Source organism: Staurois parvus, unplaced genomic scaffold (genome assembly GCF_062004578.1).
Source record: "Staurois parvus isolate SC_StPar_1 unplaced genomic scaffold, SC_StPar_1.0 ptg000059l, whole genome shotgun sequence".
NCBI lineage: Eukaryota > Metazoa > Chordata > Amphibia > Anura > Ranidae > Staurois > Staurois parvus.
The window spans coordinates 16,625,803-16,747,698 of NW_028317855.1; the positions used below are offsets into that span (position 1 = coordinate 16,625,803).

Below are 121,896 nucleotides of genomic sequence, written 5' to 3' on the forward strand. Positions count from 1 at the left end.
TATCCCGGTGAGCGATAAGAATCACCGTTCTTGCCTTGCTTTTGCCAGTGGGCCGTGTTGGCTATCACTTATTTCTGCAGTTTTCCAGGGTTCTGTAGTAACCCTGATCCTCCTGAGGAGAAGCCTGGGCAAGTTGGACAACATTTCTCCTACAAACAGCAAGTGTCCTTTTCTCATTGGGTTGGCTCTGACAGTTCGTATTGTTTTTCAATGTGTTTACAGGTGGAGGCCACTGACACTTTTTTCCTACTCATCTTTTCTGACTGTTTTTCATGAGTTTTTCATTTGGCTAGGGTCAGTGCCACTACTGGTAGCATGAGGCGATACCTAGACCCTACAGAGTTGGCACAGGCAGTCCAACTCCTCCAGGATGTCACATCAATACATGCCATTGCCGGCTTGCAAGGCTTGCTGCAGCACAGTCCCAAGAGCATGGAGGAGAAGGTTTGCTGCAGCACAGTCTCAAGAGCATGGAGGAGATTACAGGAAACAGGCAGTTACTCTAGGAGAGCTGGACAGGGCCGTAGAAGGTCCTTAACCCATCAGCAGGACCAGTATCTGCTCCTTTGTGCAAGGAAGAACAGGATGAGCACTGCCAGAGCCCTACAAGATGACCTCCAGCAGGCCACTGGTGTGAATGTCTCTGGCCAAACAATCAGAAACAGACTTCATGAAGGTGGCCTGAGGGCCCAACGTCCTCAGGCCATTATAGAGCTCGATTGGCATTTGCCATTAACACCAGAATTGGCAGGTTTTGTGGGGGAGGGGCCTGTCAGGTTGACTATATGGGGCCCCGTGGTTTCTAACAGCAGCCCTGGGGAGGCATATCCATGGAGGGATGCACAGACCTCTACAGGCTAGACAATGGCACCCTAACTGCCATTATGTATCGGGATGAAATCCTTAGACCCATTGTCAGACCCTACGCAGGTGCAATGGGTCCTGGGTTCCTCCTGGTGCACGACAATGCCCGGCCTAATATGGAGAGAGCATGCAGGCAGTTCCTGGAGGGTGAAGGAATTGATACCATTGAATAGCCCCCACACTCGCCTGACCTAAATCCAACAGAACACCTCCAGGATATCATGTTTTGGTCCATCTGACACGGCCAGGTTGCACCTCAGACTGTCCTTTGTTACTTTGATTTTCGGGGAGTCTTTGAATTCGGTCCTCTGTAGGTTGATCATTTTCATTTCCATCAAACGATGGGGCATCGTTATGTTCCTGACACATTACCCAGTCCATATCAGTATAGATATCCAGCATGGTATTTTTCCCCATTGAGATCTGATGTGTTTTCAAAGTGTTCCTTTAATTTTTTTGAGCAGTGTAGTTGTTGGAACTCCCATCCCTGGATCTACAAGTGTTCCTGTTCCAGGGCCTCGTTGGGGTTCCACGCCCTTCCGGACTGGTCTACTCTTCTAGCCCAGACCCTATCTGAGAATTTTACCTCAGGACTCTGTGCTTCAGTGGACAATTGTTTGCTTGTTCTGGGATTGAAACTGCCTTGCTAGTCTAGTTGGGGTAATGCTAGTTAGTAGAGAGTTTTGTAATAGATTATTATTTCTAGTACTACTTCTGCGTAAGTCTTGCTACTGTAATACTACCTTGCTTTACCCCTTACAGCTTGCAGGATGACAGCCCCCCCTCTGGCAGTTTAGTAACTACCTTTTCCAAGACCCTGACTACCTATCTGATAACCCTGACTGCACTCCTGGGGGTGCATCTTTTTTTGCTTTGTTATGGAACTTAAGCTGGCATCGTGGATATCGGGTTTAAATGATAAAGTAAAACGATCCCTAGTGTTCAAGTATTTTAACTCTTGCAAACCACATGTGCTCTTTTTGCAAGAAAACCACCTGGTTGGCCGCTCCATCCTTGCCTTATGTAGGTCATGGATGAAACAGGGGTTCCACTCCACATATCCTACCCCTGTGAGAGGGGTTGCCATCCTGTTAAAAAAATCACAACCATACAAGGTTGAACATGTTATTATGGACCCAGGAGGTGATTTCAATTCTATACTTGATGGCACTTTAGACACATCTAACCCTCTTCACGGTGCACCTGCTGACCTGGCGAGTTGTGCTGATACTTTCCACCTTCAGAAATCCTGGTGTTGGGAACATCCTAACTTCAAAGCTTATTCTCTTGTGTCTGCTATGCACAGGTCGGGCTCCCGCATAGATTTTGTGTTTGGTATTACACCTGTTTTATCTTATGTTTGTGCTGCCTCCTATCTCCCAGTGGGTCTCTTGGACCACTTGCGTCTTGAGCCGATCTTGGTCGTGGGGACTCGTCGGGAGCCGGGATGCTGGAGGTTAGCCTCACATTGGGTCCAGGACCCTAAGATTAAAGAATTGGTATCCCCAAAGTTGTCTAAATACTGGGACTCCATTGAAGATACAACTTCCCCTGCAATGGAGTGAGAGGTTTGTAAGGCTCATAACAGGGGGGGAATATATCTCTTCTATCAAGGCTGTCCATACAGAGTACGCCGCTTCATTTAGAAAAGCTTGAAACAGAAGCTGCAGAGAATTTTTCTGCAGATCCTGACTCTGCGGCGTACTCTCCTCTGACTAATGCTAGATGAGAACTGCATGTTCACTATACTACGTTGATACATTCTGATAATAAAAGGTTGACCAGTCACCTTTTTGAGTCTGGTGACAAAAATGGAAGGCTCCTGGCCAGTCTGGTGGCAGATCCCTGTTACCAAACAGTTATCCCAGAACTCGGATCCTCAACTAGAAGTCGTATAACTGATCCTGCTGCGATTTTGCAGGAATTGGGGGCTCTCAAAATTTGTAGAGTTAGGACCACAGATTATCGGGGTTCAGTGACGTGGCTCTTTGGCTTACGTATGTATTTGCAAATGTGTGCTAACTAAACCCCTGTTTTTAATATATATTGCTAGACAGGTTAATTTGGTTGTTAGTAAGCTGGCTGGCAAGTTGAGCTGGAAACTTTCGTTTCTTGACCACAATTTGACCTTCCTCTGACTGTTGCACCAGGCTGCTACTCAGCCTTTGCTTAACAATTAGGATATAACTTCCTCTAGCTATCTAGGAGGGTGCTACAAACTTAATCAAATTTGAATGGAATATATCTGATCCAAATTCTTTGTGAATAGCTGGTTCTATTCAATTCATATTCCAGAAGATAGCTATATTCTTTCTATTTTGTTATATTCTGTTCTATTCAGTTCTAATCTATTTTTTCTATTCTATTTTTTTTTTTCATTTTCTATTATATTCTGTTTTACTCTATTCTTTTCTTTTCTATTTTATTCTATTGTTTCCAAAATTTTAATTTGGGAAAACGGGTATCATTTTATTTTATTCTATTCTAAGCTATTATTTTCTATTGTATTCTGTTTTACCCTATTCTATTCTGTTCTATTCAAATATCAAATTTCAGAAGACGGCTATATTCTTCCTATTTTATTCTATTCAAATTTCGAAATTAGAATTTTGGAAGATGGCTACATTCTATTTTATTCTATTCTAATCTATTTTATTATTTTCCATTATATTCCTTTTCTTTTTTTCTATTCTATTTTTTTATTTTGTATTCTATTATATTATGTTTTGCTCTATTCTTTTCTATGTTATTCTATTCTATTTTTTCTGAAATTTAAATTTGGGAAGACAGCTATATTCTTTTTATTTTATTCTAATCTATTATTTTCTATTGTATTCTGTTTGACTCTATTCTTTTCTATTCTATTGTATTTTATTATATTCCTTTCGAATACCAAGTTTCGGAAGATGGCTATATTCTTCCTATTTTTTCTATTTGAATTTCGAAATTAGAATTTTGGAAGATGGCTCTATTCTTTCTATTTTATTCTAATATTTTCTATTCTTTTGTATTCTATTCCTTTCTTTTCTATTCTATTCTTTTATTTTCTATTCTGTTTTAGTTTATTCTTTTCTAAATTCAAATTTCGGAAGATGGCTATATTCTTTTTTCTATTATTTTCTATTCTATCCTTTTATTTTCTATTCTAATTTATTTCATGCTATTCTTTTCTAAATTTGAATTTTGGAAAAAGGCTATATTCTTTCTATCCTATTCTAATCTATTCTGTTTTTTATTCTATTGTTTTCTATTCTATTCCTTTATTTTCTATTTTATTCCATTTCCTTTTCTATTCTTTTATTTTCTATTCTACATTCTTTCTATTTTATTCAATTCTATTCTAATCAATTGTATTGTATTCTATTTATTCTGCTCTATTCTTTTATTTTCTAGTCTTTTTTCTATTCTATTTCTTATTCTATTCTTTATTTTTTTTGTAACGAAACTTTAGTCCGAATTTCAATTGGGATAGAAATGAACTGCACATGTCTACCAGGAATGTTGTGTGCAGGCCTCTGACCAAGAAAAATGCCCTATCAGCTATCTGCTGTCTAATCCAAATCTCTTACACATTTGTCCAATGAGGACACATGTTCTGATGACAACTAAAATAGGAATTGCCCTAACTTTGGAGATATTTCTCACTTTCTGCACTAAAGGACAGGGAATGAATAGAAATCACCCCATGGGGACACAATATGCAAAACAAACTATCAGAAGTTTTAACACTCTTTTCAAAACTAAAATGAAGACAAAAACATTTTCTGTAGGCCAAACAGTTGCCATTTTTCTGTTTAAGGGTCTCCATGCACATTGGGCTTAAAAAACCTGTCAAGTGTTGGATGAATGTGACTTTGGAGAATCGGATAAATGTGATTTTGGAGAAGCTGATCTTACCGGCAGAGAGAATGGATCCTTGGCACTCATTAGGAGAGGGGCAGAGGGTACCAAGGAAAGACACAAGCTGTCCTGGAGAACCACTCCACGATCAGCACCTCCACCCCAATTGCTTGTTGATGCTGGACCCTGGAATAGAAAGCAACATGGTGTTGACCGAGAATGTTAACAGGTCTACCTCTGGAAGAGATTACCAAGCCTGTTAGTTCTTGAAACACTTGCTGCAGTCTGGTCTATTCATTGTCATCCAGTATTGTCCTGGATAAATTGTTTGCCTAAAGATTCCTCCGACCTAGCACATAGGCAGCAGGTAGCTGCAGGGTATTGACCTGAAACCCACACGCATGGACTTTAGACCATCCAGGTAGAGGAGCACACCTAGTTCCTGCACATAGGAGGAAAAAAGAACACTGAGGCTGCAGGTGGGCTCAGATTTATTAGTTAGGTCCTGGAAGCATGGGGGGGGCTCTTACCAAGCTGTGCTGGGAGGGTGGGGCCCTTACCAAGCTGTGCTGGGAGGGTGGGGCCCTTACCAAGCTGTGCTGACATGGAGCTGTCAGGAATTGCCTGTTCAACATCTGACTACAAAACCTAAATGAGCTACTTTTGAGGCAGATTTGGGCATCTTTGGCCCCTGTAGATGTCAATCAAATTGAGCATATTTTATTGTTTTTCAGGGGTATTTAAGGTTTTGTTTAGCCAATTAGCTTTCTATTTCTAAACAAATGCCTGCAGCTTGAATACAGATATAAAATGCTTAAAATACACTTCTAAAATGGCCATATACACACTCCAAAATGCTCAAATAAAAACACCTGTTAATCACAATGACAGTACTTTATAAATATCAGTAATAAAAATAATATACTGTATATTAAAAGCTGGTGGCCTTATTTAAATCATTGGAACATAGCTTTACAGTTGTTTGATTAATTGTAGTTTTTCAGTGTTACATGTATTTTTCTATGTGGGAGAGATGTTGGACATTGGACCCAAAACAGAAATATCAACTGTATCTGTACAATAATAATTAATCAGTTTGAAAGTGTTCTGAATCCTTCAGCTTTGTTTGTGGTTTTGGCACAGAAAGCACACAGTGCTGAAGATGTGCCAGAAAACATTAGGTTTACTACCTAATAATTCATTCTGTGTCCCACTACATGACATTGCATTGTAAGAGGAAAGCGGTTATCTGTAACAAAAATGACCTTAAGGTTATGATTACTATTAGTGTCCTTGAGCTAAAAGCATGTGCTAGGCAAAAGATCATTAGTTAGAAAACAGAGGTATGCATTTCAGAGTTCTACCAGGACAATTCCAAAAAAGAAAATATCATTAGCCAATATTGTGGTTAGATAACATAATCCCCCCCCAAAAGAAAAAGGAGTATCCCTACACATGAATTTTTGATTACTGTCTGAAACTCTGTCTGAAAAATATAATTTGTGTTGATAATTATACTCATTAAATTTGGATAGGAATATATACCTCTGCTCCAAAGTTAGAGCAGAAACAGACTGCTTAGCTATATCAGTGGATTTCTGTACTCTAGCCAGTGTAAAACCTACCTAACATGGATTGTACCTTTTATCCAGCTCACATAGCGCAGCTAAATGTTGAGAGCTATCATACTGCAGTTACATCAGTCTTTTCTCACATTGTGAGTTCAAGGAAGAAAACTGTACCTGCTGTTTTGCCATAGTGCATCCCTTTATGCACCTTTTTCAGGTTTTTAAAGTGGAAGTCCAGGATAATACTATCTAAGCTTAAACCTGCTCCCACCCCCATTCTAAGTCCTATGTTATCTATCCTGTAAAGCATGGGTGTCCAACCTGTGGCCCTCCAGCTGTTGCAAAATTACAAGTCCCCTCATGCCTCTACCTTTGGGAGTCATGCTTGCAGCTGTCAGCCTTGCAGTGTCTCATGGGACCTGCCTTCCAAAGATTTATGGGCCTTGTAGTTTCGCAACAGCTGAAGGGCCGCAGATTGGACACCCTTGCTGTAAAAGAAAGATGTGTATACTTATCTGATCTATGGGAGTTCTGGTCTGTTCACATGATCTCTCCAGCGGTTGAGTGGGGAGGAGAGGAGGAAACAGCAGCATCAGCGGCTGCAGTGACATCAACCATAGCCTTACTATGGGACATCTGTTGTCCACTGTTCCTCCTCTCCCTTTAATGTGGGGCTGGGAGATGATCAGGTGTCCAGACCAGAACGCTCTTAGATTAGGAAAGTATAAACATCTTTTCTTTACAGGATAGTTAGCATAGGGATTAGAATGGGGGTGGGAGCAGGTTTAAGCTTAGATAGTTTTAGTGCAGACTTCCACTTTAATTTTTATCAGGTAATGAGCACACTCTGTTCATAGACCTAACAAGGAGCTCAGTTATGCACGCGTTGTCTAAACATCCTTAAGGCAGGCTGTTAGTAGATCAGAGAAGTTTGCCTTGTGTTTATCTCATGGAGAACAAAATCAATTGACTGGAAAAATACAAAACAATTGATTGTTCCCCAAGATGAGTCATCCAGAGAGTGTCTACAAAAGTAGCCTATCGCGTAGCTTGGTTGGAGGCCGAGTTGACGAGATGGCTTCCCTTGTGGCTCTGGTCCAAGCACCCCTGAATATGGTGAGAGAGGTACAAAGCTCCAAGAAGCACGGGTACCAATAGCTTTATAGCAGGTGACTGCCACGGTCAGGGACGTAGTCAAGTGAGCCAGGGTCATACACAGTGAGACAAAAGCGTGCTCAAGAGGCAGGCTGGGGTTGGTACCAGGTTAGCAAGCATAGTGAGGTTCAGTAGCAAGCCAAGGTCAGCTCCAGGAGATCAGGCAGAGAATAGTCACAGGTAAGCTGAGGTCAGCACTACTAGATCAGGCAGAGAGTAGTCTAAGGCAAGCCAAGGTCAGAATCCAGAATCCACAGAGCATGGCCAGTAATGGGTCAGCAACAGAAGATCAGTTAGTATAAACAGGAACATGGATCAAAGGAAGCTGAAGTACATCTAGTGATTAGTACACAACAGAGTCTCCTTTAAATAGGCAGTTTGGCGCCAATGTGGGAAGACTTGCGTGCTGATGAGTAATGGCAAATGTGCCTACATGTCAGTGCACGCTGGATACAAGCCTGGGCTCGTCTGTGTGCTGGTACATGTGCACGAGCATTAGCTGCACGGGAATGAGCAGTAGCTGCACTAGAATTAGCATTAGCTAAAGAAGAATTAGCATTAGCTGCACTAGTTTCCTGACATAGTCTATAAACAACTGATTATTTCCTAGTCTAACCCAGTGGGCAAGATGAAGTTTGATGAAATTGTTGCTGATGAAACATGTTGGGTGGAGCCAAAGGATTGTTCAGTAAGTGAAGGACATTGAGTCGTGGCTTGTCTGCTTTATAAAAACAAAGAGTAGTTCATATCATGTATTAGCTGGAGCAGCAGAGCCCTTTTGTTGTCAATCTGTATATGAAGCAGTGGAGTAACCAGTAACTCTTCAGAGCCCTGATGCAAGAAACCGTGAAGGGCCTCCCTCACCCCCCTATTGGTCCCAGAGCCCTTTCCTCTGGTTCCACGACCCTCCCCACTGATCCCAGGGCTCTTTACTCCTGTTGCAGTGCCCTTCATTATGATCCTGAAGCGGGACTCTTTCATGTGTTCTGCAGTGGGCCCCCCTTCCTACCATCTTGGGGTCCCCCCCATGGTGGCAGAAAGCAAGAGCTATGTCACCAGCATAGCAGGAAACTCCATATAAAGGTCCAGCGCAGTGACAGAACTACCATGGTTGCAAAGGTCAGACTTGCGACCGTTTCCTAGCGTTCTTCCACCATGGGGGTCCCAAGGCTCCTCCTGCTGTCCTGCCCCTGCTATTTACAGTGCTGGTCTGGTGTCTCTGCCTCCATGGCAGTGGCAGCAGTCTATTAGGACCCAGTGCCAGTTACACTATGGGGCTGATGGGTGCATAAGGGGGAAGACTGGCACTGTTGGTTGTAGACAGCTGAGCCCCCAGCTGGTCAACTAGCAGCGGTAACACTGCATAACATTCTCTGTTGATCAGGAAGTGATCCAGGTGATGTTCCCAGTCAGATCTAATAAACACAGTATTTATTAGAATCAAGAGTACAATCACATATATATAGCAACCATATGTTCAGCAGCCGTGTGTGCTCCATGCCAGTAAGGTGAGGGCTTTGATCAATAAACCACTATCATATTTAATACTAGATCTGACTGGGAGCATCGCCTGGATTGCATACCGATCAGCATGTTAGAGAAGGCTATGCAGGATCACTGCTGCTTAGTGACCTGCGGGAACCAATTGTACTGGCCCTCCCGCGCATGTGCCCATGAGCCCCATAAAGTAACCAGCACTGGGTCCTAATGAACCGCCACTGCTGCCATGGAGGAGGAGACCAGTGCTGTCAATAGCAGGGGCAGGACAGCAATCCTGGTTATTTGGCCTCTGGTGACCCTGGTAGTTCCGCCATCCACTTGGAATGTGTAGATGGGGGGCATTGGATCATATTTTTTTTTTTCATTCAACCTAATAGTTGAAGGGAAAAAAAAGCTATAAATGTATGGGCTAACTGGAACTAAAAGTTAGTAATGTTCTTGGAAAAACTGAGAGGTGGGGGAGACAGATCGGGGAGAGAAGGGAGGGAGATAGGGACTGTTGAGCAATCACAGTGTGCTGCACTACTCACTCAGGAGTGGCTGCCGCTTTTCAAATTTCCCGCCCACACATCGCCTCTCTCAGGCACAGCTGCACATCGGGGATAGGAGAGTGGGTGGAGCCGGGCAGACAGGAGTAACAGGGGCAAGAGGAGGAGGAGCAGCTGTGTTCCTTCTTCTCTCCCGCCCATGAGGGGAGAGGGAGAAGGAGTGCTCACTGGTCTGGGAGAGTGTCACAGCTGCAGTCATTGGTCCCTATATTCACAGACTGATACTCCTGTCCGTCTGTGTTTTCAAGCTGTCCCCTAGTTTATGGGAGATTGGCAACACTACTTGGGGCCCCCCATGGTGGTGGAACTCCATGGCCCGGTCGCAACTGCGACTTCTGCGACCCTGGTAGTTCCGTCACTGATATGAAGGCTTGTTTCAACTCTTTACAAAAAGTGAGTGTATCTATTTTATTAATAGAAACTTTGAACTACAGAGAACACTATGTGTTCCTATTTTCTTTTATCTTTAAAGTGTTACTAAACCCAGGACTCTGTATTCACTATATCTGGTCTCCCACAGTACACCGAATATACAAATGCAATTATTTTAGTAAATATAAACTGCTTAAAAACGTTTCTCATCAGCAGTATATAGCAGTCTTGTGACTTCTATCAGTGTCCAGCTGAGCACTTATTCTGGTAGGCAGAGTTTTCATTCAGCTCTGAGTGTCCTATGAGGCTGCATAATCCCTAACAATCTGTCTGGACAGTGCTGATTGACCCTATATTAATCACATGCACTTTTCCCAAAGGGGAAAAAAAACCTCTTTAGCAATACACACTTAACTGAGCATATGCAGAGTGACTCCTGGAGCTCTGTACTATCAGCAGATGGATTGGGGACAGAAGAAGTAGGGGCGGATCAGAGAAGACAGGACCAAACATCCTTTTTACACAATGTGGAGGATTAACCCTTTAGGTTCCACAGTGAGTAGAACAAGCATGCTTTACTGCTATACAGACTGATTTTACTGTTGTGGGTTTAGTAACACTTTGAGTGCAGCTTTCTTCCCCTGGAGAGGAGATGGCCTTGGCCTGGCTATAAAAAGTGCGATAGACCTTTTTTCCTTATGTGCCTGTTCACACTGGAACATGGGGTGGGAAACTGGCGTTCCGTTAGCATTTCTCACACTTTGTTCCAAATGCAATAGGTATGCAATCTGCTGCGGGTGTCAATAGATACCTAAAAACACCCCTAACACAGATTTCTAACATTGTATGTTTGCCTATACCACTAACTGGTTGCAGTACATTTTTACATGGGCTGAAAATCATATCTCACTGAAATGCACAAGAATCGTAAAGGGTTGCGGAGCCTGTTATTGTGGAATTCCATTTTGAGCCAGCACTAAGGGTCATGTCAATGAGGTAAGCGAGTGCCCAGGTGAGCTTGTTGGAGGATTCACTAGGATCAGCCACAAGAGTGTTCTGATGGTAAAAGACTAGAGGTGTGTTAATGAACAATGTATGATGATAATTTATGATGACTGTTATTATGTAATAATGTATTTATGTGTTCATATTATTATTTTGCATAACTGGGTGATTTTACTTTGATGAGCTTATACACACATTTTGTTTACTAGTACACTTTTTCTTTTTCTTTTCCACAAAAAAGAGATCTTCATTAGGAAAGTCTGGACATACAATCCAAATGAAAACATCATAGCAAAGTACAATTGACGATACGTTCTTATATATAGTATTCGGTTACTGGTTGACCCGCTTCGCTCCGTTAGAAACAGTTTGAAGCCAGCCATCACAAAAGGTAGATATAAGCTCTCTACATCATACATAGGTTGAGGCAACCCTATCTAAGCGTAGCAACTATGCCAGAGAGGAGTGTCTACATTGAATGAAGCCAGGCATAGCAAGAATAGTACATCAAAATAGTGAGCAGCGTAAACCAGGGAGCGTAAAAACACAATTGTACAGTCAGAAGCTATGACTTTCCAGATGATAATAAACTAGAAAAAGTAAAAGCAACCGGTAACATAGTAATAATCACAAAAATTAAACAGGATACCTTCAGTATTGAATAGATAAAGGCTAAACAGAAAAAGCATAACTATCCGAGTAAAGAGGAAGAGAAAAAAAGGAAGAAAAAAGCAACCACAGGAATAAGGAAAGAAAAGAGAGCAGAAGAGGGAAATAGGAAAGAGGGAAGGAAAAGAGGGGGAGAGAAGAAGAGAGAAAAAAAAATTTAAGGGGGGGAGAGAAAAATGATGTTGAGTCTGCTTCTAAATGCAGTACATACAAAAGGAATGGAGCAGAGTGAGATTTCGATGCTGAGTATAGACTTTACACATCAGTTGATCATAGATTCGTGATATTTTGATAATCAAAATATCCCACCCCCACCTCCACCCAGCACCTCACTCACTGCCCTTGAGATTGCCAATCACTTCAAAAACAAGATTGACACAATTCGCAAGGACATCGCCGCAACTCACACGCCCTCTCAACCTGTCCCCTCTCACACAGCTACCCCCTCACCCCCCCTCTCCCTCGACATAACCCGCAGGGACTTCGTCGCTGCTCAAACTCCCTCCAACCCCATTCCTCCTCACTCAGCTACCCCCTCATCACCCCTCTCCCACGGCCCCACCACTGCTCTGACCTCCACTTGCACCCCACCCTTCATTCCTCATACTGAAGCCCCCCCAACACTTCACACCTTTGACCTTACTACCATCGAGGAAGTCTCCAAGATCCTCTCTGATGCCCGCCTCACCACCTGCCCCCTCGACCCTATCCCCTCACAACTCCTACAACCTCCCTCCCCCTCCATCCTATGCTCCCTCACCCACATCTTTCATCTCTCCCTCTCCTCCGGCACTTTCCCCTCCCCTCTGAAACATGCACACATCATCCCCATACTTAAAAAGCCCTCCCTGGACCCCAGTGACCCAAACAACCTCAGACCCATCTCCTTGCTCTCATCTACATCCAAACTCCTCGAGCGCCTAGTCTACACCCGCCTATGCTCTCACCTCAATGACAACAACCTCCTCAACCCCCTACAGTCCGGCTTCCGTCTCCTACACTCCACCGAAACTGCCTTACTCAAAGTCTCCAATGACCTGCTAACCGCCAAAGCTAATGGCCACTATTCAGTGCTCCTACTCCTTGACCTCTCTGTGGCCTTCGACACAGTCGACCACCCCCTCCTCCTCCTCAAAAAACTACACTCCCTCGGCCTCAGAGATTCTGCTCTCTCCTGGCTCTTATCCTACCTGTCACAACGCTCTTTCAGCGTCACCTACCACCTCCCCCTCACTCCCCCTCTCTGTTGGGGTCCCTCAAGGCTCCGTCCTCGGGCCCCTTCTCTTCTCCATCTACACCTCCTCCCTTGGCCAACTCATACACTCTCACGGCTTCAACTACCACCTACATGCCGACGACACACAAATCTATCTCTCAACCCCCCACCTCACCCCCTCAGTCTCTGCCCGAATCACACACCTACTGAGCGACATATCTGACTGGATGTCGCTCCACTTCCTTAAACTGAACCTCTCCAAGACCGAGTTTCTTGTCTTCCCCCCAGCCCGGACACCACCCCCCATTGACTTCTCCATCATGTCCAACAACGCCACCATCAAACCCGCCCCGCAGGCCAGAGTACTTGGTGTCATTCTGGACTCCAACCTATCCTTCCAGCCCCAAGTCCAATCTTTAACAAGCTCATGCAGACTCCACCTCCGCAACATTGCCAAAATCCACACGTTCCTAACCCCAGAAACACTAAACAGCTCATCCACTCCCTCATCGTATCATGACTCGACTACTGCAACTCCCTCCTTACTGGCCTGCCTCGCCGCTGGCTATCCCCGCTTCAGTCGATCCTGAATACGGCAGCCAGACTCATTCACCTTTCCAACCGCTCCATCTCCGCCACCCCCCTCTGCCAATCCCTCCACTGGCTTCTGATTTTGCAACGGATCAAATTCAAAATCCTAACACTGACGTACAAAGCCGTCCACCACACTGCCCCGAACTACATCACTGACCTAATATCCAAGTACCACCCAGCACGCACACTTCGCTCCTCACAAGACCTCCTTCTCTCTAGTTCCCTGGTCTCCTCCTCCCATGCCCGTCTCCAGGACTTCTCCAGGGTGTCACCAATCCTCTGGAACTCCCTGCCCCAACCAATCACATTATCACCTACTCTCCTCTCCTTTAGGTGCACCCTGAAAACACATCTCTTCATTGAAGCCTACCCCACCCCCTGCTAACTTGCCGACCTCCTCCACTCTTCCTACCACGCCATCCCCCACAGCTATTTCCTCCTGTGCCACCATCCCCTCCCTCCTAGATTGTAAGCTCGAAAGAGCAGGGCCCTCAATCCCCTCATGTTTTGCATTGTATTGGTATTGGCGCTTTATAAATACTGTATTATAATAATAATAATCAGAAGATGATTGGAAATGTATCCAGCACATCCAAGTTTTCCGAAATGTATCCAATCTATCTAACGATGTGGCTATCAACTCCTCTATCTCAAGGGTGCGATTGAGTCTCGAAAACCAGTCCTTCAAGGACGAGGTTCTAGTTTGTTTCCAAAACACAGGGATACACATACGAGCCGCATTGATCATGTAGTACACTTTTTTTTATTCTTTTGCCACACTGGTATGTTTATATAATTGGATCAAAATGCATTCTTGTATTTTGTTTTTCAGTATTTACAATAATGCAGCATTTTGATTTATTATACTGTAATCATTCACTTTCTTTGCATTGAAAAACTTATGTCTAAAACATTTTATTTTTTTTTATTTTTTTTAGTAAGAACAGTATCATACAAGTCTGGGAGCCACAACATGGCCTTTAACTCCACTCTTTTCTTTTAGGCGTTGTGCTCATTTTGTAACTTCTTTCCCCAGTGACCCATAATAGTTATACTGCTTGTCTCTGAGACTGCACTAAAGTGTCTCAACCAACTGAATGACCGTGCAGGTTAATGGTAGTCATTAAAATAAAGTGCCCATGAATGCATTTTAAGAATGTTATGAACACAGTTATACCTCTCTTCAAACCCTATGGAGACTCTAACACAATTATAGAATAGAATAGTTTACTAATCTTTCACATAATACTGATATAGAAAGATAAAAGCAGATTTTTATTATACCTTTAAACATTCAAGTATCAAGTTCTGTTATCAGCAAATGCCAAAGTTCAGGTTTGGGTCTTTTTCAAGCATTTATAGGTATATTATTCTGTATGATCTCACACATATATTGAAGTACTACACAGTAACAAAGTGGTTAGCACTTTTGTCTTGCAGTTCACATAAAGGGCATACACTGCATGGAGTTTGTTTGTTTATCTGGGGCTGTGTGGGCTTTCCCAGGGTGTAATGCACATATTTCTTAACAAATCAGCTAAAAACTGTATGCATCCATTTGCACATCTGTGCTAAGAATGGCAGGCAGGAGTTGCATCCTTAGGCTTTCTCTCCTCTCCAGGAACCTTTCCCTACCACTACCACTGTCCCTAACAGGCGGGGTACCATTCCCTACACTGTCAACTCACAAAAATACACTAAACCGGGGAGCCTTAAGTAGGCTCTGCGTGACCCTAGATGGCCGCCAGAGTCACATGGGGTGAGAGCATCCAATTAAGTGCTTCCCCAGTGACCCAGGAAACCATAAAGGAGCTGTGTTCCTCTTGACATCCTCTCCAGCTGTGGTGCTGCTGCGAAGGGGCGCCACCTGCAGTGGAGAAAGCAGATTGCACCTGCCTACATCCTGTTGCCAGATTATTTCTTCTACAGAAATGTTCCCACAAGACACATGCATTTCACATTTTAATGCATATTTATCTGTAAAAGCCTCCTTTGTGTTGGCATGCAAAGCCACAAGACTAAGGCTACATTCACACTGCTCTGTATGAAAAACGCTTTAAAAAATGCATATGTGGGTTTGCAGCATTTTTTACGTGTTTTCCCCATAACACTTCCCACTATTCTAATGTGGTTTTTATGTGATTTCCACTGTGACTATTGATGCGACTTTGATGAGACTTCAATGCGACTTTAAAAGTTCTTAAGCCTTGGTTCCCAGAATTGCATGACAACGGAAATAGCATTATATTCCAACATTGCAATTTCAGCCCAATAGACTTCTATGTTATCCCACAGAAGTTGCTTCAGCATAGATAAAAAAACATTCTTATGCGACTTTGATGGATCAGGGTTTTTTCTTTAACCCTCACTTTTCCACATTTATCCTTGCTGCCTAAAACCTAGGTTCACACTGCAGCGGTTGTGATCCTTCCTTCGATCAATCAATCATTGCTTCAATTGATCAACAATTGCTTCGAGTGATCGATCATTTCTTCAATCCATCATTCCATTGATCCTTCCTTCAATCAATCAATCAATCAATTGATCCTTTAATTGATCGACCAACCTTTTCTTTGATCGATCGTTCCTTCCTTTGATCTATTGCTCCTTCCTTTGATTAATTGAAGGAAGGATCGATTGATCAATTGAAGGAATGATTGATCAATCAATAAAAGGAAGGTTCAGTCAGTCGGTCAAAGGAAGGGGTGGTTGATTGATCAAAGGAAGGGTTAATAGATCGATCAAAGGAAGAGTCGATTGATTGAAGGAAAGGTCAAGTAATCGAAGGTAAGATTGAAGGGTCAATCGATTAATCGAAGGAAGGGTCAAGTGATCGAAGGAAGGTTTGCTCAATCATTCCTTTGCATTTGATTGATTGATCCCTCCTTCATTTGATTTATCTGTCCTTTGATCAATTGAAGGAAGGATCGATTTGATCAAAGGAAGGAGCTATCAATTGAAGGAAAGGTTGATTGATCGATCAAAGGGAGGCAGGGGGCTTTGCTGTGGAATTGACTCTTCTCAGAGTAGGCAGATTTTCTAGCAACTTCAAAGGCACATCGCAAATGAACAAAAACTAAAATAGTGCAAGTAAGCATTTAAAATAATTCTCATGTCCTTTTTCTTGAACTTTTTGTTAGGTGACAGATTCTATTTAAGAGGGAAGAATTTGGTGAGAAAGCTTTCCTGCATCCTGTATCTTGTTAATAGAAAAGAACAAGGTTATGCCTGCAACAGCATGCATTGGGATTCAATAAAATAAATGCAAACCGCTCATAATGACATGCAAAATCTTAGTGCATGGTACAGATTTTTTTTATTGTTGAAATGCTTTAATTAAAGTGAAACTTTAGTCAAAAACTTAAGCCCTACTAGATCACTTCATGCTGGCCCCTTTTGCAGGTATAGCTATGTAAAACATTAAAAATAGGTGCCTATACTGTTTAAAATCCAGTAATACACTGTCTCACCCTGCTCTGCACATGCTCAGTTGCTCTCCATTTTTAGGCACTGACGAATTTGAGGAGGCCGATCTGCTGACACTCTTATAGCGGAATTAAATCCTCCAATACTTTACAGCCAAGTAAGCTGCTTCTATTTGATCTGCAACTGCCATGGTGCTGCACATGTGATCAGTTATGACATCAGCCATTTGATGGTTTGACAGTTTGGTTGAGGAAAAAAGCAAATGTGACAGTTAAGAATCCTGGCATTCCAGGAATGTAACTTTCAGCCTGGGTTAACACTGATGTGGTGCAGCACATTGCATGTGATTCGTACAGGAACCACAGCGCATTCCTGTGCAAATCATATGTGATTTCTGTGCGGTGTAATTTGAGCCATATATTTTGTAGAATGTATGTTTGACTTGCACATATAGACCATCCCTATTTGAAACTGTTAAATTGATGTTTTTAGTTCCACTGTATGATTTACTTCTGCTAAGGGGCTCTGGGCAGCCTCCAGCAAGAACAAGAGCAATGCCGGAGGCAATTAACAGCACACTCTAATTGTTGGCATAATTATTAATTATTAGTTCCTTGCTACAAAAACATTCTTTTTTATCAGATTGCTATAGATAAATTTCCGCATTGATGTTGTATTATAGGTTATGTAATTAGCTCTGAGTGAGTCTAGCATGCGCAAAGCGTACCTGAAGCTTAAACTTTTTTTTTAATTTGGATGGAGTAGGGAATACAGTATTTAGATTCTTTTGTAAGGTTGGAGTTTGAAAGCGCAGGTAGTATGCTGTGGGAATGGCGGAAAGAGACAGAAGGTTTCTTAAGTAAATACAGGAGTTCCTTCCTTGCAGGGCCCTGTACCACGATTCCAGGCACTATACCAAGAGGAGGAAGACCCCCTGTAAACAGGCAACCCCTTCCATTCATCCAACTATAGGAGACCTCTGGGTTACATCATTTCTGGGCAAGTCTTGAATACATTTCTGAGGGAGGATTGACCCATTCTGACCAGACCTTTTCTTCCTGATTGAGGATCCTGGAGCTACGATATACACCACTTACACTTTATTACTTTCTGGTGAGTGTGCATTTCTGCTATTCTTCACGGATCACCACCATTGATTACTACCAGTCACCTGGCACGTTTCTTATAAAAACAGACTTTTAATATCAGACTTTTTTTATCAGTTTTATTTCTTGTTTTCATTCAAGCGCTGCACTATTGTTATTATTCTGCTGTAAGTCCATATTGGTTACTTAGAGTGTATAGCTGCTTTTGGATAGCGCTCACTTCTTACTATATTTACAAGGTTTTTATTGCTGTTTGGGTCCCCAAATGGTGAGATTCATCCTTTCTATGTGTCATGGTGACTACTGTCTCAAGGAAAAACAGTGAGAAGAAATCCAAAATTTTAAGATGCCACTGGTACAGAAATAGAGGAGAAATCTTCCAGCACGTGTTCTGGTGACAACTGTCTGAAATAGGATATGCTTTATTTTTAAGAGAGATTTCCTCTTACTTCTTTGTTGTGTCTGTGGGACATGAAGTGAAGGTAATTTTCCCCAATGGGTCACAGATGGCAAAAAATGAAAGAGCTTTTTACCCACTCCATACAATATCCAAAACATATTATTTATCTTTAACTCAGAATTGGTTAGCTACTATTTCTGTTACTAGACATTGAAATGAAAAATTTAATTTTCTCTAAGCATTTTCTAGGTGCACTGAATTTGAAATTCAATAACCAAAACCAATTTGGAATCATAAAAGCAATGTGCAATGTTGCAGTGAAAATGCAGACTGCGTCCACTATAAACCGACAACTTTTAATTGGTTTAATTGAAAACTAAGGCAGTTTATTGAATGGGCCATGAAAGTCAACTGGCATCATTATGTGCTATAGCTTAAAAAGATAATTTCCAGTAACCCCAGGCACCAGGTTAAAAATTTATAAGAATTAAATGTGTTCATTTAATGGGAAATTATAGTGCCTTCTGGTCAGTTTTATCTTATTTTTTTAGGTACATAAAATTATATTTTATATCGTGTATGTATATATATATATGTGCAAAATTTTTATTGTTATTTCCAAAAAATACAGGAACATAATATATAAAAAAAGAACAAAAATGTACGGTGTTAAATCATCACAATATCAGTATAAATAACATGTAACCATTGAAGATTAGTATTTGATATATATAATCATCCCATAACAAAAAGTTCAGTAATCAAGCTTACATTAATGCTGGCAAAATGAAAACCTTCATTATAATCAAGTACTATGCATTAAATATATAAGGATAGAGATAAACATCCTTATATATTTAATTCATAGTGCTTCCATGTTTAACTGTGTTCAAGGTAAGCATGGCTGTCTAATGTGAAAGCTCAGTACTAGCTGATGGCTCAGCAGTTGCTGACTGTTTCTACAGCCTGATGAACCGAGATGAGCCAAGTTTGGACCAAACTTTGGTTGTTCGGGCATTCATCCAAAACGCTGGACGTTTTGATTGTTCAGAGGAAGCCAACCATTATACATAGTAGCAGTATTTCTACAGCTACTATATATGACAGCTTCCTTCCTGTAAATGATCATTAACCACTTGCCCTCCAGAAGATTTACCCCCCTTCCTGACCAGGCCATTTTTTGCGATACAGTGCTGCGCTACTTTAACTGACAATTGCACGGTCATGCAACTCAGCACCCACATTCAATTTATGTCCTTTTTCTTCCCACAAATGGAACTTTCTTTTTTTTTCTATTTGATTTCCTCTGCATTTTTTATTTTTTGCGTTATAAGCAAAAAAGACCGACAATTTTGAAAAAATATATATATTTTTTTTTTACTTTCTGCTATAAGACATATCCAGTAAAAAAAATTTAAAAATCTAATTTCATCATAAATTTAGGTCAAAATGTATTCTGCTACATATCTTTGCTAAAACAAAATCCCAATACGTGTAAATGAATTGGTTTACATGAAAGTTATAGCGTCTACAAATGGCGATATATATTCTGAAATTTTTGTTAGTAATGGCGACGATCAACTACTTATAGTGGGTCTGCGAGACTGCAGCGGGCATTCTGACATGGGGGGGGGACTGACTAACTGCCACTGACATCCCCAGTGACATTAACACAGAGATCAGTGCTAATAAAAAGCACTGACACTGTACTAATGACACTGGGCAGGAAGGGTTTAACATCGGGGGTGATAAAAGGGTTAACTGTGGCCTGTTTTACTATGTTGTCTGTGTGTTGTGTGTGCTGTTATTGTTTGCATACAGACCTTGTCAGCTGGGTGCGGAATTTCTGGCGGGGACCCAATGATCAACAGCTGTAGCTGCCAATGGGGGCGCAGTTAGGGTGGCACGCATGCGCACATGCTCCCCCTACCTGGAAATACAAAACCATGTATATATACGTGATTTCGCACAGCCCTGCCTCCCTATAGCAGTACTTCTGCTATAGGGCAGTCGGGAAGCGGTTAAGAGGGGAATCCAGTGCTGTTTTTTTCTGTATTGGTGTCCCTAATAACATCTATACCAGACCCTCATTTAAGATGAAGTTCTGGTATAGATTAAGGGAATCCCCAGTTACTTTTTTTTTTTACTAACATAACAGGCCAGGGCATCCCCCAGGCATGCTAGTTAAGGGTGTATTGCATTTTTAATGTTTCATTTTAGGCATTGCTAAAATCACTACTCCAGCCAAACTAAATGTAATTTTTCTTTTCTTTTTTGCGTTGGTACGTTGCCCATGGCAGTGCTCGCCCTCCTTGCCATTTGCTTAACAATCCCTTGCCGATAAGCATAGGAAATGGCCACAAGTGTTTTTTTTAACATTCAGCTCCCATTGACTTCAATGGAGTTTGGATTCGGCACCCAAACTTTAATTATGTTCACTGCACTCTGCTCAAATCAAACCCAGAAATCTTCATCACTAATTGTCAGCTTCTAAAGGCAGATGTTAGAAATTGGAAACTACTATATTAGTCCTACATACGGCACATAGAAAGTATTTTATTGAGAAGTCTAGACTGAACAGTTGTGTTAGAGGTGAACTAACATCCCAGTTTTCTTAAGATTTTATTTAATTTGATGGAACATTTTCTAAAGTTCCAAGGTTAAAAAGCAGTTTTCATTTTAAAGCAAAGTGGAAAAAATATGTTAACCAGCCCCAACAATTTCACAGAAGGAGAATCTACAATTTTTCACACTCTTCACTCCAAATCCAAAAATATTCTCCTCTGCTTTGATTCTAGAAGTGTCAGTTCATTTCAAATCTCAGTTCTTTGATATCACTAGAGACACATAAGACCGTTTGATAGCTGTTCTTTAAAACTAAAGTGAAATGACAAAGTCATTTTCAATTTCTAAAATATAAACCTGACTTGATAATCTACTAAAGCAGATGAACCCAGAAAAATAATGAAATTTGACAAAGCACTATTTCATTTAAATTAATATCAATTTCATAGCTTCAGAATAGTTGCCATGGGCCCCTAAAATGGTTTCTTTTAATAGAAATAAAATGTACCTTTTTATTGTTTTCTTATGTATTTAGACAACTCTGACTGGATATACAAGTGAGAAAATGCTGATGCTGATGGGATCCTAATTGTATAAAGCAAATACTATATATCAAGTCCCTCTGTCAATGCAAAATTACTTGATAAATGAGAAAAAAAAACATTTTGTAATTTAACCATATTCAAAGGGTGTGCCATTCACATTTTTCAAAGTCCTATTCAAAGTTTTGAATGGAAGCTGTGTGCAGGAATACCCTATCAGATGCTTCCAGAGGAAGTGATGATTTGCATATGTACATTGCATTGCTTTTGATCAATGACATCCCAACGTATATACACAGAGTAAACAAATGCTCCTGTCTCTCAGTGCAACACATGTACTAAAGACCACGTATTGCCTTGCAGTGCAAAAATGTGGAAAAGTACAGTACTGTGCAAAAGTCTTAGACTGGTATGAAAAAATGCCATAAATTTAAGTGAACTCTAGTTAGAATTTTTTTTTACCATGCAGTGGAGCTGTGCCCCTACTACATGGATTGGCTGCTCTTTTTTTCTAGGTGTGAGGACTATGCTCATACTCACCTGACCCGCCGATTCTATGTAAAATTATACTCCCCCACGGTCCACTGGTGTACTGTTCCTGTCTGTGGAGTGTGCTGATGTAAGAAACAGTCCATTTACAAGACCACTGGACCACAGGGGGTGGGGAACAGAAGCCGAAAGGAAAAGACCAGTCTTGTGTGGTGAGGGTCGACAGGTCAAGTGAGTACATTTTTGCCAGCACAACCCTACTGCACGGGCCAAAAACTTTCTGCTTTAAGAATGCTTTCAGAAATAGAAGTGTTAATGGTTTATTTTTATCAATTAACAAAAGAAAAAGTAAATGAACAGAACAGAAATCCAAATAAATATTTGGTGTGATCACCCTTTGCCTTCAAAACAGCATCAATTCTTCAGTTCTTCTGGGTACACTTGCACACGGTCTTTGAAGGAACATGACAAGTAGGTTGTTCCAAACATCTTGCAGAACCACAGATCTTCTGTGGATGTAGGCTGCCTCAAATCCTTCTGTCTCTTCATGTAATCTCAGACAGACTTCATGATGTTGAGATCAGGGATCTGTGGGGACCAGACCATCACTTCCAGGACTGCTTGTTCTTCTTTACTCTGAAGAGTAAAGAGAAGATAGTTCTAAATGACATTGGCTGTATGTTTGTGGCCAGTCTCAAGTACTCTGATGGTATGGCATAATAGAAAAGTATCTGCCTGAATTTCTCAGCATTGAGAACACTATTGATCATGACCAAATCTCCAACTCCATTGCAGAAATGCAGTCCCAAACGTGCAAGGAACCTCCACCATGCTTCACTGTTGCCTGCAGACACTCATTATTGTACCACTCTCCAGCCCTTTGTGAACAAACTGCCTTTTGCTACAGCTAAATAATTCAAAGTTTGACTCATCAGTTCAGAGCACCTGCTGCCATTTTCTGCACTCTAGTTCTTATATTTTCATGCAAAGTTGAGTCGCTTAGTCTTGTTTCCATATCTTATGCACAAAAACATCAATGATCTAAGTGTGCCCTTTTCCACTGACTGCCAATGTAAGGAAGAGTTTCATTGACACTAATGTAAGGGGGAACTTTTCCATGGAACAAAAATTCAAGAAAACACAATTTTCACATATCACATTTATTTTCTGGATATTCTTTGTTTCGTTTCAATAAGATACTGCAAATGTATTTGGTGTATAGTATAACCTTGGGATTCAAAATACACTACACCAATTTTTTTACCTCATTTTATGCTTTATGCCAAATGCACCCTGTATATACTGTATACTAATTATTAGAAGTGGTTCCTTGAGACCTCAAAAGATATTACAAGGGTTCCTCCATGCAAAGATATTTTGGAAAGTTTGCTTTATGATTTCCATCAAAAAATATGTTTGCAGCTAATACTCAAGCACCCCTGGAAGTTTTTGTCCCAACACCTGCCACTATCCGTTTGGCTTGTATTTAAATGTGAAAAAGGTATGTGAAATTTTAAAAAAGTCACAACGTGTATACTAGTAAAACATGTAATCTTTACTGGAAGCGAATAGGGCTTCAATGAATGCTTTATAAAGAAGGACTCGATTTATCTTTTGCACATATGCCCTCCCTGTGTGTCTGGGCACTGTTGTTTGGATGCTCTGCAGGTCAGTCAGAAATCCTTCTGTAGCTTGTGTTTTTCTGTTCTGAAAGCTGTAAACCTAGAACTGACAGCAGCCCCTGCTATCTGCCGGAAAAAGGTGTCAAGCTGCAACTCAGTTTAAAATCCTATGTGCAGAATGTCACTCACAGACATCATCCACAGCCATAACTCTGTGTGCTGCTCCTTCAGGGTGAGAGATGCTGTGACAAGGACATGCAAGTACAATGAGCAATGTCAGCTTAATAGGTGAATATATAAACAGAAAGCATTAACATTCATAGACTGAGATTTCATTTCCCCCAAGGACTTAAAATGAAATAGATTTTGTTTTTGTGCAGAAAATGTGTCTTATTTTAGACCAGGATGGAAAATGATACTGTGCACAAATGCTATCTACTCAGTGGAAAATTAAATGTACCAAGAGCCGTGAGTGATATTCAAGCTTGAACCTTACTCCAGACATTACTTGTGGATTAGAATCCCTGAGTGACCTATAGTCATGTGATTGTGTCCATGCCATTATAGTAAGTAAGCATTTCCAGAAATATACTTGAAAAGTCTCTTGCTTATCTTGAAAGAATACATGGGCTTACATCGTTGGGTCCTAGTCCACTGCCTGTCTATTTTGTGAAAAAAGATAAAAAGAAACATAGTACAGTTTCAAATGGAATGAATGTTAGGCGATAAACAACATGTACTTAGCTTGACTTAAAATAGTACTTTTAATGAAAACCTTTTTTTCTGGTTTTAGAGTGGGAAAAAATTAAAACTAGGCTCAGATTTCTGCCAAAGCCTCATGGATCCTGGTAGGTTGGCAACTGACCGACCTGTCCCTTTTAATGCATTCAGCTCTCACATTTTGTTTGACTTCTGCTGCCTGGCCCTGAACACTGCAACTCTGAGTTCCATCCCTTGTCCACTGTTTGTAGTGACAGAATTCTCTGCCTGCCATTACCCTAAAGAAAAGAAACAAAAGTTTCCCAGCACACTTACAAGCTAGCCTACAAACAAACCAAACTGACCCTGTCTAACAATTCACGTTAAAAACAGAGGGTTTTATTGCATACATTTGAAAATATATGTGGAAGCCGCAGTACCCACTTCAAGGTTCCTCTGTATATTGCAGTCCTAAGTGCTCGTTCACACTCGACTTTATTTCTAACTCTTGCCAAACGCCCCTATAGCGTTTGACAGGTGTTAGACAGGCATTTGAGAAGCGTTTTTAAAGCTCCCCAAACGCTACCAAAACGCCCTATGAGCGGTTTTGAGGCGGTTTATAGGAGTTTACCAAACATAAAACCCACACCACAAACTCCTATAATGAAGTTAAATGGTATTAACTCTCCGCAACCGCCTCACATCTGCGGAGCTGCTCCATAGACTTGAATGGGAGGCTTCAACTCCTCCTGACTTGACACGAGGCGTCAGTTTTGCCGTGACGCAACGCGACACTAACACTTCCGTGTGAACAGCACTGTGTGCTGCCATGTGCAGAATTTTAATTTTCGTTAAAAATGCTTCCCAAACGCCTGACGCCTGATGACAAAGCTAGTGTGAACGTAGCCTAACGCTATAGTTTTGAAAGTCTGTAAGTTGGAGCAATAGCAGTGGATACATTGACAGGTTTGCCTGGAGGGAGCCTAGTCTTCCTTAAAGGTACAGGGACACATTGCATGCCCAGCAAGAGCACAATGGCAACTAAAGGCATCCAATGTATCCCAACATCAAATCAGCAAACATGTTATACAAAAAGATTGCAACCACCCCAGTTTAATGATGAAAAGGGAATGGGCAAGCACAGGCCATGCTTATATTGTACTTTTTAGCCTTCAGATGTGCCAGCATAGTGACAAAGTGGCTGACTGTTGTCCAGGACTTGGTTGGAAAGGAGGTGAGAGTGCAAAGGGAAAGTCCCACAGTGCAGGGTATGAGTGTAAAATGTAACTGCATCTGTGGGATTTTTCTAACATTCTACATTTTTGCTGTGGGATACTGCAGTCCTGTTGCAGGTTACGCCAGTACTAAACTGATCTTAGCAGTGCAGGCATGTTTCTGGTTTTGTTAGTACAATATTGATGGTGGAGCTGTGGTTCCATTTCTGGGTACTTCAGTACATTACTGGTCATCTGGCCAATTTTTACATTTCTGGTTAAAGCAGAGCTCCACCCAAAAGGGGAAGTTCCACTTTAAGCCTTTGTCCCCCGCTCTCCATTAAGGATTGGCACCTTTTGGGGAGCTGGGGGTGAACAGGTACCCGAATTTGACAGGTACCCACTCCCACTTCAACCAGGAGCAGAACTTGTCCTCCCACTTCCCTCCCCGTAGTCTTCTGTGACACGTGACAGATCCCAGAAGACTACGGGGCCATTCACAAAGCGCAGCGCTTCCTGCGCATGCGCAGTGGGCACCCGGCTGTGAAGCCACAAGCTATCATAGTCAGGATGCTTGGGCCAGGGAGAGGAGATGACCGGTGAAACCAGCGTTGGTGAGGACACTGCTGGACCAAGGGACAGGTAAGTGGGTGTATTTTGAAAGTCAGTAGCTACAGTTTTTGTAGCTGCTGACTTTGTATTTTTTTTTTCAGGTGGAACTCCGCTTTAAGTTCCCCAGAACTAGTGTCCCCATTGGAAGATTTTTTTTTTTTAGGTGGAACTCCGCTTTAAGCCAGTAAAGTTCTGATTGTGTCTCTGAGAAAATTTCTTCTGTCGTTATGGTATTAGTTGTGTCGCTGCAGGCGGTTCTAATTGTGGGGTGTTTACAAAGTGACTGTCTTATGGGCGGACAAAAAAAAAGACTTGACACCAGTGCTTAGATTAGCTTAGATATGTGATTTTTAAGTTACATGTGTTGTGTTTGAAGCAAGGCTCCCCCCTATTGGTTTGCAAATTAACCAGTTTGACTTTTTTATGAGTAGCACAGGAAGCTCCTTACAGGAAATGAGGTAGCAGAGGGATGGAAGCAGGACTTTAGAACAAGCCATGTGCTGAGACAAAGACAGAGTTGTTCTGGACTTTGGAAAAGAAAGTTGTTCTGAAAGACAAAGAAGCAACAGCTGTGCTAGAGACTTAGAAGAAGAAACAGTGTGTTGGAGGACTTTGAGATTTTTTGTGATGGAATCTGAAGGAAGATTCCGAAACCATGTGTAGACTCCATTACCACAAAAAAATAGTTGGCTTGTGCATGTTTTAGGCATATTTTGTTATGATTTGTGTTTTCTACAGTTGTATGAGCAGAGTTTCTGTTCAGTAAAGCGCGTTATATGTCAGGGCTGGGCTCCTGCTACGTAACGATCAGCTCTTTTCTTTCAGTGCTCAGAAGCTGCTCACTTGTCAGTTAATTACCAGCCGCTCAATTCCACAGTGACTCACCTGGATACCGATACCTGCCTTGAGCCTACAGCCAGTCTTTTTTGCTATTTTTGCAGCTTAGCTCATTTCCTCCTTGCCCTTACGAGGTCTATTATCTCCAGTGTGTTCCTGTCTGTGTTCCTGTGTACAACTCAGTCTGGCTGACTTCTTTTCCAATTCCTGTTCCTGATTTTTGGCTCCTGACTACACTGACTTCTGGTTTCCTGACCCTGGCTTGTCTGATTACCTGCTCTGCCATCCAAACCCTGGCTTCTGTTTTTAATATGTTCCTGAACTGTGTTATTTTTGCTAATTCATTAAAAGTGTGATTTTACCTGCACGTTCTGTTTCCGCCTGGGTTATGGTTCCTGACATTACAGTACACTCTTAGGAAGAGTAAGGCTGCAAAAGCTTCTGGTGTTCTGGAGGAAAAGACATGCAATCTGCCTACCTGAGCCAGAGACAGTTAGTTGATGTCTGTTGCAACTGGAGCTTGCTAGGTATATTTCTCCTTTGCACAGAGCTTGAGGTGATTGAGTCTCTGATTTTTCCTCAGATTTTAGTCTTAAAGGTTGTGGGTTCCGTAAGGGAGAGGATGTGGGTAGTAGCTGTGTTTGGTTTGCACTTCCTGCATGCTCTACATATTGAGTCTGAAAAGAGGAAAAAGGCAGAGGTAGAAAAAGACCTATTGAAGGAGTAGTGGCATCCAAGCGTTTGGAAAACACTGCAAGCAAGGCAAATGATTTAGAAAGTATGGAACCCAAACTTTCAGTGATTTCAAAGTGTATTTAAACCACTGTAGGCAGAGCTGAAGATTTGAATAAGTGGTGTGCATCCCTCATGAACAAGTCTAATGACGCCATACCAAAGGACAAAGCCTGTAAGCAGAAGTAGGTCATGTGCCACTGTTACTTTCCATAAACAGAAAGCTGGAGATCTGATCAGCTCAGAGGTGGCCAAGTTGAGTCAGATGAAAGGAAAACAAGGCCTATGTCTCCAGGAGACACATGTGGACTGATTTACTTAAGGTGGGGGTCCCCAGAGAGGAAATGGATGGGAATCTTTTCCTGGTTTGCTTAAGAGGTGGAAGCAAGTTGCTGATAATGGTAGATTCAGTCACATTAGGTGTTTTTGTTGTTTTAGACTGGGGTACATTGCTAAAATGCTGTGAAGACAACACCAGGCCAGTGTTCTCAGAACAGCATGGAGAGAGGTGAAGGTTTATTCTTTCCACTTGAAATCTATGTATTTCCATTAAAGTGTTTCAAGGTAAAAGTGGGCACCCTACAATTGTTTTGCAGTTAAAAATGGACAGATAGAGAGATGTGAGCTATGTTTTTAGCACAGTTGAAAGTTACATATAACCTGCTTCATCTCTTACTATTTTAAGGTAATAAACATCAATATGGGGGGTTTATTTCACCCTTTCTTCGACGAAAGTTATAAAGCTGTGGAGAAATGCTGTTTCAAATTTTTCACATATTATGCTATAAAAACTAAGAGGTGGAATGTGTTGCTTTGGATATTTTGGTATTTTTTATAGCTCAGATATTTATTATATTGTTAGATTTTAAGACCATGTGTTGTTTTAGTAGCTATGCATCCCCTATTGATATACAAATGATCCAGTCTGACTGGTTTATGAGCTCAGCAGAGGATATGATGTACAGGCAGTTAAGGGGAGGGGAGGACTTTTGAACAGGCATGTGGGCAAACAGTGTGGTTCTGGGAGGCGAAGAAGCAACAGATGTTTTTGTGCTGGACTCTGAAGGAAGATCCTGGAACCATAAGAAGACTCAATTACCAGACAGAACTAAGTTAAATAACTTTGAGCGTATGTCTATCACATAGTCATCTTGTGCATATTTTAGGTATATTTTGTTATGATTTGTATTTTCTGCAGTTGTATATGCAGATTTTCTGTCTAATAAAGCACATTATTACACTACAGAGGTTTAATCACTTCCTTGGCTTTTATCTCAGGAACCCTTAATGGACGCAAAGCAAAACAAACAGGCTGCATTCACACCTGAGTCGCATTTTTTGGGTATGTTTGTATGTGCATTTTTTATTTATTTTTTTTATTTTATTGGCCAATAGAGAAAAATATCATCTCTTTCATCAGGTTTTTCAGCTTTTTCATCTGCTTTTATTAATTTTTTACCTTTTTTTGTAAGGGTTAGGTTTTAGAGGTTATGGTTAGGGGTTAATGTATTGTTTTAAATACCTTAAAAGGTTAGAATTAGGGTTTAATGTTAGGGTTATGGGTTATTTTATTTTTTATTATTATATATTTTAATTATTGCATTTGAGCAGAATAACATGTACTAAAACACTCAAATTAAGCGCTTCCATGCATTTCTATGGAACAAAAAATGCTTCAAAAACACAGCAATCTGCCTGTTGTGAGCTACAAAAAGCTCCAGAACATTTCTGAGCTTCAGGCGTAGCGGAGATCTCAAACCATCTCAATAGAGATTATTTTTTTTTCTCCTCCAGCGTTTTGGAGCTTTGAGATTCAAACTACAAAACGCTCAGGTGTGAATGGGGCCTTAAGGCTGGGAATGCTCCACTTAGTGGAGATTTCCACTCACTATTGTTGTCTAGAATCCTCAAAGTGACAGCAAATCTTCCTTATGGGGGCAAAAACAACACTTAACCTTTCTTCCATACTATCTAAATGAAATGCTGACTGTCAGGTGGATTCTTTTGCCTCAATGCATGGGTCACTGACACAGAACACTCTTTTATGGTAGGTGTAGTTTTAGCTGGTGTGAAAATGGTATTTATCTGGAGCTGCTTGCAGGTTTCAGTTGCAATGCACTAAGAGTACCCAAAGCCCAGACTGCTTTCTTTATAGCATTTAAGAATATTTATGATTCGCTGTAAAATATCCTACCCGATTCAACCTTATTTTTATGTAAAGGTTCTCTGTAGTGCTGGTTGCACTTTCCAATCAACTTCCAATCCTTCCAGGACAGAAAAGGCTAGAAGCCGTCTTTAAGCCTTTTTCTGCCACAAACGTACATCATGCCGAGGTGATGGGGTGGGGGTTTACAAACACTCCCGATGGCTGCAAGCCAGCTGGTGACTGTCAAATGGAAGCAATACAGTGGCTGTGCTGGCACTGGATTGCTTCCAAACAACCTCGGTAACAGCTGCATGCCCCTGACACATATCCTGAAGAATGTAGAAGGGAGGGAGCAGCATGCATCCACTCTCATTCCCTTCTTCTAGCTGACTCACAAGCGAAATGTAGAACATCGTTTCTGGGTCCTCTCATTTTCCCCAGCCTGTATGCTGAATTTGATCTGCTGCATTGAAAGACAGGGGAGACATCAGGGGTCTTTTAGACACCTGGTGTCTTTTCAAGGCGAACCGGTCACCAAATATTATTACATAGGGGACTTTTGTGATGATAAAAAGTAATTTTTTTCTTTTTAATTAAAAGTTACACCTACGCACTTAAAAACACCTCAACCACACATAAATGCATGTGTCAGGGGACACCTGTGCACAAAAATGTTGATTGCGCTAAGCGTTACTTATCCCCGCTAGCAATAATTCTAGGCCAGGTATAAATTCTAAATGAACTGTAGGGGCTTTTAAAGCATTTTTTTCATGTTTCTGTGCACATCGATCCAGCACTAGGTTTTGACTCCTGCCCGGGTTGCTGCCTTTCCGCCCTGAACCTAGGTATTATCAAGCCTTTGCACCTGTGTGTTAATGTTCGAGCAATGTGTCTTCACATGGAAGCCGGACCCCTCTCATTCCTATCACAATTCTGTGTATTGTTTGATCCTGTCTTTGTTCTCAGTATTTTCCCTCTTGCTGTGCAGTTATATTCCCTTTGGTTTCTGTCCGTGGATCCCTTAGTTTCCTGTTGCTGTGTGTCCTCAACACTGTTTTTTGTTGTTTACCCTGCAGCCCTTTCCATCTTGGTGAGTCTTCTTCTCTGCACCATTGCTCAGCATCCCCGACTCTACTGCGCTTTACACTTGTTCCCAGCGTCCTCTCCCCTGGCGTCTCTTCCTAGCTTGCTGCAGTAGATTACCTTTGTTCCTAGTATCCTGTGAATACCCCGTGTCCTTCCAACATGCTATTTGGTTGCACTCTGCATTCACGGGTGTGTTAGAGAGTCGCATCCTGGGTGCAGCTTCGCCTTGCAACATTCACACCTCCCGTGACTCTGGTGAACACTGGGTGGCTCCTTAGATCCTGTGACTCTGACACCCCTCTGTTTGCATGCGGTCACACTGCTCCTGCATGTGCAAGGACCAGTACCCCGGTATACCTGTTTACTTGTTTCCACTGGCCGCTAGATCTTGAGTGTACATTCCCAGGTGGTCTTATCCTCTGAGCGTGACACATTGCATTTACAGAATATTGGGTATTGAAGTTTGTCTCCATTTCACGGGCAAATGTATTTTTAAGGATTGACATGCTGAGTATCTATTTCCTTGTAACAACCTATTATATTTTACCAACAAATTGGGTAATTTTTTGCATTTGTGTACCCTAAAAATTAACACAATTATATAAAATGGGCAAACCCTATATTAAAAATGATGCAAAACTTCTACCTAAAATGTACAAAAGTGAAATAGAAAAAAAATTATAACTGAGCTAATAAGAGTAAAAAAATAACAAAAAACACAACACACACAACCAAAAAAACTCTAGACGTGTATTTACATAATTTATTCCATAGGGAGAGTAAACTGTAGGTAATGCTTTGTTCGCACAAATCATAAAAATATACATGCTCAAAAAAATTTATTGGGAAAAAAGGAAAAAACATGATCAGTACAATATTGGCTGAAAAAACTAGCAGCCTAGCTGTCATGTTCACCATCTTACTTCATTTCTTGGTTCACTGACCCTAAACAAGTTAACATGAAGGGCGATCAAAGGGTTAACTGTGTGCTGTTTTACTTGTGTCTGTGTCCGTGTGCTTCACTGTAAGCACATTGCTTTGCATGGCTGTGCTGTGCACAGCCATGCAAAGCAGTGTGCACGAGCTGACAGGGATAACTGTTTACAAACTGCTTACAAACAGTTCTTCCCATTGGAGATGCTTGTCAATCACTGGGACCCGGTGATTGACAGCCGCAGCCTTGCACAAGCCCCCTACCTGGAAATGCAAAATCACGTATATATACACATGATTTTGCACACCATTGCCGCCCTGTAGCAGTATTTCTGCTATAAAGCGGTCGGGAAGTGGTTAAACGTATCCAGTAAAAAATATTTTTAAAAAATCAAATTTAGTCATAAATTTAGGCCAAAAAATTCTGCTATGTCTCTGCTAAAAAAAAATCCCCATACATATAAATTAATTGGTTTATGTGAACATTATAGTGTTTACAAATGACAGTTTATATACTGGGATTTTTTTTATTTTTTTTTTTTACTAGTAATGGTGGCAATCAGTGACTTATAGCGGGACTGCGGGCATTCCGACACTGGGGGGGAACTGACTTGGTTTCACTGACATCCCGTGACACCAATACAGTGATCAGTGCTAAAAAAAAAAAGTACTGACTCTGTACTAATGGCACTGGGCAGGAATGGTTTAATAGCAAAAAGTCAAATATTGTTTTTATTCTCAAAATTTTCGGTCTTTTTTTCTTTTTAGAACAAAAAATAAAAAATGCACAGGCAGTCAAATATCACCGAAAGCCCAATTCGTGGGGGAAAAAAAAGGACTGAAATTTCATTTGTGTGCAGCGTTGCATGACCGTGCAATTGTCAGTTAAAGTAACGCAAAAAATGGCCTTGTCAGGAAGGGGAGGAAATCCTCAAGAGGGCAAGAGGTTAATATAGACAAGGGCCTCTAAGACTGCCTATAGATTTTTCATTCCGCCACTAGGCGGAATGAAAAAAAAGATTGGATTCTCCTATCCACACAATCGAGATGGGTACAGGAAATCTTTCCCACTGTGCCATTGTATTCTGATAGCAGCACTCTCCGCTGTCAGAAGACATCAATAAGTGAGCACAGCCACTGAGCGGCAAAATTTTTCCAAATTTCCCTTTCGATAGAAGTCAATCGTTAGATTGTCCCTGTGAACTGGTCAAATTTTGATCCATACATGGAAAGCTTAACCCCTAGACGCTAAGCGCACACAAATATGCGGCTTCTCGGTGTCTGGGCCTTGACGCTGAGCGGCCGCATATTTGCGTACCATTAGAAAATACATATGTGCTGAGAGCGCGCGCCCTGCACACTCCCAGCACATATATCCTTGACTCATGTTAAGGTCCGATCTCCCCTTGCGATCAGGACCTTTTCCGATCATGTGACCGTCGTGGCAGCGAATCACAGCGGTCACATGACCCTAAAACCCCGCCTCCCAGCTTCTGAAACCTCCTAAAGGGCCGGGAGGTGCCGGCGCAAAGGGGTTAAAGAATGACTTCACCTTTCAAGAAAGGAAATAATAAATGCACATTGTTGCAGGAAAAAATGTGCATGTATTATTTTTTCCTGCACGAGTCTGGAAAGCATTGTACCTGTGATCAGTGTATCCAGGGTTTAATGGTCAAGTTACAGATAAGCCCTGCAGCTTTCTGCCTTTGTCTTCATACAGGCTGTCTTAAAAGCTGCAGGACTTGTGAATGAACTATGAGAGCACTCAACACTCTCAAAGTTCATTCAGAACTACGAGCTGTCAGCTGCGGTGCCCTGTACGGCTGCGCTGTTTTTAAATTGTGACAGCGAGTGTAGGGAGAAGATCCCCTGCCTGCTGTCTCACTGGGATGGGGGTGAGGGGGACCTGGCAGCAGTAGCTGGAACATGTTACTCCCTAATTATAGGGGGGACATCTAACATGCTCCAAGGAACATAGCCTTTTCTGTCTAGGTGTGTTTCAGGCCAGTGACTCAACATATTCAAAGCACTGGTAAGATTAAATTTTTAGAAAAAAGGTCAACATTTCTATTACGACAGGTTTCTATTGTTGAACAGTAAAAAGCATACTCCATGGTTCACTTCAGGATAGGAACGTGTAGAATCCAGGAACAAGTTTCGTCTGTGCTACAGTGTGTTCTTGTAGTTGTGGTGACCTCTTCTGGTCTGCTTTGTATTACAGAGGAGTTTTATGCAGAACACAGTTAAGCTTTTGTAACAGAAGTACAAGATATGCAATTTTAAAAAAAAGAAAATGAAGTTCATTTACCTCAGAAATATAAAATAATGAGTGTAATGATTATAGGCAGAATTTGTCCTAATCGAAAAACACTTGTTAATCAGCCAAGCAGACAGCTTGGGCCAGTAGCTCCTAATGAGGTAGATAAGAAGATTATACAATTCTGCTCATCAAGAATAGAAATTTCACTGATGGTGTGATGCTGCATTGCAGCTACAAGGCAACTGTTACATAGCTTCAGTTGATGGTTACTCTTTTTTGCGAACTTTTGATTTTGGTGCTGAAAAGAAAAAGCAAGAAAAATATTAAATTCAGGAGCAAATCTAATGTACTTGCCTACTGAAACAGAAATGAGACACTTACCATTAGGGTTTTCCTGCTTATAGAAGGTTTTCATCATATCCACGGCTTTCTTGGCATTGTATCCTTGAATGCACTGTTGTTGAAAAGTAAAGATAATAAAAAAAAAGTGAATATATAAAAGCAGGTATCTAAAATCTTAAAACAGCAATATGCATTAGTGTTTTATCTGAAGTACTTCAAGTATATCTCTACAAAATAAAATATGCTCATCAGTGTGCAACTAAATCTAATAAAATTCCAAGTATGTTTTGCTGATTATGTCAAAAACATATTATATTATTATTATTATAATACAGGATTTATATAGCGCCAACAGTTTGCTCAGCGCTTTACAATATAACGGGAGACAATACAGTTCAATACAAGAGGGAAAGGAGGGCCCTACGCCTTGGATCTTACAATATATTAGACAATATACTGTAACAAAATTGTGGTAAAGTACATTGCCAATAAATATTTGGCATGTATCATTTGAAGAGTAAGTCCAATTTTGTTGAGAAAAAAAAAAAAAAAAACACTCCCCTCTGGTTGGTCAGTGTAAATTGCAAGGATTTTAACCACTTGCCCTCCAGAGGATTTACCCCCCCTTAATGACCAGATCTCTTTTTGCTACTCGACGCTGCACTAATTCAACTGATAATTGCGCGGCCATGCACTGCTGTACCCAAACAAAATTTACGTCTTTTTTTTTCACACAAATAGAGCTTTTGGTGGTATTTGATCACCTGTGAGCCTATTTTTTGTGCTATAAACAAAAAAAGACCAAAAATGTTGAAGAAAAACAATATTTTTTTACTTTCGGCTATAAAAAAATATATAGTAAACTGAAATTAGTTGTATATTTAGGCCAAAATGTATTCTGCTACATGTTTTTGGTAAAAAAATCCAAATAAGTGTATATTGATTGCTTTGTGTGAAAGTTATAGCTTCTAAAAATTATGGTATAGACACTGCAATTTACGCCATTTTTTTTTGTTATACAGCACTGCACTAGTTTAACTGACAATTGTGCGGTCATGCAATACGGTACATAATTTTATGTATTTTTTTCACACAAATAGAGCTTTCTATTGGTGGTATTTCATTACCTGTGCGCTTTTTTTTTGGCACTATGAACAAAAAAGTTTTGTAAAAAACATTTTCTCATTTCTGTCATAAAAAAATCCAAAAAAACTAAAATTTTGTCATAAATTTAGGCCAAAATGTATTCTGCTACATGTTTTTGGTTAAAAAAAGTGTATATTGATTTGCTTTCGAGTCAAAGTTATAGCATCTACAAACTATGGTATAGATAATGGAATTTACACAGCTTTTACTTTCTGACTGCGCATCACATTTCCTGAGGTGCTAAAATACCAGGATAGTACAAACACCCCCAAATGACCCCTTTTTGGAAAGTAGACACCCTAAGCTATCTGCTGAGAGGCATATTGGGGTTTATTTACTAAAGCTGGAGAGTCCAAAATCAGACTCCCTTCTGCATAGAAACCAATCAGCTTCTAACCTCAGCTTGTTCAATGAAGCTTTGGCAATGAAACCTGGAAGCTGATTGGTTTCTATGCAGAAGGGAGTCTGATTTTGGACTCTCCAGCTTTAGTAAATAAACCCAATTGAGTACAAGGAAGATTTTTTTTTTTCCCACAAGTTTCTGGAAAATGACAAAAAAAATTTATTTTTTGTTTTTACAGAAAGTTGTCATTTAAATGATATATGTCTTGCACAAGCCATGGGTATATGTGGAATTACACTCCAAAATACATTCTGCTACAGTACCTCTACCGAGTATGGGGATACCACATGTGTGAGACTTTTTGGGAGCCTAGCCACATACAGGAGCCTGAAATCCAATGACCACTTTGAAAGCCTGAAGGTCAGTAACTTCCTCATTTCACTTCCTCACTACCTATTACAGTTTCGGAGGCCCTGGAATGCCAGCATAGCACCAAACACCCCCAAATGACCCCTTTTTGGAAAGTAGACACCCCAAGGAATTTAAAGAGGCATGGTGAGTATTTTCCAGTCAAATTTTTTGTCACAAGGTTTTGAAATGTAAAAAAGAAAAGAAAAAACGTTTTTGTTTTTTTTTTCTTCATTTTCCAAAAACTTGTGGCAACAATGAGATCTGCAAAATACTCGCCATGCTTCTTATCAAATTCCTTGGGGTGTCTACTTTCCAAAAAGGGGTAATTTGGGGGAGGTTCGCACTATTCTGGCATTTCAGGGCCTCCGAAACTGTGATAGGTAGGAAGTGTAATGAGGAAATAAAGCCCTTTAACAGCCTGAAGGTGCTTATTGGATTTTGGGGTCCTGTACTTGGCTAGACTGCCAAAACGTCTCTCACATGTGGTACCCCCATACTCGGGAGAAGCAGCAGAATGTATTTTAGGCAGTAATTCCATATATACCCATTGCATGTGTGAGCAATAAATCATTTAAGTGACAAGTTTGTGTACAAAAAAAAAAAAATTTTGTAATTTTGTCAAAAACTTGTGATAAAAAAATAAATTCTTCTATTGATTCAACATGCCTCTCAGCAAATAGTTTGGGGTGTCTACTTCCCAAAAAGGGGTTGTTTTGGGGGGTGGGGGCATTTTATGCCCAGCATTAGAAGTTTATGCCACACATCACTCACTCTTCTAACCACCTGAAGATCAAGCCTTTTCTGACACTTTTTGTTCACATGAAAAAAAATCTGTATTTTTTGCAAGGAAATTAATTTAAACCCCCAAACAGTATATATTTTTTAACACAAACACCCTAGTGAATGAAATGGTGGGTGCTGCAATTTTTTATGTCACATAGTACTCGCGCAGCGATTTTACAAACGCAATTTGTTTTAAAAAATACACTTTTTTACTTTTAATGCACAAAAACACAATATATTGCCCAATTATTTGGTAACATATAAAAGATGATGGTATGCCGAGTAAATAGATACCAAACATGACATGCTGTAAAACTGCGCATGCCCTGTGCAATGGCGACAAACTGCATACATTTTTAATATCCATAGGCAACATTTTAGAAGCCTTTACAAGATACCATTTTAGATTTACAGAGGAGGTCTAGTATTAGAATTACTGCCCTTGATCTGACGTTCACAGCAATACCTCCCATGCATGGTGCAACCGGTTTACACACCAGCACAGGGCCAACGCTCGCGCACACAGGTATGCGTACACGGGGGGGGGGGGCGGGGGCGGGAGTGCTTTTTTTTTTTAAGTTATTATGATTAATTTAATTATTTTTACACTGTCCCATTTTACATTTTATAATTTTATTTTTACACTGTTTAATTTTTTTTTTAGGACTTTTAATGCTAGCACAGGGAAGCCATCATCCTAGTATAAACATTCAAAGTCCAGTGATGTACCAGTATGTCGCTGGTCTTTTTTGGGTATATATGCTATGTTCTTTTCCTTTCTTTTTGTATTCAGCCTGTGGGCTGAATAAAAAAAAGAGAAGAAATCTCTGCCAGAAAAAGTGTGTGGTATGCCCACCGTTAGAATATACCGACCTGCATCCACCCACTTCTAATGGTGGGCACACATTAGGTCATACAATGTCATATGCACCAATTCCAAGATTGTACAAATAGTGGCACGCTTGAATAAAAATTGTCCACGTATAAGTGGTACCCCATATGGAAAAAGGATGACACCAAGTCCCAAACTATCTTGCCACTGCTCCCCATGTAGTCTGGGCATCCGGGGGGCTCCATGTGACAATCTTTTCCCTTGTAAATCCGAAACTTATACTGTATGTATAGCCTGTTGCCCTCTCACAGGTCTTCTACATCTTGACCCCATATCTGGCACGCTTGCTGAGGAGAAATTGTTTGAATGCAAGGTGGCCAGAAAAATTAATGAGGGACTCATCAACGCCGATTGTTTTGCTGGGGAGTATAGACATCTGAAAATTTTTGGTTAAGGTGATTTACGAGGAGCCGAATTTCGTGGAGCCCATCAAATTCAGGGTCACCTCAAGGATGACAGAGTGTATTGTCGTTGAAATGCATAACACATTATAGTCTCATATCTTTGTCTGGCCATGGCAGCAGAGAACATGGGCATATGATGAATCGGGTCTGTGGGCCAATACAACTGCAATTAATTTTTTTTAGTAATGCCCATGTTGAGGGTTAGGCCCCCCAAAAAAAATGTAAATTCGGAAACCGTAATGGCTTTCCATGCGAATGGTCTGGCAAGGTTTGAATTTGGGCTGGTGGCAATAAATTGTTGTGCATATAAATTGCTTTGATCCACAATCAATGTATACAGATCTTCCGTGAAAAACAGCTCCAAAAAATCAAGGGTAGTTACATTTTCTGTTTCCACCTGAATTCTGGGTTTGGGCAGTGAATGGGGGAAGTACGGGTGCTGCAGAACTTGTCGGCTGCCAATCGGGATTTGAAAGCACATCCAGATGGATACTACGGGCTCTACGGGCCTATGTGCGAATTCTTGGTGGTTGCGGGACAATACTTGTGCTCGCCACCGCACCAGTTTGTACTGCACTTATGGGACTCGCCCCGTCACCAAGTGATACTGCAGTGCTGGTATGTGAATGACCAGGATGTACTAGGCTGCTGGTGCTCGCCAGTTCAACAAAAGGTAGCGTGGCACTAGTACTGGCACTCTGTTGCATATGAGAGTCATCAAAATTTACCGGCAAGTGCTAACAGAGATCAGGCCTAATTCTGCGAACACTGCAGTTTTGTGTGCAATGTATCAAGTGGCAGTGACCTACTGACACTGCACTTGTTGGGGGAGAAGGGGGGGGTAAGCGTAGGGGCTAAACGCAGGTGCCGGGGCTGATCCTGCTAATGCTGCGTTTTTGGGGACACTATACTAATGTGAACGCTGGTGTAGTGCTGATCTGATCCAAGATATTGATCTGTTCAGACACTATACTAGCAATGGAGGTTTATTGAGTATGAGCGTGTTCCTGGCATATCTACAGTGGCTGGTCGGATGTGGTTAACAAGCTGCTGCAGATTCTTACCTTTATTTTGGAGAAAAAAACTGTGTCCATGTGCACAGTGAATCTGTATGGCAGTGGTTTTATAATTATCAATCAGCTGCTGCACCTGTAGGGTTCTAATGAGGAAAGTGGCAGGGTCTTCACCTCTTTAGACGTGATTTTCCATTGGGTGTATCTCACCAAAATGACATTTTTGTAGCAGGGGATGTTCAAAATCTGACTTGTATCTTAGTGCTGACTTCTGGGAAAATCAGTAAGCCAATCACACAAGCAGGAAATTATGTATCTGGGGGGCGTTCAACAAACCATCTGTATACAGAACACCTCAGTTTAGCCGTATTGCATTACATTTTACAATTATTACAGAGACTGCAGATTGAAAGTGAAATGTAATTTTAACATTCAATTACAATATGACTTGTGTTGCAACTGTATACGCTATCTTATTACTTTTTTTTTTCTAAATTTCCACGAAACTGGAGTTGCCCTTTAAACTTAAAAATTGTTTTGATCATAGCTACAGTGGCATAAACAAGTAGCATCAGATCAGCAGCAGCCTGCGTGCGTGTGATGTTGGGGTATTTTCTTTTATTTAATATTTACTGAATATTTGCTTTACAAATAGAAAGCACTTAACCTTCAGAATTGTAATTGGATCATGCTTTGCTGGGGTTTTTTTTTTGCCTTCCTCTGGATCAACTGTGGATATAGGATTATAACTTTTTTTTTTTTAATGGTTGAACTGGATGGACTTTTGTCCATCTTTACCATATTTACCTCACATTTGATATTTTACTTTGATGAATGGTCTCTTGTATTATCTCATGGGATATTTCCGAAAAAATGAGTCACGTGACCTTCATATCGCATGTGGTAACCTTTATTGAATTGACCCCAAAGTGAGGAAAGCCTGAAATCATATGAATTATACAAAATAATATCACTTATTCCTCATCATAACAGGGAGCATTGCCAAAACCTGGCCTGTTCATGAGCAGAAATATTAGATCTTAGTTGGGTCAAACATTGTTGCTCTGAGCTGTCATTTCATGCTATAATTAGTTCAACTCTCAAACTTTACCGGTCTAAAGTTCAGTTTACTTTTCGCAACACCTAAGATTTTTAAGATAACTCGCCATTAAACAAAATGTCAACCCAACATTTCATATTCCTGATATATGCCTACTGTTTAACGTACAGCCCTGGCCAAAAGTTTTGAGAATGGCACAAATATTTTCATAAAGTCTGCTGCTTCAGTGTTTTTAGATCCTTTTTGTCAGATGTTACTATGGTGTACTGAAGTATAATTATAAGCATTTCAAAAAAGTGTCAAAGTCTTTAATAACAATGGCATTCAGTTTGTGCAAAGAGTCAATATTTGCAGTGTTGACCCTTCTTTTTCAAGACCTATGCAATTCTCCCTGGCATGCTCTCAATCAACTTCTGGGCCCCATCTTGACTGATGGCAGCTCATTCTTGCACAATCAATGCTTGGAGTTTGTCAAAATTTGTGTGTGTGGCGGGGGGTTGTTCACCTGCCTCTTGAGGATTGTCCGCAAGTTCTCAATGGGATTAAGGTCTGGGAGTTTCATGGCCATGGACTCAAAATATCGATGTTTTGTTCCCTAAGCCACTTAATTATCACTTTTGCCTTATGGCAAGGTGCTCCATCATGCTGGAAAAGGCATTTTTCATCACCAATCTGTTCTTGGATGGTTGGGAGAAGTTTCTCCCGGGGGATGTTTTTTTACTCTTCTTTATTCATGGCTGTGTTCTTGCAAAATTGTGAGTGAGCCCAATCCCTTGGTTGAGAAGTAACCCCACACATGAATGGTCTCAGGATGCTTTACTGTTGGCATGACACAGGACTGATGGTAGCGCTCACCTTTTCTTCTCCGAACAAGGTTTTTTCCAGATGCCCCAAACAAACGGAAAAGGGATTCATCACAGAAAATGACTTTACCCCAGTCCTCAGCAGTCCTAACCCTGTACCATTTGCAGAATATCAGTCTGTCCCTGATGTTTTTCCTGGAGAGTGAGCCTGAAATTGCTCCTTTACTGCCCTTCTTGACACCAGGCCATCCTCCAAAAGTCTTCGCCTCACTGTGCCAATCCTGAGCAAACTCAGCACTGTTGGTGCCCTGATCCTGCAGCTGAATCAATTTTAGGAGACGGTTCTGGCGCATGCTGGACTTTCTTGGGCGCCCAGAAGCCTTCTTCACAGCAATTGAACCTCTCTCCTTGAAGTTCTTGATAATCTGATAAATGGTTGATTTGGGTGCAAACTTAGTAGCAGCAATATCCTTGTCTGCGAATCCCTTTTTGTGTAACGCAATTATGACTGCACATTTCCTTGATGGTAAATTAATATTTGTTTCATTCTCAAAACTTTTGGCCTGGGCTGTACTTGTATGGAAAAGTTAAAAAAAAAATTTAATGTGTTGTATACTCAAGTGTTTTGTCTTTCATTTCTATTTTAAACTTAATGGGTTGTTTTACAAGGTGAGGGTTCACATATTCTTTAAAATTCCTTGATAACTTTCCAGATCTTCTCCTCCCTCATGCATGGCTGTCCTTGGTGAAGATCACAATATTCGTATCACAGAATGACTTTTGCTACATGCTTTTTTATGGTCTTTTTTGACTAGTAAAAGATCAGTTCTTCAGCACTTGTACATGAGTTCTGTTTCCTTTTTGATACAAGTACATTAGATGGTTTTAGCGGTTGTAAAGGCGGAAGTTTTTTTTTTACCTTCATACATTCTATGCATGAAGGTAAAAAAAAAAAAAACCTGTGTGCAGCTCTCTCCCAGACCCCCTTCTCGATTCAGCGGTGTGCACGGGAGCCTCAGCTGTCCCAGGTCTCTCTCCTCATTGGCTGAGACACAGCAGCAGGAGCCATTGGCTCCCACTGCTGTCCATCACAGCCAGAGAGCCAATGAGGAGAGAGTGGGGGGCAGGCCAAACCATGGCTCGATGTGTCCTATGGATGCATAGAGCAGGCCTTGGGAGCGAGTATACACCAGTTCCCTCAGAGCAAGCGGCTTGCTATTGGGGGCACTGGTCAAGGGGAAAAAGCCAGAAACACCATTGGGGGACCCGAGAAGAAAGAGGATCAGGGCTGCTCTGTGCAAAACCACAAGTTTGTTACTGTAATTAAAAAAACAAAACAAAAAAAAAAAACCTTTGATATCACTTTAAGGCTGGGTTCATACCACATTCCTGTGCAAATCACATGCAAATTGGATGGCATGCGACTGGAGCCATACATTTTGTGTGGCTCAAATCACACTGTATCTGCACCAAAAAAGGTGCAGGACCCTTTTTTTGTTCTGTACTAGAATCGAATCTCATGGGTATTCACACCCATGCAATCCGATTCTGCGCATCTCACCGCGTTTTGCGGATTGATTTCGGGGTTTTGTTAACATACACACCCGCAGCGGTTCGCATGAACGGGGTGCGATTGTGATGCGGAGCGGAATTCACGCAGAAAATGCTGCGAATTTTGCACTGCATCAGTGTGAACCCAGGCTAAGAAGCAAAATAGCAAATAACATCAGATAAAGATTACTCCCCTTTTATCAATGGAAACTCTTCGGAAAATGGGTGTGTATGTTTTGTATAAGTTATAATGTACAGTCCATGTTATGGTATAGCAAAAATTGCATGTTATTTCATATGTAGTTTTAATTAGATTCTGTGGATTTTATTTCAGCACCTTAAAAGTCTCATTGAGTTTTCAATATATTTCTTCATTGACAATATTAGGGTGTGGTGCTTAAAACTTCCAGATCAACCAAACTGTTTTTATCTTAAATTCATATAGGATCAGAGTCTCAGAAATAAAACAGTTAGCAAAACCATTACAGAGCAGGTAAGCATGACATGTTTGTCAATTTTTTTATTTTTTTTTAAACAAAACTGAACCTCTCATATCACTTTAAAACTCAAGATTTTGTATATAAAACAGTAAAAAAAAATCCCCTTACCTTAAAACTTGCCCCTGTGGCTGGAATGTCATCTGCAGCCACATTCAGAACTGACCCACATCCACCAAATCGTTCATTGTGGCAACCATATACCACCAATGGAATTCATATTTCTTTGTTAAGGAGGGAAAATAAATACTTTATGGTATTAGGGTTCATACACACAAAACAGCTCTACATAAATACTGAGGGCATGCTCTTGACAGGTATATCAGTGAAGCATTTTTATGACTTGATATTTATTGCTGCCGCTAAACTTTTTTGTTTACTTTTGTTTCCAGTAAAAAAGAAACAGAGTGGGCACACAAAAAAGCAACAAGCATCACTAAAAACACCAAACAAAAGCCTATCCTATGCAATATCTTTATTCCTGTGTATTATTTGCCACTTTATCAATTTCTTTTTTCAGTTCACCAAAGTTCAGATCTACGGAAACAATCGCATGTACAATCAAGTTCTGCGATATTTTGTATGTGAAAGTTATTCAGCAATGACTAGGTGACTGGTTTTTGTTCCTAAAAATACTGGTAGCTTCTAACTGATGTTAACAGTGGTCTGTATCAGGGACAGCAGGAAGAAAAAAAAGTTGCTGTTTGAGGTAGACATAAAATAACACTTTTTATCTCATAAGGGGTTTTGGCTATACGTTTTAATGTAATATTCCTTTTTATATTACAACGTAGCTATGCCTGCTTAAAGAGGAACCTCACTCACCATTTTTTTTCTGCTTATCCAAAGCAGGGCTTTCCTCAATTCAGATACTCACCCACCCAGCAGATCCAGTGTTGTCCTGCTGCATCCCACTTCTCCGCTTACACCACCAGGGTCCTGCCCTACCATCTTCTTTTCTATTATGTTATCAGGAGGTGGCTGTCTCTGCAGGTTCAGCAAGCCGCCTCTGACTACATGCTGCTTAGCTCACTCTTATTCTCTGCTTTGAGTAAGCAGATGCCTTTTGGGATGTGTGCCATGCATATCACTAAGAGCAATACAGGTTATTCTCACCTAGGCAAGAATGGAAACAGAAAAAAAAAAAGAGATAAAAAAGAGGTAAACTGACAAAAAATAAATCAGATTTACATGTTGTTGGGGGGGAATGTAATTTAGTGTGGATGTCCACTTTAATGCCTACAAATATCAAAAGGTAGCTTGCATTGTAAAAAAAACAAAAAAAAAAACACATACTAGAATATAAAAAATACATAGTTTTGGGAATATTTATGCACTGGTTAGTTCTGACCACTAATACTCTGTAATAAGTTTCATGTACTAATTCTGTCATTACTACTAGACAGATTAAGGAGTTAAGAAGATTACAAAAGCCTTACCACTTAATCATTCTGTACATATGCACAGCACACTTATTTTGCTTCTTATGCATGTAATTCATCTCATTACATGGGACATACCAGTTAAATAAGAAGGATACTGAGCAGGCGCAGAGCCCCAGCACACATGATACATGGTTCAACTGTCACATATAAAATTGTGTTTTCAAAAACCTGTGCGGAATTCTTTTCATTCATCCTGCACCAGTCCAGAACCTGATCAACAGCCACCATTTCTGCATGGCGTGTAGCCTGTAACAGAAAAACTTAGTTAGGAAGTTTAAAATCAGAAAAACTTTATTTTCTCTGAGCTTTCAATGCTGGCAAATTTACCAAAGAAAATAACCCTGTAATCAATTACATCAACCCAACCCTACCACACATTAACCTCCCTAGCGGTATGATTATGTCCATATTTCTGTGCTCAAAGCGGTACATTTTTTTGCATGGAAATATGTTTTTTTTTATTGTAGGCCTGTAATTTTTAGGAATAACTCACTGAAATCTGTCCGAACAAGAGTCTAGTAAACATCCCGGGTAGGATAAAACTTGAAACACGAAATCATAAATTATAATTTAATAAATAATCCTAAAAAATAATATAATAATAATACATTTAATTCAATAATATAATGAAACCAAAAACACTGAAATTTAAAATATTGCGCCAAGTTCGCACATCACTGAGCAAAGTCGCAAAATCGTTTTCAGTGTCTGACGAATTTCCCCACGAATCATTATCACTCAACTCTGCAAGTGGTTCTGATTTACTATCACTGTTCTCTAGCTGGTCTAAAACCGCTTTTGACCTAAAGGGACACTTTTTGGACACCATGGACGTTTCTCAGGCAGAAAGAACAGTAAAAATGCAGGCAGGGCACAGGACAAAGCACTAGGGACAAAATGTATGTGAAATGGTTTGATACAGTTTTACTATGTGATCTTAGTGACTGTCACTTTTTGTCATTTTAAAATTTCCCGCCGTTCCGTCCCCCGTACGTCCTGACGCTCACAGGGGACGGAACCCAGATGACAGATGCCGGCATCCGCCGGATTACATTGCCGGGGACACTGCAGGAGGGACATCGCAGGAGCGCAGGACAAGGTAAGTGATCGAGGGATCACGGAGCAGCGCCGCATGGTAAGCCCGAGTGTAGCTCGGGGTTACCGCTTGTGGTACTGAAACTTTACCCCGAGCTACACTCGGGAATACCGCCAGGGAGGTTAATTAAAAAAAAAACAAACAAAAAAAAAAACCAATAGGGTGACCTTTGAGAATTAACGCAGGTTCCAAAACCCACAGCAATCAATCAGAATTTTACTCTCATTACTTTACTAATGAACGTCTGCAATCTTGATGGGCTGCTTTGGGTAACTGTATATTACCATTACTTAAACTAAGACAATTGGGCATTTTAATGAAGCAAAGAAAAAGTGTGCAAATCCATAGCAACCAACCGCTGATCCTATTCCAGTTAAGTGAAATCTGATTTGATGCTAAAAGGTTATAGCGCTTTACACTGCATATGTAACAAGTCTGAATGTGTGAGTCAAGCATACCTACTTCAGCTATAACGGGAAACAGAAAAGAAAGCATAGAAATAGTTGGCATTTCCATAGCAACCAAACAGATTCTGTCATCTTCCCGAGCAGTGTAGAACATTAAACAAATATCTGGTTGGTATGGTTACCAATTTTCATAAATGACTGTAATGTATATTTGAGCTATTAGAGAAAATGAAGAATTACTATGTAAACGAAAGGAGCAAATAGGGGTGTTGTTGAAAGCTGCATGTGAATTTACAAAAAGATAAAAATAAAATCAGAAGATAATCTTTCACTATATTCTTAAAGTGAACCATTCCATTTCCCAATCACATAAACATAATAGTACCTTCAGCATAATCCACTCTGTCAGCTGACTTAAATGTAATTTTCCTAAAATGTAAAGCCTAAGCAGACTAAATAGCACTGCTACTTGAGTTCAAATTTTGACAACCTGTCAAAGGTCAGCAGATAAGCTCTAACCTCTATTTCTAACCACTCTCCCTGACTACAGATATACCACTCTCCCTGACTGCCAAGAGCAGTCACTGCACCAAAAAGAGCAGAGGTACCTTTGATATATAGGATTTGGCAGAAAGCATGGCTACGACTATGCAAGAGTGGAGATGGCAGCACCCAATGGGTAAATAACTGGTTCCATGGGGCAGGATAGGTATTAATAAACTGTATAAAAGTTGAATATTTGGCAGTCATTTTCCTCAACTCCCAGGAGAGAAGGAATTTAAAGGGGATGAGTAACAAAGTGGAATTCCTGCTAGATCACTTTAGGCTGACCCCTTTTGCATGTATAGCTATGTAAAACATTAAAAATGAGTGCCTATACTGTTTAAAATCCAGTAATACACTGTCCCACCCTGCTCTGCACATGCTCAATTGTTCTCTATTTTTAGGCACTGTGCCGAATTTGTAGAGGCCGATCTACTGACACCCTGAATATTTACTGGTGCTCAAGGATCTAGGCTGCAACCAAATGGCAGCCTCCTGCAAGAAGAAACAGAATCAATGCTGGAGGCAATTTATAGCACACACTAATATTGGTAGCATAATTATTTATGTGGAATGTATGTTCCTTGCTAAAGAACAATTATTAACAATTATTTACAGCACACACTAATATTGGTAGCATGCTTGTTAATGTGGAATATATGTTCCTTGCTAAAGAACAATTTTTAACAATTATTTACAGCACACACTAATATTGGTAGCATACTTGTTAATGTGGAATATATTTTCCTTGCTAAAGAACATTATTTTTTTTTAGCAATTATAGGTAAAGTTCTACTTTAACCAGTTGGCATCTGCCCTATAGCAGCTTTACTGCTACAGGGCAGCCGCTCTGTGCAGAATCATGCATAGATACAGGATACAGCTTTTCCGGGTAGGGGGCACGTGTATGCCCACCTACCCATGTTGTCATTGGCTCCTGTACATGTCAATCACCGCGTCCCGGCCAGCAACTCATGGCTGGGACCTGGCTATAGGCAGAGCACCTGACAGGAGAGAAATCTGCAAATGTAAACAAGACAGATCTCTCTCATGTAAGCGGGGAAGTGCCCGTTTTTATCTCCTGTTGCTTTTGAGGGCAGTGAAGTCTAATAGATCAAGATCTCTCAGTAAAGACTGCCTGTCCCAGCAATCACAAGGAAAACAAAAAAAAAAAGATACAGTGTAACAAAAATAAAAAACCCCCACAAAATCAAAAATAATTAAAGCGCCCCTCCACATAAATGTGAATGCGCACACATATGTAAATGACAATCACACCACACGTATGAGGTAATGCTGCGAATGTCAGAGTGAGTGCAATAATTATAACACCAGAACTCCTGTGTAACTCTAAAGTAGTAACCTGTAAAAACTTTTAAAGAGCCACCTATGGAGATTTTTAAGTATTGTAGTTTGTCACCATTCCACGGGTGCGCACAATTTTAAGTTAATATACCCATCTACTTGGTGTAACATCATCTTTTAAATTTTACCAAACAATAAGGAATTATTATATATTTTTCCCCATCAAAAAAAATCTGCATTTCCTGTATCAAAATCATACCTTAGTCTTACCACATGGTGGACTCCATACTGTGTGTTGTGGGCTGCAATGCATGTGTTTTGGATTTGCATTGGGTTAATACATTTGGCTGCCATTTCCTAACACATGTAGAAAGCACATACCTCATATTAAACCACATTGAAAAGAGAATGGGCCCTTGGGCTGGCCATACATTATACAATTTTCTGTACAGTTTCTGTACAATTTCCTTTAGATTTAACTTCAACTATATAGTGCAAGGGCCTGCCTAATTGGATACAATTGAAAGTGTTGTTTAGATTTGACCACATATTATATGCTTTTTGGTAAATCTAAAGGAAAATTGTACAAGAAAATTGTATAATGTCTGGCCAGTCTAACTCTACACAGTCTGCCAAATTATCATCAAAAGCCCTTCCTATTTCTTCCATTGCCCAACCTCTCTTTCAGCAGCGGGTTCATCTCTTACACAGCTCAGCAGGATCTGACAAAACTCCCTTTCACCTATGCAGTACAGAAGTGTCCACCCTGTTCCTCCACTTATGCTGGATGGCAACACACATGCAGTAAGCTGCGTTTTAATATGCGTTGTACTAGGGCAGCCTATTCCTTTGAATGGGCTACCACACCAAAAAAGGGGCATATACTATTTTTTTTGTAATACAGCTCATCACAATTCACAGCAGTGCATTGTGTTGCAATGCACACCTGTTGTCAAGGTGTGTTGGACTGTCATTAAGAATAGCCGGCACCACAGTGCACAAATGGGCAAAACACCCCAGCCTTAGACTACACCTGAGTTTCCAGTCAACGTGGCTCTGACACTGGTATCACACGCTGAATGAAAACTGTTTCAACAAAATAAATTCATAATTCCCAGGGCACATTTTTTCACTATATTCTTATAGCAAATATAAAGCCCAGTGGAAAATAATGATTATATATATATTTCTAACACTACCACTTTTCTAACTACTACTACTACTCTGGACCAGATCCCCCATCCCTCCCTTTGTAATCTTTTATATAGCAGCCGGAGGAGAAATGAAGAAGAATACTATAGTGTGACACCCTGATTCCACTGAACCTGTGGTCACATTCAAGATGGAAAAGTCCAGAAGCAGTCTCATGGCCTATGGACGTCTACACAAGGAAGGTTTTACAGCTAAATAACATGCATAAAATACATTAAAGTGATAATAAAGCCTTTTTTTAATTAAATTAATAGGCTATACTTACCTGCTCCAGAGACAGTCTGTGTCCATAGACACCCCCCCCCCCCCCTACTTCTTCCTCACAAGTTTTGACTGATACCAACATGAGCCTATCGCTTCTGCTACTGCCGATGTCTCCTGTGATGCCAAAAAGTGAAGGGAGAGGATCTGAAGCTGGAACAGCTCTGGATCATTAAGAGGATAAGTGTTTTGGGGTGGACAGTTGTTGGGGAATTTTTTACCTTAATGCAGGAAATGCATTAAGGTAATCAGTTGGCTTTTAAAATGACTTTAAAGTGTTACTAAACCCAGGACCCTGCATTCACTATATCTGGTCTCCAACAGTACACAGAACATGGAAATGCAATTATTTTAGTAAATATAAATACCTTTTCTCATCAGCAGTTAGAGAGGTCCTGTGGCCTCTATCAGTGTTCAGCAGAGCACTGGTTAAAGTTTGTAGGAGTTTTCTCTGGGAGGATGCAGAACCCCTGACCTGTCTGGGCAGTGCTGATTGGCCATGTGCTGATCAAGATAAAAAAAAAACACCTCTCTAGCAATATACACCAAATTGAGCATGTGCAGTGTCTTCACATGATATGTCTTATCAGGAGATAAGAGGGGACACTGGAAGAAAGGGAGGATCAGAGAAGTCATGATCAAACAGCATTATTACACAATGAAGAAGGATTAACCCTTTAGGTTCCACAGTGTGTATAACAAGCATGCTTTACTGCATATACAGACTGATTTTACTATTGTGCATTTAAGAACACTAGAACTGTACATATAACCTTATTGGAATATTTTTGTTAAAATTGATGGTCTAGACAACAGGGTTTTTTTAAGCTGTCCAACATGAAACCCACAAAATCATGATGTAAAAACTTACATTCTTTGTCTCATTGACTTCATTTCTTCCTTGTCCTACAAGCTGATTGTTATATGCCATTAGACATCCAACAGGGACCTCACCATTGTCCAAAGCATCTTGGGCCTAAACAGATAATGTTTAAATGATACTGCAATTAAAACAGGTAAACACTACCCCCACAGGTGTATAAAATCAAGCACCTAGGCATGCAGACTGCTTCTACAAACATTTGTGAAAAAATGGGTCGCTCTCGGGAGCTCAGTGAATTCAAGCGTGGTACCGTAATTGGTTGCCACCTGTGCAATAACAATATGTAATCCAATTTTCTAGTAAAGATGATGATAGATACCAACATTTCACACTTTAAAAAATGTGCCTGCCCGTGCAACGGCAACAAACTAAGTAAAGTTTATTATCCATACTATCCAAAAGCCTTCACAGGTTACCACTTTAGATTTACAGAAGAGTTCTGGAGCAAGAATTACTGCCCATGATCTGACAATCGCTGTGATACCTTGCATGTGTGGGACGACTGCTGTTTGCATGCATGCAAGACTGATGCATGTGTTAGCCTTTGTGCACGAGCACAGGGGGGGGCGGAGATGCTTTAAAAAAATGTAATTTTTTTTTTTTTACACTGTTATTTCATTTTTTTTTTAATAACTTTTATTGTTGTCACAAGGAATGTAAACATCCCTTGTGACGGCAACAGGCAGTGACAGGTATTCTTTATGGAGAGATCTGGGGTCGATAAGACCCAGATCCCTCCTCTGCCCTTGGTGTGATCAAAAGCTTTCCATTTTTAAATTGGCAAGGGAAACTGGAAGTGATGTATGGTCATCTCTGTTTCCTATGTCATAGAGGTGGACAGAGTGGTTGCGGTCTTTATCTGCCTCTTGGAGGTGTAGCTAGAACCTTCAGGGCCCCATTGCAAAAAACCAAGAAGGACCCCTGGGGCCCTTTCCATCGGTCCTGGGACCCTTCCCACTGATCCCAAGGCCCTTTATTACGGTCCTGCAGCAGGCCCCTTTCCTGTTGTCTTGGGCCCCTCCCATGGTGGCAAAATGCCAGGGCCAGGTCGCAAAAGTGTGACCTTTGAGACCCTGGTAGTTCCACTACTTGGTTAATCGTGTACCATCACCAGAGATCTTCTAGCAATGAAAGTTTAATTGCTAGAAGATTTCTGGTGACTGGACAAGCTTAACCCCTTTATTGGTGAAAGATGAAATCCCAGTTGGAAGTGCATGATTAACCCTTTCAGATATGTGTTGGAAGCGTATGATTAACCGTTTCAATGCTAACCGATCCCTAATGCAAATTCATATTTCCACCAGGGATCTGCTAGCAATGAAATGGTTAATCATACCTTTCCAACAGATATCTGAAAGGGTTAATCATGCACTTCCAACTGGGATCTTATCTACGTGCAATAAAAAGGGTTAACTATGTCTACTCATTATCTTCTAGCAATGAATGTGTTAGCATGTGCTTCCAGATCACTATCTCTCCACTCAGCGCTACACTGTACACATACCAGTCCTGCAGCCTTCTCTCAAATCAGCCCACCTGTGGCAAGGAGTGATCAACACCAAGGCCTGCCACACACCCTCCTCAAGTTCCACCCAATCACTGCGAACCTCGCTGCAGACTCCACCTCGGGGTCAGGGAGAAGTAGTACACTGGAGACTGCCCGATTTCTCCTAGTTGAGAAGGTACTGATCCGTCCACCACTGCCACCTCTACTATCAGCTGATGGAAGCGCCAGCTAGTCGATAGGGACAGCCTACGGGAGGACGGCTCTAAACCCTGCTGCTTGCCTGCAGTAGGGCTAAACGTAAAAAATAACTTCTTGCCCGGCACTGCATGTCCTGGGCGTCAGGCAATAGGAATTCAACAACCCTGCTGTAAAGAGTAGAGAATTGCCAGTGTGGTGAAAAGTGACAAGTAGTCAATGACTTTGCAAAAAAACAAAAAAAAAACAAACAAACAACTCTATAGAACAGTAATATACTGACAGGCATCTTTAAATGTACATCAAACCAAATTTGGGAAGAACTGACCACAGCAGCAGAAGACCATGCATAGCTAAGAACAGATAACGGAAGCTTACTGGCCATGAATCACTAAACACTGGTTTTCTGATAAATTTCAGTTTTTTCTTCAAAAGATTGGGTAATCCATGATTCTATCCTGTGTTGTGTCATTGGTTCAGGTTGGTGGTGTAAAGTTGATGTTATCAAGTCAGCATGGGCCAAAACGTAGATTTCCAGCATTTCCATTTTTTTGTTGAATCAATGCCATTAAGAATGAAGGTTAATCTTTAGGCAAAAAAGGGCTTCCCAGTACTGGGAAAAGATGAGATACTAAAGCAAATACTGTAAAGTAGCCAGTAATTGTCCATTAAATTCATGGTAAACAAAACAATAAGATAAAATGACTCTTTTATGAACACAGAGGAAACATTACATGCATAGGAAATCTGAATAAAGTACGTGAGTGTTAATTGGAGAGGTGTTACATTTTCTTTTGCAGTTGTTCCTACCATCTGAAAAGCCTTCTCCATCCAAATTTTCATCTCTTCAGTCATCTCTGATGGCTCCTCCAAATAATGGGTTGTATCCATTTGGACTTCTTAAACAGCAATACCACTGAAAACATAAGAAAAATAACAACTGTATGTCCAAATGCAAAAATATCCCATATAATGCTAAAACAACAGAGAAGCATTACAAGCCTTTCGCGGTCAAATTTTCCTTTTTTTTTTTTTTTAATGATCTGCTTTTAACCGCTGAGCAAATCATTTTCAGACATAATGGGGTTTATTTACTAAAGCTGGAGAGTCCAAAATCAGACTCCCTTCTGCATAGAAACCAATCAGCTTCCAGGTTTCATTGCCAAAGCTTCATTGAACAAGCTGAGGTTAGAAGCTGATTGGTTTCTATGAAGAAGGGAGTCTGATTTTGGACTCTCCAGCTTTAGTAAATAAACCCCAATGGGTCCTGGCAGTGCCTTTGTTTTCAGATCCATGCTATGCTGCTTAGTAGAACCTATGGCAGTCTGGGTTGAACACATCATCCTGAGCTACAGAATGCTACCTTATATTTCAAGTTTTTCCCTTTTCAAAACAGACAAAGTTGGGGATAGTGCAAACAATGCTAAAGAAATGTTTTAGTGTAAAATATGTGCAGTAGAGAAGTGCAAAGTGTGGAGGATAAGATGGAAGGCAGTATACGCAGGAGAGAAGTGCAGAGGGTATGATGGAGGGCAGTATGCGCAGGCGGAGGGTACGATGGAGGGCAGTATGCACCTGGGAGGAGGGTATGATGGAGGGCAGTATGTGCAGGAGAGGAGGGCATGATGGAGGGAAGTATGCCCAGGGGAAGGGCACGATGGAGGCCAGCATGCGCAGGAGAGGGTACCATAGAGGGCAGTATGCGCAAGAGAGGAGGGTATGATGGAGGGCAGTATGAACAAGGGAGGAGGGCACGATGGAGAGGTCTATGCACAGGAGACGAGGGCAGTAGGCAAAGCAGAGGAGAGCAGTAGGAAGAGGATGGCACAATGGAGGGCAGTCGGCAGAGGAGAGGAGGGCATGATGGAGGGCAGTAGCCAAAGAAAAGGAGGGCACAATGGAGGGAAGTAGGCAAAGGAAAGGCGGGCATGAAGGCAGACAATATGCGCAGCAGAGGAGGGCAGTATGCGCAAGACAGTAAGGTACGATGGAGGGCAGTATGCGCAGGAAGGAGGGCACTATAGAAAGCAGTATGTGCAGGAGAGGAAGGCATGATGGAGAAGATGGCACAGTGCACAGGAGAGGAGGGCAGTACGCGCAGGAGAGGAGGGTAGTATGTGCAGGAAAGGAGGGCAGTATGCGCAGAAGAGGACGGCATGATGGAGGGCATGTACAGGAGAGGAGGGAATTATGGAGGGCAGTATGCACAGGAGAGGAGGGCATGATGGAGGGCAGCATGGACAGGAGAGGAGGGCAAGATGCACAGAAGAGAAGTGTATGATGGAGGGCGTTCCCCCCTACCACACACTGAATATGGATGGGGGAATCACTCCTGCTTTGATTGACACTGATTGATCTGACACTGATTGATTGGGAAAACCCATCAGGCTGGTTGTGCAGAAGCTGATCGGTAGATTGTTTCCTGCACAGCCAGGGTGCTACATTGATTTACAAAGATTGAAACAGGCGAATTTCGATCCACGTGTGGCCGGCTTTAATCTGATTTCACTGCACACTGTGAGCTTCTCATACTCTGCATTAGAAGCAGCACACACCTCTCTAACACATCATGGGCTGTCACTCTGGCTCCATTCTTCCCAAATATATAAGGTACATACCCTGGCCACACTCCACAAGCACTACAAGTCCCTCCCTCTTTTTATAGAAACATATATACATACACACACGTGGTCTTTTTATCACCCCCAGCTCGCCTCTACAGGATATAACAGACACTACCTCGTTGTTCCAGAATCCCTACGTCTCGTCTGCCTTTCTCTGCATTTCACGCCTCGTTCTCGTTGTTTCTACTTCTACCTCCTAAGGAAACAGGAAAATACGTTATCATCCTGCTTGGTAAATTAGAACTGTGGTGCAATACGTAGATACATGAAGGAAGTGTTGTTTTGAAACTGCACAAGATTATAGGGTGAGGGAAGAGACAGACCTGCAGCTGGAAGACGAGAGGGAGGTGTGGAACGCGGAAGTAGTCACCACCAGAACGGGGCTTGGAGCGCAGTAGGAGGCAAGAGAGGAGAGAGACACAGTGGAGTAGTGGAAGAGGGATCCTGCTGAATACCAGATTAACCAGTCAGGGGAGGGAGAGCAGAGAATCCACAGAGAAGGTATTGTTACATGGCTGGATAAGATATGGCAATACCGCAAATCTGCATACATCTTTCCCCCATGCTCACCTGTAACCTGACATGGTGAAAAGCTGCCCCGAGACCAGGATGTTGTCCTGCATTCAGTCCCTGGGAGACGGACAGTGTGACCCCTTACACAGCACCATACATGACGTGTCTGCAACCTGCCAGGAGTATATCTGCATACAACCTACTGAGAGCTTGTACCTCCACCAGCATTGCCACCAGCACTCACTACAGGCACTGCGCATAAGGCATTGCCACTGACTGTGGTGCTGTAAAGATGCCAGCATTGCCACTTAATCAGGGTGCTCTGTATACGCCATCATTGCCACTTACTATGGGCACTGTGCATACACCAGCCTTGCTATTGCCACTGACTATGGTGCTGTAAAGACGCCAGCATTGCCATTGCCACTTAATTTTGGGTGCTCTGTATATGCCAGCATTGCCACTTGCTGTAGGTGCACTGTACATGCAAGCATTGCCATTTACTATGGGCACTTTACATACGCCAGCCTTGCCATTGCCATTTACTATGGGCAGTGTGCATACACCAGCTTTGCCATTTACTATGGGCAGTGTGCATACGCCAGCTTTGCCATTGCCATTTACTATGGGCAGTGTGCATACGCCAGCCTTGCCATTGCCATTTACTATGGGCAGTGTGCATACGCCAGCCTTGCCATTTCCATTTACTATGGGCAGTGTGCATACTCCAGCCTTGCCATTGCCATTTACTATGGGCAGTGTGCATACGCCAGCCTTGCCATTGCCATTTACTATGGGCAGTGTGCATACACCAGCTTTGCCATTACCACTTACTATGGTGCTGTAAAGACGCCAGCATTGCCATTGCCACTTAATTTGGGTGCTCTGTATATGGCAGCATTGCCATTTACTATGGGTGCTCTGCTTACACCAACATTGCCACTTACTATGGGTGCTCTGCATACACCAGCATTTCCACTTACTATGGGTGCTTTGCATACACCAGCATTATCTTTGCCACTTACTGTGGGTGCTCTACATACACCAGCATTGCCACTTACTATGGGTGCTCTGCTTACACCAACATTGCCACTTACTATGGGTGCTCTGCATACAGCAGCATTGCCACTTACTATGGGTGCTTTGCATACACCAGCATTATCATTGCCACTTACTATGGGTGCTCTGCATACACCAGCATTGCCACTTACTATGGGTACTCTGCATACACCAGCATTGCCACTTACTATGGGTGCTTTGCATACACCAGCATTTCCATTGCCACTTACTATGGGTGCTTTGCATACACCAGCATTACCATTGCCACTTACTATGGGTGCTTTGCATACACCAGAATTGACACTTACTATGGGTACTCTGCATACACCAGCATTGACACTTACTATGGGTGCTCTGCATACACCAGCAGTGACACTTACTATGGGTGCTCTGCATAGATCATCATTGCCACTTATTATGGGTGCTGTGCATACACCAGCATTGCCACTTACTATGGGTGCTCTGCATAGACCAGCATTGCCACTTATTATGGGTGCTGTGCATACACCAGCATTACCACTTACTATGGGTGCTCTGCATACACCAGCATTGCCAAATACTATGGGTGCTGTGCATACACCAGCATTACCACTTACTATGGGTGCTGTGCATACACCAGCATTACCACTTACTATGGGTGCTCTGCATACACCAGCATTGCCAAATACTATGGGTGCTGTGCATACACCAGCATTCCCACTTACTATGGGTGCTCTGCATACACCAGCATTGCCATTGCCACTTACTATGGGTGCTCTAGATACACCAGCATTGCCACTTACAGTGAGGAACAGAAGTATTTGAACACCCTGCGATTTTGCAAGTTCTCCCACTTAGAAATCATGGAGGGGTCTGAAATTCACATTGTAGGTGCATTCCCTCTCTGAGAGACAGAATAAAAAAAAATCAGGAAATCACATTGTATTATAAGAATTTATTTGTCTTGCACTGCTGAACATAAGTATTTGAACACCTGAGAAAATCAGTGTTAATATTTGGTACAGAAGTCTTTGTTTGCAATTACAGAGGTCAAACGTTTCCTGTAGTTCTTGACCAGGTTTGCACACACTGCAACAGGGATTTTGGCCCACTCCTCCACACAGATCTCCTCTAGATCTGTCAGGTTTCGGGGCTGTCGCTGAGCAACACAGAGTTTCAGCTCCCTCCAAAGATGTTCTATTGGATTTAGGTCTGGAGACTGGCTAAGCCACTCCAGAACCTTGATATGCTTCTTACGGAGCCACTCCTTGGTTATTCTGGCTGTGTCGTTGTCTTGTTGGAAGACCCAGCCACGACCCATCTTCAATGATCTGACTGAGGGAAGGAGGTTGTTGCTCAAAATCTCACAATACATGGCCCCATTCATCCTCTCCTTAATACAGTGCAGTCGTCCTGTCCCCTTCGCAGAAAAGCACCCCCAAAGCATGATGTTCCCACCCCCATGCTTCACAGTAGGGATGGTGTTCTTGGGATGCAACTCATCCTTCTTTTTCCTCCAAACACGACGAGTGAAGTTTAGACCAAAAAGTTCTACTTTGGTCTCATCTGACCACATGACTTTCTCCCATGCCTCCTCTGGATCATCCAGATGGTCATTGGCAAACTTCAGATGGGCCTGGACATGTGATGACTTGAGCAGGGGAACCTTCCATGCAATCCATGATTTGAAACCATGACGGCGTAGTGTTCTTCCGACAGTGACCTTTGAAACTGTGGTCCCAGCTCTCTTCATGTCATTGACCAGCTCCTCCCTTGCAGTTCTGGGCTGATTCCTCACCTTTCTTATCATCAGTGTTACCCCACGAGGTGAGATCTTGCATGAAGCTCCAGTCCGAGGGAGACTGACAGTCATCTTTAGCCTCTTCCATTTTCTAACAATTGCTCCAACAGTTGATCTATTTTCACCAAGCTGCTTGGCAATTGCCCCATAGCCCTTTCCAGCCTTGTGGAGGTTCAGAATTTTGTCTCTGGTGTCTTTTGACAGCTCTTTGGTCTTGCCCATGGTAGTAGTTGGTGTCTGACTGACTGTTAGGTGGACAGGTGTCTTTAAAGAGACAGGTGCTACTAAGTTAGATTAATGAGTGGAGTAGAGGTGGACTTTTTAAAGGCACAGTAACAAGTCTTTGAGAGCCAGAATTCTTGCTGTTTCTTAGGTGTTCAAATACTTATGTTCAGCAGTGCAAGACAAATAAATTCTTTAACCATTAGCCACCTGGCCAATGGCCGTTTGGCGGCTTCAAAACTGTCTCTGCACTCCGGGTGCGCAGTTTGCGCTAATGCAGAGCGGCGCAGCAGTGCGATCTGTTTTTTTTTCGTACTGTCACCAGTCAGTGTCCCTGTTCACCGCCATGCCAGTTATATGATGACGCTGTACTGCACTGGTGACAGTATGTAAAAAAAAAAATAGCAGAATACATCTCGGCCTAAATTTATGAAGAACAATTATTTATTTGTAAACTTTTATAACAGAAACAAAAATGTGGTTTTTTTTTTTTCAAAATTTTTGGTCTTTTTTTGTTAATTTAGCAAAAAATAAAAACCCCCGGCGGTGATTAAATACCACCAAAAGAAAGCTCTAGTTGTGTGAAGAAAATGATAAAATTTTAGTTTGGGTACAGTGTTGTATGACCGCGCGATTGTCATTCAAAATGTGAGAGCGCTGAAACCTGAAAAATGGCCTGGGCAGGAAGGTGTAAAATTGCACAGTATTGAAACGGTTAAAAATCATACAATGTGATTTCCTAAAAAAATTTTTTTTTAATTCTGTCTCTCAGAGTGGGAATGCACCTACAATGTGAATTTCAGACCCCTCCATGATTTCTAAGTGGGAGAACTTGCAAAATCGCAGGGTGTTCAAATACTTCTGTTCCTCACTGTATTATGGGTGGTGTGCGTACGCCAGCATTGCCATGTTGTGCATATGCCTGCATTGCCACTTAATCTGGGTGCTATGCATACAGCAGCATTTGCATTGACACATACTGTAAGTGCTATGCGTACACTGGCATTGCTGCTGCTACTTGCTATAGATGCTTTGAATACACCGATATGTGCACTACCTTTACATGCGGGAGTGGTTCATACAGCAGTATTAGCCCTGCAACTCACTACAGGTACTGTGCACATCAGCATTGCCGTTTGCTGCGGGCACTGTGCATACACCAGCATTGCCAACACCACTCACTGCAAGTGCTGGTGCATACAGCAACATTGCCTTTGACAGTTACTGTGGGCTGTGTGTATACCCTAGGATTGCTACTGCCACATGCAGTGGGTACTGTGCATACATCAGTATGTGCAGTGCCTCTCCCGGGGGGGAGCTGTTTACACAACAGTATTAGCATTGCCATTTACTGCAGGTACTGTATACACATCAGAATGTGCACTGACAGTTACTGTGTCATACACCAGCATTGCCACTGTCATTCCCTGTAGTTTCTCTATGTACTGCAGCATTGCCACTACCATTCACAGTGAGCACTGTGCAAACCACCAGCACATGCACTGTCTTTCATCGTGGGCTCTGTCCATACAATAACATTGCCATTGCAAATGCCAGTGTGTGCTTTGCATACAGAAGCATTGGCACTCCCATTTCCTGTGGGTGCTGAGCATACAGAAGCATTGGCACTCCCATTTCCTGTGGGTGCTGAGCATACAATAGTGCCACTGTGAGCACTGTGCATACAGCAGCATTGGCACTGCCACTCACTGGCATCACTGTGTATACAGCAGGATTGGCACTGCCACTCACTATAGATGCTGTGCATACAGCAATATTGCCATTGCCACTTACTATGGGTTCTGTGCATATATTCATATTGCCACTTGCTGTGCATACACAAGCATGTGTACTACCACTGCTCATGGGAGCTGTGCATACAGTGGTATTAGCACTACCACTTACTGCAAGCACCATATATACACCAACATTTGCACTGCTACTTGCTGCAGGTACTATGCGTACGGAAACAGTGTGATGGCCACGCACTGTAGGCACTATGCATTCACCAGCATTGGCAGTGCCATGCACTGTGGGCCCTGTAAATACACCAGCATTGCCGTGTCCACTTGATGTGGATACTTTGAATTCATCAACGTAATGCCACTTCCTGGAGCTGCTACACATACAGCAGCATTGGCCCTGCTATTCACTGTGGGCACTGTGCATACACCAGCAAATGCACTGCTACTGTGGGTGCTGTACATACACCAGTGTTGCTATTGCCTCTCACTGTAGATGCTCTACATACAACATTGTCAATCCACTTCCTGTAATTGCTTTACAAATCAATTAACTCCAGAAGATTTCACCCCCCCCCCCCCTCATGACCGAGGCATTGTTTGCTATTTGGCATTGCTCTACTTTAACTGGTGATTACTCGGTCGTGCAACACTGTACACAAATTAAATTTATAAAATTTTATGCTTCACACAAATAGAGATTTCTTTTGGTGATATTTGATTACCCCTGGGTTTTTTATTTTTTTATTACATAAACGAAAAAAGACCAAACGTTTTACTTTCTGCTGTAAAACATAAACAATAAAAATAAAAAAACAATCAAATTTCTTCATAAATTTAGGTCAGAATATGTTCTACATATATATAGATATACATATCTATATATCTCTATCTATAGATATAGATATATATATATATATATTTACATACATACATACATACACACACATTTTATACTACTGATGGCAGTGATCAGTGACTTATAGTGGGACTGTGATAGTGTGGCGAGCAATCTGACACTGGGTAGGAACTGACTAATTGACACAGCCCATTTCTGCTCAGTGTACAGACCCCTGTGTATTGTTAGCGAATGACCCAACAGAGTCCTATGTTTACTAAGTCAAATGAGCAGGACCTGCTGATCGGTTTGTGCTGTAGCAAATGGCAGCACAGATGGGGGGGCGCATGCCTCCTAATACTGGATCATGTACATGTACGTGATCCAGTGAATAGTGGCTGCCCTGCCACAGTATATATGCATGGGCATCAGTTAAATTTGATGTGTAAATAAGTGAGAATTAATTGTAACCTTACTAATGCACCATAAAACAACATGATTTTCTCTACCTTGAAATTTACTTTATTCTTTTGTTTGTTCCACTCTAGACCTTTTAACATAGCAATGTTGTCTGTCTGGAATTTCTTGAAGCGTCACAAGAAAAAATTTATCTTCTTTGGTGCATTTGCAGGAGGTAAGTTCTTGTTATGAGCTCATACATTAGGGTATGGTGCAGTACATTTGTAGCAATGACCACTGCTACCACTTTTTCTGTGTTGCTTTACTATTTTCTTTGGGAGAAATAATAAAGAATCTATGGAAAAAAAAAAGAATTCTGTCGAAATGTATAAATTGTGTGTAGTACCTAGGTTAGTCATTTTATTTTTAAACTTATTTGAAACAACTTTAGTTTTTTTTTAAAAAAAATCAGTAAGTGGCATGGTTGCATTTTTGTTACAGAAATTATTTTCCAATCAAAGCTCCCCATGTTTAATGGAGTCACATGTCATTTAGACATTCTCTTTCTCACTGTTATGTGGTCTATTTTTTCCTAGTGTTGGCACTGACAGTAGTATCCCAAATGTTTTTTACTGTATAAAAATAAGTTTAATTTCTGTTCAGTTTTTTTTTTAAGCAATAGCTGAACTTTGGGATTGGGCAGTATCCTGCTGTAAGAATTTTTCAGTTGTGTTCATATATATGCCATGGCTGTCGTAATGCCTGCAAATACAAACATAGAAGGAATTTTCACTTAGCCTAGTGAACGAGCATAGGGAGGCATAGCTGACAGTAGCATTGTCCATCTGGGGAAAGGTAGTGTTAAATGTATTTGCAGGTTTAGAACCACTAAAAGTGAAGCCAAACTCCAGCTCACACTTTATAATCAGTTACAGCAACAGGTTTTTTCCTTTAGGGAAAAAGGTTTTGCATGAACAAATGAAAGCTGCTCATTTTATTCACCCCTGCCAGTTTTAAAGTGGAAGTACACTGTATCTGAACACCACAAAACAAAAACACTACTTAATTAATTACTTTTTAGTGTTCAAAGCAAACTCCTCCATCCATCCATGTCCTCATGTGTTCTTTGCTGAGAAATCACTTTGAAAAACACTTTGTAGCATTTCTGGCTTTGGCCATCTTGAGCAGATGATTCATGTAGCATTTACTTCCTGGAATTCATCTGCCCTTAGCTTAGGGGTAAAGGCAGGTGGGTGTGCTTAGCTGAGAAAGCCCCTCCTTCCCTCCTGAAGACCCCTGGGATGTATGACATTTACTATTGCTAGCAGTATAAGCATTACAAATGGTCAATGTTGAGTTAAAGAGTGAAGTTCCACTTTAAGTGGTTTGTCTCATCCATGTAAACTGATACATTCTGCTGGAGAGTTTGTGATGTGAAAAACAACAGACTTGCTGGCTGGATCATCAGATGAAAATGGAAGGAAAGCCTAAAAAAGGAAACTAATGCAGCCATTACATCGAAGAATTGATAAGCTGCAATATAATAAATGTTTGCTTTTGGGTTTAATAGCACTTTTAAATAAAATAAAAACTCAATATTGAACACATTCATTGTTGAGTTTATTTGTACTCGAGACCAAGTAAACCATCTGTCTGATCTGTTGTTGGAAGTAAAACCGCTTAGGGATGCAGATTATTTGATTATTTTTTTAACCAATTGTTTTTTATTCCATAAATTACTTTTGTTGTATTGACAGATGTGATCTGAGAATTTGACAGATGTGATCTGAGAATGAGTCACCCATACATCTGATCATTAATCTTAATGTAAAATTCTTTTAATAGTCACACATTCACATTCTGTTGTCCTTCTTCTGAACCTATACATAGATTTTCAATCTGTGGGCTTTGATTTGCATATTGATTGACCCCCAATGAGCATACTTGTCAATGCTTTAGGATTCTTTTATATGACTTACTCTCAATGACTACCTTATTAGTTATATCCGGTCATTAATACAGATAGGCAAATGGAAACTCGTACAGTGGGGAAAATAGTTATTTGATCCCCTGCAGATTTTGTAAGTTTGCCCACTTACAAAGAAATGAAGGGTCTATAATTTTTATCATAGGTGTATTTTAAATGATAGAGACAGAATATCAACCAAAAATTCAGAAAAAACACATTATACAAATGTTATAAATTGTGTTGCAGTTCAGTGAGTAAAATATGTATTTGATCCCCTACCAACCAATAATAATTCTGGCTCCCACAGATTGCCTATGTGCTCATGTGGTACACAGATTAGTCCTGTCAATTTAAGAAGGTGCTCCTAACGACAACTCATTATGTGTATAAAAGACACAAGGCTGGATTGGGCTACAAGACCATCAGCAAGTAGCTTGGTGAGAAAGAGAAAACTTGTTCACAAATGGAAGAAATACAAAATAACCATCAATCGCCCTCAGTCTGGAGCTCCATGCAAGATTTCAACTCATGAGGTAAGGATGATCATGAGAAAAGTGAGGGATCAGCCCAGAACTACACGAGGAGCTTGTGAATGATCTCAAGGCAGTTGGGACCAAAGTCATCAAACAAACCATTGTTAACAAAATACGCTGCCATGGATTGAAATCCTGCAGCATCCGCAAGGTTCCCCTCCTCAAGAAGGCACATGTACAGGCCCATCTGAAGTTTGCCAATGAACATCTAAATGATTCAGAGAAGAGCTGGGACAAAGTGCTGTGGTCATATGAGGTAAAAGTTGAGCTCTTTGGCATGAACCCGACTCGTCGTGTTTAGCGGAAGAAAAATGCTGATTATGACCCTAAGAACACCATCCCTACATTCAAGCACAGAGGTGGAAGCATTATGCTTTGGGGCTGTTGCTCTGCTAAAGGTACAGGCTGACTTTGCTGCATTGGAGGGCCAATGGACAGGGCCATGTATTGTAAAATCTTGGATGAGAACCTTCTTCCCTCAGCCAGAACACTGAAGATGAGTCGTGGATGGGTCTTCCAGCATGCCAATGACCCAAAACATACCACCAAGGCAACAAAGGAGTGGCTCAGGAAGTAGCACATTAATGTCATGGAGTGGCCTAGCCAGTCTCCAGGCCTTAATTCTATAGAAAATTTATGCGGGGAGCTGGATCTTCGAATTGCCAAGCAACAGCCAAGAAACCTGAAAGTGGTTGTAAAGGCTGAAGGTTTTTTACCTTCATGCATTCTATGGATGAAGGTAAAAAACCTGTGTGCAGCAGTGCCCGCAGACCCCTCAATACTTATCTGAGCCTCATTGCGATGCAGCGATGTGAATGACAGCCTCGGCTGTAATGGGTTTCTGCCTCCCCATTGACTGTCAATCTCAGCCAGTCAGCCAATGAGGAAAGAGAGGGGGCGAGGCCAAGACTCGGCTCCATGTGTCCACGGAGCAGTGGGTGCCCACATAGGAAGCTGCTTGCTGTGGGGGCACCCGACAGACAGGAGGAGCCAGGAGACCCTGCGGGGAGCCCAAGAAGAGGAGGATCCAGGCTGCTCTGTGAAAGACCACTGCACACAGCAGGTAAGTAGAGACATGTTTGTTATTTTACAAAAAAACTTTTAGAATCACTTTAAGGATTTAGAGAAGACCTGTAAAGAAGAGTAGACCAAAATCCCTCCTGAGATATGTGCAAACCTGGTAACTAGCTACAAGAGACATCTTACCTATGTTTGCCAACAAGGGTTTCTCTACCAAGTCATGTTTGGCTTGGGCATCAAATACCTACAATTCAATTGATAACATTTGTATGCTGTGTTTTTCTGGATTTTTGGTTGATATACTGTCTCTATCATTTAAAATACACCTATGATAAAATTATAGACTCTTCATTTTTTTGTAAGTGGGCAAACTTACAAAATCTGCAGGGGATCAAAAAACTATTTTACCCACTGTATATCTACAAATCATTGCATAAAACTTGCAGACATATTCAGTTCTGTTACCCAGCTCTTTGTCATATTATATTTGCAGTGAGGTTGGAAACTGGAGGAAGCACGTACAGTAATGACAGTGATAGTTCCTTAAAACATGCATCCAGAAAAGGGCTAAAAGTAAAATGCCAGCACATCAGCCAGAGAGAACATGCACTGCTTTAAGAATTTTTAGGAGCTAGATTTTGAATTCTAGATTAGCAGAAATTTCCAGTGGAGAATATCCCCCCTCCCATGTTATTCCTTTGCTAAAACAACTTTACATCAGCAGTGCAGTAGGGGGCTAGAATAAAGTGGGGAAGGTAATGCAGTCACCTCCAGGGTGTCCCCGGTTTCTTGAGATAGCTTTATTCAACTCTAAGGCAGATTACTGCATATGTGTAGCTAGCAAGGATCAGTTTGTTCAGCAGAAGTGCTCCTATTGAGATATAAAAGGTGTTGGAGCAACTGGCTCCTCTCAGAAATACTGGATGTCAGACTTATCCAGACAGGATATTTTCAGCTTTAATAGAGGTTTAGGCAAGCAGGTCAGAATTAATGTTTATGCTTGTTCTTGTACTTGTTCAGAAAATACTGAAATCAGTAAATTAGCTGGGCAGCCAGGCAACTAGCATTTTTACAAAGCACGTTTAGCAACTGCAGTTTCTGTATTTCAGTTCACTTTTACAGTCGGGGGGCGAGGGGCATGCAATCTATGTGAATATTTTTTAGTTAGTATGCAAGATAATCCATTAAGTCATTTTTTTTTCATCTAGGTGTTTATCTCCTGGGGAAGTTTGCGCAGAAGAAAATTAAAGAAATCCAGGAGAGAGAAGCTGCTGAGTACATTGCTCAGGCACGGAGGCAGTATCATTTTGAAAGCAACCAGAGAACATGCAACATGACAGGTCATTATTTTTTAGATCTACCCACACTTTATCAAACTGTTAAATCTGCTGTACAGATGTGAATAAAATAAATCAAAATGGTAAATCCAAGACAAGGGCCTATTTATAAAGCAGGGGTATGCCTTAAGGTGCTTGGAGGAAAAAAAACACCTATTTATTAACCACTTCCCTCCCAAGACACTTCTCACATACAGTACATGTAAAAATCTACATTTTTTGCTAGAAAATTACCCCCAAACATTATGTATATTTTTCTAGCAGAGGCACTATAGAATAAAATGAGTTGCAATTTTTTTATGCCACACGGAATTTGCCTAATTAAAAGGCATGCGCTAATAACAAACTTATACAAAGGTGTATATCATCATCCAAAAAAAAACAAAAAACATTTAGTGTTTTAAATAAATAATTATAGTGTCCAAACATAAATTAGTGTCCAAAAAAATATATATATATTGGTGTCCAAAAAAATATATATATATCTTCAGTGACTTGAACCAATTGTGAAAAATCCACCACCAAAGAAGATTAAATGAACTCCCCAGAGCTAATGGCTGGTCAGATTATAAACCAGCAACAGCACTTGTGCTCTGGGAGCAATGAACCCGATGTCCAAATAGATATGGTGATGTTTCAGACACTTCCGGATAATAATAATCACAGACAAAGAACTTTGCAGCCCAAGCTCTTATGATGAACTTCTCCACGCTTTCTCATATCTCCATGAGAGCATACAGTACACTCAGGGACAAAAAAGAGAACATAATGGTGCAATACATTTTTTTCATTTATCTCTTTAATAAAAAAGGTATAAGGAAACTCACAAACAAGGTGTCCAACAGACACCAGCTTCAATTGCAAAAAAAGGTGAGATACAATTACCGCTCACCACGGATCTCTCCCATACAGAACAGCAAGGCTCTCTCATCAAGTAGGCCACGCCCAACTGGTTTCGTCACACCAACGTCATCAAGGGGCGGTACAAATGGGAACGTCAGACAGCTCTCATAAATGCCACCCTTCATCTACATAATTTTAACACCCAGCCAATCACTGCGTTCCTAGTCTCCTTAATCACGCAGGATTGAACAGGTGTTTCGCAATTTAATTATACATATACACTCTACTACATAAAAAAAGCTAAATATATATACCCTGCAGGTTTGAGTCAGCGCAATACCGCTCTCCTTCAAAAATACCCACAAAAAAAATATAAAATTATAGAAACATAAATATATGCAGAAAAGCAATATATACTATCCTGTGCATGTCTCTTCAAACCACAGAAAACCCTTAAAGGGCCATGCACAGAACTTAAAGCACAACTCTTCTCAAGATCAAATCAAATTACAGACATTTATAAAAAATATAAACCAAATTAAAATAAAAATATAAAAAATATAAACCAAATTTAAAATACACGGTATTTGCGCAGTGGTTTTTCAAATGCAATAAAAAAAAAATAAAAAATATATATATATAATGATGTTTCGCTGAATAAATAGATACCTAAAATGTCACACTTTAACATTGCATACACCTGTGGAATGGTGCCAAACTACTGTACTTAAAATTCTTTTAATAAAGTTCTATTGGACCCCAGATCTCTCCTCTATCCTCCAATGAAGCCGATCAGAAAAAGATCAGTCTGATTTGCTGTTTTCTTAGCCACTAATGGCCAGATAAACAAAGATCAGAAACAGGAAGTGACTAAATCCCCATCGCTTCCGGTTCCTGGAGTCACAGAGAGAGAGGAACAACATCAGTTCCTCTCTCTCTCTGTAGTGCCACTGTCGCCACCAGTTGCAGCGTTCCAGAGGTCTGCAACCAGATGGGGGGAGCTCGGGGAGGGGGGGGCCTCCTTCCGCCACTTGCAGAAGTGATGGAGTGGCTGTTCAACCACTCAAATTACTTCTACCTAAAAGAGAATCGCCTGCAGCATATTTTTATACAAGAATGATGCCTGTAGCTACAGCTATCATCCTGATATACTCACTGAAACTCCATCCATGGACATCCCTGGGCAGGAAGAAGTTAAAGGATAAGTTCACCTTTGGGAGCATGTTACACGTTCTACTCATTTTTAGGGTGGAACATGTAACATGTTCCCAATTCTGCCAAATGCCAAAATTTCACAATTTCTGCCAGGGTATGCAAACTTTTGAGCACAACTGTATGTGTCACAAAAATTCATATTTATTTTTACCATGAACTGGCATACCGGAACATTAAATTATTGAATTATGTTTCTCTTTCCCATTCTAGTTTTATCAATGCTCCCTGCTTTGAAGGAAGCTTTAATGCAACAACTGAATTCAGAGAGCCTAACAAGTCTTCTGAAAAGCAGGTATTATTTGTATTCTAGAAATGAATAAGAAAAAACTTGTCTGATAGTTGGTCCTGCTGGGATTGTGTACTTTTTTACATTATTTACCCTTTCTCACCCTGCTGCTGCCAATTTGCAGGTGCAGTCAGTTCAGTGCCATTCTGCATTATGGCTAGTTTTTTCCAGGTGTCAATGATGTGAAACGTGTGTAGCTAATAACTTATATGGATGACATGCTACCTAAAGGCACAGGTCTGATTTGCCTAATGGTAAACCCAGCACTGTACCTTGCAGTACTGGTATAGGGGATTCTGTCTGCACAGTTTGAGTTTTCCCCATATGGTTTTTGCTCTGGGTATTTTGGGTTTCTCTATCAATCTGAAAACATTGCTGGAACAACTGACTTATATAGAAAGTGTCCTTTTTACCTGGATGCTTGTGACATTAAAACTGGGTACACACTATAAGAAAATCAGGCAGAAAAATTTTGTATGAGGAACGATCGGAAGGATTATCTGGTAGTATAGTGCTTTCAACAGCCGATTCTGACTGTTCAAATGGAAAAATGAGTACAATAATTGTAAGGAAATAATCTAATAGAAAAAAAATTGTGCATGATCAGAAGCAAAGAACGACCTGGAAGAAGGTGGCAATGAACATAGAAATAGTACACAAGATAGAGCATTTGTCTTTCTGGAACTTCGCATTTGCATGTTTTAGGTGTGGGGAGCTTTAAAAACATTTAATATTAACTAGCAATGAACTGTACATAACGCACCTTTTGGAAACTTCATCAAAGATGCAGCAAGCAGGGCTCAGCACATTTAAAATGTTCTGTCTCTCACACTAGCAACATTTTTACAGAGATTTGTATAATTTACAAAACCCTCTGTTTATTTTCTCTGGTGATTTGTGTTGGCTACACATACTGTATATGCAGATATAACTCTATAGTGTGCCTTGATCACCAGAAACACTATTGGGTGACATGAATAACCACTGAAACTGCCAAGCATATAGCTAGCTTGGAAATGCTGCAAATGTCAACCTTTATACAATGTGTATGTCTATACACATATACTGTATATGTGTGTATGAATCGGTGCAACCTAACTCCTTGATGCCGAATATGTGGCCTCTCAGGCGGCTGGGCTTTGACACCGAAGGGCCGCATATTTGTGTACCCAATGTAAACAAAAGATGTGCCGAGAGCACGCTCCCAACACCATCACCGGCGCCTCATGGAAAGGTCCTGATCACTACTTGTGGTTGGGAGCTTTCCGATCATGTGACCGCCGTGACCCTAAAACCTACCCTGCTTCCTGGCATCACAAACTTCTTAAAGGGCTGGGAGGTGCCAGCGCCAAGGGGTTAAATATATGTGAACCCTCCCCTTGTAAAGGATCCCATTCAATTTAAAATAGAAATGCAAGACAAAATGTGTGTGACGCCTGCCTTTACATGCACATAAACTTTAATGGCATCCTAGTCTCAGTCCGTAGGGTTCAATATTGAGTTGGTCCACCGTTTGCAGCTATAACAGCTTCCACTCTTCTGGGAAGGCTGTCCATAAGGTTTAGTAGTGTGTCTATGGGAATGTTTGACCATTCTTCCAGAAGCACATTTGTGAGGTAAGGCACTGATGTCGGACAAGAAGGCCTGGCTCGCAGTCTCCGCTCTGATTCATCCTAAAGGTGTTCTACAGGGTTGAGGTCGGTACTCTGTGCAGCCCAGTCAACTTCCTCCACCCCAGACTCGCTCATCCATGTCTTCATGGACCTTGTTTTGTGCACTGGTATCCAGTCATGTTGGAACAGGAAGGGGCCATCCCCAAACTGTTCCCACAAAGTTGGGAACATGAAATTGTCCGAAATGTGTTGGTATTTTGACGCCTTTAGAGTTCCCTTCACTGGAACTAGCCCACACAAGCCCAACCCCTGAAAACCAACCCCACACTTAATCCCCCGTCCACCAAAGTTTACACTTGGCACAATACAGTCGGCAAGTACCGTTCTCCTGGCAACCGCCAAACCCAGACATGTCCATCGGATTGCCAGAGAGAGAAGCGTGATTCCTCACTCTAGAAAACACGTCTCCACTGCTCTAGAGTCCAGTGGCAGCATGCTTTACACCACTGCATCACTTGGTGATGTAAAGCTTGGATGCATCTGCAGTTGGCGACTACGGACTGAGACTAGGATGCCATTAAAGTTTATGTGCATGTAAAGGCAGGCGTCACACACATTTTGTCTTGCATTTCTATTTTAAATTGAATGGGATCCTTTACAAGGGGAGGGTTCACATATATTACCTGCTTCAGCAGGTGCTGACCCTGCTCTGTCATTTTACATGGCTTACCACTTTGTGGCTGAGTTGCTGTTGTTCCAAGTTTCTTCCACTTTGTTATAATACCACTAATAGTTGACCGTGGAATATTTAGTAGCAAAGAAATTTCACGGATGGACTTATTGCGCAGGTGGCAACCTATCACGGTACCACGCTTGAATTCACTGAGCTCCTGAGGGCGACCTCTTCTTTCACAAATGTTTGTATAAGCAGTCTGCATGCATAGTTGCTTGATTATATACCCATGGAGGCCATGGAGGTGATTGAAACACCTGAATCCAATGATCTGGGGGGGCAGCCCAATACTTTTGGCAATATAGTGTGTGTGTGTGTGTGTGTGTGTGTTTTTTTTATATATATCAATAAAGAGAGGTACTCACATTAAGCAGCAGAGTATACAAGCAAAACAAACAACCCAGCCACTGCTGAGTACAGGAACATAATGACATCAGCACAGGCTCCGCCCCTACATGTTTCATCTCAGAAGATGTTCTCAAGGATTCTCCTCAGAAGGCTCCTTGAGAACGCCTTCTGAGACTAAACATGTTGGGGTGGAGCCTGTGCTGATGTCATTGTGTTGCTGGACTGAGCAGTGTTTTTGGGTTGTTTGTTTTGCTCGTATACTCTGCTGCTTAATGTGAGTACCTCTCTTTATTGATATATCCTCTCCAAGTCATTAAGGTTTGGGAACTCAAATTTTCAGCAGCATCCACAGATTTTCAATCGGATTAAGCTCTGGAGACTGGCTAGGCCACTCCAGGACCTTAATGTGCTTCTTCTTGAGCTGCTCCTTTGTTGCCTTGGCCATGTGTTTTGGGTCATTGTCATGCTGGAACACCCATCCATGACCCATTTTCAATGCTGTGGCTGAGGGAAGAAGGTTCTCGCCCAAGATTTGACGGTACATTGCCCCGTCCATCGTCCCTTTGATGCGGTGCAGTTGTTCTGTCCCCTTAGCAGAAAAACACCCCGAAAGCAGAATGTTTCCACTACCATGTTTAACAGTTGGGATGGTGTTCTTGGGGTCATAGGCAGCATTCCTCCTCCTCCAAACACGGCGAGTTGAGTTGATGCTAAAGAGCTCGATTTTGGTCTCATCTGACCACAACACTTTCAACCAGTCGTCCTCTGCATCATTCAGATGTTCAGTGGCAAACTTCAGATGGGCCTGGACATGTGCTTTCTTGAGCAGACCTTACGGGCACTGCAGGATTTTAATCCTTGTCAACGTAGTGTGTTACCAATTGTTTTCTTGGTGACTGTGGTCCCAGCTGCCTGGAGATCATTGAATAGATCCTCACGTGTAGTTCTGGGATAATTCCTCACTGTTCTCATGATCATTGACACTGCACATGGTGAGATCTTGTATGGTGCACCAGACATAGGGAGACTGACCGTTGTTTTGTGTTTCTTCCATTTGCGAATGATTGCACCACCTGTTGTCACCTTCTCACCAAGCTACTTGACGATAGTTTGGTAGCCCAATCCAGTCTTGTGTAGGTCTACAATCTTGTCCCTGACATCCTTGGACAGCTCTTTGGTCTTTGCCATGGTGGAAAGTTTAGAATCTGATTGTTTGATTGCTCCTGTGGACAGGTGTCTTTTATACAGGTAACAAAATGAGATTAGCAGCACTCCCTTTAAGAGACTGCTTGTATTCTCAGCTTGTTACCTGTATGAAAGACACTTGGTAGCCAGAACAGAAATCCTGCTGAATGATAGGGGATCAAATATTTATTTCCCTCGTGATCATGCAAATCAGTGCATAATTTGTTAGACATGCATTTCTTTAGAATTTTTTGCTGCTATTCTGTCTCTCAGTGCTACAATACACCTACCATTCGATTTTTAGACTGATCATTTCTTTGTGAGTAGGCAAACATTCAAAATCAGCAGGGGATCAAATACTTATTTCTTTCACTGTGTGTGTGTGTGTGTGTATATATACATACATATACACACACACACACTGCTTAATGTGAGTACCTGTACACACTGCACATATACAAGCTAAAGCCCACATATACAAGACCTTCAGCTTCATACTGTTATGCTTCATTCATGTTTAGCTTCATTGGTTTGCTTTCTCACTATATATATATATATATATATATATATATATATATATATATAAGCCAGTGTAATGTGACTAAATTTCATGTTGAAGTGTTTTCTCAATGTATACTGTAGGTCAAACAGCCATTTAAGCCCAGTAGTGTGTTTTGTTTTTTTTCTTCTAGGGAGTGTATTAAGTATAAACCCAGGTTTGGACCATATTATGTCACATAAGAACACATTAAACAAATACTTCTCAAAACAGATGCTCATTTGAGCAGATACAATCCTGCATTTCTTTGTGCAGCCATGGAGAGTGTCCCTGTGGGTCCACTGTTGAACTTGTGCAGGCTGGGCCTAGGAGGTATTATGGGGTCACAGGGATTGACTTTAAGTCTTAACACAAATATTTGCAGACACCATAGGGTACCTCTACTTCAGCACAGTTACCTTTGAAATATGTTAGACCTGGACAGGGTAAATTTAATGCAGTGTAGCATATTATATAAGCACCCAGCCTCTGGGGTGTGGACAGTTGCACGCTTCTTTCCGTGTTAGGTAGTTTGGTAAGGTTTTAAGCAGTATTAAACACAAAAGCAAGGCTTTAATATGTTCCAGCTTATTCATCCTTTAGTATGATGTCTGCATTCATTTGTAAGGCTTTATTTACACCTGGTGATCCAGCCAGTAACATACTTCTTGTTATAGGGTGTCTCCACTCTGGATTAAGGAGCAGGATAGCAGCATTGTCAATCTGAAGGAGAATAGTTTTAGATGCACTAGCTGATTTAGAGAGACTTGACTAAAAAATTAATAACAAATTCCAGCTAATACTTATAAGCAGTTACAGCAGTGGTAATCAACTTGAAAGTTATAGAGGGCTTCAAGTGCAGCCATCAAAACTTCTAGAGAGTGTCACACCTCAACGCCCAAAAATTTTGGTCCTGCAATATATCACAGTGCTAAGTTGGAGTATAGTTGTAGTACAATAACCCCCAGCATCGGTGTCAGTGATTGCCGTAATAACCCCTAACATTAGTGTCAGTGATTGCCTTAATAACCCCTAGCATTGGTGTCAGTGAGTGCAGTAAAACTCCCCAACATTGGTGTCATTGTACGCAATAATAACCCCTAACATTGGTGTCAATGGAGTAATCACTGTCAGCATTGGTGTAAATTGATGCAATAATAACCCCCAACATTGGTGTTAGTGGATGCAATAATAACCCCAAGCATTGGTATTAGTCAGTGCAATAATAACCCCTAGCATTGGTCTCTGTGAGAGCAATAATAAAACCCCCTGCATTGGTGTCTACTGACACAATAATAACCCCTAAAATTATCAGAGGACACAATAATAGCCTCCATTGGTGTCCGTGGTTATAATAACAGCCCCCAGTACTGGCACCCCGCAGTATAACTTCATCCACTGTACAGTCTCTCTTTTTAGTGTTGGTTCCTTGAGCACACAGACCATTCCAGTGCTCAGAACCCCGCAGCCACTCTATCTGTATAGTGCCCAATAGCCTGCTGGGTGCATGTTGGAGACCAGGGAATTACAGCAATTGTTTTGCTTTCGCTTTGGTATAAAGGTTTTACATCAGTGAATTAAGTCTGATCATTGCAAATCTGTCTCATCCCTCTAAATGCCAGTTTTACTGGACAGCTTGGTAAAACAAGTGCACCCACCACATATAAGAATTGGTAAGCTACAATATATAACATTTTTGCTTTGGGGTTTAATACCAATTTCATGATGCAAGCTTTTTCTCTTTAGACTTATTAGGCTAGGTTCACACTAATGCGGTGCGGTACATCACATGTGATTCGCACAGGAACCGCACCGCATTCCTGTTGAAATCACATGCAATTTGTGTGCGGTGCGATTGGAGCCACACATTATGTATGGCTCCAATCACACCGCACCAAAGAGGTGTAGGACCCTTTTTTGGGTCCACGCTAGAATCGGATCGCCTGGGTATTCACACCTATGCAATCCGATTCTGCACATCGCACTGCGTTTTGTGGACCGATTTCGGGATGTTGTTAACATACACATCCGCATCGGTTCACATGAACGGGGTGTGATTCTGATGCGGTGCGGAAGTCGCACAGAAAACGCTGCAAATTCCGCACCACATCAGTGGTCCACACCAGCTGCCCATTCCTTTTATATAGTGTTTCCATGATTGTTTTAGTTCCAATGTGCCAATAATCACTGTAAAAATAAGGAGCTAAACAAATGCATAGATCTATGATATGATATATATCTTTTTTGTCACTCACCACATGTGGATTTGTGGCTGGGGCCCAAACATCTGGATCATGCCCAAGCATGAATCAAACCAAGAATGTATTAAAGGTTTAACTGATTAAACCCTCTGATTACTTTGAACAATATATGTTCTTTTGTAATTTCCCACAGTTGGATACATTTAAGTGTCTGCTATAGAGTTTGTATGATTTGTTTTACACAATAGTTCCATTATTATTCCACAGTCCCTTCAGCTTGGAAAACCATTTTGTTTGAATTCGTATTCAATAAAAATCGATTTGTGGTTTCCATATTTATTTAACCTTAATTTATTTGTTGTCTAATACAGACCGACAAACAAGATAGAAATATGGGAAGATTTAAAGATTATAAGTAAGTATAATGTGACTTGTTCTTATGCAAAACTGATTTATCAGAAAAGAGCTGATTAAATTCTTCATAGTTAAAATATTTCTTCAGTATAGTTTTTAGGCACAAATTGGATAGGAAATAAAATGTAAGCCTATGTCTTCTTCTGACTTGTCATGTTTCCCAAGACCCCTGAATTGCTACTTTGATACAATCATTTTCCCTGCACAGATTGTGATGGAGTGGTGAGACTTTCAGTAAATACTAAGTCCAAATATTATTTTTATACAGGATTTATGTAGCAGCACATTACAGCATAAGGGCAGACAGTACAATTACAAAACAATAATCGGATCCTATGGCCTTTTTGTTGGACAAGGTTGCAGGATAACACTAGCGGTCAGGGGAGAGGTTGGAGCGATATTTCAATTACTGGAATTATTAAACATAGTCTGGAGGAGTGGACACTAAGGCTGCAGAGAGTAATATTGTTGACTTTTAACTAAAAGCTAAAGTTCATGCATGCATTGAATGCATAAAGTATTCAGACCCCCTTCACTTTTTTCAATTTTATTATGTTGCAGCCTGATACTACCGATATTTAAATTAATTTTTTTTCTCATTAAGCTACACTCAGTACCCTATAATGACAAAGTGAAAACAGAATTTTAAAAACGTCTGTGAATTTATTAAATAGAAAAAAATGAAATATCGCATGTACGCAAGTATTCAGACCCTTTATTCATTACTTTGTTGAAGCACCTTTAGCAGCAATTACAGCCCTTTTAAGTATGACGCAACAAGCTTTGCACACCTGGATTGGGGGATTTTCTGCCATTCTTCTTTGCAAATCCTCTCACGCTCAGGCAGGTTGGATGAGGACAGCCATTTTCAGGTCTCTCCAGAGATGTTCAATAGGGTTCAAGTCAGGGCTCTGACTGGGCCACATTAAAACATTCACAGAGTTAGCCATAACAACACAGGAGTGGCTAAGGGACATGTGCTTAGGATCGTTGTCATGTTGTCCCACCCAGTCTAAGGGCCTGAGCACTGTGAAACAGGTTTTTATTGAGGATATCTCTGTACTATGCTCCATTCAGCTTTCCCTCAACCCTGACCCATCTCCAAGTCCCTGCTGCGGGAAAATAAAACCCCACAGAATGATGCTGCCACTACCATGCTTCACTGTTAGGAAGGTGATGAGCAGTGCCTGGTTTCCTACAGACTAACGTTTATAATTGAAGCTATATTGTTCAATCTTGATTTCATGAGACAAAATAATCTTGTTCCTCACAGTCTGAGAGTCCTTTAGGTGCTTTTTTGCAAACTCCAAGCGGGATTCCTTGTGTTTTGCACTGAGATCCATCAATCCTAGCCATAAAGCCTAAATCGGTGGAAGGCTGCAGTGATGGTTGTCCTTCTTTGTCCCATCCCCACACAGGATCTCTGGAGCTCAGTCATAGAGACCATTGGGTTCTTGATCATCTCTCTTACTAAGGCCCTTCTCCCCGATTGCTCAGTTTGGTCGGGCGACCAGCTTTTGGAAGAGTCCTAGTTGTGCCAAACTTCTTCCATTTGAGAATTATGGCGGCTGCTGTGCTCTTGGGAACCTTCAGTGCAGCAGCATTTTTTTTGTAGCCTTCCAGAGATATGTGCCTTGCAGTAATCGTGTTTCTGAGTTCTGCAGTCAGTTCCTTTTGACCTCATGGATTTTGCTCTGATACAGTATGCATTGTCAGCTGTTACGCCTGTTATAGTGAGGTGTGTGCTTTTCCAAATCATGTCCAAACAATTGAATTTACCACAGATGCACTCCAATCTGATACAGTATGCATTGTCAGCTGTTACGCCTGTTATAGTGATGTGTGTGCTTTTCCAAATCATGTCCAATCAATTGAATTTACTACAGATGCACTCCAATCTGATACAGTATGCATTGTTAGCTGTTACGCCTGTTATAGTGAGGTGTGTGCTTTTCCAAATCATATCCAATCAATTGAATGTACCAAAGATGCACTCCAATCAAAGTGTAGAACTATCTCCGCAACAATCAAGAGAATTGGGAGGCACCTGACCTAAATTTCAAGTGTTGTTGCAAAGGCTCTGAACACTTATGGCAACTATTTCAGTTTTTCTTTTTTCATTTGCAAATGTTCTAAAATTCTGTTTTCACTTTGTTTTAATGAGGTACTGAGTTTAGGTTAATGAGAAAAAAATGAATTTAAACAACTCTAGTATCAGGCTGCAACATAACAAAATTGAAAAAAGTGAAGGGGGTCAGAATACTTTATGAATGTACTGTATTTTACCATGCAGTGTACAGCACTGATATCTCTCCATGGCAGGCCTTTTTATTGCATAAGGGGTGATGTGAAACCATATCTTGGGGTCTTTAATAATGTATGCATACCTTTTAGAATCATGTTCTTCTTTTTTAAGGCTAAGTTCACACTTGGTATGTCTATGAAAAAACAGTCTGCAATGAATTGCTTTTCTAGGGATGGCAATCAGCTACTATATTTTGCTGAACAGAATATTTTATTGGAACTAAGGAACCACAACTGAGGGTCAAGTACTTGGCTTATGGTTGCGGTGTCACCTCTTTCACTTGAATGGGTGAGCTGTAAATTTGACAAACTGAGTTAAATTTTGTTGTGACATGATCCAAAGCATTGTGGTTGTGGCATGTATACAGCTGTATGGTAGGTTTTAGGTGGATGATAGGGTGGCGGAAACGGTGGCTCAACTGCCTGTTTTTACCACCCTTACCTTGCGTTCATGTTAAAGAGACCAATTATACTTGCAACCAATTTGTTATGCTTGCAGTGCCCCCCCCCCCCCCCTCAGAAAAATTATTTATATACATATACACACAGTATCTCACAGACGTGAGCACACCCTTCACATTTTTGTAAATAACAACACTGAAGAAATGACACTTTGCTACAATGTAAAGTAGTGAGTGTACAGCTTGTATAACAGTGTAGATTTGCTGTCCCCTTAAAATAACTCCGCACACAGCCATTAATGTCTAAACCGCTAACAACAAAAGTGAGTACACCCCTAAGTGAAACTGTCCAAATTGGGCCCAAAAGTGTCAATATTTTGTGTGGCCACCATTATTTTCCAGCACTGCCTTAACCCTCTTGGGCATGGAGTTCACCAGAGCTTCACAGGTTGCCACTGGAGTCCTCTTCCACTCCTTCATGATGACATCACATAGCTGGTGGATGTTACAGACCTTGTGCACCTCCTCCTTCCATTAAGGATGCCCCCACAGATGCTCAATAGGGTTTAGGTTTGGAGACGTGCTTGGCCAGTCAATCACCTTTACCCTCAGCTTCTTTAGTAAGGCAGTGGTCGTCTTGGAAGTGTGTTTGGGGTTGTTATCATGTTGGAATACTGCCCTGCGGCCCAGTCTCCAAAGGGAGGGGATCATGCTTTGCTTCAGTATGTCACAGTACATATTGGCATTCATGGTTCCCTCAATGAACTGTAGCTCCCCAGTGCCGGCAGCACTCATGCAGCCCCAGACCATGACACTCCCACCACCATGCTTGACTGTAGGCAAGACACACTTGTCTTTGTACTCCTCACCTGGTTGCTGCCACACACGCTTTACACCATCTGAACCAAATATGTTTATCTTGGTCTCATCAGACCACAGGTTATGGTTCCAGTAATCCATGTCCTTAGTCTGCTTGCCTTCAGGAAACTGTTTGCGGGCTTTCTAGTGCATCATTTTTAGAAGAGGCTTCATTCTGGGACGACAGTCATGCAGACCAATTTGATGCAGTGTGCGGTCTGAGCATTGACAGGCTGACCCCCCCCCCCCCCCCCACCCCTTCAACCTCTGCAGCAATGCTGGCAGCTCTCATACGTCTATTTCCCAAAGACAACCTCTGGATATGACGCTGAGCATGTGCACTCAACTTCTTTGGTCGACCATGGCGAGGCCTTTTCTGAGTGGAACCTGTCCTGTTAAACCACTGTATGGTCTTGGCCACCGTGCTGCAGCTCAGTTTCAGGGTCTTGGCAACCTTCTTATAGTCTAGGCCATCTTTATGTAGAGCAACAATTATTTTTTGCAGATCGTCAGAGAGTTCTTTTCCATGAGGTGCCATGTTGAACTTCCAGTGACCAGTATGAGAGAGTGAGAGCGATAACACCTGCTCCCCATTCACACCTGAGACCTTCTAACGCGTCACATGACACTGGGGAGGTAAAATGGCTAATTGGGCCCAGTTTGGAAATTTTCACTTAGGGGTGCACTCACTTTTGTTGTCAGCGGTTTAAACATTAATGGCTGTGCGTTGAATTATTTTGAGTGGACAGCAAATTTACATTGTTATCCAAGCTGTACACTCACTACTTTACATTGTAGCAAAGTGTCATTTCTTCAGTGTTCTCACATGAAAAGATATATTAAAATATTTACAAAAATGTGAGGGGTGTACTCACTTCTGTGAGATACTGTGTGTGTGTGTGTGTGTGTGTGTGTGTGTATGTTTATATATATATATGTGTGTATGTATATGTGTATATATGTATGTGTGTGTATGTGTATATATATATATATATATATATATATATATATATATATGTATGTGTGTGCATGTGTGTGTGTGTGTATATATATATATATATATATATATATATATATATGTGTGTGTGTATATATATATGTTTGTGTATATATATATATATATATGTGTGTGTGTATATATATATATATATATATATATATATATATATATATATACACACCAGCCACTTTATTAGGTGGCATAGTTGTTGGTGCCGGATGGATTGGGCAGAGTATTTTATAAACTGCTGATCTACTGAGATTTTCTCACGCAACCATCTCTAGGGTTTACAGAGAATGGTCCGAAAAAGAGAAAATATCCAGTGAGAAGCTGTTGTGTGGACGAAAATGCATTGTTGAGGTCCGAGGAGAATGGGCAAAGTGGTTGCTACAACATTCAGATGGTAGGGTCAGAATCTGTCGTAAACAACATAAAAGCATGGATCCATCCTGCCTTGTATCAACGACTCAGACTAGTAGTGGTGATGTAATGGTGTGAGGGCATTTTTCTTGGCACTAGCAAGGTATACCTAATAACGTATCGTGTGTGTGTATATACAGTGGGGATCGAAAGTTTGGGCACCCCAGCTAAAAATTTGTATTAAATGTGCATAAAGAAGCCAAGGAAAGATGGAAAAATCTCCAAAAGGCATCAAATTACAGATTAGACATTCTTATAATTTATTTCCATCATTTACACTTTCAAAATAACAGAAAACAAAAAAATGGCGTCTGCAAAAGTTTGGGCTCCCTACAGAGATAATATCTTGTACTGCCCCCTTTGGCAAGTATCACAGCTTGTAAACGCTTTTTGTAGCTAGCCAACAGTCTTTCAATTCTTGTTTGAGGTATCTTTGTCCATTCTTCCTTACAAAAGTCTTCCAGTTCTTTGAGATTTCTGGGCTGTCTGTCACGCACTTTTAAGGTCTATCCATAGATTTTCAATTATGTTGAGGTCAGGAGATTGTGATGGCCATGGCAAAACCTTCAGTTTACGCCTCTTGATGTAATCCCCAGTGGATTTCGAGGTGTGTTTAGGATCATTATCCATTTGTAGAAGCCATCCTCTCTTTAACTTCAGCTTTTTCACAGATGGCATCAAGTTACCATCCAAAATTTGCTGAAATTTTATTGAATCCATTTTTCCTTCTACTCGTGAGATGTTCCCTGTGCCACTGGCTGCAACACAACCCCAAAGCATGATTGATCCAACCCCATGCTTAACAGTTGGACAGAGGTTCTTTTCATTAAATTCTGTGCCCCTTCTCCAAACGTACCTTTTGCTCATTCCGACAAAAAAGTTCAATTTTAACCTCATCGGTCCACAGAACTTGTTTCCAAAATGCATCAGGCTTGTCTATATGTTCATTTGCAAAGTTCAAACGATGATTTTTGTGGTGAGGACGTAGAACAGGTTTTCTTCTGATGACTCTTCCATGAAGACCATATTTATACAAGTATCTCTTTATAGTGGAATAGTGTACCACAACTCCAGTGTCTGCCAGATCTTTCTGGAGGGATCGTGCAGTCAAACGTGGGTTTTGAATTGTTTTTCTCACAATCCTGCGAGCTGTTCTGTCTGATATATTTCTTGGTCTTCCAGATCTTGCTTTAACTTCCACTGTTCCTGATGACTGCAATTTCTTAATTACATTCCGAACAGAGGATATTGACATCTGAAAACGCTTTGCTATCTTCTTATAGCCTTCTCCAGCTTTGTGAGCGTCAACTATTTTCAGTTTCAGTTTTCTAGACAACTGCTTAGAGCAGCGGTTCTCAACCTGGGGGTCGCGACCCCTTTGGGGGTCGAACGACCATTTCCCAGGGGTCGCCTAAGACCATCGGAAAACACATATTTCCGATGGTCTTAGGAACCGAGACACCGCTGCTGTCTCCGGCGATGTGTGGGCGGGATGATATGCTGCCCCTGTCACCGCCTCCTCACCGCTGATTGGCCACCGGAACTGTAGCTCAGGAGAGGCACACAGGTGGCCAATCACCGGTGAGGAGGTGGAGCTTGGAGAGTAGGAGCCGAGCGGCAGCGTGCGGAGATCGAAGAAGATCGAGGGAGCTGCAGGAGCGAGTGAAGAGAGAGGCCAGAGAAGGAAGACAGCTGACAGGTAAGTGCAAATTTTGCTGCTGCAGCCAGGTATGCAGGCTGTAGATGGGAGAGGGAGAGAGCGAGCCCAGGCTGGAGCAGGAGTCAGCAAGGTAAGTATCGTTGGTGTCAGTGGAAGGGATAGTGCCCCATCATTTGTGTCACTAATACCAACGATGGTGCACTATTCCTCCCCCCACTGACACCAACGATGGTGCACTATTCCTCCCACTGACACCAACGATGGTGCACTATTCCTCCCACTGACACCAACGATGGGGCACTATTCCTCCCACTGACACCAACGATGGTGCACTATTCCTCCCACTGACACCAACGATGGGGCACTATTCCTCCCCCCACTGACACCAACGATGGGGCACTATTCCTCCCCCCACTGACGCCAACGATGGGGCACTATTCCTCCCCCCACTGACGCCAACGATGGGGCACTATTCCTCCCCCCACTGACGCCAACGATGGGGCACTATTCCTCCCCCCACTGACGCCAACGATGGGGCACTATTCCTCCCCCCACTGACGCCAACGATGGGGCACTATTCCTCCCCCCACTGACGCCAACGATGGGGCACTATTCCTCCCCCCACTGACGCCAACGATGGGGCACTATTCCTCCCCCCACTGACGCCAACGATGGGGCACTATTCCTCCCCCCACTGACGCCAACGATGGGGCACTATTCCTCCCCCCACTGACGCCAACGATGGGGCACTATTCCTCCCCCCACTGACGCCAACGATGGGGCACTATTCCTCCCCCCACTGACGCCAACGATGGGGCACTATTCCTCCCCCCACTGACGCCAACGATGGGGCACTATTCCTCCCCCCACTGACGCCAACGATGGGGCACTATTCCTCCCCCCACTGACGCCAACGATGGGGCGCTATTCCTCCCCCCACTGACGCCAACGATGGGGCGCTATTCCTCCCCCCACTGACGCCAACGATGGGGCGCTATTCCTCCCCCCACTGACGCCAACGATGGGGCGCTATTCCTCCCCCCACTGACGCCAACGATGGGGCGCTATTCCTCCCCCCACTGACGCCAACGATGGGGCGCTATTCCTCCCCCCACTGACGCCAACGATGGGGCGCTATTCCTCCCCCCACTGACGCCAACGATGGGGCGCTATTCCTCCCCCCACTGACGCCAACGATGGGGCGCTATTCCTCCCCCCACTGACGCCAACGATGGGGCGCTATTCCTCCCCCCACTGACGCCAACGATGGGGCGCTATTCCTCCCCCCACTGACGCCAACGATGGGGCGCTATTCCTCCCCCCACTGACGCCAACGATGGGGCGCTATTCCTCCCCCCACTGACGCCAACGATGGGGCGCTATTCCTCCCCCCACTGACGCCAACGATGGGGCGCTATTCCTCCCCCCACTGACGCCAACGATGGGGCGCTATTCCTCCCCCCACTGACGCCAACGATGGGGCGCTATTCCTCCCCCCACTGACGCCAACGATGGGGCGCTATTCCTCCCCCCACTGACGCCAACGATGGGGCGCTATTCCTCCCCCCACTGACGCCAACGATGGGGCGCTATTCCTCCCCCCACTGACGCCAACGATGGGGCGCTATTCCTCCCCCCACTGACGCCAACGATGGGGCGCTATTCCTCCCCCCCACTGACGCCAACGATGGGGCGCTATTCCTCCCCCCACTGACGCCAACGATGGGGCGCTATTCCTCCCCCCACTGACGCCAACGATGGGGCGCTATTCCTCCCCCCACTGACGCCAACGATGGGGCGCTATTCCTCCCCCCACTGACGCCAACGATGGGGCGCTATTCCTCCCCCCACTGACGCCAACGATGGGGCGCTATTCCTCCCCCCACTGACGCCAACGATGGGGCGCTATTCCTCCCCCCACTGACGCCAACGATGGGGCGCTATTCCTCCCCCCACTGACGCCAACGATGGGGCGCTATTCCTCCCCCCACTGACGCCAACGATGGGGCGCTATTCCTCCCCCCACTGACGCCAACGATGGGGCGCTATTCCTCCCCCCACTGACGCCAACGATGGGGCGCTATTCCTCCCCCCACTGACGCCAACGATGGGGCGCTATTCCTCCCCCCACTGACGCCAACGATGGGGCGCTATTCCTCCCCCCACTGACGCCAACGATGGGGCGCTATTCCTCCCCCCACTGACGCCAACGATGGGGCGCTATTCCTCCCCCCACTGACGCCAACGATGGGGCGCTATTCCTCCCCCCACTGACGCCAACGATGGGGCGCTATTCCTCCCCCCACTGACGCCAACGATGGGGCGCTATTCCTCCCCCCACTGACGCCAACGATGGGGCGCTATTCCTCCCCCCACTGACGCCAACGATGGGGCGCTATTCCTCCCCCCACTGACGCCAACGATGGGGCGCTATTCCTCCCCCCACTGACGCCAACGATGGGGCGCTATTCCTCCCCCCACTGACGCCAACGATGGGGCGCTATTCCTCCCCCCACTGACGCCAACGATGGGGCGCTATTCCTCCCCCCACTGACGCCAACGATGGGGCGCTATTCCTCCCCCCACTGACGCCAACGATGGGGCGCTATTCCTCCCCCCACTGACGCCAACGATGGGGCGCTATTCCTCCCCCCACTGACGCCAACGATGGGGCGCTATTCCTCCCCCCACTGACGCCAACGATGGGGCGCTATTCCTCCCCCCACTGACGCCAACGATGGGGCGCTATTCCTCCCCCCACTGACGCCAACGATGGGGCGCTATTCCTCCCCCCACTGACGCCAACGATGGGGCGCTATTCCTCCCCCCACTGACGCCAACGATGGGGCGCTATTCCTCCCCCCACTGACGCCAACGATGGGGCGCTATTCCTCCCCCCACTGACGCCAACGATGGGGCGCTATTCCTCCCCCCACTGACGCCAACGATGGGGCGCTATTCCTCCCCCCACTGACGCCAACGATGGGGCGCTATTCCTCCCCCCACTGACGCCAACGATGGGGCGCTATTCCTCCCCCCACTGACGCCAACGATGGGGCGCTATTCCTCCCCCCACTGACGCCAACGATGGGGCGCTATTCCTCCCCCCACTGACGCCAACGATGGGGCGCTATTCCTCCCCCCACTGACGCCAACGATGGGGCGCTATTCCTCCCCCCACTGACGCCAACGATGGGGCGCTATTCCTCCCCCCACTGACGCCAACGATGGGGCGCTATTCCTCCCCCCACTGACGCCAACGATGGGGCGCTATTCCTCCCCCCACTGACGCCAACGATGGGGCGCTATTCCTCCCCCCACTGACGCCAACGATGGGGCGCTATTCCTCCCCCCACTGACGCCAACGATGGGGCGCTATTCCTCCCCCCACTGACGCCAGCGATGGGGCGCTATTCCTCCCCCCACTGACGCCAGCGATGGGGCGCTATTCCTCCCCCCACTGACGCCAGCGATGGGGCGCTATTCCTCCCCCCACTGACGCCAGCGATGGGGCGCTATTCCTCCCCCCACTGACGCCAACGATGGGGCGCTATTCCTCCCCCCACTGACGCCAACGATGGGGCGCTATTCCTCCCCCCACTGACGCCAACGATGGGGCGCTATTCCTCCCCCCACTGACGCCAACGATGGGGCGCTATTCCTCCCCCCACTGACGCCAACGATGGGGCGCTATTCCTCCCCCCACTGACGCCAACGATGGGGCGCTATTCCTCCCCCCACTGACGCCAACGATGGGGCGCTATTCCTCCCCCCACTGACGCCAACGATGGGGCGCTATTCCTCCCCCCACTGACGCCAACGATGGGGCGCTATTCCTCCCCCCACTGACGCCAACGATGGGGCGCTATTCCTCCCCCCACTGACGCCAACGATGGGGCGCTATTCCTCCCCCCACTGACGCCAACGATGGGGCGCTATTCCTCCCCCCACTGACGCCAACGATGGGGCGCTATTCCTCCCCCCACTGACGCCAACGATGGGGCGCTATTCCTCCCCCCACTGACGCCAACGATGGGGCGCTATTCCTCCCCCCACTGACGCCAACGATGGGGCGCTATTCCTCCCCCCACTGACGCCAACGATGGGGCGCTATTCCTCCCCCCACTGACGCCAACGATGGGGCGCTATTCCTCCCCCCACTGACGCCAACGATGGGGCGCTATTCCTCCCCCCACTGACGCCAACGATGGGGCGCTATTCCTCCCCCCACTGACGCCAACGATGGGGCGCTATTCCTCCCCCCACTGACGCCAACGATGGGGCGCTATTCCTCCCCCCACTGACGCCAGCGATGGGGCGCTATTCCTCCCCCCACTGACGCCAGCGATGGGGCGCTATTCCTCCCCCCACTGACGCCAGCGATGGGGCGCTATTCCTCCCCCCACTGACGCCAGCGATGGGGCGCTATTCCTCCCCCCACTGACGCCAGCGATGGGGCGCTATTCCTCCCCCCACTGACGCCAGCGATGGGGCGCTATTCCTCCCCCCACTGACGCCAGCGATGGGGCGCTATTCCTCCCCCCACTGACGCCAGCGATGGGGCGCTATTCCTCCCCCCACTGACGCCAGCGATGGGGCGCTATTCCTCCCCCCACTGACGCCAGCGATGGGGCGCTATTCCTCCCCCCACTGACGCCAGCGATGGGGCGCTATTCCTCCCCCCACTGACGCCAGCGATGGGGCGCTATTCCTCCCCCCACTGACGCCAGCGATGGGGCGCTATTCCTCCCCCCACTGACGCCAGCGATGGGGCGCTATTCCTCCCCCCACTGACGCCAGCGATGGGGCGCTATTCCTCCCCCCACTGACGCCAGCGATGGGGCGCTATTCCTCCCCCCACTGACGCCAGCGATGGGGCGCTATTCCTCCCCCCACTGACGCCAGCGATGGGGCGCTATTCCTCCCCCCACTGACGCCAGCGATGGGGCGCTATTCCTCCCCCCACTGACGCCAGCGATGGGGCGCTATTCCTCCCCCCACTGACGCCAGCGATGGGGCGCTATTCCTCCCCCCACTGACGCCAGCGATGGGGCGCTATTCCTCCCCCCACTGACGCCAGCGATGGGGCGCTATTCCTCCCCCCACTGACGCCAGCGATGGGGCGCTATTCCTCCCCCCACTGACGCCAGCGATGGGGCGCTATTCCTCCCCCCACTGACGCCAGCGATGGGGCGCTATTCCTCCCCCCACTGACGCCAGCGATGGGGCGCTATTCCTCCCCCCACTGACGCCAGCGATGGGGCGCTATTCCTCCCCCCACTGACGCCAGCGATGGGGCGCTATTCCTCCCCCCACTGACGCCAGCGATGGGGCGCTATTCCTCCCCCCACTGACGCCAGCGATGGGGCGCTATTCCTCCCCCCACTGACGCCAGCGATGGGGCGCTATTCCTCCCCCCACTGACGCCAGCGATGGGGCGCTATTCCTCCCCCCACTGACGCCAGCGATGGGGCGCTATTCCTCCCCCCACTGACGCCAGCGATGGGGCGCTATTCCTCCCCCCACTGACGCCAGCGATGGGGCGCTATTCCTCCCCCCACTGACGCCAGCGATGGGGCGCTATTCCTCCCCCCACTGACGCCAGCGATGGGGCGCTATTCCTCCCCCCACTGACGCCAGCGATGGGGCGCTATTCCTCCCCCCACTGACGCCAGCGATGGGGCGCTATTCCTCCCCCCACTGACGCCAGCGATGGGGCGCTATTCCTCCCCCCACTGACGCCAGCGATGGGGCGCTATTCCTCCCCCCACTGACGCCAGCGATGGGGCGCTATTCCTCCCCCCACTGACGCCAGCGATGGGGCGCTATTCCTCCCCCCACTGACGCCAGCGATGGGGCGCTATTCCTCCCCCCACTGACGCCAGCGATGGGGCGCTATTCCTCCCCCCACTGACGCCAGCGATGGGGCGCTATTCCTCCCCCCACTGACGCCAGCGATGGGGCGCTATTCCTCCCCCCACTGACGCCAGCGATGGGGCGCTATTCCTCCCCCCACTGACGCCAGCGATGGGGCGCTATTCCTCCCCCCACTGACGCCAGCGATGGGGCGCTATTCCTCCCCCCACTGACGCCAGCGATGGGGCGCTATTCCTCCCCCCACTGACGCCAGCGATGGGGCGCTATTCCTCCCCCCACTGACGCCAGCGATGGGGCGCTATTCCTCCCCCCACTGACGCCAGCGATGGGGCGCTATTCCTCCCCCCACTGACGCCAGCGATGGGGCGCTATTCCTCCCCCCACTGACGCCAGCGATGGGGCGCTATTCCTCCCCCCACTGACGCCAGCGATGGGGCGCTATTCCTCCCCCCACTGACGCCAGCGATGGGGCGCTATTCCTCCCCCCACTGACGCCAGCGATGGGGCGCTATTCCTCCCCCACTGACGCCAGCGATGGGGCGCTATTCCTCCCCCCACTGACGCCAGCGATGGGGCGCTATTCCTCCCCCCACTGACGCCAGCGATGGGGCGCTATTCCTCCCCCCACTGACGCCAGCGATGGGGCGCTATTCCTCCCCCCACTGACGCCAGCGATGGGGCGCTATTCCTCCCCCCACTGACGCCAGCGATGGGGCGCTATTCCTCCCCCCACTGACGCCAGCGATGGGGCGCTATTCCTCCCCCCACTGACGCCAGCGATGGGGCGCTATTCCTCCCCCCACTGACGCCAGCGATGGGGCGCTATTCCTCCCCCCACTGACGCCAGCGATGGGGCGCTATTCCTCCCCCCACTGACGCCAGCGATGGGGCGCTATTCCTCCCCCCACTGACGCCAGCGATGGGGCGCTATTCCTCCCCCCACTGACGCCAGCGATGGGGCGCTATTCCTCCCCCCACTGACGCCAGCGATGGGGCGCTATTCCTCCCCCCACTGACGCCAGCGATGGGGCGCTATTCCTCCCCCCACTGACGCCAGCGATGGGGCGCTATTCCTCCCCCCACTGACGCCAGCGATGGGGCGCTATTCCTCCCCCCACTGACGCCAGCGATGGGGCGCTATTCCTCCCCCCACTGACGCCAGCGATGGGGCGCTATTCCTCCCCCCACTGACGCCAGCGATGGGGCGCTATTCCTCCCCCCACTGACGCCAGCGATGGGGCGCTATTCCTCCCCCCACTGACGCCAGCGATGGGGCGCTATTCCTCCCCCCACTGACGCCAGCGATGGGGCGCTATTCCTCCCCCCACTGACGCCAGCGATGGGGCGCTATTCCTCCCCCCACTGACGCCAGCGATGGGGCGCTATTCCTCCCCCCACTGACGCCAGCGATGGGGCGCTATTCCTCCCCCCACTGACGCCAGCGATGGGGCGCTATTCCTCCCCCCACTGACGCCAGCGATGGGGCGCTATTCCTCCCCCCACTGACGCCAGCGATGGGGCGCTATTCCTCCCCCCACTGACGCCAGCGATGGGGCGCTATTCCTCCCCCCACTGACGCCAGCGATGGGGCGCTATTCCTCCCCCCACTGACGCCAGCGATGGGGCGCTATTCCTCCCCCCACTGACGCCAGCGATGGGGCGCTATTCCTCCCCCCACTGACGCCAGCGATGGGGCGCTATTCCTCCCCCACTGACGCCAGCGATGGGGCGCTATTCCTCCCCCCACTGACGCCAGCGATGGGGCGCTATTCCTCCCCCCACTGACGCCAGCGATGGGGCGCTATTCCTCCCCCCACTGACGCCAGCGATGGGGCGCTATTCCTCCCCCCACTGACGCCAGCGATGGGGCGCTATTCCTCCCCCCACTGACGCCAGCGATGGGGCGCTATTCCTCCCCCCACTGACGCCAGCGATGGGGCGCTATTCCTCCCCCCACTGACGCCAGCGATGGGGCGCTATTCCTCCCCCCACTGACGCCAGCGATGGGGCGCTATTCCTCCCCCCACTGACGCCAGCGATGGGGCGCTATTCCTCCCCCCACTGACGCCAGCGATGGGGCGCTATTCCTCCCCCCACTGACGCCAGCGATGGGGCGCTATTCCTCCCCCCACTGACGCCAGCGATGGGGCGCTATTCCTCCCCCCACTGACGCCAGCGATGGGGCGCTATTCCTCCCCCCACTGACGCCAGCGATGGGGCGCTATTCCTCCCCCCACTGACGCCAGCGATGGGGCGCTATTCCTCCCCCCACTGACGCCAGCGATGGGGCGCTATTCCTCCCCCCACTGACGCCAGCGATGGGGCGCTATTCCTCCCCCCACTGACGCCAGCGATGGGGCGCTATTCCTCCCCCCACTGACGCCAGCGATGGGGCGCTATTCCTCCCCCCACTGACGCCAGCGATGGGGCGCTATTCCTCCCCCCACTGACGCCAGCGATGGGGCGCTATTCCTCCCCCCACTGACGCCAGCGATGGGGCGCTATTCCTCCCCCCACTGACGCCAGCGATGGGGCGCTATTCCTCCCCCCACTGACGCCAGCGATGGGGCGCTATTCCTCCCCCCACTGACGCCAGCGATGGGGCGCTATTCCTCCCCCCACTGACGCCAGCGATGGGGCGCTATTCCTCCCCCCACTGACGCCAGCGATGGGGCGCTATTCCTCCCCCCACTGACGCCAGCGATGGGGCGCTATTCCTCCCCCCACTGACGCCAGCGATGGGGCGCTATTCCTCCCCCCACTGACGCCAGCGATGGGGCGCTATTCCTCCCCCCACTGACGCCAGCGATGGGGCGCTATTCCTCCCCCCACTGACGCCAGCGATGGGGCGCTATTCCTCCCCCCACTGACGCCAGCGATGGGGCGCTATTCCTCCCCCCACTGACGCCAGCGATGGGGCGCTATTCCTCCCCCCACTGACGCCAGCGATGGGGCGCTATTCCTCCCCCCACTGACGCCAACGATGGGGCGCTATTCCTCCCCCCACTGACGCCAACGATGGGGCGCTATTCCTCCCCCCACTGACGCCAACGATGGGGCGCTATTCCTCCCCCCACTGACGCCAACGATGGGGCGCTATTCCTCCCCCCACTGACGCCAACGATGGGGCGCTATTCCTCCCCCCACTGACGCCAACGATGGGGCGCTATTCCTCCCCCCACTGACGCCAACGATGGGGCGCTATTCCTCCCCCCACTGACGCCAACGATGGGGCGCTATTCCTCCCCCCACTGACGCCAACGATGGGGCGCTATTCCTCCCCCCACTGACGCCAACGATGGGGCGCTATTCCTCCCCCCACTGACGCCAACGATGGGGCGCTATTCCTCCCCCCACTGACGCCAACGATGGGGCGCTATTCCTCCCCCCACTGACGCCAACGATGGGGCGCTATTCCTCCCCCCACTGACGCCAACGATGGGGCGCTATTCCTCCCCCCACTGACGCCAACGATGGGGCGCTATTCCTCCCCCCACTGACGCCAACGATGGGGCGCTATTCCTCCCCCCACTGACGCCAACGATGGGGCGCTATTCCTCCCCCCACTGACGCCAACGATGGGGCGCTATTCCTCCCCCCACTGACGCCAACGATGGGGCGCTATTCCTCCCCCCACTGACGCCAACGATGGGGCGCTATTCCTCCCCCCACTGACGCCAACGATGGGGCGCTATTCCTCCCCCCACTGACGCCAACGATGGGGCGCTATTCCTCCCCCCACTGACGCCAACGATGGGGCGCTATTCCTCCCCCCACTGACGCCAACGATGGGGCGCTATTCCTCCCCCCACTGACGCCAACGATGGGGCGCTATTCCTCCCCCCACTGACGCCAACGATGGGGCGCTATTCCTCCCCCCACTGACGCCAACGATGGGGCGCTATTCCTCCCCCCACTGACGCCAACGATGGGGCGCTATTCCTCCCCCCACTGACGCCAACGATGGGGCGCTATTCCTCCCCCCACTGACGCCAACGATGGGGCGCTATTCCTCCCCCCACTGACGCCAACGATGGGGCGCTATTCCTCCCCCCACTGACGCCAACGATGGGGCGCTATTCCTCCCCCCACTGACGCCAACGATGGGGCGCTATTCCTCCCCCCACTGACGCCAACGATGGGGCGCTATTCCTCCCCCCACTGACGCCAACGATGGGGCGCTATTCCTCCCCCCACTGACGCCAACGATGGGGCGCTATTCCTCCCCCCACTGACGCCAACGATGGGGCGCTATTCCTCCCCCCACTGACGCCAACGATGGGGCGCTATTCCTCCCCCCACTGACGCCAACGATGGGGCGCTATTCCTCCCCCCACTGACGCCAACGATGGGGCGCTATTCCTCCCCCCACTGACGCCAACGATGGGGCGCTATTCCTCCCCCCACTGACGCCAACGATGGGGCGCTATTCCTCCCCCCACTGACGCCAACGATGGGGCGCTATTCCTCCCCCCACTGACGCCAACGATGGGGCGCTATTCCTCCCCCCACTGACGCCAACGATGGGGCGCTATTCCTCCCCCCACTGACGCCAACGATGGGGCGCTATTCCTCCCCCCACTGACGCCAACGATGGGGCGCTATTCCTCCCCCCACTGACGCCAACGATGGGGCGCTATTCCTCCCCCCACTGACGCCAACGATGGGGCGCTATTCCTCCCCCCACTGACGCCAACGATGGGGCGCTATTCCTCCCCCCACTGACGCCAACGATGGGGCGCTATTCCTCCCCCCACTGACGCCAACGATGGGGCGCTATTCCTCCCCCCACTGACGCCAACGATGGGGCGCTATTCCTCCCCCCACTGACGCCAACGATGGGGCGCTATTCCTCCCCCCACTGACGCCAACGATGGGGCGCTATTCCTCCCCCCACTGACGCCAACGATGGGGCGCTATTCCTCCCCCCACTGACGCCAACGATGGGGCGCTATTCCTCCCCCCACTGACGCCAACGATGGGGCGCTATTCCTCCCCCCACTGACGCCAACGATGGGGCGCTATTCCTCCCCCCACTGACGCCAACGATGGGGCGCTATTCCTCCCCCCACTGACGCCAACGATGGGGCGCTATTCCTCCCCCCACTGACGCCAACGATGGGGCGCTATTCCTCCCCCCACTGACGCCAACGATGGGGCGCTATTCCTCCCCCCACTGACGCCAACGATGGGGCGCTATTCCTCCCCCCACTGACGCCAACGATGGGGCGCTATTCCTCCCCCCACTGACGCCAACGATGGGGCGCTATTCCTCCCCCCACTGACGCCAACGATGGGGCGCTATTCCTCCCCCCACTGACGCCAACGATGGGGCGCTATTCCTCCCCCCACTGACGCCAACGATGGGGCGCTATTCCTCCCCCCACTGACGCCAACGATGGGGCGCTATTCCTCCCCCCACTGACGCCAACGATGGGGCGCTATTCCTCCCCCCACTGACGCCAACGATGGGGCGCTATTCCTCCCCCCACTGACGCCAACGATGGGGCGCTATTCCTCCCCCCACTGACGCCAACGATGGGGCGCTATTCCTCCCCCCACTGACGCCAACGATGGGGCGCTATTCCTCCCCCCACTGACGCCAACGATGGGGCGCTATTCCTCCCCCCACTGACGCCAACGATGGGGCGCTATTCCTCCCCCCACTGACGCCAACGATGGGGCGCTATTCCTCCCCCCACTGACGCCAACGATGGGGCGCTATTCCTCCCCCCACTGACGCCAACGATGGGGCGCTATTCCTCCCCCCACTGACGCCAACGATGGGGCGCTATTCCTCCCCCCACTGACGCCAACGATGGGGCGCTATTCCTCCCCCCACTGACGCCAACGATGGGGCGCTATTCCTCCCCCCACTGACGCCAACGATGGGGCGCTATTCCTCCCCCCACTGACGCCAACGATGGGGCGCTATTCCTCCCCCCACTGACGCCAACGATGGGGCGCTATTCCTCCCCCACTGACGCCAACGATGGGGCGCTATTCCTCCCCCCACTGACGCCAACGATGGGGCGCTATTCCTCCCCCCACTGACGCCAACGATGGGGCGCTATTCCTCCCCCCACTGACGCCAACGATGGGGCGCTATTCCTCCCCCCACTGACGCCAACGATGGGGCGCTATTCCTCCCCCCACTGACGCCAACGATGGGGCGCTATTCCTCCCCCCACTGACGCCAACGATGGGGCGCTATTCCTCCCCCCACTGACGCCAACGATGGGGCGCTATTCCTCCCCCCACTGACGCCAACGATGGGGCGCTATTCCTCCCCCCACTGACGCCAACGATGGGGCGCTATTCCTCCCCCCACTGACGCCAACGATGGGGCGCTATTCCTCCCCCCACTGACGCCAACGATGGGGCGCTATTCCTCCCCCCACTGACGCCAACGATGGGGCGCTATTCCTCCCCCCACTGACGCCAACGATGGGGCGCTATTCCTCCCCCCACTGACGCCAACGATGGGGCGCTATTCCTCCCCCCACTGACGCCAACGATGGGGCGCTATTCCTCCCCCCACTGACGCCAACGATGGGGCGCTATTCCTCCCCCCACTGACGCCAACGATGGGGCGCTATTCCTCCCCCCACTGACGCCAACGATGGGGCGCTATTCCTCCCCCCACTGACATCAGTGATGGGGCGCTAGTCCTCCCACTGCAAAATTACAGTTATGAAGTAGCAACGAAAATAATTTTATGGTTGGGGGTCACCACAACATGAGGAACTGTATTAAGGGGTCGCGGCATTAGAAAGGTTGAGAACCACTGGCTTAGAGGAACCCATGGTGCTGATTGTTGGGGCAAGGTCAGATGAGTCTGGGCATTTAAAACCTTTGAGGTTGACATCACCTGGTCTTCCCAGACGATGATTGAGAACAATCCATGACACTGGCAGGTCTCAGCTTTGCAAAGGGGGCAGTGCATGCTATAAATTCTGCAGGGTGCCCAAACTTTTGCAGACGCCATTTTTTTGTTTTCTGTTATTTTGAAAGTGTAAATGATGGAAATAAAATCTAACTTTTGTTGACATATTATAAGAATTTCTAATCTCACACACACACACACATATATATACACACAGACACACACACACACACATATACACACACACACACACACACAGACACACACACACAGACACACGGACACACACACACGGACACAGGCACAATTTTAGTTTTTTCAGGTATTTACCAAAACATATTCAAGCTATAGTTCTATAATGGATATGGGCTGAAAGTGCACACAGACTGGTTTAATTTGAAGGTATGTACACAAGGTATGAAGGGTTTAGATTTTGCAGCTCTTAAGAGTAGCCATCCCCCTTTTTCAAGGGACTAAAACTAATTGAACAATTGAATCAAAAGCTGTTTCATGGCCAGGTGTGGGCTACTCCTTCGTTATTTCTTCATCAATTAAGCAGGAAAAAGGTCTGGAGTTGATTCTGAGTGTGGTATTTGCATTTGGAATCTATTGCTGTGAACCTACATCATGCGTTCAAAGGAGCTGTCCATGCAAGTGAAACAGGCCATTGTAAGGCTTCAAAAACAAAACAAATCCAGCAGAGAGCAGCAATATCAGGAGTGGCCAAAATCAACAGTTTGGTACATTCTGAGGAAAGAAGAACGCACTGGTGAGCTCTGATACAAAAAAACACATGAAGGTCCACGGAAGACAATAATGGTGGATTATTGCAGGGTCCTCTCTATGGTAAAGAAAAACCCATTCACAACATCCAGACAAGTGAAGGACACTCTCCAGGAGGTGGGCGTATCATTGTCACATTGTCAAAGTCTACAATCAAGAGAAGACTTGATGAGAGCAAATACAGAAGTTCACCACAAGGTACAAATCATTCATAAGCCTGAAGAATAGAAAAGCCAGATTAGACTGCCAAAAAACATCTAAAAAAGCCAGGCCAGTTCTGGAAAAGCATTCTTTGGATGGATGAAACGAAGATTAATCTGTACTAGAATGACGGGAAGAAAAAAGTGAGGAGAAGGCTTGGAACAGCTCATGATCCAAAGCACACAATGTCATCTGTAAAACATGGTGGAGGCAGTGTGATGGCATGGGCATGCATGGCTTCCAGTGGCACTTGGTTATTGGTGTTTATTGATGATGTGACAGAAGCAGCCATATGAATTCTGCAGTGTTTACAGATATTCTGTCAGCCCAGATTCAGCCAAATGCAGCAAAGTTGATTGGATGGTGCTTCACAGTACAGATGGACAGTGATCCAAAACACACTGCAAAAACAACCCAGGAGCTTCTGAAGGAAAAGAAGTGGAATATTCTGCAATGACTGAGTCAATCACCTGATCTTAAGGCAATTGAGCATGCATTTCACTTGCTGAAGGCAAAATTAAAGGCAGAAAGACCCACAAACAAAGCACAACTGAAGACAGCTGCAGTTAGAGCCTGGCAAGGCATCAGAAAGGAGGAAACCCAGTCTTTGGTAATGTCCATGGGTTCCAGACTTCAGGCAGTCATTGCCAGTAAAGGCTTCTCAACAAAATATTAAAAATTAATATTTTATTTATAATTATATTCAATTGTCCAATTACTTTTGGTCCCTTTGAAAAAGGGGGGTTGGCTTTTCTTAAGAGCTGTTATTCCTAAACCTTTCCTCCAATTTGGATGTACATTCCCTCAAATTAAACATGAGTGTGCACTTTCAGCCCATATCCATTATATAACTATATCTTGAATATGTTTTGGTAAATATCTGAAAAAAAAAACTAAAATTGTGCCTGTGTCCAAATATATATGGTCTTAACTGTGTATGTATTTATATGTGTATATGTATATATGTGTGTGTGTGTATAATATCTTTCTGTCCTTGATAAAAAAAAGTTTTCCAATATATGTAGTAATACTGCAAAGCTAAATATGAAGATGTATGTAATTTGAAATCTGATTGGGAGATTTCCCTGTTCCTACAATCATTGGGATGTTCCTTTTCATTACGAATAAATGGTCACCGTTTAGCATATTAACAAATGGGTACACTACTCTGTAATTTTTCAGGTTTCACCAGAAGTATAGGAGCAGTTTATAGCACGTGTATGCTGGTGGTTCTGCTTCGTGTTCAGCTAAATATTATCGGTGGATACATCTATCTGGACAATTCATCAGGAGTAAAACCCTGCAATGTAAGTCAAGAAACATACTTGCATATTGTCTGTGTGTTGGTATAAGCTAGAAGTTTATATATCCCAATAAACTAGTCTATTTACATCCCCCACACCATGCTCTCTTCTATAGATTTTTTTTGTTCCTGTAGAAATTGTTGAAATGTATTTGAGGGCTGGTTCATACCATAGAAAGGCAGTTCAGATGCATTCCGGATGTGTATCTGCATGCACGTTTTTGACGCGTTCCCAAGCATTTTTGGTGCGATTTTTACACATTCCAGTGCATTTTTGATGCGTTCCAGTTAATTTTTTCCCCTCTTTTTTTTCTTAAATTTAAATAGGGACATGTGCATTCCAGTGTGTTTTTGATGCGTTCCAGTACAGTTCTGTGCAGGAAAAATGCAGCCTGTTCTACTTTTCTTTTTTTTTTCCTCTATCCAGAGCGCACTGGATCTGCAAGCACTGATGTGAACTATGACATTGACAACTATATAACCTATTTTCTGCATTTTGGATGCAGTAAGAAGCACACTGAAACGCATGTAGTGTGAACTGGCCCTGAGATGTACTGGATGTGAATGGAAATTTCCCCAGTGACCAAACAAAAAAACTGACACGGGCTTTAAACATTCTTTGCATTTTGAAGAAAGTAGAGTGAATGTATAAAACCCCTATCAGTTTCCATCCAAAATGAAATAAAAGAGAAAAAAAGTTTTGGCTTTACTTAGCAAATGCTGCTTTTTTGCTTTTAAAACATTTTTCTTTTTTTCAGGGTCTCCAAGCATCCCCAGAGGTGCAGCAACAGTATTTGTCTAGCATTCAACACCTCTTAGGAGATGGTAGGATATCATTTCACACTTTGCTACTTTTGATGTATCTGATGTTAGGCTGTTTCTCTGTGTCAGAATACCTGTGCTTCTACTGGAAGTTGGGAGCATGATCTCTTATGTTTTTTCCTCAGGCTTGACAGAACTGATAACATTAGTGAAACGAGCCGTGCATAAGGTGCTTGGTGGGTAAGTCTAATCAAAAATAGATTTTATGCAGATTACGCACTTGTGCATCTTCTTGTGAAGCAAACTAGCTGCTAGTTATTTATTTTTTAAATAAAAAAAACATGTCTTCATTCACTGTGATTTGTATTGTTGGTAAAAATTGGATTTTTCTACATACTCGTAAAATCCATTTCTTGGGATACTTCATGGGACACAGAGCAGACTATAACCATTACTTTCTGGACTATGTGCCACCTATAGTTGAATGGATACTGGCAGACCAAACAGGAGGCCCCCTCTATAACACTTCCCCCTCCCATATAGGAAGTACCTTAGGCTACGTTCACACTAGTTTTGTCAGCAGGCGTCAGACAGGTGTTTGGGAAGCGTTTTTAACGCTTCTCAAATGCCTATGAAAATTTTGCACATGGCAACACACAGTGCTGTTCACACTGAAGCGTTAGCGTCGCGTCACAGCAAAACTGACACCTCATGTCGAGTCAGGAGGAGTTGAAGCCTCCCATTCAAGTCTATGGTGCTGCTCCTCAAACACTTGGCAGGCGTTTGCAGGGTGGTTGCAACGCAGTTGCGAGGCGTTTGCGGAGCTTTAATACTATTTAACGTCATTATAGGCGTTTGTGGTGCGGTTTTAACATTTGGCAAACATCTATCAAACGCCTCAAAACCGCGCATAGGGCATTTGGGGAGCATTAAAAACGCCTGTCAAACGCTATAGGGGCGTATGGCAAGAGTTAGAAATAAAGTCAAGCGTGAATGAGCCCTTAGTTTTGTAGCAAACATTGAAATCCCAGGAAGAGGGGCGAGACCTCTGTGTTCCGTGATGTACTCCAAGAAATGGATTTTACAGGTAAGTATGTAGAAAAAATCCAGTTTTCTTTATCGTACATCATGGGCACAGCACAGGATATAATCATTACTATCTGGGATGTCCCAAAGCAATATACTTGAGGGAAGGGAGGCTACTCACAGAAACCGCCACCAGACAAGGACCTATTCTGCCGCCTTAATACGCTGCAACCAAAGGCTGCATCCTCTGCAGCCTAACATCCACCTTGTAGAACCCTGTGAATGTGTGTACAGAAGATCAAGTGGCAAGCTTTGCAAACCTGGGTCACTGACACCTAATGAGGAATTGCCCAAGAGGCTCCCACACCTCTGGTAGGGTGCACCCTAACCCAAAAGGGTGGATCTTTACCTTTCAAACTGTAGGTATGAATGAATAACTGATGGATCCAATGAGAAATAGTTGCTTTAGATGCCACTTGCCCTTTCATGGGCCTTTCCAGCAACACAAATAAGGATTAGGATCTTCTGATCTGTGCTGACATTTTCAGATAGATCTTGTCGACTCGTACTACATCCAAAGAATGCAGCAATCTCTCTGCTGCAGAACAAGCATTCGTAAAAAAAAAAGGGTAGGACAATGTCCTGATTCAAATGAAAGCCTGAAACCATTTTAAGCAAGAAAGATGGATGGAGGCACAAAATCACCTTATCCTAGTGTAAATAAAAATTACTGCTTTTGCGAAAGAGCTGCCAGCTCCGACACCCTTCTGGCCGAAGTTACTGCGACCAAAAAAAGCACTTTCCAAGTCAACAGACTCAGCGGATTAGCACAAATAGGTTTAAAAGTTTTTCACTAAAAAATGCTGTGCACAATACATATATTCACACAATTATGCTCAGCATTTTTTATTGAATATCTTGATCTATGTGGGAACACATTGCATGCTAGCAGCATAACAGATATTGAGGTTTAAAAGTTTGCTTCTGCAAGACACTCAACACTAAATTCAGGTCCCATGGGCACAAGGGTGGTTTGACAGGAGAAACTATAGGAAACAACCCTTGTAAAAAAAACAAAAAACAAAACAGAATCAAGGAGTTTGAAGCAACAGGCCTCTGGAAAAATAGGTACATAGCCGAAATTTGACCTTTTGACCTGTAACCCTTTTGCTGCCAGGTTCGTACTTAGTACGGACCCGACAGCGGGGGGGGGGGGGGGGGGGGGGGGGGTTTATACACAATCCAGTGGATGCAGGATTGTGTATAAAACTAATAGGCAGACTTCTGCCTGTCAGGTGGAAGCAATCAGGTGGCTGTGCTGCCACCTGATCGCTTCCACAGCCCCCCAACCCCCCCCCCTCCCAAAAAAAACATTTTTTTTGAGGGTCCCCCACCCCCACATATGAACTTAAACAAACAGGTCAGGGCATCTACATGTGAAAACATTGATTACGATACACGTTACATATCGCCGAACACGCCAGAGTGAGAGCAATAATTCTAGCACAAGACCTCCTCCATAATGCTAAACTGTTGACCTGTAGGGGCTTTTGAAGCTTCTCCTATAGGATACTGAAGTTTGCCGCCATTTTATAGGCGCACACAAATTTAAGGTATGGCATGTTGGGTATCTATTTACTCGGCACAACTTCGTCTTTTATATTTTACCAAAAATTTGGGTAATTTACTTTGTTTGCCCTAACATTCAGTTTAGTGTGTTTTTTACTGACATTTTGCATTTCTTAGACCTTTGCAATAATATCAGTGGGAATTACTACTATTTTATTCTCTAGGGTATCTGCTTTCAGAAAATATATAATGTTTGGGGGATTTTTGTAATCTTCAGGCCTAAAATTATTTTTTAAACGTGTCCAAAAAATGCAAAAATAGCTCTGGCAGCGAAAGGATTAATAGTGCATAAGGCGAACTTCAGCTCCACACCAGTCTGAAAAAAAGAGAATTCTCCCAATTACATATTTCCGAGACTGCCATCTCCTGGCCTCACACCATGAAATGTAAGCCTTCCAGACTCTGTAGTAGATACTTCTAGAAACTGGCTTCTTAGCGTTCAGCAGAGTAGAAACAACTGGTCTTGAGACTCCCCAATCTTCAAGATCTGGGTTTCAACAGCCACCCCCTCAAATTTAGCAACTGTAAAGCAGGGTTGAAGAGTCCATGGCCAATCTTACTATGTCCGCATACCAAGATCTCCTGAGCCAAGCAGGGGCTACCAATATAACTGATATTACCTCCTCTCAGATCCTGCGAGAGATGAGGCAGAAGCTGAATCGGAGGGAAGCATAGATCAGGGAGAACTGGTCCCAAGAAGTCACCAGAGCGTCCACCTTGCTTGCTAGCGGGTCTCTTATTCTGGCCACAAACCTATCCACTCTGTTGTTGAACCTGGACGCCAATAGATCTACATTTAGAGTGCCCCAATGCTAGCAAATTGCCTACAACACACCGGGGTTTAGGGACTACTCCCCCAGAAATAACCTCTGATGACTTAGGAAATTCGCCTGCCAGTTCTCTATCCCTGGAATATAAACTGCCGACAGAAATACCGATCCACCGAAATAGTGTCAGCTCGGTCATGTGATCAACTGTGTCCAATCACAGCTGATCACATGTAAACAGGGAAATGCCGGTTATCGGCATTTCTCTCCTCACGAAACTGTCACAGCTTGTGAGGAGAGGAGAGCCGGTAATCGGCATTACTCGGAGGGAACATGTACACAGATCATCAGAGCACTGATGATCAGTGTGCCCTTATGATCTGTGTAGACCCAGCAGCACCACCTGTCAGTGTCCATCAGTGCCAGCTCTCAGTGCTCATCCATGCCACCTGCCAGTTCCAATTCAGTGCCACATATCAGTGCCCATCTGAGCTGCCCGTCAGTGCTGCCTATCAGTGCCCGTCAGTGCTGCCTGTCAGTACCACCTAACAGTGCCAGTCAGTGCCGCCTATCAGTGCCATATATGAATGCTGCCCTTCAGTGCCCATCAGTGATGCCTGTCAATGCCCATCAGTGCCACCTACCAGGGCCTCCTCATCAGTGCCACCTATCAGTGTCCATCAGTGCAGCCTCATTAGCGCACATCAGTGAAGGAGAAAAATCACTTATTTACAAAACTTTATAACAAAAACTAAGAAAAAACTTTTTTTTTTCAAAATTTTCAGTGATTTTTGGTTTGTTTAAGAAAAAATAAAAAACCCAGAGGTGATTAAATACCACCAAAATAAAGCTCTATCTGTCAGAAAAAATGATAAAAAATTTCATATGCGTACAGTGTTGCATGACCGCGCAATTGTCATTCAAAGTGCAACAGCGCTGAAAGCTGGAAAGTTGGTTTGGGCAGGAAGGGGGTATAAATGCCCTGTAGGCTAGTGGTTAAAATACATCCCTCTTTCTCCTGGTTGTTTTTTTTTTTTTTTTTTTTTTTAAGAAAACCAGGGGGTCTCCACTTACTAATCCTGCCACAGGGTTCTGTCTTCACACATCATGGGGGGCCATGTCACCTAAGGACCTTCAAGGACTGGGTCCCCCTTAATTTTTGGGGTCCACTTTCTTGGACCCTTACAGCACCCTGCCAGAAACTCCTTGGCCATTAGGAAATGTACAGGGTTCTTTATTGCAGGGTCCAGTGCCAAAAAGGTCACATTACAGGAAAAACCTCATTGACTCCTTCCACACGAAGCTAGAGTACCATTCATCTTTGGGCTCAGCCATCAAAATGGATCCGATCAATCACCCCCTTGATTCCTAAAATGCACATGCTGCTTTATTGTAGTTTTTAAATATTTTGTTATCGTACATCATGGGACACAGAGCAGGCTATAATCAATACTGTCTGAGTTATACATCTATAGGTGAATGGACATTGGCAGACCAAAAAGGAAGTCCCCCTTCTATATAACCCCCTCCTATAAAGGAAGTACATCAGTTTTTTTCGCCAGTGTCTAAAGGTGATGGTCATGGATGTTAAGCCCTTTGTGTGAACGCTGCTGGTCCCAAAATGGTTCTTTTCTATTCCTAGGATAGGCATGGGGAAAGTGGAGGTGCCATTTCTGTATAGATCTGTATATTTGTTACAGGCCATTAACTCTGAAAGTATTGCAGCTTGTGGTACAGCATAACAGCCAGGCCATTAGAATTTTTAGAAGCGGGTTAACAATGGTGACACCCTTATTTATTCCTAAAATGGTTTGCTTGAATTGGTTTAAAGTATGACTATCCCTACCATACATTCTACTAGCAGTTCTGCTTACTGTGTGAGCCTCCTATTTAATACTGTACCATTTATTGTGTGCTGGTCATGGGAAGGTCATTGTTTTAAGTTGTCCTTTTCACAGTTAATGTTTCCAAAGGTCTGTCTGTACCCGGTATGTATGTCAAGTCATTCTTTTGTATTTTGATGCATTCCACTAAATAAAGAATAAAAAAAAAAGAAAATATAACTAAAAGAAAAAATGTTGCCTTTAATCCTACATTCAATCCCCAAATTATTTTTAAAGCAGCTGTAAAAATAAGAAAAGCAGTCCTTGCTGCAACGATTGCCTCCTTTCTGGCACTGCCCTCCACAGACTAACTGCATTATGACTGAGCGCCATTTCTTTTTCGGATTGAAAAATACCAGCACCATTTAACTTACTTCCTGTGAGTGCAGGGTCCAATAGTGGTTGTGTCCCCACAGTGCCCTGTTCCATAGTTTGTTGATGCAGAGAATGGTGCTGGTATCATCACGTAAGCGGTGCTCTCTGCATCATCAAGGGCCACCCAGCACTGGAAAAGTGGACCCTGCCTGTCACAAGACCAGACTGAAGACCTCAGGCATTAGGTAGGTACATTTTTTTAATACATGCTGGGAGTTGCATTTGGCTTTAATCTGTTCCATAAAGTATTAATTATTTTTTATATACAACATTTGTTAAAAATACATATTATATAACAAAAACTTGCCATATCATAATAATACATGATCATCTATACAAAATTTTGAAATCACAGCTCCTTCATATATAGAATCCCCTCCATTCTCCACCTATTTTCTTATTATTTCAACCAATCCAAAGAGCAGTTTCTACTGGTGAAAAGGGGGGTAGTCTTTGTTTTTTTTCAGGTGATCAGGGAAAGGAGGTCTATTTAAATATTTACCATTATCTTCAACAGAAATCAGTAACGTTTCCCCCACAAGGAGAAAAGAGTCTTCTGGGATAAGCCACAGAAGCCTGCGATCAGTGTACACATATATTCAAATTTTCTTCTGATGTTTTCTAGTTATCTTATCTAGTTTCTTTATAACTTTTTGCAAGACATATTAGGATTCCAACTGTTCACACATCTTTGCTGGTAAAGAATGCTGCAATATATCTCTACTGTAAAAACCTGTTACGAATCTTGCTTGATCTCAACTACCAATGAATCATTCATAGCAATTTATTGCACAACTGGAACAAATGTTTATCCGAGAGTAGGCCATATTGTGGCCATTGAATAAAGTTTTTTGTGCCTTGGGATAATGGCTTTAGAACAGCCTTTTTCAACCAGGATGCCTTCAGGCTTCTTCAGGGATTCCTTGACAAAAATCCTAAAGTTTGCCCAAAAATTGTGTACAAGCCAGCAGGTGGATCAAGCCTACCTTTTCATCGTGCACCATTATAGCTTTATAGCTGTCAGTGTCCTAACACCCAATGACATCATCAGTTGATAATGAGAACATCAGACGCCATCACACCATCCTTCTTTGCCCCTCCCCAGCCCCTCTCCATCAGCACTGGGATCACATTAGCTGAGTGAGAGAGTGAGAAACTGAGGAAGAAGAGAAACATTGGAACACTATTCAGTATGAGTGTGCTAAGGAGTATTTGCTTTCGAATAATCCATCATCTCTAACGTTAGGTGTCCTATGTGTGTGTAGAAGTTGCTGCATTAAATAAGCTCAGCTCAATAAAAGCACAAGTCCATGTGCACATAAGCTGTTACCAGAGTTTAGGAGCAGCAGAGTTCAGGGGCAGTTAAACATTCCTCTCCTGAACTTAGAAGAATCGCGTTCATGAGAGGAACATTTTGGCCAATAAAAGCGCTTGGGAGTTTTTCCTTGTCAGTGGAAAATACTTTGGCCAATCAAATCAATAAATGTCCAAGTGCGCGGCTGAAAGTAGTACCATGTTTATATGCATTTTACCACATTTAGGGTTTTTCTTCTGCAAGGAGAGCTTTAACGTCTAGGAGAGTTCATGTGTACATGAGGCCTAAGTTACGTTTTTTTTTACATTTGAATAGGGTGCCTCAAGATTGTGTAACAATGTAATGAGTGCTTTAAATGAAAAAAGATTGAGAAACACTGCTTTAGAGTGAGGTGACAAGTTATAGAGAGATCGATGACACAAACAACTTCTGAAATCTATCTAAAAGAGAAGTATTTCCTCAAGGCTCAGTCCTCTATATTTTCAATGCACACTGAAGATGTAAAGCTTATGTGAGCACCACCGAAGGGGAGAGCAGAACCCCCAAGCATACATACATTTTGGTATAAACTGTATATCAGTAGAAAATCTGAATATACATGCACACTGATCCCCGACTCCTACGGGTTATCCCAGAGGGCTCTACTGTCACTGTTGGGGATGTGGGGCTGACCTCTATTTACTTTTTTTTTGCCATTGAAGATAGTGAACACTGTTTTAAACACATCTACTTTCCCTGATCTCCTTGAAGTGGTTGTAAAGGCTGAAGGTTTTTCTACCTTCATACATTTTATGTATGAAAATAAAAAACCTATTGTGTGCTGATCTAGCGATGTGCACGGGAGCCTCGGCTGTCCTGGGTCTCTCTCTCCTCATTGGCTTAGACACAGCAGCAGGAGCCATTGTCTCCCACTACTGTCAATCACAGCCAGGGAACCAATAAAGAGTTGGGGGGGGGGGGGTCTGAGCTGTGGCTCTATGTGTCTTATGGATGTATAGAGTGGGCCTCTGGATCGAGCATACACCAGTGCCCCCATGGCAAGTAACTTGCTATTGGGAGCACTGGTCAAGGGGGAGGAGCAGCGGTGGGAGACCTGAGAAGAGGAGGCTGCTCAGAGCAGGTAAGTATAACTTGTTTGTTATTTAAAAAATAAAAACGAAAAACCTTTGATATCAAAATGATGCAAAATAGCAAATCACATCAGAAAAAGACTACTCCCTTTTCACCAGTGGAAATTCTTTGGAAAAATGTGTGTGTATGTTTTTATATGTTATCATGTGCAGTCCATGTTATGGTATAGCAAACATTGCATGTTATTTCATATGTATTTTTAATTAGATTCTGTAGATTTTATTTCAGCACCTTAAAAGTCCCATTGAGTCTTAAATAATTTTCTTCATTGATAATATTAGGGTGTGGTGCTTTAGACTCCCAGATCAACCAAATTGATTTCATCTCAAATTCATATAGGTTTTAGAGTCTTGGAAATAAAACAGCATATTGTACAGACACATTGATTATCCTCTTTTAACAGCTTATCTTTGAAGCACTCTCTGTCTCTTATGGATTTGGAGAAACATATCAAAGAAATACGAAGGTCGGTGGAAGAATGCAGTGAAACCCCAGTTTTAGAGGCATCTCGAAGCAAGTCAATGTTGTGTCGATTCATGATGGCAGATGAAGAGAACCCATTAACATCTCAGGTATTTTTTGTCCCACTTCATTAACCCCTTATAGACATAGCAGAACCAATGCTGCCTGTGCATTGTTTTCCATTTGGAGTAATAAGACAAATAGTAACCCTAGTGTCATTGCTGATTCTGCATACTTTTGTCTTTTTTAGGCATGTGGACTGACAGAAAAGGATGTCATTACGATACGGCTACTAAGTGAAACCAGGGACATGTTAGAAAGGTAAAGGATGTATGTTGTGTCCTTTGCTGGTACATAAGCTCATAAAGTGTATGTAACAAGGAACGTCTCTTATTTGCTATCTTTTTACTTATTCAGTATACCACTGAAAGTGTTTTGTTATATGTGTTACAGTAACAAAATATGAAATGCAACACTACCCTCACTGAAATATGTGTTACATAGGTGCAAAAAAAAAAAACCTGTTGATACAGCCAGAAATCTAGGGCTGCCCTGTGTACTCTGCGGCAAGGACTGCTTCTGAGCTGCAACAGGAATTATACCCGTTCGACCATGAGTGGGGCCATGCTGCAACTGCCCTGGATATATCGCCTCCTCACTGTCTTGCCAAATCCCTCTGAAAAGCAATCTGAGCATTAACCACTTTACAGAGGAGTTTGACAAGTCAGGGAGGAGGTGCTATATCCGGGGCAGTTGCAGCATGGCCCCATTCATGGTTGATTGCGTCCAGCGGGTATAATTCCTGTTACAGCTAAGAAGCAAAGCAAGTCACAGTATGTATGAACTCTGGCTGCTGACTTTGCTGCATAAGGCGGAGTACCCCTCAACCACAAGTGTCAACGAGCCCTAAAATGGCTCCATGCATTTTGTGCATTTACCATACATATATGTGGGTCTGCTTACAGTAATGTGGTATAATGCACACAATGATACATACTGGGGCTGATTAATACTGTGCACTGCAAGTGCCGTTGCTTTAGATTCAAGGGGAAGCTCTGAAATAAGGCGAAGCTCTGCTGATTTCTTTCATCCAATCATATGCAAGTAAAAATTTTTTTTTTTTTGTTCCTTGTTCCCCTCAGATCTAGAGCAATTGCACTTGCAGTGCACAGCCCATTTGCCTTTAGTAACTCAATCCCATTGTGTTTTCTAAATTGTAGTTCTTACGAAGGGTATTCAAAAAGTTCATAGAAAAATTGAATCAAAAGCACACAAGTTTAGGAATAACCTTTTATATTTCTACATAAGCTACATCCACATCAAGACACTTCTGTAAGCAATTATACCATCAATTTATACCATTCCAGAAAAACAGAGGGACCTGAGAATTTAACCATGTCAAAGCAGTCTTTTTTTACATCACTGTTGGTATCAAAATTGGTACTTTTTTAAAAAACATTTTTTCAATATGGAAATAAGAAAAAGTCAGAAAGTGCTAAATCAGGATTAGAAGGTGGATGTCTAATGATTTCCCACCGAAATTCTCTCAATTTTGCCCTTGATTGATAAGAGGAATGGGCAAAGGTGTTGTCACGGTGGAAGTTAACTCTCTGATGAAGCTTTTCACGGTGCTTTTTGACTAGCTGTTTAGCTAATTTTCTCAAAAAACGTACATAAGCAAATGTTACCGTCCTTTTACCTTCCAAAAAGTCAACTAACAGAATAACTTCAGCATCCCAGGAAACATTTGGAATTGCTTTGACCGGACCCTTTGCTCCTTTAGGTAGTCATTGCTTTGACTGAGCTTTGTCTTCAGGATCATATTGGTAAAGCCAAGTTTCATCTCCATTTACAATTCAGTTCAGAAAGTCCTCTGGATTTTGGTCCCATTTGTTCAAAATCTCCATTGAAAACTCTGTTTTTGTCTGTTGCTGATCTGAACACATCAGTTTTGGTACCCAGTGAACAGACAGTCTGGTTAGCTTTATTTTCTCATAAAATTGTGTGAACAGAACCTACTGAGATGTCTTGGGTGTTATTTAGTTTTTCTGCCATTAATCATCGGTCACCTTCAATTAAATCTTGAACTTCCTCAAAAAACTGATGTCGATGGTCTGCCCATTCATTAATCATCTTCAACTGTGTCCCAGTCTTCTTGGAAACAGGCTATCAATTTATAAATCACAGATTTTTGGGGTGAATCATCTCCATGAACTCTTATCAAAGCAGTAAAGATGTTTTCATGCTTCCAACCAAGTTTAACCATAAAATTGATATTAGTTCTTGCTTCAATTTTGACAGAATTCATGTTGCTCCACAACGGGTTGACTTCACACTGGCATAGGTTTCAATCTAAACTATTAAATACTACCTGTGCATATATCACATAAGTCCAAGTTTACTCTGCTATAAACAGATATTGAAAAGCTTGCTTAGTTTTTTCAATAAAATGGTTTTCCATAAACTTGTTAAATACCCCTTGTACATATGAACTAGCTACATAGTAGTAACAGGAATGTTTCTATAAAATGCATTTTCATGCAGTAAAAGAGGAGAATAGATAAGTATTGTGGCTGTGCCCTGCCAGGGAGCAAAAATAGTTGCTCACCCAGGATTCTCAACCAGGCAGGTTGAGGGGCTCCAGGGAACTTTCTTTTCGGTTTCCTCATTGGTAAAATCTGTTTTTGTACCTGGAGCCCAGAGATTTCATAGTGATCTGGGAAGGATGAAATCTCAAATGCTGGGCTGGGTTTTGGATACAACCGGCACACAGATTGTGCAAATGTGTGCTGGGATTTTTGTAGAGTTGGGATCAGGGTTCTGGGCTCCACTCCAGCAGGCAGAGGAGGTCTCTGTCCAGGAGTACAGATAGGAGCCAGAGCAGCAAGGTGCTGCCAAGTGTATGGATCAGACTTTTGGGAGAGGTGCTGAATGGTACAGTGTCATGGTCTGTGGAACCAGACTAAAGGCCTAGAGAAGTATCGCTGTTTGTTTTTTGGATTGGATGCTAAAAACCCCTGCGAGGAAAACTGATCAATTTTGTTTTTTAAAAAAATATATTTTCGGAAAAATGGGCAAGAAAAGCCCTTAAAAAGAAGAATTTGGCAAGTGGTTATGCTATGACTGGGCCTGCAAGGTGTTTTATACACACTAGCTGGCCATTTTTCCAACTGCAGCAATTACATTTTTTAATGTACTGCAGCTTCACAAGTACACTATAATGATAGACAAGAAGTCCCATTAATAACAATGAATGCTCTGCTGTAGTCATTTTTAATTTTCTTTTGAAGAAAATATTTCCAGGCTTCAATATGGTAGAATTCTGTTGTTTATATTGTTACCCCAATTATATATCCCTTTGATTTTAATATTTCAAAGTAGTGCTTTTTTCAGATGAGCAGTTGATTTCACAAGATTACATTTATACATGAAATGTCTGTCTTAGAGATGTGAAGTGTTGCATCTTCCCTCTGACATGCGAGAGTGAAATTCACATTTTTCCAGAGCCAAATGTCACAAAATGTTGCTTTTTCTTACATGGTGCAAACATGTATAAAAAAAACTGCAGCTATATCTAGAAATGAAAAGTACATTATGAATTACACTATGTAATTATTATATGTCTGATTCTTCCACAGTCAGGATTTTAGTACAGTGCTGAATTCCTGCTTAAACCGAGGCTTCGGGAGGCTTCTTGACAGCGTTGCTGAGTTCTTTCGACCTACTGACCAAGAGCTTACCCAGCATAGTCCAGCAGACAGGTATTTCTTTCTTCTAAATTATGCTTGAAATGAAAATTGAAGTTCTGAAGGAGTGTTTAGTTTCAATTTACTTAAAGTGGATCTACACAGTATCCGAACACCACAAACCAAAAGTGCTGTTTAACCACTTGCCCTCCAGAGGATTTACCCCCCTTCCTGACCAGGGCATTTTTTGCGATACAGCGCTGCGCTACTTTAACTGACAATTGCGCGGTCATGCAACACTGCACTCAAATGAAATTTACATCCTTTTTTTCCCACAAATAGAGCTTTCTTTTGGTGGTATTTGATCGCCTTTGCGTTTTTTTTATTTTTTTGTGTTATAAAAAAAAAGACCTACAATTTTGAGAAAAAACAATATTTTTAACTTTTTGCTATTAAACATGTCCAGTAAAAAAAATTTTAAATATCAAAGTTTGTAATAAATTTACACCAAAATGTATTCTGCTACGTCTTTGCTAAAAAAAAAAAATCCCAGTAGGTTTAAATTAATTTGTTTACCTGAAAGTTATAGCGTTTACAAATGGCGGTATATATACTGGGGGTTTTTTTTATTTTTATTTTCTTTTGCTAGTAATGGTGGTGATCAGCGACTTATAGCGGAACTGCGGTGGGCATTCTGACACTGGGGGGAATTGACTTGGTGTCACTGACATCCCAAGTGACACCAATACAGTGATCTCTGCTAATAAAAAGCACTAACACTGCACTAATGGCACTGGGCAGGAAAGGGTTAACATCTGGGGCAATCAAAGGGTTAAGTGCTTTTTCACATTATGTGCTGTGTGTGTGTGCTTCACTGTAAGCACACTGCTTTGTATGGCTCTGTATGCAGGAGCTGACAGGGAAGAGAACTGTATTATTTACATACAGTTCTCTCCCCTCCCCCCCTGTCGGTATTACTTGGCGATCACCAGGTGCCAGCAAGTAATCACTGGCCGGAACACGGTGATTGACAGCCAAGGCCGTGAATGGTGGTTTGGGTAGGGTGTGCGCCCCCTACCCGGATCTGCAAAATTGTGTATATATACATGATTTGGAGCAACCGTGCCGACCTGTAGCAGTATTTCTGCTATAGGGCGGACGGCAAGCAGTTAATTCATTTTTAATATTCAAAGCAAACTCACCAATCTGTCCGTGTTTCCATGCTTTATTTTCCTGAGAAATCACTTAAAAAGCACCCCTTAGCATTTCTGGCCGTAGTCATCTTCGGTAAGGGTAAGTGATTCATGTAGCATTTGCCTCCTGGAATCCATCTGCCTTTAGCAAAGAAGACTCCTGGGATGTATGACATAAATTGCCTAGGGATGGAAACTAGGAAGTAACTAAAGAAATGTAAAAAAACAGATTAAAACCAGTAAATATGATATACTTTCCTATCTATTTACTAATGCTAGCAGCATAAAGATTCAAAATGGTCAATGTTGATTGAGAGAGTTCAACTGTAACCAAATCTTTCTGCTAGCTAAAAATATATATATATATATATATATATATATATCATTTATATAAAAATATATACATACATACACATACACAGGGGTTAGACAAAAAAATAAAAACAGTACATGATTTGCTGGTGTGAAAGTGATGACATGTTTCACGTTGAGCCTGGGTTCACATATATGCTGTGCGGTATATCGCGTGTGATTCACACAGGAACTACACCGCATTCCTGTGCAAATCACATGCGATTTGTGTGCGGTTTGATTGGAGCCATACATTTTGTATGGCTCTAATCGCACTGTACCCGCACCAAAAAGGTGCAGGACCCTTTTTTGGGTCCGCAATAGAGTCGGATCGCATGGGTATTCATACCTATGTGATCCGATTCTGCACATCGCACCGCGTTTTGCCGACCGATTTCAGGGTGTTGTTAACATACACATCCGCAGCGGTGCGCATGAATGGGGTGCTATTCTGATGTGGTGCGGAATTTGCACAGAAAACGCTGCAAATTCCGCACCGCATCAGTGTGAACCAGGGCTGAAAGCGGAAGTTATGTAACATTCTTTTGCTTTTGCTGTGTAATGAGATACTTAAAGTAGCTAACAGGCGAGAAACCTCACTTTCGTCATTCACTGCCTGAGCTATATTTTCCTGCGTTTCAAAGAGGGCGAATTGTTGCTGCCCGCTTAGCTGGTGCCTCTGTGACTGAATTTGCCAATTTATTTACCATGTCGCGAAGTACAGTATCAAAGGTTATGGCGGTGTGATGGTCGTGCATACTGGGCATATGGCAGGCTGTTTGTGTAGCAGCCATGTTGTTCCACATTGTACTTGTCACTATTATTATACAGGATTTATATAGCTCCAACAGTTTGCTCAGCGCTTTACAATATATAACGGGAGACAATACAGCAACAATACAGTTCAATACAAGAGGGATAGGAGGGCCCTGCTCCTTGGAGCTTACAATCTAGAAATCATTTCTGTGTTGAACCAGAGACACAGCTGTAGCTCCCCCCCCCCTCCTTCAATTAATGGAATCCATAGCCTTAACTCACATTTCAAATAGCCTGTTATTGCAACTTAGGGACAGTAGACTCCAGTACACAGGCATTTACCAGAGCTGCAAATATCTTATTGAAGTTCTGGCAGGATGTCTGTTAATTTCTGCTGACCATAAAAATCTACAGACTAAAACAATTGCCTCTGACCTATCGTAAAACTACAGCAAAATCCTTCAGTTCTGTCACCCATGGTTTGTAGGGCAATTTAAGCCGTTATGAATACATAATAATGTACCATAAAATGTCTACTCAGAACTAATGGGCATCGTAACAAGTCAGTTTGGGCCAAGGTGACCTTTCAGTGACCCCTGCCCATTTCACAATTTAACAAGATCTACACACAATTCATAAAATCAGACAGGAGCATGACACAATAATATTAAGTGTACATGTGAATAGGGAAGATCATGCCAAACAAATCAATGTCATGCATGACTAAGCTAGCGCAGTCAGAAGGACAGATAGCAGTCTTCTACCTCCTGGGTGATAGTCCCATCCGCTATACTCTGTGTTTAGTATCACTGGATACGAAATATAATGCTGAACTACAATCTACCAATTTTAGAATGCAACCTGTACATATTGGAAGATATATAAATATTATTATAAAACTGTGTGTAAGGGATGGCCATGATACAGTCATAAATGCAGTGACACCCCCATGGCCACTCCTCAACTGCTTGATTGGTCAGATGGTCTCTGTGAACACCCCCCTTGATGTGAAGAAAAGTGGAGTGCCACCACATTTTGACAGCTTTCATGTACTATCAAGCAACTGAAGACTTGTCAAGTTATGAGAGGCAATTTAACATCTTGCTCATTGACTGAAATCTGCTGAAACAGGACCTGCAAGTATTCTTCACTTTCAACTCCTTTTTATTTCTCTGTTGTATCTTTGTTACTTTGCAATATCTTTTAGTTTTGTTTTGTTTTTTGTTTTTTTTTGTAAATCTTTTATTTACACCATTTTGACCTTTTCATTATTAAACCCTAATTTGAAAAGTGTTGAAATTGTCTTGAAGGTTCTGATACAAACTAAAAGAATCCCTGTCTTTTGAAGAGCGCTACTGTATATGATAAATCTCTGGATATACCTGTCTGTGATGACAGTGTGTGTACAGACATTTATTTTAAAACCTAAGTGGTATTTCTAATGTTGTTGAACTTTCCGACTGTTCGGTAAATGTCGGTGGTGGCAGTTTAACCGTTTCAATACCGTGCAATTTTACACCTTCCTGCCCAGGCCATTTTTCAGGTTTCAGCGCCTTCACACTTTGAATGATAATTGCGCGGTCATACAACACTGTATCCAAACTAAAATTTTATCATTTTCTTCACACAACTAGAGCTTTCTTTTGGTGGTATTTAATCACCGCTGGGGTTTTTATTTTTTGCTAAATTAACAAAAAAAGACCAAAAATTTTGAAAAAAAAACACATTTTTCTTTGTTTCTGTTATAAAAGTTTAAATAATAACAATAATAAGAACAAATAATAAGAACAAATAAATAATTGTTCTTCATAAATTTAGGCCGAGATGTATTCTGCTACATGTCTTTGGTGAAAATAACCCAAATTAGGATGTATTTTTTAGTTTGTAGGAAAGTTATAGAGTTCACAAACTATGGTATAGATCTGAATATTGATCAATCCTGAAGTACTGACAGCCAATCTAATTTCTTGAGGTCCAAGAATGACAGAATAGTACAGATATCCCCCAAATGACCCCTTTTTGCAGAGTAGACAGTCCGACGTACTTCATAAGAGGCATGGCGAGTTTTTTGAAGTTGTATTTTTTTGTCATAATTTTTCGGAAAATTAAAAAATTAAAAAAATTATTTTCACTATTTTTATTTTTTACATACTGTCACCAGTGCAGTACAGCGTCATCATATAACTGGCATGGCGGTGAACAGGGACACTGATTGGTGACAGTATGAAAAAAAAAATATATATATATTTTTTATTATTATTATATTTAATTTTTTATTACATTTTTTTTTATTTTTTTTAAGATTTTTTTTTCATATTTTACTATGACCAAAGTAGTACAATGTTACCATAGTAACATTGTACTACTTTGGGGAAGTGATCAGTATTTATTTTTTTTTTTTTTACACAATTTGCTTATAGCAAAGAATTACTTTGCTATAAGCAAGCATTTACCTGAATGAAATCGATTCATTCAGCTTTTTTTTTTTTTTTTTTTTTTTTTTTTTGTGCTTAGCTGTGATTTGGTCACAGCTTATCACATGACATGTGCATGTGATTAGCTGTGACCATTCACAGCTAGGCACTAGTATACAATGGATGGCATCATGAATGAAGCCATCCATTGTATACAACTGTCATGTGACCTGCTGTGATTGGTCACAGCAGGTCACATGGTACCAGCAACGGGAGCCGGTACTCGGATCTGTCCTCGGCCGTGTCCGAGGTGCACAGCCGGTGACAGATCGCACTGCTGCGCCGCTCTGCATTAGCGTAAACTGCGCATGTGCGGGAGCACGCCAAATGGCGTGCACCCGGAGTGCAGAGGCGCTTTTGAAGCCGCCAAACGGCCATTGGCCGGGCGGCTAATGGTTAAAGAGTTAATTGCTTAGTTAACTAAAGCCAGTGATAATTGCTCTCAGCCTGTTGGCACTTAGATTGTGGTCCCGCAAGCTGGAAAATCTTTGTGCACTTTTTGCTTAAGTGACAGCGCAGGGTGAGGTTGCCAGTCTTTTGTCACAAGTTGGTGAAAAGGGTGGTAGTCTGACAGCCATGTTTTGCCACAAACGGCATACACAGTTTCTAGAAAAACGTTGTCTGGTTGACATGGTCAGCTGACCAACAGAGACAAAATGACAGTGTGCAGAATTTTGACCCGGAATAAGAAAACAACTACTGCAAAAGTGACTGCAGAGCTCGCTTCCAACGTGACACATGTCTTCACTTTCACACCTACAAATCATGTAGTGTTTCCATTTTTTTGTCTAACCCCTGTATATATACTGTATGTGACCACTGCGTATGTGAAGTTAATCACTATAAGGTGCAACGTGCAAACGATTTTATATAAAACCTCAAATAACAAGTATATGTCTGAAAATATCAACCAATGAAAATTTTAAACCTTACTGCAAGTAATCATTTTAGAGTACATAATACAAATGATTATATATAAAGTCTCAACCCACACTTAAGTGAATTGCAGTGAGGTGCTTGGTGCATACAATAGAATGGATTGATCAAAACTACTATAAAATGCAAATAGCTGAACAAAAGTGTCCACAATCACTCATAACGATTTGGTGTAAAGTGCAACAAATATATACTCCTCATCTTTGATATGCAAAAAAGAAGTCCATAAATTATGTATTTACATATGCAATACGGCATGCTACAATCCAAATTGTTCTTGATTTCCTTATGACTTCAGACAATATAAGCTCAAGTGCAACCTCCATCTTCTCCAGAGGACACACTGTCAACTTGCTGGATAGACCCTGCATGTGAACCCTTTTGCTTGCTACCTCTATTGTACCCTGAGATCTAGCCTCAAAGCTGTTAACCACTTTTCTTCCTGTTGAGGGGAAAACATGCAAAATCATGGACACAAAAACTTTCCAGAACATTGTTCTCCTTCATGCTGTCACCTGTTGCCTGTCCACACTAACAGGCAGAGTCACCAGCAAACTGAGTGACATTCATATACTGTTACCAGGGCAGCCCCCAGCGGGGCAATACAGAAAAAGTTACAGCCTCAACAATAACTTAATTAAGTTGGTTTGGAATAAATACACGTGTATCTTTTCTGTCATTACTAATGCTAAACGGTCACTCATCACTGAAAGTATGTAGCTAAGTATTCATCTGTAACAGAGCATGGAACAGCAAATATTTGGGATTTAGCCAGTGTTCTACATCTTGTACAGCAACAAGATATACATTTGTGTGTAGATGTGTTGACTCTTTGACACTTCATGGTGCTTTTCTTCTCTTTTTCTTTTTCTTTTTTTTAAAGCCTTTCTACCATTAGTCTTCCTCTGGCCAAAGTTATTCCAATTGTCAATGGACAGATCCACTCCATATGTAGCGAGATGCCCAATCACTTTGTGCAGGTATGTAAAGTGTAAATGTTTTTAGACATCACTATAAGGCCTCATACTCACTGGGCATTTGCCCAGCTCCTCTGAATGCCTTTTCTCCCGGATGAAGAAAGTAGCTTAAAAAATTAGCCTAAAGCCATGTCTTACAAACTTACTTAGGCACGTTTATGCGCCTGTTTGGGCGTTCATTCTTTCCATTTTTATTTCTGTTCATTATTTCTATTAATTTATTCTGGCCTTTGAAATAAAATGCTCAGGTGCTAAATTTCTTTGTGCATGAGGCCTATAACTTTTGTTAGACTTTTTGCTGGATACTATCAGAATCAAAAGTATAATTTTCTGGTATGACTCTTCCTAGTAGGGTAATCTCCTGTGCAATGTTTGATCCAGTTGGTGTGGTTAACAGATTTAAAAAGGGATTCTGGAACAAGCTTAGCTTTTGCGGGTTGGACGTGCATATTACATTTGTAGTCATTTGTTTGCTACCTGTCTTTGTAATCCCAGAATACCTATAGCCTGCTTGTGCTTATCTTGAGTATTAATCATGGTCTGTGTTACTAGACATAAGTCACAGCAGAGAAAAGAATGAAGATTTTCAACTTTTTGTCCCTGTGTATTCACCTGTTTATCTACTAGGGATGCACCAAACATAGCGGCCGAAAATAGCCCTGCTTCCTCACTGTATACATTGCTCCTCTCCTGCCCCCTCCTTGCACACACTGCCCCCCACCCCCTCCCCCCTACAAAGAGGACCTGTCACTCGTATGCTATCACATAGGGGACTATTTGTCCCCTATGTGATAGCAATAAAATCATAAGTTAAAAAATAAAAATATACATGAAAGTCCCACATACGCAAACCGGTTCGGTTTTCGGCCACATGCATTCTGAATTTTTCGGCACCAGAATTTTCATTTCGGTGCACCACTATTATCTACTCTTAATATTTTTGGTGCTTGCATTTTTCCAGTTCCAACGTTCTTATTTATTATAAAGCAAAAATACAGCATTCACCATCACAACAGACAAAGAGTTTATGTGTAAAACAATAAATACTGAGGTTCTAGAAAACACTGTGGGGTTGATTTACAAAAACTGGAAAGTGTAAAATCTGGTGCAGCTGTGCATGGTTGCCAATCAGCTTCTAACTTCAGCTTGTTCAATTAGGCATTTCATGAAGGCTAAGTTCACATTTCTTTTACAGCTTCCCTGTATAGCAGTATACCAAGAATATACTTTCATTGCAGAAAAGAAAATGCTGTCTTTATGTTCTAGGCCTCATCTCAGCCTCAAGTTTCTTCTATAGAAAATTTCTTCATGACTTCTTAGTGTATGCTCTGCAGGATGGGAGAATTGTTAGTGGAGTGAGGAAGTTCTTCAGTAGCTGATCTTATTAAAACACCCCCTGCACTTGCCCTCCCCCTCAACGAGATTGCTTCTGCCCACCTCTGTAGTTCCATGTTTCTCCAATGCAGTTATTGTCAGTGAGCACCGTTCTCCCTCAATATATAGCCAGTGCCTTCCTTTGATGGATCATTTTGTACCTTATCATTTTCTTGCATACATCGCTCACTTGACAGAGTGTCCAGGAACTGAGCAATCACATAACAGCCTATGTAGGGCAGAGCTGTAGTAATCAAAACAGCAGATGTGTGTCCTGGGTTCTGTAGGGCTCACCATACACTATACAATCTGATTGTACAATGTCCTTTAGATCATCTTACATCTATATAGTGCAAGGGCCTACCTGATTGGATGCAGAGTGACTGAATAGATAGGTGTGTCCTCTTATTATATAGTTTTGGTAATTATAAAGGAGATCGTACAGAGATTATATATGCTATGCAGTGCCATGCCCCAGTCGGTACAAATCTTCTAAATCAAGTAGGGGTGAAAGCAATGTCCTCAGCTTTCTGTTGATCTGAGCAAAACAAATGGTTTTCCAGCTCTCTTAAACTCAGGCCACACGACTGGCCAATAACAACCTAATTTCCCATCTCTCCATTTCGAACAGTACTTTGGGAGACAATTTCAAGAAGTCCTAACAGGACATGTAAGGAGTTGCACTGTGACCAACTCTTAAGTGGGGTACACATTATGAGAAAATCAGAAGAAAAAAAATCTGTACGAGGACCAGTTGTTCGATTTGCATATGGTGTGTACACAATTTTTGACATTCTATTCAGACTTTACAAACCAAAATTTCAGAAGGGATGATCTGCAAAATCTTTCTTGTACTTGAACAGAACTAACGATTTTCATTTAATGTGTACTGTTTTCGTGGAAGAAAAATCAAATACAAAAGACTGCACATTAACAGAAACAATAAACAACAATAATCTAGGCTAGAAGGTTCTACCTTAAACCAAAAAAAAAGCCTTTGTCATTTGAGAATTTTTGTACAATTCTTAATATCCTCAGGTTCGACTTGCTGTGAAACATCAAGATAAAACGGACGATCGTTAGCTCAATTTTTTTTATCCCACTTTAACAACAACCAATAGCCTAGGCATCCCATTAGATAAAAGATAAGTCCAGGATCGGGAATTATTTTACATTGACTGGCTACTCTTTAATTCGATCACCTGGGATGGATTTGCACAACTCGTTGTTTTTTCGCTGTATGTGAGTGGGTGGGGGGGGTCATCTTTGCACAAAGTTTAAGCATGGACATTCAGTGTGCATGCAAAAAGCTCTATATAAAAATAAAAAATATCCAAATGTGGAAGAGGGAGGGGGGAGAACACCATAAAACATAAGTTTTTAATTTAAAGTATATGTGATCCCTCACTTTGTAAAACAACCCATTCAATTTAAAATAGAAATGCAAGGTAAAGTATTTGTGCACATATATAAAATGATATAAATACCTTTTTTTACTTAATCTATTCTCAGTTGCATAAGGGGCTTGGAGAGGTGGGGGTGAAAACTGCAAGAGGGCATTTCAACAGGAGGCAGAGAAACAGCAGTACTCTGATCTTCCCAGTGAAGAGCTGGGCAGGATATTTTCCCAACACAACCAGAAAACTTTCATGCCTGGCGTGGTCAGTTTAAAGGAAGTAATTTTGCTGCCAAGTGCAACTCATGCACAAACCTTTTCAGACACTAATAAGTCCCATTGTGATTATACGTACACGTTTTGATAGAATTTGAATATATCTCTTGAAAACATTTTGTTTATATCAAAAGGGATGTTATACAGTATTTGCAGCTGCAACAAATATGGCAGCATTTTATTATATGTATGCACACTTAATTCTTTGTGATTACCCTGCAGGAACTACTACTCATGGAACAAGTGAAGGACTTTGCTGCTAATGTGTATGAGGCTTTCAGCACACCCCAGCAACTAGAGAAGTAGTGTCACTCCACTGAGCACCAGTGTACCAGACCTCTCCTCACAATCCAGAGGAATGTTAATGTTTACAGATTATGCGTACCATTCCTTTTTAATTAAAGTAAGTTGAAATTACTGCATCCTGACCACAAGAATGAATACGTTGCCTAACATGACAATAGACAGCAATTTTTACATTCAATCAGTGCAGAATCAAACATCTGTTTTATATTTTCGATTATGTTATTTGCTGCAGGTTTGTGAGAAGTATTCAATTTATGAGTCTTTAACTAATAGTTTAAGTAATTTATTATTCTGCATTTTCATATAAGTGAGTCAGTAAAGTTATAAATAAAATGAATGTGGCATGGCTAACACACTGTGTTCAAATAAGACTCCTAACTAGCCTTAATAGCCAATTGTAACCAGCATATTGCTGCACTGTAAAATATTTTAATATTGCTAAACCTATTGATAATAAAAATGGGATTTTATCGATGAAAAAGCGTGCGATAAATATACTATATTAATACTGCTTTTCTGGATGGAACACCTTCCTTCTCTGTTAGTCATACACACAGCAAGTTTCAGACAGTTTAGCTCATGTTTAATCAACTCTTTGAAAATTGGTTATGACAATTGGATGGCAGTGGTTCTAACATACATTTTGAAGAACATGTTGTGGATAAGAGTGTGCAGATTACAGCAACCCAGAGCAAGGTCAGAAATCATTTCATAAATGACATAGTAAGAGTAACCTGTAGTTTGGGTACATTTTACATACTGATTTTGAAAAATAAGTTAGCCTGATGGCATACAAAGTTTGGTAATGTGCATGAAAATATCAAAGTTCTGCTTTCATTACTGCAAAACAATAAGAGCAATGAGCAATTCAAAATGATTGCTTTGGCATGATGCATTTTGTTTTTTAAATATATTGTGGATTTACTGACACATCCTTTATTAACTTTCAGTTTTCTAGACTTGTGCTGGCTAACCAATGGCTCACAAGCTACTTGGACCCTCCAGAGCTTTGTTTAACTGCATTCTACTGAGTAGCATCCTGCTAGGTTTTTTTGTGGTCCAAGTTTACAGAGCTGGGCAAATGATAATCTAGATAAGGGGTTGGCAACGGGACAGTGTGGATCTACCCAACAATGGCAGCCATGTCACTGGTAGATCATAACTGGGCTTTGCTGGCGAGGAGGAGAGAGCCAGGAAGAGGTGCAGGCTGCTCTCACCTTCTCCAGGAAAAATGTTGTATTTGGTTAGAGGGAGGAAAAAACAGAAAGCAACCTTATTGGCTGCTTTGTGGTTACTATGACAACTGCTTAATCTTAACTGATAATCAGAAAAGACTGTAAAGTGAAATCCATAGTGGGAAGGGAGATGTGAGTGGCTGTGTGTATCAAGAGGGAAGGGGATGTGGGGTGGCCCTGGAGGGGTGGGGGGTTGGTGCTTTGGTGACTACTGGTTGAACTTTACTTACTCTACTTATTTTTAATATGGCCATGCTAAGCTATCTCCTTAAAGTGCTCCACCCTTAGTGGACGTTAATCTCTTGCTAAGGTAGCTGTCTGACTCTCCAGGGTTCCCTAACTTAGATAATTCATGTTCTTCTATATACTGTATTGCCTAGCC

At 43.5% G+C, this 121,896-nt stretch overlaps 2 protein-coding genes across 3 annotated transcripts; one reads left to right on the forward strand and one right to left on the reverse strand.

Annotated features, from left to right (window-relative positions):
* Positions 1–31,556: 31,556 nt before the first annotated feature.
* Positions 31,557–55,045, reverse strand: ADAT2 (adenosine deaminase tRNA specific 2). Of its 2 annotated transcripts, none has more exons than XM_089668639.1 (7): positions 54,781–55,045; positions 52,910–53,015; positions 50,386–50,490; positions 44,785–44,936; positions 43,357–43,462; positions 34,382–34,454; positions 31,557–34,298 (listed from the first exon to the last, which is right to left on the reverse strand). In XM_089668639.1, exons 2-7 carry the CDS (start codon positions 52,988–52,990, stop codon positions 34,267–34,269), a joined length of 549 nt encoding a protein of 182 aa, XP_089524765.1. In that variant the 5' UTR covers positions 52,991–53,015; positions 54,781–55,045; the 3' UTR covers positions 31,557–34,266. The 2 variants fall into 2 exon arrangements, with proteins under 2 accessions (XP_089524765.1, XP_089524764.1); XM_089668638.1 differs by having other exon boundaries at positions 54,839–55,044.
* Positions 55,046–55,075: 30 nt separating this feature from the next.
* PEX3 (peroxisomal biogenesis factor 3) lies at positions 55,076–120,760 on the forward strand. Its single transcript, XM_089668637.1, has 13 exons — positions 55,076–55,224; positions 61,426–61,511; positions 66,007–66,138; positions 68,404–68,485; positions 75,469–75,512; positions 97,084–97,208; positions 97,963–98,029; positions 98,152–98,206; positions 106,496–106,664; positions 106,805–106,875; positions 110,193–110,315; positions 116,834–116,930; positions 120,196–120,760. Exons 2-13 carry the CDS (start codon positions 61,442–61,444, stop codon positions 120,277–120,279), a joined length of 1,119 nt encoding a protein of 372 aa, XP_089524763.1. The 5' UTR covers positions 55,076–55,224; positions 61,426–61,441; the 3' UTR covers positions 120,280–120,760.
* The last annotated feature ends 1,136 nt before the right edge of the window (positions 120,761–121,896 follow it).

Excerpts from the sequence above, each read along its gene's own strand:
- PEX3 (XM_089668637.1), top strand. The coding sequence starts at position 61,442 with ATGTTGTCTGTCTGGAATTTCTTGAAGCGTCACAAGAAAAAATTTATC. Across the intron at positions 61,512-66,006 it reads CTTTGGTGCATTTGCAGGAG|GTGTTTATCTCCTGGGGAAG; the intron begins GTAAGTTCTTGT and ends TTTTTCATCTAG. Across the intron at positions 75,513-97,083 it reads GGAAGATTTAAAGATTATAA|GTTTCACCAGAAGTATAGGA; the intron begins GTAAGTATAATG and ends GTAATTTTTCAG.
- ADAT2 (XM_089668639.1), bottom strand. The coding sequence starts at position 52,990 with ATGGATACAACCCATTATTTGGAGGAGCCATCAGAGATGACTGAAGAG. Across the intron at positions 50,491-52,909 it reads TGGAGAAGGCTTTTCAGATG|GCCCAAGATGCTTTGGACAA; the intron begins GTAGGAACAACT and ends TTATCTGTTTAG. Across the intron at positions 34,455-43,356 it reads CCACAGGGGCAAGTTTTAAG|TGCATTCAAGGATACAATGC; the intron begins GTAAGGGGATTT and ends TTTCAACAACAG.